The sequence below is a fragment of the Hylobates moloch genome, unplaced genomic scaffold, assembly GCF_009828535.3.
Source record: "Hylobates moloch isolate HMO894 unplaced genomic scaffold, HMol_V3 SCAFFOLD_8, whole genome shotgun sequence".
Taxonomy (NCBI): domain Eukaryota; kingdom Metazoa; phylum Chordata; class Mammalia; order Primates; family Hylobatidae; genus Hylobates; species Hylobates moloch.
This window is the reverse complement of record NW_026652283.1, coordinates 30,813,604-30,931,138: the sequence shown is the minus strand read 5'-3', so window position 1 is coordinate 30,931,138 and position 117,535 is coordinate 30,813,604. Positions and strand designations below refer to the sequence as shown.

General features: G+C 41.3%; 2 protein-coding genes and 1 pseudogene across 9 annotated transcripts; 1 reads left to right on the top strand and 2 right to left on the bottom strand.

Moving 5' to 3' along the window:
- Positions 1-28,875: 28,875 nt before the first annotated feature.
- DNM1L (dynamin 1 like) lies at positions 28,876-94,618 on the top strand. 8 transcript variants are annotated; one of them, XM_032159956.2, is made up of 21 exons: positions 28,887-29,095; positions 51,740-51,887; positions 56,360-56,398; positions 57,897-57,943; positions 58,680-58,751; positions 61,381-61,467; positions 63,626-63,788; positions 67,712-67,832; positions 69,991-70,122; positions 71,731-71,937; positions 80,290-80,410; positions 80,629-80,784; positions 81,132-81,221; positions 82,985-83,077; positions 86,360-86,416; positions 87,123-87,200; positions 87,525-87,557; positions 89,291-89,467; positions 89,622-89,731; positions 92,047-92,206; positions 92,838-94,618. In XM_032159956.2, the coding sequence occupies exons 1-21, from the start codon at positions 28,994-28,996 to the stop codon at positions 92,892-92,894; spliced, it is 2,250 nt and encodes a 749-aa protein (XP_032015847.1). In that variant the 5' UTR covers positions 28,887-28,993; the 3' UTR covers positions 92,895-94,618. The 8 variants fall into 8 exon arrangements, with proteins under 8 accessions (XP_032015848.1, XP_032015846.2, XP_032015847.1 ...); XM_058441897.1 differs by lacking the exon at positions 28,887-29,095 and adding an exon at positions 32,412-32,635 and having other exon boundaries at positions 56,360-57,345; XM_032159957.2 differs by lacking the exon at positions 87,525-87,557 and having other exon boundaries at positions 28,876-29,095.
- LOC116472824 (nucleosome assembly protein 1-like 1) lies at positions 75,560-76,607 on the bottom strand (annotated as a pseudogene).
- Positions 94,619-96,503: 1,885 nt separating the features above from the next.
- On the bottom strand, positions 96,504-107,291 carry YARS2 (tyrosyl-tRNA synthetase 2). Its single transcript, XM_032159964.2, has 5 exons — positions 106,490-107,291; positions 105,313-105,480; positions 100,211-100,366; positions 99,415-99,585; positions 96,504-96,844 (listed from the first exon to the last, which is right to left on the bottom strand). Exons 1-5 carry the CDS (start codon positions 107,266-107,268, stop codon positions 96,685-96,687), a joined length of 1,434 nt encoding a protein of 477 aa, XP_032015855.1. The 5' UTR covers positions 107,269-107,291; the 3' UTR covers positions 96,504-96,684.
- Between the last annotated feature and the right edge of the window lie 10,244 nt (positions 107,292-117,535).

Here is a 117,535-nt window from a genome sequence, read left to right as displayed (position 1 = left end):
ATTAGGTGGGCATGGTGGCATGTGCCTGTAGTCCCAGCTACTGAGGAGGCTGAGGCAGGAGGATCGCTTGAGCCCAGGAGTTTGAGGCTGCAGTGAGCTGTGATTGCACCATTGTATTCCAGCCTGGGTGACAGATTGAAACCCTATAAAAAAAGAAAGAAAGAAAGAAGAAAGAAAGAAAAAAGAAAAGAAAGAAAGGAAGAAAGAAAGAAAGAAAGAAAGAAAGAAAAAATTATTTGCTAAAAAAAGTCATGATGCTTTCCTGAGTATACCTTTTTGCAGAGTTTTGACTTTTGAACCATCTCAGTGTTTTATAAACAGACACACACACACACACACACACACACCCCTAATGGTGAACACTCCCCTCCCCCATGGAGTACAAATATAAACAAGTGAACATATCCATATATCAAATGGTACCAAATGAAATACAAAACCACACTGAAGAGAAAAAAGAACTAACTCAAATTTTTGAATACAGTATGTGGACTCAGAATGCAAACAAATATTGAACTCTAGATCACTGGCTTGTTTCTCCTAGTGGTAGAGCTTAGTATTTCTAACACGTGTTTATTTGTTTTGCTGAATTCTAGAACTCAGTAAATGTGATAGTTCATATTGAGTGTCAACTCGATTGGATTGAAGGATGCAAAGTATTGTTCTGGGTGTGTCTGTGAGGGTGCTGCGAAAGGAGAGTAACATTTGAGTCAGTGGACTGGGAGAGGCTGACCCACCCTCAGTCTGGGTGGGCACCATCTAATCAGCTGCCAGTACGGCTAGAATAAAGCAGTAGAAGATGGAAGAGCAGACTTGCTGAGTCTTCTGGCCTTTGTCTATCTCCCGTGCTAGATGCTTCCTGCCCTTGAACAACAGACTGACTCCAAGTTTTTCAGCTTTTAGACTCTTGGACTACACCAGTGATTTGCCAGGGGTTCTCAGGCCTTTGGCCACAGACTGAAGGCTGCACTGTTGGCTTCCCTACTTCTTTTTTTTTTTGAGACAGAGTTTCACTCTTGTTGCCCAGGCTGGAGTGCAATGGCACGATCTCGGCTCATTGCAACCTCCACCTCCTAGGTTCAAGAGATTCTCCTGCCTCAGCCTCCCTAGTAGCTGGGATTATAGGCATGTGCCACCACGCCTGGCTAATTTTGTATTTTTAGTAGAGACGGTGTTTCTCCATGTTGGTCAGGCTGGTCTCGAACTCCCGACCTCAGGTGATCCGCCCACCTCTGCCTCCCGAAGTGCTGGGATTACAGACGTGAGCCACTGCGCCCGGCTGGCTTCCCTAATTCTGGGGTTTTGGGACTCAGACTGGCTTCCTTGCCCCTCAGCTTGCAGATGGCCTATTATGGGACCTCACCTTGTGATTGTGTGCATCAATACTCCTTAATAAACTCCCCTTCATATATACATCTACCCTATTAGCTCTGTCCCTCTAGAGAAACCTGACTAATCCAGTAAATAAATACGCTGAGGATAATGGGAGCCAAGTTTCCTACTGTCAGAGAAAGCAGATATAGATGTGGAAGGGGGGACACAATAAATCCTATGTTATCGAAATGGAAAATAGGCATTAATGGTTTAGATAGGTATAAATATAGATACAATACATAATACCTATGTGGGGGGTTATATAAATGTACATATACACATATTTTCTAGCTGTCTGCTGAGAGGGTCTAGAAGTAATACCCCAATTTTGATTTTGTATTTTGTTTTCTAAACACCATTTTCCACTAAAAAGAACCAGCATGGCCAGGCGTGGTGGCTCACGCTTGTAATCCCAGCACTTTGGGAGGCCAAGGCAGGTGGATCACGAGGTCAGGAGATCGAGACCACGGTGAACCCCTGTCTCTACTAAAAATACAAAAAATTAGCCAGGCGTGGTGGTGGGCACCTGTAGTCCCAGCTACTCGGGAGGCTGAGGCAGGAGAATGGCACGAACCCGGGAGACAGAGCTTGCAGTGAGCCGAGATTCCACCACTGCACTCCAGCCTGGGTGACAGAGTGAGACTCCGTCTCAAAAAAAAAAAAAAAAAAAGAACCAGCATTCCTTGAAGAAATGGTTGATTCAAGGGCTTGGGCAGGACAAATTCACAATAAGCCTGGAATATTACATTGTACCAGAAAGTAAGAAAGGGCCCAAAGAACAACGGGGACATGTCAGAAGAACTAGGAGGCAGCTTGAAGGGTCTCCCACTGGCAAAATCTGAGACAGTTAAACATAAAAATTAACAAAAAAATTTTTAACTGATGGCAATGGATTATAAAATCCATTGAATAAAGGAGGAACACAGGAATCCAAACATATGAAAGAATGAATAAATAAATGATAAGAAAAAGTGCTTATAGTAGGATGTCAACACATAAGTGTAGAAGAAATGATAAAATGAAAACGTTAGCAACTGACAAAACAAAGGAATCATTCAGAATCCTCAATGGACATTGATGGGTAAAAAATTCTTGACCAGGATATCTACATAATCTCAAAATATGTCTCCATAAAATTGCTTTTTTGTTTTGTTTTGAGATAGAGTCTTGCTCTGTCCCCAGGCTGGAGTGCAGTGGCAGGATCTCAGCTCACTGCCACCTCCACCTCCGGAGTTCAAGCAATTCTTGTGCCTCAGCCTCACAAGTATTCGGGACTACAGGCGTGAGCCACCACGTCCAGCTAATTTTTGTGTTTTTAGTAGAGACGTGGTTTCACCATCTTGGCCAGATTGTTCTCGAACTCCTGGCCTCAAGTGATCCGCCCACCTCAGCCTCCCAAAGTGCTGGGATTACACGCTGAGCCACTGCGCCCGGCCCATAAAATTCTTATTAATTACAAAAATAAAAATAGTAACTTTGCAGTAGAAAAACTTGGCGGAAGCATCTTAACCAAGTTAACATTACCAGTAAGGACAAACTGGTCTCATGTATCTCTTGATATGAAGCACTGAGAGGACACATCACATCTGGTGTTTTCCTGCTAAAAGTGAAATCTGAGTATTTGGGGCTACATGACAAAATAAATAAAATTTTAAAAGTGTAATCTAATCATGAGGAAATAACAGACAAACCCAAACTCAGGAACATTCTATAGAATACCTGGCCTATATTTGGCCGGGCGCGGTGGCTCATGCCTGTAATCCCAGTACTTTGGGAGGCTGAGGTGGGTGGATCACGAGGTCAGGAGATCAAGATCATCCTGGCTAACATGGTGAAACCCCGTTTCTACTAAAAATACAAAAAATTAGCCGGGGGTGGTGGCGGGCGCCTGTAGTCCCAGCTACTCGGGAGGTTGAGGCAGAATGGCGTGAACCCAGGAGGCGGAGCTGGCAGTGAGCCGAGATTGCGCCACTGCACTCTAGCCTGAGCGACAGAGCAAGACTTCGTCTCAAAAAAAAAAAAAAAAAAAAAAATACCTGGCGTATATTCTTCAAAAATGTTAAATTCAGCTGGGCGCAGTGGCTCATGCCTGTAATCCCAGCACTTTGAGAGGCCGAGATGGGCGGATCACAAGCTCAGGAGTTCGAGACCAGCCTGGCCAGTATGATGAAAGCCTGTCTCCACTAAAAATACAAAAATTAGCTGGGCGTGGTGGCAGGTGCCTGTAGTCCCAGCTACTCGGGAGGCTGAGGCATGAAAATCACTCGAACCTGGGAAGTGGAGGTTGCAGTGAGCCGAGATCACGCCACTGCACTCCAGCCTGGGTGACAGAGTGAGACTCTGTCTCAAAAAAAAAAAAAAAGTTAAGCTCATGAAAGACGGACTAAAGAACTGTTCCAGATTAAAGGATAAAAAGGCATGATAAGAAAATGCAATGTGTACTGGACTTAGGCCACAATTTCTTCTTTCTTTTGTTTTGGCTATAAAGGATATTATTGAGACAACTGTTAAATGAATAACATCTGTAGATTAGATCATCATACTGTAGCTGCTAATTTTTCTGTTTTGATAATTGCACTGTGGTTATGTAAGAAAATATCCATGTCCTTGAAAACATACACTGAAGTATTTGAGGATAAAGATACATCGTGTCTGTAACTGATACTCAAATGGTTCAGAGATGAGAGAGAGGGAGAAAGAATGACAGAGCAGAAGCAATGTGATAAAAATGTTAAAAGAATCTAGGTGAAGGGTAAACTGGAGTTCTTTTAAAATACTTATAACTTTTCTGTAAGTCTGAATATATTTCAAATAAATTGAAGTTTTTGAAGAAATGTAAATTAAAATGAGATATTACTACACACCTGTTAGAATGGTCAGCATTGAGACACTGACCACAAGTGCTGACAAGGATGTGGAGCACCTGGAACTCTCACTCATGGGTGGTGGGAAGGCAAAAGGGTACAGCAACTTTATAGTTTGACAGTTTTTCTTGCAAAACTAAACTTATATGATCCAGCAGCACACTCCTTGGTATTTACCTAAACGAGTTGGAAACTTATGTCCACACACAAACCTGCTGTAAAGCAGCTTTATTCACAATTGCCAACACTTGGAAACAACCAAGATGTCCTTCAGTAGGTGAACAGATCGACAAATGTGACAAATCCAGACAATGGAGTATTATGCAGCACTAAAAAGAAATTAGCTATCAGGCTATGAAAAGACATAGAGGGACCTTAAGGGCATTTACCAAATGAAAGAAGTCAACTAAAAAGGCTACATATTGGCTGGGTGCAGTGGCTCTTATGCCTGTAATCCAAGCACTTTCGGAGGCAGAGGCAGGCAGATCATTTGAGGCCAGGAGTTCGAGACCAACCTGGCCAACATGGTGAAACCCCGTCTCTACTACAAACACAAAAATTAGCTGGGCGTGGTGACGCACACCTGTAGTCCCAGCTACTCGGGAGGCTGAGGCATGAGAATCACCTGAACTCAGGAGGTGGAGGTTGCATTGAACTGAGATCATGCCATTGCACTCCAGCCTGGGGACAGAGCAAGACTCCATCTCAAAAAGAAAAAAATATATGTATATATGGAGACGTATTTTGAGATTATGTAGATATCCTAGTCAAGAATTTTTTACCCGTCAGTGTCCATTGATTATTCTGAATGATTCTTTATTTTGTCAATTGCTGATGTTTTCATTTCATCATTTCTTCTACACTTATTTGTTGGCATCCTACTATAAGCATTTTTTCTTATCATTTATTTATTTATTTATTCATTCATATGTTTGGATTCCTGTGTTCCTATTTTATTCAACGGATTTTATAATCCATTGCCATCATTTTAAATTTTATGTTAATTTTTAGTTTAACTGTCCCAGATTTTGCCAGTGGGAGACCTTTCGAGCTGCCTCCTGGTTTTTCTGACATGTCATTTGAGCCCAAGAGTTTGAGACCAGTCTGGGCAACATAGTGATACCCCATCTCTAAAAACAAAAACAAAAACAAAAACTACATATCATATGATTCCAACTATGTATATGACATTCTGAAAAAGGTAAAACTTTGACACATTAAAAAGATCAGTGGTGGCTCACGCTTGTAATCCCAGCACTTTGGGAGGCCAAGGTGAGCAGATCACTTGAACCCAGAAGTTTGAGACCAGTCTGGGCAACATAGTGAGACCCGGTCTCTACAAAAGATACAAAATTAGCCAGGCATGGTGGCACGTAGTCCCAGCTACTCAGGATGCTGAGGTACGGGAATCACTTGAACCCTGGAGGCGGAGGTTTCAGTGAGAGGAGATCACACCACTGCACTCCATCCTGGGTGACAGAATGAGACTCTGTTTCAAAAAAAAAAAAGAGAAAAAGAAAAGAAAAACAAAACAAAACAAAACCCATGTATGAGATTAGAGCCCAAAGTCCAGAGAGGAGCAGTTTCTCAAACTCTTGCTTCAAACAGCCAAAGTAAAGATTAATGTCTGTTAAAAAAAAAAAAAAAAAAAAAAAAAGCCGAGTGTGGTGGCTCATGCCTGTAATCCCAGGACTTTGGTAGGCCGAGGCGGGAGGATCACGAGGTCAGGAGTTCAAGACCAGCCTGGCCAACATGGTGAAACCCGTCTCTACTAAAAATACAAAAATTTGCCGGGCATGGTGGCGGGCACCTGTAATCCCAGCTACTCAGGAGGCTGAGGCAGGAGAATCGCTTGAACCCGGGAGGCCGAGGCTGCAGTGAGCCGAGATCACGCCATTGCACTCCAGCCTGGGCAACAGAGCAAGACTCTGTCTTAAAAAATAAAATAAAATAAAATAAAAGTCTAGCTGTTTTTTTTTCTTAATTTTTCTTCTCTGTGTTTTCCATTTTTTCTGCCTAAAAATTTAAAGTTTAAGAAGAAACACATTGTTATTAAGGAACCACCAATATCCACTTTATCCATCTAACAAAATGATAGCACCAGCCCACTAAGTAGCAGTTGGCTGCCTAGGATGGTTTGCCAGTAGTGGTAACCAAGGGCCAGGTCCACCCTTCCTCTCAGCTTTGGTGTATTATCTGGCAGTGGAGCTGGGCTCCACACAGAAGAGATAGTCCCCAGCTCCCACACTTCGCATTGCTATTTGTTACCTGAGCCCCAGTTATACTGTGTGTGTTGCTTAGGTCTTTGGCCTCAACAGATTCCTTGGACAACATAACAACAAAACATAACACATAATTCCTTCAGCTTCTGCCAACAACTCACTGTTCATGGGGCTGTGACGTGGGCCATGGGGCCAGCCTGAGATCAGGAACAGATGGGACATGCAGGCTCCCAGGTAAAGTAATAACTAGGCACCCTTTAAAATCAATATTCTTGAAATAGTTGCTCAACATGTATTTATTTTATTGGGGTTTTTGTTTGTTTTTGAGACAGGGTCTCTGTCACCCAGTGGCACAAACGGCTCACTGCAGCCTCAACCTTCTGGACTCAAGTGATCCTCCTACCTTGGCCTTCCAAAGTGCTGGGATTACAGGCATGAGCCACTGCACCTGGCCTCAACATGTATTTAGAGCACGGAGGGTTGAACAAAATAGACTTCTGGGGGAGAGCTGGCAACCTTTCCATTGTATCCGCGCTCTTCAGTTCTGGGGAGAGAGTTGTGTATATTTACTACTCATCAAGTAAAAGGACGTGGAATCAGCTGGAACTGGTTTCACTAGAAAACTGTGTAGGGATCATTTATTGTTGCTCAAGAGCGCCCTCTAAGGGTTTCAAACTATGCTAAGTGACTAACCACATTCTGTGCTCTGCAGGAGTCCGGCAAACACAACTTTCTCCGTATCACTGTTTCAGAGATGCCTGAGTGCTCATTGATATTTTAGCATCCCTTACAGGACGGCAACGCCGGCAGCTCCCCGGCCAGCCCCCCTTATCCTGCTCTGCTGGGAAGAACAGTCTACAATGAGGCCGCCCCATGGTCAAGTTGCTCCTTGCTCCTTGATTCTGGTAACTTATTCTCCTTTTCTTAAAAAAAAAAAAATCAAAGCACATTTCTCCAACCTTATCCACAATAGAACTCACGACCGAATCCAAGGGATAGACTGTCACAGCTCAATCTTGAGCTGGGATCCCCCATATATAGGTGTCTCTCTCTCTTTTTTTTTTTTTTTTTGAGACGGAGTCTCGCTCTGTCGCCCAGGCTGGAGTGCAGTGGCGCGATCTCGGCTCACCGTAAGCTCCGCCTCCCGGGTTCACACCATTCTCCTGCCTCAGCCTCCGAGTAGCTGGGACTACAGGCGCCGGCCACCACGCCCGGCTAATTTTTTGTATTTTTAATAGAGATCTGGCCAGGCGCGGTGGCTCACGCCTGTAATCCCAGCACTTTGGGAGGCCTAAGGCAGGTGGATCATGAGGTCAGGAGTTCAAGACCAGCCTGGCCAAGATGGTGAAACCCCATCTCTACTAAAAATACAAAAAATTAGCCGGGCGTGGTGGCACACGCCTGTAATCCCAGCTACTCGGGAGGCTGAGGCAGAGAATTGCTTAAACTTGGAGGGGCGGAGGTGGCAGTGAGCCGAGATCGCGCCATTGCACTCCCGCCTGGACCACAAAGCGAGACCCCCGTCTCAAGAAAATAAAATAAAATAGAGATCCAGGCCGGGCGCCATAGCTCACACCTGTAATCCCAGCACTTTGGGACGCCGAGGCGGGTGGATCACCTGAGGTCAGGAGTTCAAGACCAGCCTGGCCAACAAGGTGAAACCCTGTCTCTACTAAAAATATAAAAATTAGCCAGGCATGGTGGTGGGTGCCTGTAATCCCAGCTACTCCGGAGGCTGAGGCACAAGAATCGCTTGAACCCGGGAGGCAGAGGCTGCAGTGAACCGAGGTTGTGCCACTGCCCTACCTGGGCAACAAAGAGAGACTCCGTCTCAAAAACTAATAACAATAAAATAAAATAGAGATCCACTATTTGTAGTCTGAGGTCCTATTAGTTTTATTTAAATTGTACCCTAAGCACTTCCCCTCCTTCCAAAACAGTTTTCACAGCAATAGCCAAAACCTGAGGGTTTAGTATGTGCTAGCCACTATTCTAGGAACTTTATAGAAATAATTTCATTAATATTCCATCACAGTTTTTCAGTGTAAGCATTGTAAATAATGCAGCAAGAAACATCTTTGACTTCTTACTGAGAGTTCCATCTGTGATAAAGGGCAGATGTCATAGAAGACCCCTTTGGCAGGTGATTCAACTCGAAGGAGAAGGTGGGAGGAAGCAACATCTGAGAATCATGTGGGCTGTGTTTCAGAAATACAGACATCTGTCCCACATCCTGCTGCCCTGTGGATTTGATGTGCCTGAGGCTGCATGCTGGCAGGTGGGCTTGGGTGTATAATTTTCTCCCAGATGATTCTCACTCATTCCATTTTTTTGCCTCATCATCCCATTTTTTACAATTCTTTATTTACTTATTTATTATTGAGATGAGTCTCGCTGTGTCACCCAGGCTGAAGTGCAGTGGCATGATCTTTGCTCACTGCAACCTCTGTCTCCCGGATTCAAGCAATTCTCCTGCCTCAGCCTCCCGAGTAGCTGCAACTACAGGGCTGCGCCACCATGCCCTGCTAATTTTTGTATTTTTAGTAGAGACAGGGTTTAGCCATGTTAGCCAGGCTGGTCTCGAACTACTGACCTCAGGTGATCCACCCACCTCGGCCTCCCAAAGTGCTGGGATTACAGGTGTGAGCCACCGCGCCCGGCCCCTGGTCCCCATTTTTATGAACCATTGTGATAAAGTTGAGGAAAGTCCATTAGTCTTAAGGGTTGCACTCAGGCGCAGTACCACAGCCCTGTGCGGCCAAGACTTCAGTGCTCTGCCCGCTCCCCGTGACAGCACACCCTCCTGCTGTCCACCCAGCTCCACAGGCTTCACTGAGAGGCCCTCAGGGAAGCCTCAGCCTGTTGTGGGCTGTCTAGACTGAAAGCAGAGATAGCTATCTGGCTGGAAAAGAGAAAGGAATTGAGGGATCCATAAAAAGCCTTTCCAAAACAGCCAAATGTTTATAAAGGAGAAAGGAAATTGGGAGGTGGCCAGGGCGTATTCCTGTTCTTTGCCTCCCCTTTCTTCCCCACCTGGGGACATTTGGCAAAGTCTGGAGACATTTTTGGTTGTCACAAATGGAGTGGTGATGGGGAGGTGGGGAGGTAGTGTTACTAGCATCTTGTGGGTAGAGGCCAGGGAAGCTGCGAAACATCCAGGAGGCACAGTACAGCCCCCCAAACAATGATCTGGCCCAAAATGTCAATGGTGCCGAGGTTGGGAAGCCCCGCTCCAGAGCCTCCACTTCTCTGGCTCCCCATTCCCCCACTCCAGCCACTCCTCAGACAGGGGTGGGGGACAGCCAAGATTGTCGGCTGTGACTTTCTCTGCAACCCTGTCTTCTTTTCTCCTGTCCCCCTGTCCAGTGCGCTGCTTCCCTCCGGTCCAGGTGGAACGATGATGGCATCTGACCAGAAAGTTTTCTGGGCCCTGAGTAACCGCCTTAGATTCTTAGTATGTAGTGGGTGAATCTTTAGTAATTAGGTCCCTTGAGCAAAGCGATGCCTTATCTGTAGTATGAAATCTGGGAACTCACAGAGAGATAAAAATAGCCTCAATACCAGTGGATTGGGAACATGGTGCGTGATTTGCAGTTTGAAAATCCTTGTCCTTAAGTGGCCTTGCACCATGATTGCTAAACTGTTCCAGAGCCATCTCTATTTCTCTAGCTTAATTTAACATCTTTTTTTGGGGGTGGGGTGGGGGTGAGTCAAGTTTATTCTTTTTTTTTTTTTTTTTTTCCGAGACGGAGTCTCACTCTGTCACCCAGGCTGGAGTGCAGTGGCGCGATCTCGGCTCACTGCAACCTCCGTCTCCCAGGTTCAAGTGATTCTCCAGCCTCAGCCTCCTGAGTAGCTGGGACTATAGGCACTCGCCACCGTGCCCGGCTAATTTTTGTATTTTTAGTAGAGACCGGGTTTCGCCACGTTGGCCAGGCTGGTCTCAAACTCCTGACCTCAGGTGATCCGCCCGCCTCGGCCTCCCAAAATGCTGGGATGACAGGCATGAGCCACCGCGCCCAGTCGAGTTTATTATTCTCAACTTGACCCTATCTTTCCCACTTTTGACTCCAACACTGTTCAGAGCTGCCACGCCTACCCCCATAACAGTTGTGCCACTGGGAGGTGAAGAGGGTATATCACAAAGTCAGAAACTTTGGGAAAAGCTAAGATTAGGTTGTACCTCCTTCAAACAAGAAGACAAACTACAAGAAGGGCTCAATCACTGCACACAGCGAGTGTGAGGAGGGCAATGTTCCCTTGATAGTGGCCAAATGTGTGAGTTCCTGGCTTCCTGGGCTCTGTCATGGCCCAAGGTTGGTAAGAAGGCCAGTGATGTTACGAGCAGGCTTCTATTTCTACAGGGTTGTGGGGCATCATCCACCATATGAAGGGGCTGCAGCAGGTCAGAGATGTGCAATGCCCATCCAGTTTGAGGTCCTGACGCCCTTGCCAGAGCTTGGGTTCAGACAGCTTGGGCCTCAGCTTCCAGCTCATTTAGGAAATGCTCCTGGGACACCATGTAGACGGTGTAACTATAAATAGCTAACACCAGGGCCTGATGCCTGGGCTGCTGTAGGAGTGACCTCGGCCACTGGGCAAGCTGCGCCTGCCACATGAATTGCAATTGTGCAGAGTCAGTTTGCTCTGAGTCTGGTCAATGCACTGAGCAAACGGAGCCTTTCCTGTTAGCACCAGGAGGGACCAGCTCCTGATGCCATCATGCTGCTCCTTCTCCCTTCGCTGTCTAACAACTCCTTAAGGTATTTCCTCAGCTTTGCCATTCCCTTGGGCCATGATTAAGAGCCTCCAGGCCAGGTGCGGTGGCTCACGCCTGTAATCCCAGCATTTTGGTAGGCTGAGGTGGGCGGATCATGAAGTCAGGAGTTCGAGACCAGCCTGACCAACATGGTGAAACCCCGTCTCTACTAAAAATACAAAACTTAGCCGGGCGTGGTGGCGGGCGTGTGGCACATGCCTGTAATCCCAGCTACTCAGGAGGCTGAGGAAGGAGAATCACTTGAACCTGGGAGGCGGAGGTTGCAGTGAGCCAAGATGGAACCACTGCACTCTAGCCTGGGTGACAGAGCGAGATTCTGTCTCAAAAAAATTAAAAAAAAAAGAGCCTCCAATAACCACTCTCCATCCTCACAACATGTCATTATGATTAGTGTTCTTACTGAACTTGTAAATACAGCAGGGAAATAGAGCTGATGTTAGTTGCTATTTGAGAACTAAAGAAACTAAGAAAATGTGTGCCTTAAAGAAAGTAGTCCCCTGTGGGGTGTTTTGGTTTTGTTTTGTTTAAATAATTGAGTGATTAACATTCAAATCTGAATATATTTTATCACTATTTCATTACATCTCATATTCCTTGTGAGCTGTTGGGTAAGGCTGACCCTGTAGAAAAGACTTTAAAAGATTTAACAGTGAAAAAAGGACACAAGTGTTCTGACTTTAAAACCTCTCTTCAATACTCCTATACTGGAGTTTAAACACACCTCATCTGTGCAGTGGCGAGTTGGGAAGGAAAGAGGGAAGTAGCTGATGCGTGCCGCATTCAGAGACCCAAACAAGGTGCCAAGTGCTTGTATCTACCATGTTTTGGGAACTATGCTAAGCATCTGTTTACTCCTCGCAATCCAGTAAGGTAGGATGAGGAAATTTAGGCTCAGAAACTTAGAATTCCTCAGGGACATATTAAGTAAGGGGTGGCAGAGGCAGATTTTAAGCCCAGAGGTACCTTAGCTTCAAGGCCCACACTGGATAGTAACAGCTACTATTATTGGGCACATTTCATTATGTTGGCACTCCGTCAAGCCTTTTATTTTATTTATTTTATTATTTTATTTTATTTTATTTTATTTTATTTTATTTTATTTTATTTTATTGTGAGACGGAGTCTTGCTCTGTCACCAGGCTGGAGTGCAGTGGCACTATCTCAGCTCACTGCAACCTCCACCTCCTGGGTTCAAGTGATTCTCTTGCCTCGGCCTCCCAAGTAGCTGGGACTACAGGCATGCATCACCATGCCCAGCTAATTTTTGTGTTTTTGGTAGAGATAGGGTTTCACCATGTTGGCCAGGGTGGTCTTGATCTCTTGACCTTGTGATCTGCCCACCTCGGCCTGGGATTACAGGCGCGAGTCACCGTGCCCGGCCATACCTAAGTTAATGGTAGTTACCTCTAGGGAAAAAGGTTTGATGAGGTGTCAGAAGAGTTTAGGTGACTTTTATAGTGTGTATATATATATATATATATATATATATTTTTTTTTTTTTGAAACAGGATTTCGCTCTGTTGCCCAAGCTTGAGTGCAGTGGCGTAATCACAGCTCACTGCAGCCTCAGCCTCCTGGGCTCAGGTGATTCTCCCACCTCAGCCTCTTGAGTAGCTGGGATTATAGGCATGTACCACCATGCCCAGTTAATTTTTAAATTATTTATACAGATGGGGTACCATTATGTTTCCCAGACTGGTCTTTAACTCCTGGGCTCAAGCAATCTTCCCACCTCCACCTCCCAAAGTTATGAGATTACAGGTGTAAGCCACTGTGCCCAGCCAGGTGATGTTCGTCTCCTCTTCATTTTATAATTTACCTTTATACGATTCATTTTGTTTGCTTGTTTGTTTTTGAGGCAGAGTCTCTATTGCCCAGGCGGGAGTGCAGTGGCGTGATCTCGACTCACTGCAACCTCTGCCTCCCTGGTTCAAGCGTTTCTCCTGCCTCAGTCTCCCGAGTAGCTGGGATTATAGGCGTGCACCACCACGCCTGGCTAATTTTGTATTTTTAGTAGAGACCAGGTTTCGCCACGTTGGTCAGGCTGGTCTCGAGCTCCTGACCTCAGGTGATCCGCCCACCTTGGCCTCCCAAAGTGCTGGGATTACAGGCGTGAGCCACCGCGCCCGGCCCTATATGATACATTTTAATTTTTAAATTCCTTTCCACCGTTTCTTTGAAGTGAAAAAAGTCTACAAACAGGCTGCAGAGAAGCTTCCAGCTTGATGACACATTCTCGTTTGGGTGTGTTCTAAAGGTCATCTAAAGGTAACTGCATTGTCAACATGCCAATGTTTTATAATGAGACGTGGAAAGTGAAATGTGAAATCTACAACACACAGTTGGCAAGGTGGGTGGGAGGGAGGGTAGGAAAGTGGCTTTTAGAGAACCTGAATAGTTTAGCAGGCCAGAGGTGTATGCCTCAGGCAGCTCTGAATTGCTAATCCTGGGAGCTGATAATGTGAGTAAGGGGAGGCCTGGGGAAGTTGGAATCTGTGGGTGAAACTCAAAGATGCTTCTAGGGTCTTTGGGTCGATGTCAGAGCTTGGGATGACCTACCAAAGAGTGGAGCTGGGTCTCAGACATGGCAGAAAATAATTTTGAAAGCCTAATTAGTAACTTACCAAATTTAAACAAATTCTGCTGAAAGTCACATTTTAAAATGTATGAGCTGGTTTTGTTTTTTGTTTTGTTGGTTTTTTTTTTTTTTTTTTGAGACGGAGTTTTGCTGTCGCCCACACTGGAGTACAGTGGCGCGATCTCTGCTCACTGCAACCTCCGCCTCCTGGGTTCAAGTCATTCTCATGCCTCAGCCTCCCGCATAGCTGGGACTACAGGTGTGCGCCATTGCACCCGGCTAATTTTTGGATTTTTGGTAGAGATGGGGTTTTGCCATGTTGGCTAGGCTAGTCTCGAATTCCTGGCCTCAAGTGATCTGCCCATAAGTGCTGAGATTACAGGTGTGAGCCACTGAGCCCAGTGGTGGTTGTTGTTGTTGTTGTTGTTGTTGTTTTGTTGTTGTTGTTTTGAGATGGAGTTTCACTCTTGTTGCCCAGGCTGGAGTGCAATGGCACGATCTCTGTTCACTGCAACCTCCATCTCCTGGGTTCAAGCAATTCCCCTGCCTCAGACTCCCAAGTAGCTGGGATTACAGGCGCCCACCACTACACCCAGCTAATTTTTGTATTCTTTTTTTTAGTAGAGATGGGGTTTCACCATTTTGGCCAGGCTGGTCTTGAACTCCTGAACTCAGGTAATCCACCTGTCTTGGCCTCCCAAAGGGCTGGGATTATAGGTGTGAGCCACTGTGCCTGGACCTTTTTTTTTTTTTTTTCATCCAGAGATGCAAGGAACTCCTAAATCAGGGAGGTTTTGTCAAATTGAGCATGAATAGAACTGAGTTCTGGTTCTCTCTCTGCTAGTAACTGGAGCTGAGAAGTTGAGTCCAACATTTAACTTCTCTGAGCCCTGGTTTCCTCATTTGTAAAATACTACAGTTGGACTAAAATTTAAGATGATGAAAATTACTAATGTTCCTTTAGGCTCTAATACCATGCAATTCCTAGTGTTCTTATTTTCTCATTCATGGTTCCCCTGACTCTCTTTGCCTTTGGAAAGCCTACATTGTGTGTGTGTGTGTGTGTGTGTGTGTGTGTGTGTGTATAATTAATTGTATGTATAAATATACATAGTCACTTAGATTTTTCTAAATTTTTCTACATTTCCTTCAAGTGCTTGCTTAAGATTGATGCTGCAGACCAAGTCTTCTCTTAATTCCTGTTCATCAGGAGGTCTTGATGTCTCAGCCAAAGCTCGTGGGCATTAGTGATCCCATGTGCATAAATCATGTGCATAAATAAGGTAGCTAGAGGGTTCAGCACAAGTACTAATGTTACCGATGAAGGGTGTCCAGGTTTTTGGCGTCTTGAATAAGAATTAGACAAAACACACAAAGGAATGAAAGAATGAAGCAACAAAAGCAGAGATTTATTGAAAATGAAAGTATACTCCACAGAGTGGGAGTCGCCACAGTATAGAGGCTCAAGAGCCCCCTTACAGAATTTTCTGGCTTTTAAATACTTTCTAGAGGTTTCCCATTGGTTACTTTGTATACACCCCATGTAAATGAAGTGGTGGGCTGGGCGCGGTGGCTCACACCTGTAATCCTAGCACTTTGGGAGGCCGAGGCAGGCAGATTGCCTGAGCTCAGGAGACCAGCCTGGGAAATACAGTGAAACCCTGTCTCTACTAAAATTAAAAAAAAAAAATCAGCCAGGCGCGGCAGCGTGTGCCTGTGGTCTCAGCTACTCCGGGGCGGGGCGAGGGGGGACGGGGTGGGGGGCGGGCGGGGAGGCGGGAGGGGGGACCTGAGGCAGAAGAACTGCTTGAACTTGGGAGGCAGAGGTTGCTGTGAGCTGAAATCACGCCACTGCCCTCCAGCCTGGGTGACAGAGCGAGACTCCGTCTCCAAAAAATAAAAATAAAATAAATGAAGTAGTGGCCTGCAATAAGTCTGATTGGTTGCTTTCCAAAACCAATCAGAGGCTGAAGTGAAGTTACAAAGTTACACTCCTATGCAAACTTCTGATTGGTTGCAGAAAGCAACCAATTTAAAACCATACTTTCAATTGAAACCATACTTTCAATTTTCCATCTGCCACGCAGAAAAAAGGGGGAGGGCAGTTGTAAAGGGAGAGCAGAAAAAAGGGGGAGAGAGGTTGCAAAGGGAGTAGCCTCTGGTCCTTTTGTTACTTAGGTGTGGAAAGTTGGCGGTTTCCTTTTGATTTAGTTCTAGGAAGTCAGCGTGAATTGGCCTTAGGTCCCCTGCCTCCAGACCCTATTCTTCTGTCTCACTAATAAACATATTAAAATCTCCTAAGATTCAAAGTTTTTATTCAGGCAAATAGGCTGGCTGATTTCAGATAAGGTCTTCTAAGCATTGCACTTAGGCACTGAGAAGGCATTTGTAGGGTTTGTGTCTGCCCTGGTCCAATGTTCACTCTTGGAGACTGATTTCTAACCCCCAACGCACATGCCCTTTATTATGTACCAGATTTGGTCCTATAACTTCACTTCCATACAGCTAGGAATAATATTGTCAAAATTAAAGGACAAAAGGGATACTGAGAGAAAATATTTGCAACATATACAACAAAGCATATTTGCCACAATAAATATAAGAAACGCATACAAATGAGTGTTTTGAAATATCATTGTAATGGAAAAAAGTGGGTGAAGAATATAAACAGGCAATTCATAGAAAAATAAATACTGGGCCAGGCGTGGTGGCTAATGCCTATAATCCCAGCACTTTAGGAGGCCAAGGTGGGTGGATCACATGAGGCCAGGAGTTCAAGACCAGCCTGGGCAACATGGTGAAGCCCCATCTCTACCAAAAAAAAAAAAAAAAAAAAAAAATTAGCTGAGCATAGTGGCGCACACCTGTAGTCCCAGATACTCAGTTGGCTGAGGTGGGAGGATCACTTGAGCCCAGGAGGGTGAGGCTGCAGTGAGCGCAGTGAGCCGAGATTGTGCCACTGCACTCCAGCCTGGACACACTAAGACCCCGTCAAAAAAAAAAAAGAAAAATACTAAAAAATACACTAAAGAGGCCGGGCGCGGTGGCTCACGCTTGTAATCCCAGCACTTTGGGAGGCTGAGGCAGGCAGATCACGAGGTCAGGGGATCGAGACCACGGTGAAACCCCGTCTCCACTAAAAATACAAAAAATTAGCCGGGCGTGGTGGCGGGCGCCTGTAGTCCCAGCTACTCGGAGAGGCTGAGGCAGGAGAATGGCGTGAACCCGGGAGGCGGAGCTTGCAGTGAGCCGAGATTGCGCCAGACTGCACTCCAGCCTGGGCGACAGAGAATGATTATACTATATGTATATATATATATATGTATATTTATACATAATATGTATATATGTATGTATATATTATTATATATATATACAATATATGTATATTATATATACTATATATATATATATATACTCAAAAATCTCAACATAAAACAAAATACTAAAAAAATACTAAAATACTAAAAAAATTTCAACATGAAAACAAAAAAAAAGATTCTGTTTTTGGAAAAAATTCTTTTATTTTTATTTTATTTTGTTTTTTGAGACAGATCTTGTTGTCCCCAGGCTGGATCATGGCCGACTCGGTTTACTGCACCCCTCCGGTTCTACTCTCCGAGTAGCTGGGACTACAGGCGCCCGCCACCACACCCGGCTAATTTTTTTGTATTTTTAGTAGAGACGGGGTTTCACCGTGTTAGCCAGGATGGTCTCCATCTCCTGACCTCGTGATCCGCCCTCCTCAGCCTCCCAAAGTGCTGGGATTACAGGCGTGAGCCACCGTGCCCGGCCTAAAACATTTCTTTAACTTTTTAAGCTATAAATTAGCAAAACTAAAAATAGTGAAACTACTCTAGGGTGAGTGTGGGGAAACATATACTCCCGTATACTTTTGCTATAATGTAAACTGGCACAATTTTTTGGAGGGCAAACTGGCAATACCTATTCAGATTTTAAAGATGCATACCTTTTGACTCAGCAATTTCACTTCTAGGAATCTACCCTACTGAAATACTAACATTAAGTATGAAAATATACATCTACAAGGATATTTTCTGCAACATTTTCCATAATAAAAATTCAAAGCTAGTTATAATCTACCAAGAGAAAAACTGTGAAATTATTATAATCCTTACAAGAGAATACCAAGCAGCTCTTGCAAAGAATATTTTGGGATTTTTATGACCTGATATAGATGCTATCAATAATGAAGTGATAAGTGGCAGGGAAAAAGCTTATGGTAGAAAGAGATTTTTTTCACTAAAAGTTAAATCAAAGAGACCTGTATGTGTGTGTGCTCTAATTTATATGTTTGTCCGAACCAGTGAATAGTATGAAGAACAGAAAGATGTTAACAGTGGTTTCCATCTGGGGAGCATGATCAGAGGTGAGCTTTTTATAGGTTACATTACTCATTTAATGATATTGCTAGGGACTGAGTTGTGTCTTCCCTACCCTACCCCCGCAAAATTCATATGTCGAAGAAGCCCTAACTCCCAAAGTGACTGTATTTGGAGACATGGCTTTTATAGACTTAATTAAAGTTAAACGAAGTCATAAAGGTGGGGTCCTGATCTGATAGAACTGGTGTCCTTATAAGAAGCAGAAGAGGCCGGGCGCGGTGGCTCATGCCTGTAATCCCAGCACTTTGGGAGGCCGAGGCGGGTGGATCACGAGATCAGGAGATGGAGACCATCCTGGCTAACACGGTGAAACCCCGTCTCTACTAAAAAAATACAAAAAAATTAGCTGGGCGTGGTGGCAGGCACCTGTAGTCCCAGCTACTTGGGAGGCTGAGGCAGGAGAATGGCGTGAACCCGGGAGGCAGAGCTTGCAGTGAGCTGAGATCGCACCACTGCATTCCAGCCTGGGTGACAGAGCGAGACTCCGTCTCAAAAAAAAAAAAAAAAAAAAAAAGAAGGAAACCTGGATATGGAGATGATGTGAACACACACAGGAAGAAGAGGCCGGGCACGGTGGCTCATGCCTGTAATTCCAGTACTTTGGGAGGCCAAGGCAGGCAGATCACAAGGTCAGGAGTTTGAGACCATCTTGGCCAACATGGTGAAACCCCGTCTCTACTAAAAAAATACAAAAATTAGCTGGACTTGGTGGCGGGTGCCTGTAATTCCAGCTACTCAGGAGGCTGAGGCAGGAGAATTGTTTGAACCTGGGAGGTGGAGGTTGCAGTGAGCCGAGATCACACCATAGCACTCCAGCCTGGGTGACAAGAGTGAAACTCTCAAACACACACACACACACACACACACACGCACACGCACACACACACACACACAAAGAAGATGCCATGTGAAGATAGAGGCAGACTGGAGTTATGCTGCTACAAGCCATTAAATGCTTGGAGTCACCAAGTGCTAACTGCTAGGAGAGAGGCATGACAGATTCTCCCTTACAGCCCTCAGTAGTGTTGGATGTAAAAATGTTCTAGGAATAAATGCTTGGTGCAGTGAAGTAAAACTAGCACTTAGGCAAAAGTTTAATTATCTCAGCAAGGCAATTTACTTCTGCAGAAGGGTGCTACCTGCGTCAATCAAGATCGCAAGGGCACAGAGAACAAAGGAGACCAGGGTTTTTTTCTATCTTTAATGCAATCTTTACTTCTGTGTCCCTCCCCCATGGGCTGGGGTTGGACTGCACAATCTGAGCTGACTTGATTGGCTACTGGTATATATATTTTTTAATATAGAAGGGGAGGGGGATGTGGGGTACAGAGGTGAAGCATGTGAGACATGCAGTTTTGGGGGAACATTAGATGGGTGCAGGTAACCAAGGGAACAGATGTGAGTTATTGATTAGAGCCGATAGGAAAGGGGTAGGCTGTTTTACAGTAACTAGGGGCAAGGAGGAACAGGAAAGTTGAGTTTGAGAACAAAAGACAAGGAAGTTAGTAGTCTAAATTTTTGAAGAGAAACTCAGAGAAATTCAATGTGTCTTACAGTAGGAACCAATCCTTGGGTACCTTGGTCTTGGACTTCTAGCTTCCAGAACTGTGAGACAATACATTTCTGCTGTTCTAGACCAACCAGTCTGTGGTACTCTGTTACAGCAACCCCAGGAAACAAATATATTCCACCACCAAGTTTACGCAGAAAGAGATTCATTCATTCATTCATTCATTTGACAGTCTTGCTCGGTTGCCCAGGCTGCAGTGCAGTTGTGCGATCTCGGCTCACTGCAACCTCTGCCTCTTGGGTTCAAGCGATTGTCCCACCTCAGCCTCTTGAGTAGCTGGAGCTACAGCCGTGCAGCACCATGCCCAGCTAATTTTTGTATTTTTAGTAGGGACGAGGTTTTGCCATGTTGCCAGGCTGGTCTTGAACTCCTGGCCTCAAGTGATCTGGCTGCTTTGGCCTCTCAAAGTGCTGGGATTACAGGTGTGAGCCACCACACCCAGCCAGAAAGATAGTTAATGTGGGAAATTAGACGCTTATAAATCTGTCAGAGTGCCTGGGAAAAACAGGTGTTAGCTAGACATCCACGAATTACTTCCCGAACAATGTCACAAAATCAGTACACCAGAAGTTACTGTATATTTATCATAAGTGACAGCTGGCTCTCGGGATCTTTTTATCTCGACTGTTATTTGGGAATCAGGAAAATATCATCAGAACCATTAAGTCCAGAACCACGTCATTCGTCCCATGATCTTGCATCCCAGAGTAGATGTCCCTTTTGTTTGTCATGGTGTACTAGGGAGCTTTTAGATCTGCAAAGGTAGTAGCTAACCAAGGGCTAAAAGCGAAATTTCTCTTCACCATAAAGTATGAGCAAATTGGGTTTGTGTGAGGGAGACAAAAAACAGAAAAACAGAGAAGGGAGATATGAAAAGCTTCTAAGAATGTCAAACAACATTTGGGAACCTGGAGTAGAGTTGTAAAGAAAAGAGGCTAATGAGAAGGCTTGAGAAATGGGGCAGGTGAAGTAGTTTAAATGCAGGGACGTCTAACATATAATTTTCAGTTGTCACTGCTGTAATTTAAAATCACTATTGCTGGGCACGGTGGCTCATGCCCGTAATCCCAGCACTTTCAGAGGCCAAGATGGGCGGATCACCTGAGGTCAGGAGTTTGAGACCAGCCTGGCCAACATGGCAAAACCCTGTCTCTACTGAAAATACAGCTGGGCGCAGTGGCTCACACCTGTAATCCCAGCACTTTGGATGTCTAGCTAACACCTCAGGGCGGATCACCTGAGGTTGGGAGTTCGAGACCAGCCTGACCAGCACGGAGAAACCCCGTCTCTACTAAAAAAATACAAAATTATCCGGGTGTGGTGGTGCATACCTGTAATCCCAACTACTCGGGAGGCTGAGGCAGGAGAATCACTTGAACCCGGGAGGCGGAGGTTGTGGTGAGCTGAGATCACACCATTGCACTCCAGGCTGGGCAACAAGAGTGAAACTCTGTCTCTCAAAAAAAAAAAAAACAAAAAACAAAAATTTGCTGGTGTAGTGGCCCATGCCTGTAATCCCAGCTACTTGGGAGGCTGAGGTGGGAGAATCTCTTGAACCCAGGAGGCAGAGGTTGCAGCAAGCTGAGATCGTGCCACTGCACTCCAGCCTGGGCTACAGAGCGAGACTTGATCTCAAAAATAAATACATAAATATAAATAAAATAACTCTATTATCTCAAATAGTTTCTAAAATATGCTACACGTTTTGATGGTAGGAGGATAAAAAGAACGGCTACGTTCTATTGGGGTGTGGGTGTGCAGCAAAGGGAAGAAATCAGGACCTATCTCAACTCCCAAGTTATTTTCTCGTTAACTGCTCTTAACTGTGTTGTCACACTGCCCTCTCATGGTCCGTCAGTATCTCACCAGATTCAATTTCTGGCTGCGGAACCATCTGGCCAATTCCACCATCTGCAGACAATTTCCTGCACCTGCTAACAAAGTATGTGTTAAGCTTGAGGCCTAGGGAGTAGCAAATTGATTAAAGCTGTTTACTTTATCGTCTTTGCAAAACACGGGCAGTTTCCAAAATATGACAAAGAGGCTTCCCCAACAGAGCTGTATATTTTGTATTAACATTAGATCCCCACTAACCACTATGATTTGAAGGTGCAGATACTGGCAGCTTGGCTGTGATTGATGATCCAAATGTTGGCATAAAATGATATTGGACACATGCGATAAAAATTGAATGACCTTTTCCAAGATCGATTAATTTCCAGTTATTAATTTAATCCAAAATAAACTTCCTCTCATTACGGATTTTAAGTTAGAACAAAGCCAGGCTACTCCCTAGCTAAGTAACTTGGCATCTATTCTAATGAGGAGTCCTATGCCAAGCCAGACTCATATGTGTTGGTGAGATTTGATTGCCAATCCTGGTTGCAATTATATCAATTCAGAGCTGCGTAAATCCTTGTTACTCCAGATTTTCCAAATAAAAAAGAGACGAAAACCCCATATCCAGTAGACAAATATTATGTAACAAGCTTCATACGATGTAGTGGGGGAAACCAGCTAAATAAGATCATCACTTCTGCCCTTCGTGAGCTCACCATTGGTGAAGGGGGAGGGCATGTTAGTGCCATATCCACAGTTCCTCCCTGCTCTCCAGCAAAATATACTGCCTGGCTAAGATCCATAAGCCTAACAAGTACTTCATCAATATGTGTTGAATTAATGAAGAAAGGAATGAATACACGAGGCAGAATGTGTAGAGGTTGAGAGTTTGCCGCCGGGCATGGTGGCTCACACCTGTAATCCCAGCACTCTGGGAGGCCGAGGCGGGTGGATCACCTGAGGTCAGGAGTTCGAGACCAGCCTGACCAATACGGTGAAACTCAGTCTCTACTAAAAATACAAAAATTAGCCTGGCGAGGTGGTGTGCGCTTGTAGTCCCAGCTATTGGGGAGGCTGAGACAGGAAAATTGCTTGAACCTGCGAGGCAGAGGTTGCAGCGAGCTGAGATCGTGCCACTGCACTCCAGCCTGGGCAACAGAGTGAGACTCTGTTTCAAAAAAAAGAAAAAAAAAGGGGTTTGCCAAAAAGCCCCTTTTCATCCCATCTCTGCCACTTACTGTCTGTGTAAATTTACCATTTCACTTCGATCCCTGGAGCCTCCGTTTCTACATCTCTAAACCTACTTCATGAGGCTCTGATAAAATGCTTAGTACAGTGCCTCACATACAATAAGCACTTAAATAATAGTTCAATAATATTGTGTGAAAAGGGCAACAAGGAAAAATGGAGAAATTCGTATGGTTAACTATGGGGATTAGAATTCTGATATTATGTGCTGTACAGCACATGTACATTTAAAAATATGGGGAAGTTGGCCAGGCGCAGTGGCTCATGCCTGTAATCCCAGCACTTTGGGAGGCCAAGGCAGGCAGATCAAGAAGTCAGGAGATCGAGACCATCCTGGCTAACATGAAATACAAAAAATTAGCCGGGTGGTGGTGGGCCTGTGACCAGTATCAGAGGTGAGGTAGAGAATGGTGTGAACCAGGAGGTCTATATGTATATGGGGAAGTTACTGAGTTTGGGGGAGTTCTTCAAGGTGAATAAAGAAGTTTATTCTTGCAAACCAATTTATTCCATGGGATAGGAAACATGATCTCTGGAGACATTGACTCACATGCTTACAGTTCTATAATCAGAGAGAGAAAATATTTTTGTTCAAATTCAGGTTAGGAAATTCTCAGAGAAGGATTCTAAATGGTCCTGCAGGTCCATCCCTAGACCAATCACCTTAACCAGGTGCAGTAGGCCCTTCCAATAAGTCCATGTCCTAATCCCTGGAGTCTGTGAACTTTATGTCTCAGGAGAGACCCTGTAGATGGGATTAAGGGTACAGGCCTTGATACAGGGATATTTTCCTGGGTTGCCCAGGTTGGCCAATCTAATGATGGGTTCTTAAACACAGAGAAGATTTTCTGGGGGTCAGAGGCCTGATGACAGCAGAAGAGTTAAAGAGATGCGACATTGCTGGCTTTGAAGAGGTTGGAAGGAGGTAACCAGCATGGAATGCAGGGGGCCCTAGAAAAGGAAAGAAGGTGGATTCCCTGCTAGAGGCTTTAGGAGGGTTTGCAGCCCTGGTGACACCTTGATTTTAGTCCGGTGAGACCTGTGTGAGACTACCGAACTACAGAACTGTAAAACAATACTATTTTTTGTTTTGAGATGCAGTCTTGCTCTGTCGCCCAGGCTGGAGTGCAGTGGTGTGATCTTGGCTCACTGCAAGCTCCGCCTCCCAGGTTCACACCATTCTCCTGCCTCGGCCTCCCGAGTAGCTGGGACTACAGGCGCCCACCACCACGCCCGGTTAATTTTTTTTTTTTTGTATTTTTAGTAGAGACGGGGTTTCACTGTGTTAGCCAGGATGGTCTCAATCTCCTGACCTCATGATTCACCCGCCTCAGCCTCCCAAAGTGCTGGGATTACAGGCGTGAGCCACCGCACCCAGTCACATTTTTGTTGTTTTAAGCCACTAAATTTGTGGTAATTTGTTAAGGCAGCAATAGGGAACTAATATACTAGAGAAGGAAGGCAGAAACCAGGGTCCCAGGTTTCAGTTCCTCCCCAGGTCTCTCTGCCCCATCTGCCGTGAGACAGCTTGCTGAATGAGAGCCCCTACAGCCTCCCCCACAGCACACTCACCTCATTCCACAGGAGTAAACTGCGTGAGAGAATGAAATATATGATGTAGTGATAAGACGCAGAGCTCTGATTCTGCCTGAGCTCCTAGTTCCAGTCATTTTTTTTTTGAGGTAGAGTGTCGCTCTGTCACCCAGGCAGGAGTGTGGTGACGTGATTTTGACTCACTGAAACCTCCGCCTCCTGGGTTCAAGCAATTCTCCTGCCTCAGCCTCCCGAGTAGCTGAGATTACAGGCTCTCACCACCACCCCCAGCTAATTTTTGTGTTTTTAGTAGAGACGAGGTTTCACCATGTTGGCCAGGCTGGTCTTGAACTCCTGAGCCCAAGTGATCTGCCCATCTCGGCCTCCCAAAGTGCTTGGATTACAGGCTAGAGCCACTGCACCCAGCCGTTCCAGTCATTTTTGAGGCAAGTTAGTTCAGAGTTAAATTTCTGTCACTTGCAATTAAACTATCCTGCCTGAATCATAAAGCTATGGTGAGAGAGGGATGGTTGCAGGAGAAGAGGTGTTTTTTGTTGTTGTTGTTGTTGTTGTTTTTTGAGATGGAGTCTCACTCTGTCGCCCAGGCTGCAGTGCAGTGGCGTGATCTTGGCTTGCTGCAACCTCTGCCTCCCAGGTTCACGCAATTCTCCTGCCTCAGCTTCCCCAGTAGCTAGGACTACAGGCGCATGCCACCACGCCTGGCTAATTTTTTTTATTTTTAGTAGAGACGGGGTTTCACCCTGTTAGCCAGGATGGTCTCCATCTCCTGACCTCATGATCCACCCACCTCAGCCTCCCAAAGTGCTGGGATTACAGGTGTGAGGCAACGCACCTGGCCAAGAAGAGGTTTTTTTAAAGGCCTTTTGAGACAATATCCGATAATGGTTTAATGTGATTCCCACAGGAAGCCACTGAAGAACACATTATTCTTAGATGCACAAAGACTCTTTTTTGTGGGAAATCCATTTAGCCACTTATTGGTTAAACTGATTTCCCACAAACAAGAGTGTTCTGAACTTAAAACATGAAAACCCAAATTAGTTTTGTTTGCTTCTTCTTCTTCTTCTTTTTTTTTTTTTTTAGTTGGAGTTTTGCTCTTGTTGTCCAGGCTGCCATGGTTCAATCTTGGCTCACTGCAACCTCTGCCTCCTGGGTTCAAGCGATTCTCCTGCCTCAGCCTTCCAAGTAGCTGGGACTACAGGCTCATACCACCATGCCCGGGTAATTTTTATATTTTTAGTAGACACAGGGTTTCGCCATTTTGGCCAACCTGGTCTCGAACTCCTGACCTCAAAGTGATCCACCCACCTTGGCCTCCCAAAGTGCTGGGATTACAGGTGTGAGCCAATGTGCCCAGCACCAAATTGGTTTTTCTTTTCCCTCTAGTGAAACGCACTGTGCACAGAGTATTTTTTTTTTTTTTTAATTACCACATTGAGCCATTTGAAGTTTTTTTTTTTTTTTTTTTTGTGAGTGTATAATTTTTAGGGTTTTAGGGTACATGTGCACAATGTGCAGGTTTGTAACATATGTATCCATGTGCCATGTTGATTTCCTGCACCCATTAACTCGTCATTTAGCATTAGGTGTATCTCCTAATGCTGTCCCTCCCCCCTCCCCCCACCCCACAACAGTCCCCGGAGTGTAATGTTCCCCTTCCTGTGTCCATGAGTTCTCATTTTTCAATTCCCACCTATGAGTGAGAACATGCGGTGTTTGGTTTTTTGTCCTTGCGATAGTTTACTGAGAATGATGTTTTCCAGTTTCATCCATGTCCCTACAAAGGACACGAACTCATCATTTTTTATGGCTGCATAGTATTCCATGGTGTATATGTGCCACATTTTCTTAATCCAGTCTATCGTTGTTGGACATTTGGGTTGGTTCCAAGTCTTTGCTATCACTTTGAAGTCTTTATCATTTCCTGTTTCTTTTCCTCTGTGCCAGATTAACTCAGTGTTCTAGAGTCTAGACAGCTACCGGACAATCCTACTTAAGCCTGATTGGTGGTGTTAGTGATAGGAAGACTTTTGAGTACTGGTCACATGATCATTTTTCCTTCTAGAAAAAGACGCATGTTAATAAAAGACTCTGGATGTTCCATCCCAAGAGGTAATTTATAATTTAAATGAAAACATATAATGGCATGCAGCATCCATTATATTTTACTTTCTGGAATATATGTAAGCTTGCTCTTCTAATTTGGTCGTTAGCAAATAGGAAAAGACTGTGTAAAGGAAAACAGTTATAGTTCTATCAGTTTTGCCCCAAGGCACCTCAGTCCTTTAAAGCAGTTACTGATTATGCCCATGAAGTTTTACCAGGAGCCTACTCCATATTTTTTTGTCTGTCTTTCTGTCTTTTCTTGTTAAAAGGAGTAGAGACTGCTCACAATTTTCTCTTTTCTTTTTCTTTTTTTGGAGTTTTGCTCTTGTCGCCCAGGCTGGAGCACAGTGGCGTGATCTCGGCTCACTGCTGCAACCTGCGCCTCCCAGGTTCAAGCGATTCTCCTGCCTCAGCCTCCTGAGTAGCTGGGATTACAGGCACGCACCACAACGCCCGGCTAATGTTTTTTGTATTTTTAGTAGAGATGGGGTTTCACCATGTTGGTCAGTCAGCCTGGTCTCGAACTCCTGACCTCAAGTGATCTGCCCGCCTCCTGCCTCAGCCTCCTGAGTAGCTGGGATTACAGGTATGCACCACCACGCCCGGCTAATTTTTGTATTTTTAGTAGAGACGGGGTTTCTCCATGTTGGTCAGGCTGGTCTTGAACTCTTGACCTCAAGTGATCCGCCTGTCTTGGCCTCCCAAAGTGCTGGAATTACAGGTGTGAGCCACCACACCTGGCCTCTCCTCACCTACTTTAATTCTTTACTCAAATGTCACCTTTTTACTTTGAGGTTTACTTTTTTTTTTTTTTTTTTTGAGATGGAGTCTTGCTCTTTCACCCAGGCTGGAGTGCAGTGGCGCGATCTCGGCTCACTGCAGGCTCCGCCCCCCGGGGTTCACGCCATTCTCCTGCCTCAGCCTCCCTTGTAGCTGGGACTACAGGCGTCTACCACCTCGCCCGCCTAATTTTTTGTATTTTTAGTAGAGACGGGGTTTCACCGTGTTAGCCAGGATGGTCTCGATCTCCTGACCTCGTGATCCGCCCACCTCGGCCTCCCAAAGTGTTGGGATTACAGGCGTGAGCCACCGCGCCCGGCCTGGGGTTTACTTTTACCTTTGGAGGTTTGGAGTAGAGGAGGGATACTATCTGTCTAAAAAGAAAAACAACATTTAGAACTATAACAGTATGGGCCCGGCATGGCGGCTCAGGCCTGTAATCCCAGGACTGTAGGAGGCCAAGATGGGCGGATCACTTGAGGTCAGGAGTTCGAGACCAGCCTGGCTAACAGGTGCCGTCTCTACTAAAAATACAAAATTTTTCCCAGCGTGGTGGTGGGTGCCTGTAATACCAGCTACTCGGGGGGCTGAGGCAGGAGAATCCCTCCAATCCCGGAGGAGGAGGCTGCAGTGAGCGGAGATTGCACCACTGCATTCCAGCCTTGGCAACAGAGTCAGACTCTGTCTCAAAAAAAAAAAAAAAAAAAAAAGGACAGTGTGAGCGAAGAGCGAGTAAGGCAGTTATCAGATGTCTACTTTGCCAGGAATCAGGCCACAGCGAATAAAGGTTTATACATAATACCGATAATAAATGCCCAGCTCTTCCCCTGTAAAACTTCAGTACTCTAAGATTTTTTTCATGAACACCGCCCCCCGCTGCTCCGACCCCTGCTTTTTTTTTTTTTTTTTTGGTAGCGATGAGGTCTCACTATGTTGACCAGGCTGGTCTCGAACTCCTGGCTCAAGCGATCTTCCTGCTTCCGCTTCCTAAAGTGCTGGGATTACGCTGCTCTCGGTCTTGAACACGAATTTTGTTTGTTTTTTCACAAAACCCCTGGAGAACCCGTGTATTCTAACCTGGGCTGGTTCTTGTATTTTTGCAAAATAACACCCCACACTTTCTAGTATGAGCGTACAGATTTTTTTGCACCCAGTTTGGTTGTCTGCGGCCGTAAGCTCTTCTTTAAGCCTTTCTAGCCTGTCCTTCTAGAGAAAGTGTCTTCATAAGGAAGTGACACTGGATAATTAAGAGACACATCATTGTGCTTAACACATATTCACACCCGGCACTGTCACATCTGTCGTGCCTTGAGGACGGGCATAAATGTATGGTTTTCCTCCTGCGTTCCCGGCCTGCTCCCAGCCTTTCAACAGAACCCGCGCAGCATCCCAGTCCCAGGCAAGGGCCCGCCGATGCCGCACAGCCTCCTGGAAGCTGCGGGCATTAGTGTTCCTCCGCGCCGGAACTACAACTCCCAGCAGGCCTTGCTCCTCTCCACCTCCCTCGCAGCCCATGGCCTGCCGGGAGGGGGCAGGTAGCCGGCGGGCCCGGTCCAATGGGTGCCGGCTTCCGAGGAGAAGGCGGAGGAGAGGAGGAAGGAGGCGAACTTTGGGCCCCGGCCCCATTCATTGCCGTGGCCGGCGGGCACTGGGGCCCGGTGTTTTCAGAGTCATGGAGGCGCTAATTCCTGTCATTAACAAGCTCCAGGACGTCTTCAACACGGTGGGCGCCGACATCATCCAGCTGCCTCAAATCGTCGTAGTGGGAACGCAGGTGAGAGCAGCAGGCGGCGTCCGCTCGGGCCAGACCCCGGCCGCAGGCCTGGTCGGTGCTGCGGCAGCGCCCACTCCCGCGCCAGCGCCCACTCCCGCGCCAGCCTTTGCGGCCTGTGGGAGGAGGGCCTTGCTGGGGGCCCCAGGGCTCTCCGGGCTCTGCCGCACCCGCCCTCCCGGGGCAGCGTTGCATCAAGGCGGAGAATCCGGGGTCCGGCCAGGGGCGGAGCCGGCGCGGCGGGCCTGGCTATCCCGGCGGGTCCCGGGGATGGGAGAGGGAAGGATGGGCCGGCGGGCGGAACTGGAGCCCGCTGGGACCGGGCGCGGCCTCGTCCGCGTGCCGCTGCCTCCAAGGGCACCTGGGGGACGCGCGGGGCACTCAGGTCTCGCTGGGCTCGGTGGGCTGGCTGTTCCCATCGCGGTTGGCTTTCGTGAGACGGGTATTCTATTTCCCTCCTTGCCTTGCCCAGGGACTGCGGAGTTAGTTTTGGAATCGCGCTGTTGAGGCTGAGAGACGCTACGGTGCGTGAGCGCCAGTGTTTTCCTGCAGTGTAATTCCACCAGGTTTCGAGAACGCCGAAGCAGCTTTAAAAACAAAAACAAAACGTGTATCTGGAGTTCTGCGGGTGCTGGGAAGGAATATCCGATTTTTCTGCGTAGGCTGTGGTTTTTGTCTTCCACAGTTTTGGGATCGTGACCTAAATTGGGCATCAGTTTCTCCGGTCTTCTCGTAGCTAACTCATTTTTTTTTGAATGCAGAAATGTTGGGGAAATAAATGTTATTTCTAAAGTGACAGAGGAGAAGTATAATTTTCCTTTGCTCTGCCTGCTGCTTTTATTGACCTAGGAATCATAGGACTTCGATTAGAGTTCAGAGAAACGGATTTTAGAAATTAGTATATTGATTTTAAGTGCCTTCATTTCTTATTAGTATCTTTTCTATTGAGAAGGTAACGGTTTCCCCATCATTTTCCATGAGGTACATAGTATAGGGTATAAGCGCTATGAGATGGAACTTAATGTTCAAAGTGTTAGTGGCTGCCCAAACACTGGAAACTATAGACGCCCTGTACTCGTTTGTTTGTTTTTTTGGCTTTTAAATAGTTGAAGCAATAGAAATTGTTTTAGAAACACATTTCCTTGGTCTGCGATAGGATTGGGAAAGATTCTGCTCAATCTTGCCTACGTATTCTAGTATTTGTAACAATATTTGTAATGTTTGGAGACTCAGAAGCATCAAACAAATTACGAGGATTATTTTTTATTGAACATAATTTTGTTCAGTCTGGGACATATAGTAAGTGCTCTGTAAATATTTAGAATAAATATTGCTCACTCTAACCACAATGTTTTAAAACACTGGGACTTTTATCATCAAAACTAACCTGTTTTTGTAAAAAGTTAGAGATAATATAAATTAAGTGTTTGATAGTAAGTGATTAAGAAGCGTCTCCTAGCTGCACACTAGAAACTTTCCATATACTTTTAAAAGAGATTCTCAGTGCTTTTTAAGCATGAGGAAGTAAAAGAATTAGGGATATAGCGTGTCAGCATAAATAGTTTAAAATCAATAAGTTGTTTTTTTCTTTTTACACAAAATAGAGTTTATTTTGGTCAGTAAACCTGTTGGCAAAATACAGAGTGGCAGGAGAGAAAAGTAAAGATCCCATCTTTACTTAGATCCCCTAAGATGTGCAAAAACCATCTTAGTACTGACAGTTATATGCTGTATTTGCATGTTGATGTTTGAAATTTCTCAAGAGGTCAGTTTTTCTCTTGATTTAATGAGGGTTATTTCCATCTAAGTTCTTATTAGCTGATAAATCAGTCTTTTACTCAGGTACAGAAGAAATACAGAATAGAAATTATCCGAGGTAGGCAGATCACTTGAGTCCAGGAGTTCAGGACCAGCCTGGGCAACGTGGGGAAACTCCATCTCTACAAAAAATATGAAAATTAGCTGGGCATGGTGGCGCGAACCTGTAGTCCCAGCTACTCTGCAGGCTGAGGTGGGAGGATCACCTGAGCCTGGGAGGTTGAGGCTGTGGTGCGTGCGGGAGTGCATGTCACTGCACCCCAGCAGAAAGAGAGAGAGAGAATAGAAACTATTTTCTCCCCACACCGCCCCCCCTGCCCTTGCCTTTTTTGTAGTGTGTTGGGGAAACAAGAATCTCTTCTTGGTTTGAATACTAGTATACCATTACTTTGTGATGTCTGCCATTTTTACTCTTTGGTGTTGTGTAACATGTATGTATACCTCACATTGATATTTAATGAAGTAGTTGTAGTGATTGAGTTCCAGACATGTAAGTGTTCTGTACTTAGTTCTGCCTAGTAAACCTATCGGCAGTAATTGTGTCTTCAGAATACAGGTATAAATTAGCCAGGTGCTATGGTGTGTAGTGTGTGCCGGTAGTCCCAGCTACTTGAGAAGATTGCTTGAGTCCAGGAGTTTGAGGCTGCAGTGAGCTATGATTCTGCGATGGCACTCCAGCCTGGGCGACAGAGTGAGACCCTGTCTCTTAAAAAAAAAAATTAACAACTTCAAGTGTAGTCTTTATCCTACCTATTATCCATACCTTAAATGGCTTCAGTTTCTATCTTGTTGAACTTTTTGGAACAGTGATTCTCAGACTTGAGTGTGTATTAAGAATCACTTTGGTTTTTCTTTTTTGAGACGGATGATCTTGGCTCACTGCAACCTCCGCCTGCCGGCTTCAAGTGATTCTCCTGCCTCAGCCTCCCGCGTAGGTGAGATTACAGGCATGCACCACTACGCCCGGCTAATTTTGTATTTTTAGTAGAGACAGAGTTTCTCCATGTTGGTCAGGCTGGTATTGAACTCCTGACCTCAGGTGATCTGCCCGTCTCGGCCTCCCAAAGTGCTGGGATTACAGGTGTGAGCCACCCCGCCTGGCCTGAGAATCACTTTGAAAATAAGTTTCCTGGATCCTATCCCCAGAGATTTTGATTTTGTAAGCCTGGGGTGGGTGAGGGACCATAGGTGATTCTGATACAGATGGTTCCTAGATCCTAATTTGAAAAATATATTAGTGAATCATTGGATTTTAAAATGTATGATACTGGAAAAAGCAGGAAAATGAGGGGAGGTTGAATCTATGGCATACTACCATCCAGTACCATGCTGACTTCAGTGGCATTCTTGCTCTAATATGTCACTTCCTAGGCAACCATTGCTGACCCCTAAATGTTTTAAACTTTGGTTTTATGAAATGCCCAAGTAACACTCATTTGGGGGCTAGGGACTTGGAGGAGTAGAGGTGAGGGAATCATGTTTACAGCTATCAATCATTCACATGTTTTATGTGTTAGCTAAATAAATTGCTTTTATTTTTTCTAGTAGAGACCATCTGTGTGAAATGAACAGACACAGTGGGGAGAGAGAGAAGGCTGATGATACTTTTAGACCATGGTGTACTTTGCAAGTAGAGGAGATAAGACTTAAAACAACTTTTGTGACTCAACTTGGGAAATTTAATCCTATTTCTTAAATTAAGAATTGGAAAGGGGAGCCCTCCAGGTATGTAATCTAAACTACCACCTAATACAGATATCCGAATACAGATGACATTAACCTGAGACTCTGGCTTAGTGTTCCTAGTAATGTACTTTACACTTTTCCTTTTATTTCAGTGATTTCAGCATTCCATCTTCAGTAATTCAGACAAATGTAAAAGGAAAAACAATTTGGGTTTTTTATTTTTATTTTTTTTAGGGTGTGGCTCTTTCACCCAGGCTAGAGTGCAGTGGCATAATCCATAGCTCACTATAACCTCAAATTCCTGGGCTCAAGCAGTCCTCTTGCCTAAGCGTCCTGAGTAGCTGGGACTACAGGCACGCATCTGGCTAATTTTTTAAAAAAAATTTAAAATCACTGCCTTACTGTGTTGCCAAGGCTGGTCTCAAACTCCTGGGCTCAAATGATCCTCTTGCCTTGGCCTCCCAAAGTGCTAGGATTATAGGTGTGAGCCACTGCACCCAGCCTAAAAATAATTTGGATTTTATTTTATTTTATTATTTATTTTTTTAGAGATGGAGTCTTTCTCCGTTGCCCAGGCTGAAGTGCAGTGGTGCGATCTTGGCTCACTGCAACCTCCGCTTCCCGAGTTCAAGTGATTCTCCTGCCACAGCCTCCTGAGTAGCTGGGATTACAGGTGCATGCTACCACGCCTGGCTAATTTTTGTATTTTTAGTAGAGATGGGGTTTCACTGTGTTGGTCAGGCTGGTCTCGAACTCCTGACCTCATGATCCACTTGCCTTGGCCTCCCAAAGTGCTGGGATTACAGACGTGAGCCACTGTGCTCGGCTTAATTTTTGTATTTTTATTTATTTATTTATTTATTTTGAGATGGAGTCTGGCTCTGTCACCCAGGTTGGAGTGCAGTGGTGCAATCTCCGCTCACTGCAAGCTCCGCCTCCCGGGTTGACGCCATTCTCCTGTCTCAGCCTCCTGAGTAGCTGGGACTACAGGCGCCCGCCACTAAGCCTGGCTAATTTTTTGTATTTTTAGTAGAGACAGGGTTTCACCATGTTAGCCAGGATGGTCTCCATCTCCTGACCTCGTGATCTGCCTGCCTCGGCCTCCCAAAGTGCTGGGATTATAGGCGTGAGCCACTGCGCCCGGCAATTTTTGTATTTTTAGTAGAGACAGCGTTTTACCATGTTGGCCAGACTGGTCTCAAACTCCTGACCTCAAATGATCTGCCTGCCTCAGCCTCCTGCTGGGATAACAGGTATGAGCCACCATGCCCGGCCAATAATTTGGATTTTAATTTCTAATTTCCAAATCAACGTTTAAAAATTTAACATTAAAAATACTGAAATATTCATGTAACACAAAATTCACCATTATAAAGTATACACAACTCAGCAGTGTTTAGTATGTTCACAAAGTTGTACCACCATAGTGTAATTCCAAAATATTTTCATTACCTGAAAAAGAAAACTCCTGCCCATAAGCAGTCACCCCCGTTTTGTCCTCCCCCAGCTTCTGACAGGTTTTGATTTTATAAGCCCTACGTGGGTGAGGGACCATCGGTGACTCTGATACAGATGGTTCCTAGATCCTAATTTGAAAAATATATTAGTGAATCATTGGATTTTAAAATTCATGATACTGGAAAAAGCAGGAATCACTGGCAACCACTAATCTACTTTCTGTCTCTATGGATTTGCCTATTTGGGATATTTCACATTAGTGGAATCCTATAATATGTGGTTTGATCTTTTGTGCCAGGCATCTGTTGCTCAACATAATTTTTTTTTTTTTTTTTTTTTTGAGACAGAGTTTTGCTCTGTTGCTCAGGCTGGAATGCAATGGCACAATCTCAGCTCACTGCAACCTCCACCTCCCGGGTTCAAGTGATTATTCTGCCTCAGCCTAGATTACAGGCACGTGCTACCACACCCAGCTAATTTTTTTATATTTTTAGTAGAGATGAGGTTTTGCCATGTTGGCCAGGCTGGTCTCGAACTCCTGACCTCAAGTGATCTGCCTGCCTCAGCTTCCCAAAGTGCTGGGATTATAGGCATGAGCCACTCAACATAATTTTTTTTTTTTTTTTTTTTTTTTAGACGGATCTCGCTCTGTCACCCAGGCTGGAGTGCAGTGGTGCGATCTCGGCTCACTGCTAGCTCCGCCTCCCAGGTTCACGCCATTCTCCTAACTCAGCCTCTCTGAGTAGCTGGGACTACAGGCGCCCGCCACCACGCCCGGCTAATTTTTTTGTATTTTTAGTAGAGACGGGGTTTCACGGTGGTCTCGATCTCCTGACCTCGTGATCCGCCCACCTCGGCCTCCCAAAGTGCTGGGATTACAAGCGTGAGCCACCGCGCACGGCCTAACATAATGTTTTTTAGGTTCATCCATTATGTAGCATGGCAGAATAATAAATATTCCATTGTATAGATACAGCACAGTTTATTCATCAATTGATGAATTTTTGGGTTGTTTCTATTTTTTGGCTATTATGAATAAATAATGATGCTGTGAACATTCATTTACAAGTTTTTGTGTGAATGTGTGTTTTTTTTTTTTTTTTTTTGTTTGTTTGTTTTTTTGAGACAGAGTCTCGCTCTGTCACCCAGGCTGGAGTGCAGTGGCCTGATCTCAGCTCACCACAAGCTCCGCCTCCCGGGTTCACGCCATTCTCCTGCCTCAGCCTCCCGAGTAGCTGGGGTTGCAGGTGCCTGCTACCACGCCCAGCTAATTTTTTGTTTTTTAGTAGAGACGGGGTTTCACCGTGTTAGCCAGGATGGTCTCAATCTCCTGACCTCGTGATCCACCCGCCTCGGCCTCCCAAAGTGCTGGGATTATAGGTGTGAGCTGCCATGCCCAGTCAGTGAATGTGTATTTTTAATTCTCTTGGGTATATACCTAAGCGTAGACTTGCTGGTTCATATGATAATTCTTACGTTTAACTTTCTGAAAAACCACCAAACTGTTTTCTATAGTGGCTGCACCTTTTTTTTTTTTTTTTTTGAGACGGAGTCTTGCTCTGTCGCCCAGGCTGGAGTGCAGTGGCGCGATCTCGGCTCACTGCAAGCTCCGCCTCCCGGGTTCACGCCATTCTCCTGCCTCAGCCTCCCAAGTAGCTGGGACTACAGGCGCCCGCCACCACGCCCGGCTGCTTTTTTTTAACTTAACAAAATTCAGGTGAAATTTGCAGAACATAAAATTAGCCTTTTTTTTTGAGATGGAGTTTTGCTCTTGTTGCCCAGGCTGGAGTGCAGTGGCGCAATCTCGGCTCACAGTAACCTCCACCTCCCGGGTTCAAGTGATTCTCCTGCCTCAGCCTCTCAAGTAGCTGGGATTACAAGCATGTGCCATGCCTGGCTAATTTTGTATTTTTAGTAAAGACAGGGTTTCTCCATGTTGGTCAGGCTGGTTTCAAACTCCCGACCTCAGGTGATCGTCCACCTCGACCTCCCAAAGTGCTGGGATTACAGGTGTGAGACACTGTGCCCAGCCAAAATTAGCCCTTTTATAAAATGTATAATTCAGTGGCATTTAGTGCATTCATAATGACATCTCTGTCTAGGTCCAAAACAATTTCATCACGAAAGAAAACTGTACTATTGAGCTGTCACTCCCTCTTCTTTTCCATTTAATGGCTAATAGTTTGTTACATGTATAAACCACATCTGGTTTATTCAGTCACCTATTGATGAGCAATTGGGTTGTTTCTACCTTTTAGCTGTTGTGAATAGTGCTTCTATGAACATTGGTGTACAACTATTTGAGTACCTGTTATCAGTTATTTTGGTATATATCTAGGAGTAAAATTACTGGGTTCTATGGTAATTTTGTTTAACTTTTTGAGCAACCACCAAACTGTTTTCCACAGCAGCTACACCATTTTAAAATTCCCACCAGCAATGTATGAAGGGTGCAGTTTTTCTGTATCTTTGTCAACATTTGTTATTATCTGTTTTTGATTATAGTCATCCTAATGGGTGTGAAGTGATATTTCATTGTAGTTTTGTTTTGCATTTCCCTAATGACTAATGGTGTTGAATGTCTTTTCCTGTGCTTGTTGGGGTTGTCTTACTGTTGAGTTGTAAGAGTTCTTTTTTTTTTTGAGCTGGAGTCTCGCTCTGTTGCCCAGGTGGCCAGGCTGGTCTTGAACTCCTGACCTCAGGTGATCCGCCCGCCTTGGCCTCCCAAAGTGCTGGCGTTATAGGCATGAGCCACCACACCTGGCCTTGTCTTTTTTCTTCCTTGTTAGTGTCCTTCAATACACAAAAGGTTTTACTTTTGGTTAAGGCTAATTTATCTTTTTTTTTTCCTTTTATTGCTTGTGATTATGGTGTCATATCTAAGGCACTGACAAATCCAAAGCCATGAAGATTTTTTTTATTTTTTAATTTTTTTTCCCTAATTACTTTATAGTTTTGGCTTATATATTTAGGCTTCTGATCCATTTTGAGTACATCTTTGTATGGTATGAGGTAGGGGTTCATTTCATTTTTTTTGCATATGCTTCTCCAGTTGACCCAGTACCATTTGTTGGAGAGACTGTTCTTTCCCCATTGAATAGTCTTGGCATTGTTGAAAATCAGTTGAGCAAAGATTTTTTTGTTGTTGTTGTTGAGACAGGGTCTCACTCTGTCACCCAGGCTGGAGTGCAATGGCGCAGTCTTGGGTCACTACAGCCTCCACCTCCTGGGTTCAAGCGATTCTTCTGCCTCATCCTCCCAAGTAGCTGAGACTACAGGCACCTGCCATCACGCCGGGCTATTTTTTTTTGGTATTTTTTTTAGTAGATACGGGGTTTTGCCATGTTGGCCAGGCTGGTCTCGAACTCCTGACCTCAGGTGATCCACCCACCTCGGCCTCCCAAAGTGCTGGGAATACAGGCATGAGCCACCATGCCCGGCCAGCCAAAGATTTATTATATGGGTTTATTTCTGGATTCTCAGTTCTATTCTGCTTTGATTACTGTAGCTTTGGAGTATATTTTAAATTTGAGAAGTGTAACTTTACCAGCATTGTTTTTCTTTTTCAAAATTGTTTTGGTTGTTTGGGGTCCCTTGTCATTCAACATGAATTTTATTTTATATTATTTTATTTTGAGAGGTAGTCTTGCTCTGTCACCCAGGCTGGAGTGCAGTGGCGTGATCTCGGCTCACTTGCAGCCTCTGCCTTCTGGGTTCAAGTGATCCAACCACCTCAGGCTCCAAGTAGCTGAGATTACAGGTGCCCACCACCACGCCTGGCTAATACTTGTTTTTTTAGTAGAGATGGGGTTTCACCATGTTGGCAAGATTGGTCTCAAACTCCTAACCTCAGGTGATCTGCCCGCCTCGGCCTCCCAAAATGCTGGGATTACAGGCATGAGCCACTGTGCGGGCCCCATATGAATTTTAGATTTGGCTTCTCCATTTCTGTGAACAAGACAGTTGGGATTTTGATGGGGATTGTGTTGCCTCTGTAGGTTGCTTCAGGTTTTATTGGCATCTTAACCATTTTAAGTTAGAATTTTTGATTGGGAGGTTTTTTCTTTCAGCACTTTATCTTACTGCCTCTGGCTTCTATGGTTTCTTTTCTCTTTTCTTTTCTTTCTTTGAAAACAATTTTATTAAAGTAAAGGAATAAAAGAATGGCTACTCCATAGGCAGAGCCGCTGTGGCCCCTGTGGTTTCTGATGAGAAATCTGTTGTATCTGTTGTTAGTCTTATTGAGGATCCCTTGTTCATGACTCTTAGCTTCTCTCTTGCTGCTTTTAACATTTGTCTTTGTCTTTCAACGGTTGGATTATAATTTATCTCGATGTGTGTATTTCTTCGTGTTTATCCTGCTTTGAGTTCATTGAGCTTCTTGGATGTGTAGATTCATATCACTTTTTCATGCTTTTATGGAAGAAGTGGGGATTTTCATGGATACTTCTGCCTTATCAAATATCTGAATCTCTCACTCTTGGTGATCTAGAAAGCACTGGACCTATAGTTTTATAACCAAGAAAAAATTCCTTCCTAAGGACTGTTAGGTCTGCAGTATTTTAGAAAGTTTGGATTTTGGGTATTAAGTTCATATAAGAACAACCTTTTAAGCCAAGTGTGGTGGTGGCCTGTGCCTGTAGTCCCTTTTACTTGGGAGACCTGGTGGCAAGACTGCTTGAGCCCAGGAGGTTGAGGGTTGTAGTTCACCGTGATTGTGCCTGTGAATAGCTGCTGCACTCCAGCCTAAGCAACATAGTGAGACCTGGTCTCTTAAAAACAAAAAACACCCCACATATTAACTGCAAATCATGAAGTGGTTTAAACGTCATATTTATATTTTGTCATTAGGTAGAGGGTTTGAGCTATATGGTAGAAACATTTTAGTTTAGCTATTTTATTTTATTTTATTTTTTGAGACAGAGTTTCACTCTTGTTGCCCAGACTGGATTGCAATGGCACAATCTTGGCTCACTGCAACCTCCACCTCCCCAGTTCAAGCGATTCTCCTGTCTCAGCTTCCCAAGTAGCTGGGATTACAGGCATGTGCCACCACGCCTGGCTAATTTTGTATTTTTAGTAGAGACGGGGTTTCTCCATGTTAGTCAGTCTGGTCTCCACCTCAGGTGATCTGCCCGCCTTGCCCTCCCAAAGTGCTGGGATTACAGGCATGAGCCACTGCGCCCAGCGTAGTTTAGCTGTTTTAAATACCATAAGATTAACATTTCTTTTTTTTTTTTTTTTGAGACAGAGTCTCGCTGTGTCACCCAGGCTGGAGTGCAGTGGCGCGATCTCAGCTCACTGCAAGCTCCGCCTCCCGGGTTCACGTCATTCTCCTGCCTCAGCCTCTCCAAGTAGCTGGGACTACAGGCGCCCGCCACCACGCCCGGCTAATTTTTTTTTTGTATTTTTAGTAGAGATGGGGTTTCACCGTGGTCTCGATCTCCTGACCTTGTGATCCCCCCGCCTCAGCCTCCCAAAGTGCTGGGATTACAAGCGTGAGCCACCGCGCCCGGCCAGAAATATTTTATTTAAATAAGTGAAAATATTAAGGAAACCTTCTGTAAATCTAAAATTATTTCAAAATAAAAAGTAAAATAAGAGAAGTATATCTTTACTATATTAATATCAAAATAAAGAATGGAGAGGTCTGCCTTACACAATGAAAAATTAAAACTTATAAGTTAAATAAGGGATCAGCTTTGGTTAATGTGGTATGAATGATATGAATGAACATTATTAACTCCTCAGCCCCAACTGATGCTGATTATTAGGGAAGAGCTGAAAATACAACAAAACCTTTTCAGTGAAAGGCCACATCTCAAAATATAAATTCAAAACACTAAAAATCCCAATACAGTGCAGTTTGGAAGAAACTAAAACTAAAAGATGACACTGAGACCAGGCACACAAATCTTTAGCTCCTAAATATAATACAGGATATTGAATCAGCTTTGGGAGTTTGTGGAGAAAAAAATCTGAAGGCCTGGTAGTGCCAGTGGAGCCCGATTTTCAGAGCAAGCTAGCTGTGATTTTTGCCACTTTAGAACTCCTGTAGCTACTCGACTTCCTGGGAAGAACCCAGACATGGGATGTTTAAATCACCAGGTGGGGGAAAAAGCACTGATAGAACCAATTGTTGAAGAAGCCAGTACCATTTATAGTAGTGAATCTAGATGAGAGGTAAAACATTGGGAGCCCACAGATGTGTTTCATTTAGTCTGTGTGTGTTGACACATACAGTATTAAAAATAAATGAATTAGTTGCCAATGTTTAAAAATTGGTAGATTTAGTTGAAAGGCCCAGATTTCTGGTTTTGCCTTAAGAAAATCTGATAACCCTTCCACCCATATTCCCAGTGGATTTGAATAATGCCTGCTTTAGGTGGGTCAGTTAATATCTTGTTAGCCACAGCTCCTATTGCTCCCAGTTGCCTTTCCTGGTTGCCAGTTATCATCATGTATGTGCTGTTCTTTCTTTATAGTGTAAAATAAGCAATGAAATATTTCCTACTTCTACATCTGCATCAAAAGTGGGAAAGTTGAAGACTACTGGGTTATAATTCATCCCTATTACTTGTTACCTAAGTATATCTGGGCAAGTTACATAATTTTCCTTTTTTTTTTTTTTTTTTTGAAACGGAGTCTTGCTGTCGCCCAGGCTGGAGTGCAGTGGCGCGATCTCGGCTCACTGCAGGCCCCGCCCCCCGGAGTTCACGCCATTCTCCTGCCTCAGCCTCCTGCATAGCTGGGACTACAGGCGCCCGCCACCTCACCCAGCTAATTTTTTGTATTTTTAGTAGAGACGGGGTTTCACCGTGTTAGCCAGGATGGTCTCAATCTCCTGACCTCGTGATCCGCCCGCCTCGCCCTCCCAAAGTGCTGGGATTACAGGCGTGAGCCACCGTGCCCGGCCACATAAGTTTTCTAAAACTCAGCTAACTCATATATAAAGTGAGAATTAAATAGTAACCATCTCATAGAGTTCTTAGACTTAAATGAGGTAAATCACTTGGAATGGTAGTAGCAATGTAGTATGTTTGATTAATGTTAGCCATTACTACTGATTAAAATGGCTGTACATTTTAAGAAAAATGAGCATTTTGGGTCAGATGTTAGAAATATGCTTATTTTTCATGTACAAAATGTCAGGAGAATACAATCTGATGGCATTAAAATAATCACTTTACTGAAGTATGATTGACATTCTGATGTCATTTTGACCGAAGTCTGGATTGATTTATTAATTGCATGTGTGGGCAGTTGAGTTTGTAACTTCTGTATTAGTTTGCTGGGGCTGCCATAACAAAATGCCACAGACTGGGTAGCTTAAAAAGCAGAAGTTTATTTTCTCACAGTTCTGGAGGCTAGAAGTCCAAGATCAAAGTGTCAGCAGGTTTGGTTTCTTTTGAGGCCTTTTTCCTTGGCTCGTAGATGGCTGCCTTCTTGCTGTGTCCGTGGTGTCTCTGTGTCTAAATTTCCTCTTCTTGTAAGAATGTCAATCAGTTTGGGTTATGGGCCCACCTCCCCAATAGCCTTGTTTTTTTAAGATGGAGTCTCGCTGTGTCGCCAGGCTGGAGTGCAGAGGTGCGATCTCAGCTCACTGTAACCTCTGCCTCCCTGGTTCAAGCGATTCTCCTGCCTCAGCCTCCCAAGTAGCTGGGACTGTACGCACGTGCCACCACGCCCAGCTAATTTTTGTGTTTTTAGTAGAGATGGGGTTGGGTTTTCATCATGTTGGCCAGGATGATCTCAATCTCTTGACCTCGTGATCCACCCGCCTTGGCCTCCCGAAGTGCTGGGATTACAGGCATGAGCCACCATGCCCAGCCGGACTTGTTTTAACTTAATCGCCTCTTTAAAGGCCCTGTCTGCAAATATAGGCGCATTCTGAGGTACTGGGGGTTAGGGCTTCAACATATAAATTTTGGGAAGACACAATTAAGTCTGTTACAACCTGTCCTAAAAAGGCAGATCAAAAACATATGTTATGGAATTTATTAGAGATAAGAGATAGAAGGTGAGAGCTAAGAGAGCCAAAAGCCTGATCATAGATGATTGGTTAAGGGCCCTTGGAGCAGATGAGGAGAGAAACAATAATCCTAACTGATAAAAGACAAAAGTTCCCCCAGAGCTGAAGTACGACATCTTCAGGTCTCAATTGCTGCACATAAATATTGAGAGAAGAGACATACCCTGGTTAAATTTCTGAAATTTAAAACAAAAGAATACTACAAGCTTCTAAATTGAAATAGGAGAGAGAAAAAAAAAGCTTTCTCAAACGGGAAAGAGAATCAGACTGGCATTAGACTTCCAGTCTGTCACAGTAACTGTTATTGCATGGAGAAATGTTTAAAATTTAGAGTTCTAAGGGAAATTGTGATTATAAAATTCTGTATTCATTCATACTATAACCATTTTCTCTTTTTTTCTTTTTGGGTGGTATGTATTTTAATTTTTTAAAATTTTCTCATTCCATTCTATAGAATAAGATTTACATTTAAGTAAAATTAATTAAAATCTAAGCAGAGAGATCAAGTTAAGCACAGGCTCCAAGAAGTCCTGCTGGGATCTCAGCAATAGAGACAACATGTTAAAAGTTTTAGTTTGAATGTATGGAATTTGTTTGTTTGTTTGTTTGTTTTGGTGCATTCTAGAGTCTCCAAGAGTCAGTCACCAGGAGTACCCGTTAGGTAGGTGATACTTATTTTAACAGCACCTAAACTGGGGTTTAGGAGCTATATTTTCCAAGAAGTGACTCGGTCTAATTCTGAAATGACCAAAGCGGTTCATATCATTTTATTCACATTTGAACTCCACTGGAGTCAGGGATGAAATGTCATGTTCTATTCCAACAATGAAGTCTTCAGATAATGTCCAGGTGCTTCAGAACTAACTAGTCGTCATAAGAACACAGAGTCCATAATTTCTCCAATGTATAGCTTTTTGTGGTTTCTAGAAGCATCAGATGAATCACAGTGCTACCAAACTCCACACAGAACCAGTCACAGTGTCCTTCCCATCCATCTTAACATTAGGCTCATTTTTACATTTCAGGTATTGGTACATTTTCACAGTGTAATAGGGACATATATCACTGTGGAAGTTCCACTCACTGTCAGTCACGAAGTAGCTGTAATCTGTATATATTTTTTTACGCACTCATGTGAAATTTATATACACACATATAATCTCAGTTTGTTCACTTATACTGCTATATAATGGTCCATTATAGGAATATATCCTATTGAAATTTGTGTGTTCCCTAGTGTTTGCTATAGCTGTTTTTGTAAACAATGGTACTGTGGATATTCATATAAATGTCTCATGTTTGAGAATTTCTCTAATGAATCAAGGAGTGGAATTGCCAGACCGTAGGGTATATTTATTGGATATTGCTATTGCTCCACAGGATGGCTGTAATTTACATTCCCATCAACAGAGTGAAGTTTGTTTATTTATATCTGTACTTTCTATAGTCACATTTTAAATTTATGGTACCTCATTGTGGTTTCTATTGCATCCTCCTGATTACTAGTGAGTGTGAGCATCTTATCATATTTCTTGGCTCTTTGAGGTTTTGTTTTGTGAGTTTTTGTTCATATCTCTGCACATTATTTTCTGTTAGGTATTTTTAAAAATTTGATTTGTGGGAGTTATTTATACATTTTGGTTACCAGTTACTTATGGATCACAAATGTTTTCCCTGAATTTTTTCTATGAGGAAAAGAAGTTTTAATTTTATTGTGGTTGAATTATCTTCTATGGTTTTGTACACTTTGTATATTGTTTAAGAAGTCATTCTCCTTTATTTTGTTTTTTAACAGCTTCATTGCGATACACTCTATATACCATAACATTCACCCATTTACAATGTGTAATTCAGTGTTTTTTTAGCATATTTGTAGAGTCGCACAACCATCACCTTAAACCTTTCTTTTTTCTTTTCTTTTTGAGACAGGGTCTCACTCTCTTGCCCAGGCTGGAGTGCAGTGGCATGACCACGGCTCACTGCAGCCTCAATCTCCTGGGCTCAAGTGATCCATCTGTCTAAGCCTCCCGAGCAGCTGAGACTACAGGCATGTGCAACCTTGCCTGGCTAATTTGTTTATTTTTTGTAAAGATGAGGTTTCACCATGTTGCCCAGGATGGTCTTTAACTCCTTGGCCTCAAGTGATCTGCCTACCTCAGCCTCCCACATTGCTGGGGTTACAGGCATGTGCCACCTCGCCTGGCTTTTCCATCACCTTTAAACTAATTTTAGAATATACCATCATTCCAGAAAGAAACCTCGTATCCATTAGTAGTCACTCCCCATTCTTCTTCACTCTATCCCTAAACAGCCACATAATCTACTTTCTAGCTATAGATTTGCCTATTTTGGACAGTTCCCTTTTTTTGAGATGGAGTCTTGCCCTGTTGCCCAGGCTGGAGTGCAGTGGCGCAATCTTGGCTCACTAAAACCTCTGTCTCCTGGGTTCAAGCAATTCTGCTGCCTCAGCCTCTCCTGAGTAGCTGGGACTACAGGCGCGTGCCACCTTGCCTGTATAATTTTTGTATTTTTAGTTGAGATGGGGTTTTACCATGTTGACCAGGTTGGTCTTGAACTCCTGACCTTGTGATCCGCCCGCCTTGGCCTCCCAAAGTGCTGGGATTACAGGCGTCAGCCACTGCGCCCGGCCGTATTTTGGACATTTCATATAAACAGGGTCAAATAATATGTGGTCTTTTGTGACTGACTGACTTTAACTTAGCAGAATAATGTTTTTAGGTTCATCCATGTTGGAGCGTGCATCGGTACCTTATTCCTTTTTATGACTGAAGTATAAAATAACTTTTATAAGACTAAACATTAGTCTTGATACTTCTAGTGGATTAAATATCCATATTAGGGATCCTGGGAAGATGACAGCAGTGGTAGAATAGTTTCCTAAATATCTATATGACTTTCCCCTAAAACAGAACAAATAGGATAGGAAAACCAAAAACACATAGAAAACGTGTACAAGAAAATTAGTTGACTATGTTTCTCTACAAACGCTCAAATACCAGCAGATTGGGAACAAACCATTGTTATCCATACTGGAAGAAGCAGAAGGAAGCAGTGGAACATCTGATGGAGCGGAGAATTGTAAATAACACAAAGGCAATCACTAGAAAGCTTTTTAAATGGCCGATTTTAGAATACCAGCTGAAATGGGAATTTGGGAAGGGTATTGCACACATCGATAATGGGTGAGTGAAAGGGATCAGTTGTAAAGTCTGAAGAAACTGGCACTCCTTCATGAAACTTTAAAAACTAACCAGAGCTCCCTTCCAGGCCCATCCTCACAAGAAGAAGGAACCGAGGATACAATTGAGTATCCTCTGAAGAATACAGACCAAGGAAAGAGAAGGTCCAGATAAAAGCAGGGGAGGTAAACAGGGCCAAGATATCTCAGAAAGCAAGAAACTATTATTTTTGAATACTATATGAAAACAACAAGAGGGAGTTTTAGAGTATAAAGGCAGAATAGCTATTCAGAGCCAAGCCTCTTTCAAAAGTCAACAGTACGAAATGATTGTTGTCAAATCTCATGCAAATTTTTGAAGAAAAACAAGACCCCCTCAGACAAGGAAATGAAAGCACACCAGAAAGACATACTTAGAAAACAAACAAAAACTGTGAGATATTAAGACAAAAGGCAAGACAGAAGACACTACAATGATAAGACATTTCAAAAATTAATTTGCGTAAGAAAAATTAAAAAATTAAGTGATAGTGAAGTATTATAAATAAAAGAAAATGGCTGGACATAGTGGCTTACACCTGTAATCCCAGCACTTTAGGAGGTTGAGGCAGGAGGATCGCTTGAGTCCAGGAATTTGAGACCAGCCTGGGCAACATGATGAAACCCTGTCTCTACAAAAAATAGAAAAATCAGCTGGATGTGATGGTGTGTGCATGTAGTCCCAGCTCCTCAGGAGGGTGAGGTGGGAGGATCACCTGAGCCTGGGAAGGTTGAGGCTGCAGTGAGTGTGCTGGTGCCACTGCACGCCAGCCTGGGCAACAGAATGAGACCTTGTCTGGGATAAATTAAATGAATGAATGAAATGAAACAAAATTTATTTTAGAAATGATGACAAATTGGAACACAAGAGCGAGTAAATGTAACAGATAATACCTTATGAGGGAAAGAAGCTGAAAAGGAGAAATACATTAAAAATAAAGAGATATAAAAAGAATTTTGTAGAAATTGACACGTTGGAAACAAGTGAAGAAAATCCAACATATGTAAATTAGGTGTCCCCAAAGAAGAAAACTATAGCAAGGGAACAGAATGGGTACTAAAAATTACAATACAAGACAATTTTAATGAAATAAAAGTAGATGGGGAACTAAATTTTGGAAGAGTACAGCACATACCTAAGAACAGTGACACGGTAGACCAACACTGAGACATAGTCTAGAAAAATTATTGGACTTTAAAGGAAAAATAAAAATCCTCAGACATACAGGCAGAAGTCACAAAATCTCTTACCTTTATAAGTAAAGGAAAATCAGGGCCAGGTGTGGTAGCTCATACCTGTAGTCCCAACACTTTTGAGAGGCCAAGGTGGGGGTATCGCTTGAGCTCAGGAGTTTGAGACCAGCCTGGGCAATATAGTGAGACACCCTGTCTACACACACACAAACACACACACGCACACATGCAATATAGTGAGACCCTGTCTACACATGCATGCATGCACACGCTGGGTGTGGTGGTGTGAGCTCGTAGTCCAAGTTACTTGGAAGGCTGAGAGGAGGAGCTATTGAGCCCAGGAATTGGAGGCTGCAGTGAGCTGTGATTGCACCACTGCACTCCAGCCTGGGCAACAGAGCTAGACAGTGTCTCTAAAAAAAAAAAAAAAAAAAAAAATCAGATTACTGTCTTTTTTTTTTTTTTTTTTTTTTTTTGAGATGGAGTTTTGTTCTTGTCACCCAGGCTGGAGTGCAATGGCGCGATCTCGGCTCACTGCAACCTCCGCCTCCCGGGTTCAAGTGATTATCCTACCTCAGCCTCCTGAGTAGCTGGGATTACAGGCATCTGCCACCACGCTCGGCTAATTTTTGTATTTTTAGTAGAGATGGGGTTTCACCATGTTGGCCAGGCTGGTCTCAAACTCCTTACCTCAAGTGATCCATCCACCTTAGCCTCCCAAAGTGCTGGGATTACAGGCGTGAGCCACCACACCCGGGCTGGTGTACACTTTCTTATCTTAAATATGGAATTTCATTGTCTCCTTTCTCCTATGACAGTAGGGAGACCAAGGTGGGTGGATCACTTGAGGTCAGGAGTTTGAGACCAGCCTGGCCAACATGGTGAAAACCTGTCTCTACTAAAAATACAAAAATTAGCCAGGTGTGGTGGCGTGTACCTGTAATCCCAGCTACTTGGGAGGCTGAGGCAAGAGAGTCACTTGAACCAGTGAGATGGAGGCTGCTGTGAGCCACGATTATGCCGCTGCACTCCAGCCTAGGTGATAGAGTGAGACTCTCTAAAAAAAATAAAAAAAAGTCACAAACAATATGCTAGAATTTGAAGAATATTGTTCCCATTAGCCCTTCCTGGGGAATCTACTAGAGAAGGGGTGTCAGAATCAGAATGTCTAGAGACACATTAAAGGCTGGTGATTGGTATCACGTGTAACTAAGACCAAATGAGGGTTTGAAAGAAGATAATGGCCTGTAAAGAGGTGGGAAGGAGAATGGAGGGATTATATGCAAAACATTTAAAAAACTACTTTCAGTAATAATGGTGGTGGTGGTAGTATTGGTGGTATTATTTTGACAATCTGTGTGTAACATGAAATAAAAAGCAAACAAGTAATTGTTTTATTCTAATTCTGTTGCAAACTGTGTCATTGAGAACCACAGCTCTTGGTGTGGAAGAAAGAAGATAGAGATGACTGATTATAGGAATGTATGTTTATGTTAGGGGTGGGTGAGGGTTGCAAGTGTTGGTAGCTGAAATAGAGAAAAAAGCTAATGTTTCAACTCAGGGAGGTTTTTTAAAGAACAGATAAACCCTCCTTTCATCAGGAGAAAAAAAGAAGAAATTAGCAATATTAAAAAAATCAATTACAAAGCAAAATCAGCAAAATATTTGGCCAATAAAATCAATTTAATAGTCATTTGGAAAGTCTCATAAAAAAAGAACGTAAAATATTAGAAATAAGAAAAATGAACAAATTCTAAGAATATTATGAGTAGTTATGCCTATAAATTTGAAAATCAGAGAATTTGATTTTTTTTATGGACACATTTTGTCAGACATATAAAGAACAGGAAATGTCTATATGTTGTTAAAATTATTTCAGAGTACAGTATCAGAGTACAGAGATGAAATGATGGAAAGCACCCTGTTTTGTTTAATGAGAGGGGCTACCCTGGATATCACAACTGCAGTTTCGCAGACATGTCTTACATTCTTCAATTTAACTCTCCAGATCCATTCAGCATTTGTGTTTTCCATCATAGGGGACCTTTCTGGACAACATAAATGAGCCCCTGTGTCCTCTGTCTTCTGATTTGGGTGTGGAAATGAGGAGCCCTGGCAGGGAATTGGAGGAAAGAGGAGAAAAAAAGTCCTGGTCTTGATCCCCCATCTCATACATTCTGTATGTAGGAGCCTGGGGCTGGCTGGCTGTGTCACTCTTAGTCCTGGTCCTTCCTTTTAGGCTTCGGGGTGATGAGAGCTGCTCTCTTGTTACTGGCCTGGGTTACTGCAATATCCCTTGTGATTTCCTATAAGCCTCACCCACAGCTTTGTAAATAGTCCCTTTGTAAATAAACCCTCTTTAAATTAATCTAATTTGAGTGGGCCATCTGCTTCCTGCAGACCCTGTCTGACATAACAGATGAAATTAGGACTTTTGCATTTGTAGAAAATAAATTTTTAAAGTACAAGTTTTGACTAAGAAAAAAATAGAGTACAGAATATACTGTATAGAAAAATAAGTTTATTGCAAACTTAAGAAAAATGGCAAATTTAGAAATTTTTAAAATGTATAATAGAGGTTTATATATTACTTGATTATCCCATTAGCTGTTGGTATTGATATTTTTGATTATTTAGTAATTGGATATTGGTATTGTATGTATGTTAAATTTCCTGAATGTAAGTGTTGTGGTGGCTGGCTCCTGGAATCCCAGCTACTCAGGAGGCTGAGGTGGCCTGAGGATCTCTTGAGGCCAGAAGTTAGAGGCTGCAGTGAGCTATGATCACGCCATTGCACTCCAGCCTGAATGACAGAATGAGACCCCCATCTCAAAAAAAAAAAAAAAAAAATCCTGAATGTGATCATTGTGTTGTGGTTCTATAGAAGAATGCCCTTGTTCTTAGGAGATGCATGCCACAATGTTTAGAGTGGAGTATCGTGATTTCTGTAACTAACTCTCAAATGGGACAGCAAAAGGAAAAAAAGTCTTTGTGTGTACATGTAAGGAGAGAGAGACATAAAGTAAATGTGTCAAAATGTTAATAAGTGGTGAATTATGTTAAGATATATGAGTATTCACTGTTAACATTCTTGCAACTTTTTTTGTGGCATTGAAAATTTCAAAATAAAAAGTTGGAAAATATTTAAAACAACGAAAAATGAAACACTTATTATGGATAAAAAACTTTATTATAAACTAATAAGAAATATATAAAATGCTAGCATTTGAATAAGCAAATCACTAAAGGAGAAATACAGAAAGCCATTAAACAAAAGGATGCTTGACCTTAATAATAAAGGAATGTAAATTTAAGTGAGCTGTTGGTATCCATCTATCAAAGTAGCAAAGATTCAAAACACGATGCTTTGGGAGGCCGAGGCGGGCGAATCACTTGAGGTCAGGAGTTTGAAACCAGCCTGGCCCACATGGTGAAACCCTGTCTCTACTAAAAATACAAAACCGCTGGGCGTGGTGTCACACGCCTGTGATCCCAGCTACTTGGGAGGGTGAGGCAGGAGAATTGCTTGAACCTGGGAGGTAGAGGTTGCAGAGAGCCAAGATCGTGCCACTGCACTCCAGCAGCCTGGGCGACAGAGCAAGACTCCATCTCAAAAAAAAAAAAAAAGAAAGCAATGATGCTTAATACTGATAGAGCTGTAGCAAATTGAACAAACTGGTAACTCTTGGAAGTATAGCTTGATGCCCTCTTCTTTGCAGTCTGGCAGTGTCTATGAATGCTTAAAATCTGTATGCTTGTTAATAACGGCAATTTAACTTAAATGAAGTAAATCTAGTGAGGTAATAAGTGAGTAAGGTTATATGTATTACCACATTCATTGCAGCATTGTTAAAAACAGCAAAAACCAAAAACCATCTAAATGCTCATCAGTTCGGGTTTGGTTTTATACATAGTAGAATACTGTTTTAGCTATTTCTGTTTTTTGAGAAAGAGTCTCGCTCTATGCTCAGGCTGGAGTGCAGTGGTGCGACCTCGGCTCACTGCAATCTCCACCTCCCGGGTTCAAGCGATTCTCCTGCCTCAGCCTCCTGAGTAGCTGGGATTACAGGCGCGCGCCACCACACCCAGCTAATTTTTGTATTTTTAGTAGAGAGCGTTTTGCCATGTTGGCCAGGCTGGTCTCGAACTCCTGACCTCAGGTGATCTGCCTGCCTCAGCCTCCCAAAGTGCTGGGATTAACACAGAAGTAGATAATGTATTGATATGGAACAATATCCCTGATTATTACATTAAAAATAAAAGGTTAGGCCAGGAGCAGTGGTTCATGCCTGTAATCCCAGCACTTGGGAGACGGAGGTGGGAGGATTGCTTGAGCCCAGGAGTTTGAGACAAGCCTGGGCAACATGGCAAAGCCCCACCTTTACAAAATACAAAAATTAGCCCGGTATAGTAGCGCATGCCCGTAGTCTCAGCTACTGGGAAGGCTGATGCGGGAGGATCACCAGATCCTGGGGAGGTCAAGGCTGCAATGAGCTGTGATCACACCACTGCACTCTAGCCTGGGTAATAGAGTGACACACTGTAATAATAATAATTAATAAAAATAGAAGGTTAGAGAAAAAGATATGCATTACTGTCCCATTTACAGTAAAATAACTACATATTATAGGCATGATTTTATATATACCAGTATTGTGTAGGTTTTGAAACCTGGTTGGTGGAGTATCAAAATAGGTGGGATAATTATGGGAAAACAGGGCTTTTATTTTCTCGTTTTGGCTTAAAAACAAATAGATCATGTAATAGGAAATAAAATTATCTTTCATTTAAAAAGTCTGTGGCCGGGCATGGTGGCTCACACCTGTAATCCCAGCACTTTGGGAGGCTGAGGCAGGTGGATCACCTGAGGTCGGGAGTTCGAGACCAGCCTGACCAACATGGAGAAACCCTATCTCTACTAAAAATACAAAAAGTTGGCCGGGCATGGTGGCGGACGCCTGTAATCCCAGCTATTTGGGAGGCTGAGGCAGGAGAATTGCTTGAACCCAGGAAGCGGAGGTTGCGGTGAGCTGAGATCGTGCCATTGCACTCCAGCCAAGCCAACAAGAGCGAAACTCCGTCTCAAAAAAAAAAAAAAAAGTCTCTGCACTAATTTTTCCTTTAAAATAATTCTGTATGCTGGTTTGTTAGTATAGTTTATTGAATTAACAAAAAATGTGTTAAGAAACTCATTTTGCTCTTGTATATATTCTGTTTTCAGAGCAGCGGAAAGAGCTCAGTGCTAGAAAGCCTGGTGGGGAGGGACCTGCTTCCCAGAGGTACTGGAATTGTCACCCGGAGACCTCTCATTCTGCAACTGGTCCATGTTTCACAAGAAGATAAACGAAAAACAACAGGAGAAGAAAATGGTAAATTTCAGATTTGAGATAAGAATTATTTTACAGTTCTTCATTTTTGATCTATTCTTAAAAAGATATGAATCGATAATTAGAAATTAGTGACTGTAGCATAATTAGAAGTCCTGTGAGAAGTAGTATGCATCTTTCTTAATGTAAAAAAAGAGTAGTTTTTGTTTTGTTTTGTTTTTGAGATGGGAGTCTTACTCTGTCGCCCAGGCTGGAGTGCAGTGGTGCGATCGTGGCTTACTGCAACCTCCACCTCCTGGGCTCAAGCAATTCTCCTGCCTCAGCCTGCCAAGTAGCTGGGATTACAGGCGCCCACCACCACGCCCAGCTAATTTTTGTATTTTTAGTAGAGACAAGGTTTCACTTTGTTGGCCAGGCTGGTCTCGAACTCCTGACCTCAAGTTGTCCGCCCGCCTTGCCCTCCCAAAGTGCTGATCACGAGGCGGGCGGATCATGAGGTCAGAAGTTCGAGACCAGCCTGGCCAATATGGTGAAACCCCGTCTCTGCTAAAAATACAAAAATTAGCCAGATTTGGTGGCACATGCCTGTAGTCCCAGCTACTCGGGAGGCTGAGGCAGAAGAATCACTTGAACCCAGGAGGCGGAGGTTGCAGTGAGCTGAGATCATGCCACTGCACTCCAGCCTAGGCGACAGAGCGAGACTGTCTCAAAAAAAAAAAAAAAAGAAGAAAATAGGCATTGTCCTTTATAACTGTTCTTTTTTGATTAAATTGAAAATAGGGAATGTTGTGTCTGTCAGCAGATTTTAAGTTGCTTATCAAATATGTATCCTATGTTAATTACACTTATATTAATGAGGTTTGAAATGTTGAATGAGAGTAATGTATTTAATCTTCCTATTTAGTTCAGTATTTGGCTCAGACTTTCTTATTTATAGAACTCTGTAACATAGCTCTAATTATTAAATTACTTTTGCAGCAGAGTAGCATATCTGTTACTTATCTGCAGAGATCTGTTTTAATGCAGTTTTATTCTACTTCTTATTCTGATTTAAGATAGGATGATAGTTTTGACAAAATTGAACTTATTTTAATTTCCGTGTCTGATTTTTTCATTTACTGTAGGAGCTGTCGGTGGTGATGACTTGAATTTTTTTTTTAATGGGGAAAAAAACCTCATGAACATCTGCTATGACTCTAGAATGTTAGTCACTGAAGCAAGTCAGTGTAGTTGTAGATGCTGCAAGTAATATTTTTAGATAGACTGCCAGTGGATATGTGAGAGCCTTTTAATTACATTAGGTAGCTTCTGGGTATGTTATTCATCACTTTGCATTTCTCTAATACTTATTGAAGTTCTGAACCTTGAATTTAATCATTTTGGATTAATCTGGGGTTCACCTTCAAATGTATAGAATAACACTTATAAAATTTCATCCCCACTAACTGATTTCATCAAATTTACCAAACACCTGAAACTAAGACCTTAAGACACTATATGAGATTAGGTCTCTCTCTCTCTTTTTTTTTTTTTTTTAGCTTTTCATTTTCTTCTGTCACCTTGAGAGCGCCCATGATATCCTATCTCTCAGAAACTATTTGAATTGTGGGCAGTGTTTCCTTAGATAAAATTGTGCTTGTTAGAAAAGGGTGTACATTTCAGCTATCGTAGTGTCAGCTCTTTGGTATCTTTGTTTTTATGTCCACTTAGTGGTTGGTCAGTAAATCTGCCTACCTACTGTTTTTTTTCCAAGCTTAGTGCTCATTTTGTATATATATTTGCTTAAAATGACAACTCAACTACCCCAAACACAATATAGATTATATAAATTTGAGTACTAGATTTCACGTGTTTTATTCTAGCATAGACAGTTCGTTAGTTTTTCATCAAAGCTTCTTTATCTTTGGAATAAACAATTCTAGCATATCATAAATCATTCTAACCCAGAGAAAATTAGAAACCATGAAGCAGATAAACAATATAGTTAGCTAGAAGAGTGTAAACTACCTGACAGCATGATAAGAGAGGAGAAAGGGAGGAAAACATAAACTTTCTTTCTTTTTTTTTTTTTTTTTGAGACGGAGTCTCGCTCTGTCCCCTAGGCTGGAGTGCAGTGGCACGATCTCGGCTCACTGCAACCTCCACCTCCCGGGTTCACGCCATTCTCCTGCCTCAGCCTCTCCGAGTAGCTGGGACTACAGGCGCCCGCCACCACGCACGGCTAATTTTTTGTATTTTTAGTAGAGACGGGGTTTCACCATGGTCTCGATCTCCTGACCTCGTGATCCGCCCGCCTCGGCCTCCCAAAGTGCTGGGATTACAAGCGTGAGCCACTGCGCCCGGCTATAAACTTTCAAAAAAAAAAAAAAAAAAAATCAGTTACTAACATTTTGTGTAGGGATTTTAGCCAGTGAAGGCTTAGTTACATGACAAAGACCTAGGTTACCAATAGTAGATGCAGAGTAAGATACATTCTAAGATGACATGGAGAAGTATAATCCCTTTTAGATGTAGCTTCATCAAAACTGGCTAAAGTAAAATATCTTAGTGTTTAATATGTATAATTCAATCATCAGGAAATTTATTTAGCATAGGATTCTTCATTCTGTCAACTGTGGGATAACTGAGGTGTCAATATGTAGATTTATGGTCATCTCATCTTGCTGCCTACTTCTGCCAATGTAAAAGAATTTTCTGTTAAATGTTTATTAAAAACAATACTAAACTATGTTTTAGAGTGGAGTGGTGGTTCAGTTTGAATAGAACTCCACAGTTATCTTTCATATATTTGTAAGAAGTAAATCAAGCTTTCCTCAGCTTTCCTTTGAGACAAAATCCAAAAGTAGCATGCTGATTCAAGGCCAAAATTGTGCTATATATGATACTTCCGAACAGTGTCAGTAGAAATTTGAAAAAAAAAATGTGGAAAAAAAAAAGAATTTATTTTGGGGAGAAAAGTTGTTGAACTAAAGCAAAAGTTTTTTGTTTTCTTTTTAAAAAATGCAAACATAGGCCGGGCGCGGTGGCTTACGCCTGTAATCCTAGCACTTTGGGAGGCTGAGGTGGGTGGATCACCTGAGGTCTGGAGTTCGAGACCAGCCTGGCAACATGGTGAAACATCGTCTCTACTAAAAATACAAAAATAAGCTAGGTGTGGTGGTGGGTGCCTGTAATCCCAGCTAATCGATTAGGAGGCTGAGGCAGGAGAATCGCTTGAACCCGGGAGGCGGAGGTTGCAGTGAGCCGAGATCGAGCCATTGCACTCCAGCCTGGGCAACAGAGCAAGACTCCATCTCAAAAAAAAAAAATGCAAACATGTTTCATAGAATAATGCATAAAATCTTGGTATAATTTGAAATTTTACCCCCATTTCATTAAGTAACCTATTTGTAAAAGCAATCAGTTGCCCCCCAAAAAGCAGTAAAATTATACATTAGAATTAAAGGAAAAAGGATTAATTTTTCTGCATAGGGTGCTGTGATACACGTAGTAGTCTCCCTTTGGATTGAGTCCATGAAGGTGAAGAGTTAACTTTCTGCGGTGTTCTATTAAATCCAATATATGTTTCAAATAAAATACCCTTATACAGTCCAGTCTTAGCTAATGGGGCAAACATTTGCATATACTTACCAACTTTTAAGGTTTTGAAAGATGTATTTAGTATATTTTGTAGATTTTTAAAAATCAGGCAATTTATCTTTTCCCGTAGTAGGTTATCAGATACCTCAGACAAAGTTGTTTTTCAGGCAGATCTTGCTCTGTTGCCCAGGTTGATCATGGCCAAGACTCACTCACTGAAACTCTGGTTCAACAATATAGCTGGGATTACAGGTGTGTGCCACTACGCCCAGCTAATTTTTGCATTTTTAGTAGAGACAGGGTTTTGCCACGTTGGCCAGGCTGGTCTTGAACTCCTGACCTCAGGTGATCCGTCTGCCTCGGCTTCTCAAAGTGCTGGGATTAGAAGTGTGAGCCCCACACCCGACCCAAATTTTTGAATAGTGAATTAATTGTGCTTCATTTGTGTCAGAATTAGAAATAATGGTCACATAACTTTTTTATTAACTTTAAAAATTTAATTTTTATTTTTTAGAGTAGTCAAGTGCAGTAGTGAGAAGGCGGGAAAGAGTAGAACAAGGAGTTCCATCTGTAACTGACTGAACAATCAATTGAGATAACTACTTTCAGACAAGCCAGATATAACTAATCATATTGGAAAGGTTGTTTCCTAAAAATGTTAAAAAATAAGTTATGGCAAGCAATATGCTTTGTTTCTATGACTTAAAAATATTATATACATCCCTCTAATTCTAGTTGTATTTTGCACTACTCAGTGGGATTCTTAATTTTTCTTCTTAGCCACTAACTTTACTTTCGTCAGTAAATTTTGAATGATTGAATGCTATGTGCATTTGAAATGTGATCAGGTTTCTGCACATTTGAATTTTTAATAAGGTTTAAAATTTTAGGGATAAGCACTAAACTTATTCTGTGCTGTTTCTCTTTAACTACAGACCCTGCTACATGGAAAAACTCAAGACACCTTTCTAAAGGTTTCCTTTATCCATTTGCTTTTGACCCTTTTTTTCTCTTATGCCTGCATGTGTGCTTATGTACTATTACAGGCTGTGTGCATTTTTTTTTCTTCCATTTTTATTTGCCCATCCACATTGATTGCAGGTTTTAGTGGTTCTTGTTATTTTTTTGGCATTGCATCAAAATGCAAGCTTTTTTGGTGGTGAATGTAATTTATTTTATTTTTATTTTTGAAGACATGCTTGTGAAGCCAAGCCTTTTTAAATATAATAAGATAAATTAGAAACAGCTCTTTGGTATGTAGTACTTGCATTTTGTGAGTTCTGTTCACCTAGATTACTCCAGTCCTCCAATGAGACTTCTTGGAAGAAGGTACTAAGCTACAAGTAGGTGAGCATTTTATCTGCAAAAAGGATCCGGTTTTATTTACCTTTATTCCACCAAAGGACCGACTCACTCTTCTGTTTGAATATCTTATAATCATTTTTATTTAGACTTCAGGAGGCTGATATGCATTATTCAATACACTTATTAAGGTATTTTAACCTTTTCTAAATTTGACAAAAGCAAAACAGCTGTTGTTTGGAGGAGATAAAGTTAGATTATCTTTCCACAATTAAACAGTTCTAGTTTTTCTGGGAAAAACTGACTATATCTTGCTCTCCAAGTTTTAGACTACTTCACACAGTGCAACAGTGAATCTATTTTCCTTCCTTCAGCAAGTACAAGAGGAACAGACCTATGACTGGAAACTAATGGAGAGTGGCAACTCCTTACGCTGCATATACCAGGGTTCTTGTTTTTCCATTTCTTCCATTTTCTTTCTTTCCTGCCTCCAGTTCCAAGGGAAAACAGTCTTGACCCTGGGGGAAAATCACCTTGAAAGTGTGTATAAATTACAAAGCAGCTAGCTCTATAATAATGAGAGAGCTCTTTAAAGGAACAGCAAGTTGTGGCTCTACAGGTAACCAACAGGAAACCAAATTTTTAAAAAGAACTGAAGAATTAGCTGTTTCATTGACACATTGTAAAATTTTTCCTTGAGTCATATGTGTAAATCTGTTACATACGTTTTTTGCACTACTCAGTGGGATTCTTAATTTTTCTTCTTAGCTACTAACTTTACTTTCGTGAGAAAACTGCTTTTATATGTAAGATGTTCAAAACTAAAGAATATTCCTTTTACTGTAATATAACTACACAAAAAAATATGAAGAGAAATAAACAATTTTATTTGCAAAATCTAGATTTCAACTAGTGGGAAGACCTGTGAGCAGCTCTGCCTGAAGTTGGTCATGTTTTTGAAATACACCATACAATTTTTAAAATATAATTTAGCAGAAAATACAATTTTAGAAAAATATAATTTAGCAGACCTTAAAATACTTGTTAACTTGTACTTAATGGCAAAATTAAATACAAGTTAACAAGTGTTTTATTATGTTGCCTTTTTGAATTCCTAAAGATAAAAAGTAGTTTCCATAGTTTCCAATAAATGAGTTTTTCTTTTTCCAGGGGTGGAAGCAGAAGAATGGGGTAAATTTCTTCACACCAAAAATAAGGTAATCACACATGCATCTAATGAAGTAATAATGTTGAAAATAATATTTTGTATGAATACTTGATAATTTAGTTTCTAATCATTGGCAGTTATGTTATTTTAAAGTAACTATACTATTCCTTATAAAATAAATCTTAGTAACGTTTCTAACCACAATTGTTTATTGGAAAACACTTGAAATTGAGGCCGATTTTCTCTGTGATTTGGTGATTCTTAATTGTTGTGGGATCAGGAAGCTTTGAAAAGTTCATAATGGCCAGGCATAGTGGCTCATGCAAGTAATCCCAGTACTTAGGGAGGCTAAAATGGTGGATCACTTGAGCCCAGGAGTTCGAGTCCAGCCTGGGGAACATAGGGGGACCGTGTCTCTATAAAAACTAAAAAAAATTAGCCCCGCGTGGTGGCATGCACCTGTAGTCCTAGCTACTTGGAAGGCTGAGGCGGGAGGATGGCTTGAGGATGGGAGGTTGAGGCTGCAGTGAGCCATGATTGTGCCACTGCACTCCAGTCTAGGTGACAGAGTCAGACCCTGTCTCAAAGAAAAAAAAAAGCCAAACAAAAAAAAACTCATAAAAAAACTATGAATCCTTAGCTCAGAAAATATGTATACATTAGAATTTTATTTATTCTCTGAAGCAAATACATAGACATCCTTGAAGTATATGGACTCCCCCTCCAACTTAAGAACTTTTGATCTTATTTTGAATATTATGCTTTTTTATTTCAAAAATTTTTAGCTCTACACGGATTTTGATGAAATTCGACAAGAAATTGAAAATGAAACAGAAAGAATTTCAGGAAATAATAAGGTAGGCATCTTTTTAGAGCTAGAAGGCATAAGCATCAGTAAATACATAATTGAGGTGAAGCGATGGACACTGTAAATTCGTAATGGACTTTGAAACATGGAGTATTTTCACAGATATATAGAACTGCTTAAAATCCCTTTTCTTTCTTAAAGCTTTCATATAAATCAAATATTTTATTTAGATGTTTATTCTTGTTCCTGCCATGTACATACCACATTATTACATAATTCTACTTAATATTGCTACAATAAGTTATCTTTTTCTGATGGATTGATTGTACTCTAACTCAGGAAGCATTGTATCACTTATATATATATATCTTTTGAGGAGTTCTTTTTCTTACCTGTGTATGGCTAGATTTGCTTATGAAAGCAAAGAGACAAATTGGGAATTTTTTTTTCTTTTTTTTAGTGAAAATGAAAATAATACATTAGCAACTGGTTATTTTCTTATTTTCTGAGATTGTGAAAATGTAAAGTAAGTTAGGTATCTAAGATACTATTAATCTTGACACTAGGTACTATCAGTGCCTTGCCTGAATCCTGCTGTCTTCTGTCTTCTCTCTTTATTCCTATTGTTTTTCTGTTTATGTTTTTTATATATATCTCTTGAAATTTTTATTTCCCTTCCTTTTTGTTCTTAGCTCCATTCTTATATTATCCAGAGGCACATTTAATCCCACAAGTGGGCCCTAGCCTAGTAATAATATTCAACAAATATTGAATCCTTGTATTTGCCAGTTACTATGCTAAAAGATTATTTCCTGACAGAAAGGCATTTTTAGAGTCATGTTAACCTTTATGACTGTTCAGGATATTTGTTGCTGTTACAGTGACTGACTGAGCTTTGTTCATTATTGAACTCTAGGCTGGTTACCTTTGAGCTACTGCTACTGTTGCCATACTTCCCTGAATTTCTAGTAACCATGTTGTGTAGAAGGGGTTGAAAAAGTGGCCAGAAACTCGATGAGCTTGTCATCATTCCTCTAATTATATCAGGGATATTTTTGGCTTTTGGAATGTTATTGATCATAACATCAGTCTGAATTCCTTCTCCTACAGTCCCCATTTACTTACTGAATTCAGCAATTGGTGGTAATTTTACACAGTACCAGAATTTAGAGTGTTGTGGTGACTCAGAAATGTTTTTAGTTACACTAAACTGAATGTCATTAAAGATTGAGTCTATATACCTACAAGATGTTTAATTTATGTTGAGGATATAATTTACTTACCTAGCAGCTTTTCATCCACAGTGTCTAAAAGATGAAAAGTCCCTCAACCCCAAATCTATGAAACATCTCTTCTTTCCCAAATCACATATGTAATGAAGTAAATGATATTTTGATCTTATATAATTTTTATGTCAAAATATGTAAATGACTGCATATGCCTAACATCTAGCCCTGAAGGATTTAAAATGTCTGTGAGATTGGAGTTGCAAAGGCATTGGGCAGAGCTTTGTATTGGACTGATAGGGAATGCCATGGCAATAAAGATCCTGAGAAATATACAACCTAAGTAGGTATGCCAGATAGTGACATTTGTTGGCTTTGGAACACTGGAGTATTTATAATGGAAAAATAGCACAGAGTAATCTAAAATAGCAAATATAATTGTATAGGGAACGTGGAGTAAGGGATATTAAAAACTTGCTGGGAAATTAGAATTCTCAGTGGGTTAATGAGGGAAAACGTAAGGTAGTTAAACAGATGATGAGAGGATGTATTAAAGGCTAAAGAAGGGCATGTACAAAGACAGGGTATAAACATCTCATCAGTGTCTTTTTACATGTAGTCGATTCAATCCTAATACTTGTAGAGGGCCAGAGGTGAAGAGGAGGGAGCCTACGCAGTAATCTTGGTCTACAGGAGAGAAAATACACGTCTCTCTCACTATCCAAATTCTTACTAGAGATTAAAGAGTTAGATAAACTTCTTGAGGAATCGCTTACTGTACACATTCTTGCCACTTGATATTCAAAGATCAGGAACCAGGCTGATTTGGACAACTTGTTATCTATGCCTTACCCTCTAAACTCGGAACCTCATAAATTTGGATAGTGAGGAATACATTATTCTTTTATTCAGCACTAAATCTATTAAACGTATTTAAGGAATGGCATATGCCAGCCTGGGCAACATTGTAATACCCGGTCTCTACAAAACATAAAAAAGAAATTATCTGGACATGGTGGCACACGCCTTGTAGTCCCAGCTACTCTGGAGGCTAAGGCAAGAAGATTGCTTGAGCCCAGGATTTTGAGGCTGCAGTGAGCCATGATTGCACCACTGCACTCCAGCCTGTGTGATAGAGTGAGACCTTGTCTCAAAAAAAAAAAAAAAAGGAAAAGTTTATGTTTATAATCAAGAGAAAAGAATGTAAAATAATAGATGGTATATAATACATGTACATATAATATGATACAGGGATAGAGGTAGGATTATAACCTGTTAATATGTCTGGCTACCTGACTTCCCATGTGTTTCATCAGGTTTTGATTGTTAAAAAAAAAGTTTTAGGGATCATGATTTAATTCATTTTTAAAAGCATTAATGTCTGTGTACTTGAAGTTTATTACTTCATAGTTCATTGAAATTTTAATATAATATTTTAAAATTTATTTCTAGGGAGTAAGCCCTGAACCAATTCATCTTAAGATTTTTTCACCCAATGTTGTCAATTTGACACTTGTGGATTTGCCAGGAATGACCAAGGTAAGGAAGGAATAGTTGTAGATTTGGTCAGGTTGTTTTCACTTCGTTGACATCCCATATGAGAATAATCAGCTTCTTTTTGCAATCACTTTGATTTGATCTGTTAGCAGCGTTTGATAACGTTGAGCCCTCCTTTCTCCTTGAAACACTTTCTTTACTTGGCTTCCAGGATACCACACTCTACAGGTTTATCTCCAGTCTCACTGGCCACTCCTTTTCAGTCTCTTTTGCTGTTTCTTTTCATCTCCCCAATGTCTAAACAGTGAGTGCCCCAGAGCTCAGTTTGTGGAACTCTTGTTTTCTCTAGGTACGCTTTCCCTTGATGATTTCATCATATTTTATGGCTTTAACTACGTAAGGCTCTGTATATTGACGGCATTCAAATATCTTCAGACTTGTATATCTAGTTGCTATTCGACATATACACTTAAATGTCTAATAGACATTTCAAACTCTAATACCAAATTCCTGACCTGTTCCTCAACTAGATTTGGTCCGTCTGTAGTCTTCCCCCATTGCAATAAATGGCAACTCATAAAAAAGCTGAGTTGATTTTTAATTATTAGTTCCTTGCCCATCTCTGTTTGGCGTGGTGGCTTATCCTGTAATCCCAGCACTTTGGGAGATCAAGGTGGGAGGAATTCTTTGAGCCCAGGAGTTTGAGACCAGCCTGGGCCACATAGGGAGACCACGTCTCTACAAAAAATACAAAAGTTAGTCGGGCATGGTGGTGCATGCATATAGTCCCAGCTGAGGCAAGAGGATTGCTTGAGCCCAGGAATTTGAGGCTACAGTGAGCTATGATTGCATCACTGCACTCCAACCTGGCCAACAGAGTGAGACCCTGTCTCTAAATAAATAAATGGCAACTCCATTCTACCAATTGCTTAGCCAGAGTTTGTAGTCATCCTTGACACTCATTTATCCCACATCCCACTTCCTGCCAGCAAATCCTCTTGGCTCTTCCTACCTTTACAGTGTATCCAGAACTCAGTCATGTTTTATAAATTCATATTTACTGTCCTGATCTAGCCACTATCATGCTACCTGGATTACTGCACAATAATAAATAATAGATCGTCCTCGTGATCTCATCTTAGTAGACAGTGATACGATGAAAGTGAAAATTCCATTGTGTCATTTCTTGGCCCAGAACCTCTCCAGTTCCTTGTCATTCCTTGACTTAAAACCTCTCCCATTTCACTAAGAGTAAAAGCCCAAGTTATTACAGGGGTCTAAAGTATCTACTTGGTGCGTCCCTATTCTTCTCCTAACTCCTCTTGCTTCAGCCTCCTGCCCTTATTGTTCACTCTCTTTGGAATGTTCTTCCCCCAGATGTCTGATGTTATCTCTCCCTTACTGGCTTAATTTCTGCTCATTCTCTTAAGTGTCAGTTGTCTCAGTGAAGTTTCCCTGATTACTCTATTTAAAAACATAATCCAATTTAAAACATTAAAATCATAATCCTAATGGCTAGGTGCAGTGGCTTATGCTTGTAGTTCTAGCACTTTGGGAGGCTGAGGCAGGAGGATCATTTGAGCCCAGGAGTTCGAAGATACAGTGAGCTATGATCGCACCACTGCACTCCAGCCTATGTGATACAGTGAGACCCTGTCTCAAAAAAAAACAAAAAGAATCATCTCTAATCATTCCCTAGCTTGCTGTTCTGCCTTATTTTCCCACAGCCCTTACCACCATCTGGATACTATATATATATTTTTGTTTATTATATGCCTGTTATTACTAAAACATAAGTTCTATGAAGGCAGAAAGTTTGGTCTTTTTAAAATTCACTACTGTAACATAATCTGACATGACCTGAAATCACATTCAGAAAAGTGCCTGAAATAGAGTAGGCTGCCAGTAAACACTTGGTAATTGAATGAATGAGTGAATGAATTTGTATCTAGCCAATCAACATTGACCAGTTCTTAACATGGGATTGTATTAAATCAACTTTTGATATTTGCAAGAGTTATACTTTGAGACTTGACACATTACCAGATTCATAAATACCATTGTAGTATATTAGTAATGTCTTTATTTTTATTTTAACTATTTGTAAATGGATACACCTATATTCTATGGATTAACTGTGGGTAAAAAAGCTGAGTTGGTTTTTAATTGTTAGTTCCTTGCTCATCTCTGTTTGGTTTAGGTGCCTGTAGGTGATCAACCTAAGGATATTGAGCTTCAAATCAGAGAGCTCATTCTTCGGTTCATCAGTAACCCAAATTCCATTATCCTCGCTGTCACTGCTGCTAATACAGATATGGCAACATCAGAGGCACTTAAAATTTCAAGAGAGGTAGACCCAGATGGTAAGGACAGATGTTAATTTAATGAGATGCTTATTTTACAATGGTAAATCTACTCTTGAGAAAGGAATTTTTCTCTTTAAAAACAGTATCTCTAGTTGTGAATACAAATTTAAAATATAATGCTTTCCTATTTTTGTTTACAAAAATAGAAATTCTGATGGAAAATAAGGTTATTAAGTTGCTATACAGACTAGGCAAAAATATTTCACATCTTTATTCGTAATGGTTACCTAATAATTTAAAAATAATACAGTGGCTTTGCAAAAAGGATTTCTTGTTTTGCGACCTAGGTATTTGAATGGCTGACTTTTAAGAATAAATAACATAGCCAGGTGTGGTCACATGTGCCTGTGGTCCCAGCTACTCAGAAGGCTGAGATGGGAGCATTGCTTGAGGCCAGGAGTTCTAAGTCAGCCCGGGCAACATAGACTCTGTCTGTTAAAAAAATAACACAGTAGATAATCATTGTAGATTATTATGGTACAGTAGAGAATTATGGTATCTACATTCTGCAGAGGTAGAAAATATTTAGACATGCTCAAGGCACAGGGGATTTTTAGAAATGAAGGTAGCATCCTTTCATGAAGCATTTTAGCCCCAAGGATTAGTTCATACTGTAGGTCACTGATGCTTGACTAATGATGTAGTGCACATCTTGTAGTATATATAAAACGCTAGCCTGTAAGAGAGTGGTTACTATTGTTGCTAACAAATGTATGCATGGCCTCATATAGAAACCATTTTTTTCACCTTACTATTCAGAGGGTCTGAAGGTTGTGTCATGTTTTTCTTTCCCTGCTTTGAAGAATAATTTCAAATAAAAATTTGATAGGAAATAGTGCTAAGACTGCCAATAAAAATTCCCACAAGCAGGGTCACTTTAACAATTTTTTTTTTTTTTTGAGATGGAGTCTTGCTCTATCGCCCAGGCTGGAGTGCAGTGGTGCAGTCTCGGTTCACTGCAAGCTCTGCCTCCCGGGTTCACGCCATTCTCCTGCCTCAGCCTCCTGAGTGGCTGGGACTACAGGCACCTGCCACCACTCCTGGCTAATTTTTTGTATTTTTAGTAGAGACAGGGTTTCACCATGTCAGCCAGGATGGTCTCGATCTCCTGACCTTGTGATCCGCCTGCCTCAGCCTCCCAAAGTGCTGGGATTACAGGTGTGAGCCACCACACTTGGCCCCCAAATTTTATATTTCAAGTTTTTAAGAAACTTTTTTTTACCACTTGAGGAAATAGTGTTCATTTCAGTTAAATTAAAAGATAAACTATATCAAAGAGTTTATTTACATTTTATTTTTATTATTTAAAGTAGACTGGGCTCAGTGGCTCATGCCCGTAATACCAAGCACTTTGGGAGGCCAAGGTGGGTGGATCACTTGAGCTCAGGAGTTCGAGACCAGCCTGGGCAGCTAAGTGAGAGCCCCATCTCTATTAAAAAAAAAAAATTATCTGGGTATGGTGGCACTGGGCTGTGGTCCTAGCTACTTGGGATGCTGAGGTGGGAGGACGGCTTGAGCCTGGGAGGCAGAGGTTGCAGTGAGCTGAGATCATGCCATTGCACTCTTGCCTGGGCTCAGAGCCAGACCTTCATAAAAAACCAACAAACAAACAAAAAACCTGTTAAGCATTTTATATGTATAAACTCTATTTTAAACTGACCCTTGAGCCATAGATATTGTCATGTTTTTAATCTAATCTACCCTACGTAGGGTCTCACTCTGTTGCGCAGGCCTGGAGTGCAGTGGCACAATCATGCCTCACTGCAAACTTGCACTCCTGGGCTCAAGTGATCTTCCCACCTCAGTCTCCCAAAGTGTTGGGATTACAAGAGTGAGCCACTGCGCCTGGCTTGATTACTAATCATAATCTAGTAATACATCATAAGGAAATAATCTGGCCCAGTATTATTTATAGTATAAAAAATTAGAAACAGTACGGCCAGCAGTTGGAAGGATTAAGTAAATTACAATAATAAAATATGAAATAATTAAAAAGGATGATTTTGTAGATTTGTAGCAATACAGAAAAATGCTTGTAGGCTGGGCATGGTGGCTCACACTTGTAATCCCAGCACTTTGGGAGGCTGAGGTGAGTGGATCACTTGAGGCCAGAAGTTCCAGGGCAGCCTGGCCAACATGGTGAAACCCCATCTCTACTGAAAATACAAAAATTAGCCAGGCATGGTGGTGCATGCCTGTAGTCCCAGCTACTGGGAGGCTGAGACATGAGAATCACTTGAACTCTGGAGGCGAAGGTTACAGTGAGCCGAGATTGTGCCACTGCATTCCAGCCTGGACAACAGAGTAGGACAATGTCTCAAAAAAAAAGAAAAATGCTTATAACTGAAGAATACCATAGGTAAAATTGTACACTATGCAGAGCAGTTGGAACTCTCACACATTGCTGGTGGGAGTGGTGTATTAATTTTGGAAACAGTCTGGCAGTTTCTTATAAAGTTAAATTAGCAGTCTCATTCCTAGGTGTTTAACCATGTTAAGTGAGAACCAGTGTTCATATAAAAAACTGTATGCAAATGTCTACAGCAGCTTTATTCATAATTTTCAAAAACTAGAAACAACTCACGTATTTCTCAGATGGGGAGTGAAACTAAAGTAAAGTACATTCCATACAATGGGACACTACTCTGCAATAAAAAGGAACGGACTATTAATATACAAGAACACAGATGAATCTCAAATGCATTATGCTAAATGAAGCCAGATTCAAAAGGTTATATACTATCTGATTTCATTTATATAACACATTCTAGAAAAGGTAAAACTAGGAATGGAAAACTGGTTTGATTGGTTAGCATAAGAAAATTTGGTGGGGGGGGGGCGGCAATGTCTTGAGTTGGTTGTGACATATCTCTTGGCATTTGTCAAAACTCTTAGAACTGTACACCAAAAAAGAGTAAATATTTTTATTTTAATTTTTGTTTATTGAGACAGGGTCTCATTCCATTGCCCAGGGTGGAGTGCAGTGGTGCAATCATGGCTCACTGCAGGCTTCACCTGGACTCAGGTGATTCTCCCACCTCAGCCTCACCTGTAGCTAGGACTACCACACCCTGCTTTCTATTTTTTGTAGAGACAGAGTTTCACCACTTTGCCCAGACTGGTCTCGAACTCCTGGGCTCAAGCAATCTGTCTGCCTTGGCTTTCCAAAGTGTTGGGATTACAGGCATGGGCCATATCACCTGGATGTAAATTTTATACAGATTTTTTAAATGCTTACAAAATAGCCCTAAGAGTCAACAAAAAATTACATGTGAAAAAAAATCTATATTTTTATATATATATACACTATATATATATTATATATATTTATATATAGTATATATTTTTATATATATAGTATATATATATTTTATATATATACTATACATATTATATATATAGTATATATATTTTATATATATAGTGTATATATATATATTTTAGACGGAGTCTTGCTCTGTCACCCAGGCCGGAGTGCAGTGGCACGATCTCAGCTCACTGCAACCTCTGCCTCCCGGGTTCAAGCAATTCTCCTGCTTCAGCCTGCCGAGCAGCCGGGATTACAGGTGTCTGCCACTATGCCTGGCTAATTTTTGTATTTGTAGTAGAGATGGGGTTTTACCATGTTAGTCAGGCTGGTCTCTAACTCCTGACCTCAGGTGATCCACCTGCCTTGGCCTCCCAAACTGCTAGAATTACAGGAGTGAGCCACCGTGCCCGGCAAAAATGTTTTAAAAAATTGTACACAATGTTTAACATTATTTTTTTAAAAAGCACTGGTAAGTAAGGCATTACCAAAATGATGACAGAGGTAATACTAAGTGGGATTATAGATGAGGGTTTTCCTTTATTAATACTAAATAGTTTTATTTAATGGATCATTTTCTTTCTTTTCCCTTTTCTCTTTTTGCATTTGCCAGGTCGCAGAACCCTAGCTGTAATCACTAAACTTGATCTCATGGATGCGGGTACTGATGCCATGGATGTATTGATGGGAAGGGTTATTCCAGTCAAACTTGGAATAATTGGAGTAGTTAACAGGTTAGCAGTTAGAATGGGATAAGAATTGGTAGCATTCTCACTTCAGAGCAAGTCTGAATTTCTAAAATCTGTTTGAAATGTGATACTGTCCTATATTTTTTCTTCCTTTTATTATGATCTTGGTATTGCTAAAGAATCCGTTGCCCTAAAGGGAGAAAAGAGAGAATTTTTTTTTTTTTTTGAAATAGGGTCTCTCTCTGTTGCCTAGGCTGGAATGCAGTGGCGTGATTGTGGCTCATTGTAGCCTCAACCTCTGGGCTCAAGTGATCCTTCCACTTCAGCCTTTCAAGTAGCTGAGACTACAGGTGTGTACCACCACACCTGGCTAATTTTTAATTTTTTTGTAGTGATGAGGTCTTGCCATGTTGCCCAGGCTTGTCTCGACTTCCTGGGCTCAAGCAATCCTCCAACCTTAGTTTCCCAGGTGCTGGGATTACAGGCATGAGCCACTGTGCCTGCCCCCATAGACATTTTTACTGGAAAATGTTTCTAAAGTAAGCAATACCACAAAATGGAAGAAATGTTGTAATAGCCAGGCTTTAAGAATTCTTGGCCGGGCGCGGTGGCTCACGCTTGTAATCCCAGCACTTTGGGAGGCCGTGGCGGGCGGATCACGAGGTCAGGAGATTGAGACCACGGTGAAACCCTGTCTCTACTAAAAATACAAAAAATTAGCCGGGCGTGGTGGCGGGCGCCTGTAGTCCCAGCTACTCAGAGAGGCTGAGGCAGGAGAATGGCGTGAACCCGGGAGGCGGAGCTAGCAGTGAGCCGAGGTCGCGCCACTGCACTCCAGCCTGGGTGACAGAGCGAGACTCCGTCTCAAAAAAAAAAAAAAAAAAAAAAAAGAGAATTCTTGCCTATCATGTTAAGCTATGTATGAGGAGGTACTGGATAAGGGAAAAATTATCTAATGTGCACCCGATCAAGAAAGAGTTTAAGGTGGCAGGATTTTAATAGATTGGTTTAATCCCTGGCATTAGTGATTCTTCTGTGTAATTGCCAGGATGTGACTTGGAGAAATTTTATTAAAGGTATCCTAATTTATAAATAGTTGGTATTAAAAACTGGGAAAAGGAAACTAGTATTGTCTAATTAAAGGTGGCAAGATTTTAATAGATTGGTTTAATCCCTAGCATTAGTGATTCTGTGTAATTGCCAGGATGTGACTTGGAGAAATTTTATTAAAGGTATCCTAATTATAAATAGTTTGTATTAAAAATCGGGAAAAGGAAATTATTATTGAGTGTCTAATTACGTTTTAGACACTCTACTGTGAGCAATTTGCAAATGGTATCTCTTGGAATCCTCACAGCATCCCCTGAGGTGGTGTTGATGTCTATTTATAATCAGAAACCTCAGGTTATACATTTAACCAAAAGTCACGTGGGTAGTGAAAGAGCTGGATTTGGATGAATATCTCTTTTATTCCAAAGCCTTCATATGGTAGGAAACACTGAAATTATCATGAAATCTGAGTTGTAGTCCTAGTTTTTCCATAAACTAGATACAACGTAGGTTTAAATGATACCTAATGTCTTTGGGTCTCAAGCCTTTAGAAAATGAAAATGTTTTTACTGCCTGATACATAAGATCCATTCCAGTTCTCTGCTTCTATTTTAATGTCCTTCCATCCCATCCCTACTGTCATTCTCCCATCCCCACTGTCATTCTCCCATCCCCACTCCCAATTCCATCTGTCTCCTTTTTCAGGCAAGGAGGTGGCATAACACTGTTCGTTGTTTGTAGATGATTGTTCTTCAAGTTAATTATTTTTGGGAGAAATTAGTTCCCTGTCCATGGATAAAATATACAGTTGACTAAGATACTCTTATATTTTTATACCTGTTACTTATTGTTTTTGTCTATAATTAATGGTAATAATGAGGCCTACTCTATTTAGACACTAGTTACTTATAATTCACTTAGTTCAAGTCTTGGCTATGCCAGTTAGTGTGTGACCTTGGGTAAGTTAGTCCTTGTGAGCCTCAGTTCCTTGCTATACAATGGGGTAATAATACCTGTCACATAAAATTATTGTGAGAATTAAATAAAACAGTCCCTGTCAGGTATTAGAGAACAATGCCTGGTGCTGTCATCATCTAAGGTAGGAAGAGGACAACAGTTAAGCTGAATAGTTTTGTTATTTTTTCAACCTCAGGAGCCAGCTAGATATTAACAACAAGAAGAGTGTAACTGATTCAATCCGTGATGAGTATGCTTTTCTTCAAAAGAAATATCCATCTCTGGCCAATAGAAATGGAACAAAGTATCTTGCTAGGACTCTAAACAGGTAATTTTTTTACCTTTTGGAAATGAGATGTGTTTGTTTTTACCAATAGGTGTCTGAGAGAGTTCATTTTCAGTTCCTTACATTTTCATACTGTTCCTAACAGCTTCACATATGGTTTCTTATATAGCAGGTTCCTGAAGAGTAGATGTCTCTGTTTTTATTGGGGTGGTTGACATTACATCATCATGTAGTCTAGAATGAATGTTCAAGTGATTTTAAAATGTTTTAATTATGAAAATTTTGACAGTTAAAATTAGAGATGACTTCATTTCCACTTTGCATTTCAGGAACTGATTAAAATTTGTAATTTTCACATTATCTATTCTTAACTTAGAATGTGTTTTATTTACCAGGAAAGGGAGATGGAAAAACAAAGAAATAGAATGTCTTTTATCCCTGTTCACTGTAGAAATAACTATACGTTGGATTCTGAATACCCATTGATGATGTGGGGACTAGAAGACCTTTCTAGTTTATAAATGACTGAAGTGGAAGCCATTTTCTCTTACTTTTATCTTATTCCCTAAAGACTGATAGACTTGGATCTTAATAAGGTTGATTTTCACTTTGCTGGGTACCAGTTGTAAATGACAAGTCAATGAAACCAAAATTATATAGGAAGAATTGATTGGGTGGCTTATTTTCTCTGTGGTAATTGCAGTAATATGAAAATAATTTGCATTTTTTCCTTGCTTTTATGATTTAGGAAAAACCAATCAAAATTTTTTTTTTCCTATTCACACACAGTTAATCAGTATGGCACAGAATACTTCTGAGAGCAGATATACGGGGAGTTTTCCCTATACATCAAGCAAGGAATTCTCCAGGGGATTCTAGCTGAATGTCCTTTAATTCAATGCTAACACTATTTACCTGGAGATAGTGTCAGCTCCCACATGTTGAGGGTTCAGTCCCACAAGACTGCCCCCAGGTCAGATGCCAGTTGTAAGCACAGGTTGTAGCCTGTGTTTCTGACTGACGAGCTATAAGTCAGGGTACCCATGATCCCCTTTTCATGTTTGATTAATTTGTGAGAGTGGCTCACAGAGGTCAGGGAAACACTACTTAACATATACCCACTTACTGTAAAGCATATTACAAAGGATATAGATAGATAGCCGGATGAAGAGATGCACAGGGCTGGGCATGTGGGAAGGAATGTGGAGCTTCCGTGCCCCCTCTGGGCACACCACACTCCAGGAACCCTCATGTGTTAACTCTCTGAAGACTCCATGAACTGTGTCCTTCTGAGTTTTTATGGAAGCTTCATTGGCCATTGGTGATCAGCTCAACCTTTGGCCTCTCTCCCCTCTTCTGAGGCCGTTCTGGTGACCAGCTCCCCATCCTGAACTATCTAGGGACCCCCAGCCACCAGTCATCTCATTAGCATGCAGAGACACTCTAAACACCCTTAATGCTCTTGGAGAGTCCACGGATTTTAGGAGCTGACTGCCAGGAAATGAAGACAAAGACCAAATATATATTTCACAGTATCACATTTGCCAGGACAAATTATTTGATAGGTTTTCCCCATTTTAAAAATTTGACTTGTTTAGGGCTTTAGAATACACAATTTTACTTAAATCCTTCCTTTCTAACCTTTTTTAGGTTACTGATGCATCACATCAGAGATTGTTTACCAGAGTTGAAAACAAGAATAAATGTTCTAGCTGCTCAGTATCAGTCTCTCCTAAATAGCTACGGTGAACCCGTGGATGATAAAAGTGCTACTTTACTCCAACTTATTACCAAATTTGCCACAGAATATTGTAACACTATTGAAGGAACTGCAAAATATATTGAAACTTCGGAGCTGTAAGTAAGAAATTTTTCTGTAGATTTGGTTACCTAGATTGCTAGGTCACTTCCTTTTGTGAAGATGACTTCAGCTCAGATTATCTGATTATGATCTGTTTTCTATAAAACAAAAATATAACTTTGTAGAGATAATAGGATGATGTCTGGTTGTGTGAAAATGTGCTCTGTAAATGATGTAAAGCAAAGTAAAATTTTCACATATTTTTAAAACAATATTTTAATAAGTATTTAAAAATATTTAATTTAGCTTTTAAAGTGTTTGTTTCTTTAGTACACAAAGTATAATTGCTCATAAAAATTAGAAAATGCAGATAAGTAAAAATAAAACATAAAAACAAAATTACATGTTGGTGTGCACCTGTAGTGCCAGCTACTCAGAAGGCTGAGGTAGGAGAATCCCTTGAGCTCAGGAGTTCAAGTCCAGCCTGGGCAACATATTGAAACTCCATCTTTTTTTTTTTTTTTAATTAAATCCAAATTTTATTAAGGATTTCAGTTTACATACTTCAGATTTCTAGAATGGAATGGAATAATTTTGGAACTGGAAAAATGGCATAAACACTGATATCCCTTGAAACTTCAATTTTATAAAGAAAATTCTTCTGCAAACCACATCCCCATTATATAACAAGACTAGGTATTATCGACACCTTCACTTTGGCAATAGCTATTTCCTAAAAGAATGAAAAAGATTATTTTGCTACCTCAGTTCATTAAAAATGGGATTCTGGCCAGGCACAGTGGCTCATGCCTGTAATCCCAGCACTTTGGGAGGCTGAGGTGGGCGAATCACCTGACGTCAGTCAGTTCGAGACCAGCCTGGCTAACACGGTGAAACCCCATCTCTATTAAAAATACAAAAACTAGCCGTGCGTGGTGGCGGGCAGCTGTAATCTCAGCTACTTGGGAGGCTGAGGCAGGAGAATTGCTTGAACCCACGAGGCGGAGGTTGTGGTGAGCCGAGATGGTGCCACTGCACTCCAGCCTGGGCAACAGAGCAAGACTCTGTCTCAAAAAAAAAAAAAAAAAAAGGATTCTATCTTTAAAGTTCAGAAAAAGCTGCATTTAGATGAACTATGGCTACCAAAACAAAACAAACAAACAAAACAGAGTGTCTAATCAAAGCAAAGGAAATCATTTTGAAAATAAAGAGAACAAAGCTATTATAATTGGATAAGGATTTCCAGTAGTAAGTTAAAATCTCAGGAGAGGAATGGATAGCATTACAAACAGTGTGTTCACATTCCAAGACCTGAACACTAACTTCTCAAAAAGGAAGTTTTCATCACCTCTAAAAATGAATTCAATGTAATTTTGTTAAGAGCAGGAAATCTAGACCTTCCTCTAATGACAATCCAATAGTCCACCCTCGCCGTCGTCAAAAGAAAGTTGCCTCAAAATTAACAGTAATTAGCTTGAGGTATTGTAAATGTGGCACTACAGTCTGAAATTTAATGGCATCTTTTGGCAAAAATAGTCTTATCTCCACTTTAATCTCATGACTACAATACTATAGTGCTATCCCTGTAGTATTTACTACTATGCAGTCATACAGAAAAAAATTCTTGGACCTTGTGAAATAGTGCATCCATCCACTTCTATAAAAATAGGAGCCACATTGGCCGGGCGCAGTGGCTCACGCCTGTAATCTCAGCACTTTGGGAGGCCGAGGCAGACGGATTACAAGGTTGAGAGATCGAGACCATCCTGGCCAACATGGTGAAACCCCCATCTCTACTAAAAATACAAAAATTAGCCAGGCGTGGTGGCACGTGCCTGTAATCCCAGCTACTCAGTAGGCTGAGGCAGGAGAATCGCTTGAACCCGGGTGGTGGAGGCTGCAGTAAGCTGAGATCGCACCACTGCACTCCAGCCTGTGCAACAGAGAGAGACTCCCTCTCCAAAAAATACATATTATATATATATTTTTATATATATAATAATATATATAGAAGCCACACAGAGATCACTAACTGATAGTTTAGTTGATAACTGTTTTCCAGTTTAGTTATCAAAGCATGGTGTGAACAAAATGCTGAGTGTCAACACTGGCGTTACAAATAGGCCCAAAATTTTGAGCTTTTAATGAGAATGAGAAACATTTTATGAGATTTAACTCAATATGCCTTAACACATCCATGAGGTAGTTAAGTAAACAGTACTACACATTTTAATACATAGTAAACAGAAGCATGGGTAAGTGACATACTCATACTTCAAGCAGTAAGAATTAGAAGAAACCACAGAAGCTTAGGGCCTTCTCTCTAGCTCTACCCCAAAGAAAATGAACTTTAATTTTTTTTTTTTTTAAAACATCGTATCGCTGAAGATTTTCTTCTTCTTCTTCTTTTTTTTTTTTTTTTTTTTACACTTGCTTATTAGTATAGTATCTCTTTCCAAAGCTGGTACCCTTTTCAACAATGTGGTAAAAACTGAGTATAACCCTTAATTCAAGCTAGGCCTCTGCTTCTACCTGAATTGGTACAAAATTAAGACATTATCTTGTAAGAACTAAAATTGTATTTGAAATTTTTATTTTAGGCTACAAAAACAAGCAAACAAACAAATAACTTGAAAACAGGTCTTGTCAAATGATGTAAGTTCATCATCCAGGGAAGCAGAAGGCAGACCCTACCACAAAGAAAAGATGCTTAGTTAATGGAGGTTAGATTTAAAAGTACAGTGAAATTGAGGCTAACTTCTGAAAAATCCTGTTTTATTCACCTCACTGTGGTACCAGTAACTATACGGAGTCAGGTTACTTTACAGTTAACTACGTCACCTATAACTACATCACCTATAACACAATAATCCATTAATCCATTAACAGTCTAATACAGTTATTGGGTGTGGTCATACTGGAAATTCTTAAATTCTTAACCATATAGTTGTCTTGCCAATTTTTTTTTTTCTTTCAGACGGAGTTTTGCTCAGCCACCCAGGCTGGAGTGCAGTGGCACGATCTCAGCTCACTGCAACCACCGTCTCCTGGGTTCAAGTGATTCTCCCGTCTCAGCCTCCTGAGTAGCTGGGATTACAGGCACCCACCATCATGCCTGGCTAATTTTTGTATTTTAGTAGAGACGGGGTTTCACCATGTTGGTCAGGCTGGTGTTGAACTCCTGACCTCAGGTGATCTGCCTACCTCAGCCTCCCAAAGTGCTAGGATTACAGGCTTGAGCCACTGCGACTGGCATGCCAGTTTTGTTTTTTTTTAAAACGATGAATTGTCTTAGTACAAGTCCCTGCATTTCTGTAACAAAGTAATAAAAGGCACAGCTAATCCAAGCAGACTTAAACCTATTCAATAAACAGCTGAAAAAATACTTTGGTTCTTCAAGGAAAAAATTATGAAAAAAAAGTGTTTCCTTTAACAGTTGTTAATTTTCATAGCTGTACTCCAAGAGCTATATAAAAATATTCCAGAAGAACCAAATTATGTAGCAGTGAATGAACATGTGTGACAGAATTTGTGCATTCAACATATCTGGCAGAAAAACTAGTGAAAATGCTAGGTAGAACAGATTGGTCTTTAAAATATCAGTTTCCTGTCCTTTAAAACAAAAATTACCTAGTCTACCAAGAAAATACAAAAACATAAGGCAGTAAGTAAGAGTTGTGTTTAGGCTGGTACAGTGCAGGTTATCCTCAAGGCCACATATTTCCTGCTTCACTGCTGCTTGCACTCTGCTGGGTTTTGATCCTTCTTCAGGTCATAGTCTGGATCATTTTCCTCATGTCCTTTGTCTTCCTCTTCCTCATCTGCTTCTTCGCCTTCTTCATCATACTCATCATCGGCATCTTCAATAGCTTCTCCAGTAAACTGTAACACTGATCTTGGGATTACATGCTCACGTAAAAAGTGACCAATTTTGAAGTTTGCAGCAAGGATAGCTTCAGCAGCATCATCCAGATCTCCACTCTCAGGAGCTTCAGGAGGGGCAAGAACATTAAAGAAAGAGTCATTGGAAACTGTTTCAGTCACAGTACGAATTGTCCCATGTCCCTTGTGTTTCTGCTGCTGCTTAGTGGTTTTCAAAATGACATTCTTTCCTTTTTTCCAATCTATCTGGCCCCCTGTACAACCCATAATTTCTTGTCCATCAAAAGAAAAGGGATCAGAATCATCTGGTTCTGGTTCTAACCTTATCCTGTATGTTTTTGTCAGCATTTCATTTGTAAAATATTCACTGGGTTCAAAGTGAAATTCTAGGACAAAACTCATAGGCTGGTCAGCATCTGAGAACTTCACTTTAGTATCTTTCACATGCTTCAGAATAGGTTCATCATGTTCCTGAAGCATATCACTGAGCAGGTCAACATTCTTAAAAACAGGTCATCAAAATTCAGGAATTCCCTTGGGGTCTTCTTTCTCTTCATCGTTTTTCTTATCTTCAGTCTTGGCCTTTTCTTTCAACTCCTCTGAAATCTCATCTTCTTCATCTGGTTTCCATTCACATTCTTCCTCCGTAGGTTCATAAATTGCATTAATAATCTCGAATTGCTTATCAAATAGAGGCTGATGGAGAACAGCATACTTCCTTTCAAGATCGTGAACTTCCTCATAGAATTTGGCTTCTATCTGTGCACCTTTCACTTGCAGGTTTTTGAGAGCATTCACTCCTCTTTTAACTGCCCTAGCTAGGCAGGTTTTCAGTGTCTGCCATGTTGTAAGGACTCCAAATATCAGTGGCTAGTATGGGAAACCAGGCGGCTGGAGCTGTGCAGGCAGTGACTCAGGGCAGCAGCGGTGGTGGGAGGAGCAAGAGGCGGCGCCGCGAGCAGATGGCACTAAAAAAGGAGACCCCATCTCTGAAAATGAAAACAAACTCTTAATTTCACCAACCCGAGATAATTCCTAAAATTTGGCATTGACCTAGGCATTTTTGTATGCATCTATAACACATAGATGCCTATACTAGCCTATACTACATGTCTTTAAAAATCAGATGCTATACCTATCTTGGAATCATTTCTTAAATCATGTAACAAATAACTTTCTATCTCATACATTACATTATCAGTCTGAAGATTTGCATAGTATTTTACTTTTTAGATATACCCTCATTTGTTAGGCCAGTCTCCTACTACAGGATAGTTTGTTTTCTGTTATATACACATAGAAGCTGTGATGGACTACCTGCATCTATCTTTGGGGCTTTGTGTCCAAGTAAACACTGAGGATAAATTTGTAGAAGTAAGTTTGTTAGATTAAAGGATATAACATCCTTAGAATCTTTCATTACATATTGCATATCGTTAGCATATTGTACTGTTTTACTACTAGCAAGAACATCCATTTCTCTACACTCTCATTAGAACACCTTTTTATTTTGAAATAATTATAGACTCAGGAAGTTGCAGGGTGATGTACAGGGAGGTCCCGTGCACCCTCCACTGTGTACCCTTTCCCCCACCTCCCCCACTGTTGGGCATCTTGCATAACTATAGTACAATAACAAAGTGAGAAAATGGACATGGGTACAATCCACAGAGCTTGTTCAGATTTATACATGAACTCTGTGTGTGTGTGTGTGTGTGTGTGTGTGTGTGTGTAGTTCTATATACTTTAGTGTGACCAAGATGGTCTTCATATGAATCAACTCCGTAAAGAGAGTATTTATCAGACTAATTATTGAATGGTTATATCTATGGCATATTGAGAAAAATAAAGATTACCACAAATGGGCCTTTAAAGAGTTTAGTGGGTAAAGTAGGTCAAGGTAATACTGGGCTTGATTAGGCTGCAAATGTACAACTTTTATTTAAATACTTCTTATTGTTAGATGTAATTCATATTCAGAAAAGTACATACAGTGTATATGCACACTTTATAAATAGTTAACCAATTATCTGTGTCCACCTAATCAAGCGTTTCAAACATTGAAGAGAGACCATTTACATTTATTTCAGGGTTTGGGAGAGCTCACATTTAAGAAGGCATTTGAATTGAGCTCTGAATAGAATCTGAGAAGGCAGTAATGAGAGGGCATTTTAGGCTTGGGAACAGCAAAGAATAATGCAAGAATAATGTTTCTGGAGAACAGCAAGTATAGTGATGGGACATAATAGGAGATAAGGCAGGAAGGGTGTCTAGGAACAAGACTGTAAATACGAAGTCTTTTCTGTTTTGCTCTGTCGCCCAGGCTGGAGTGCAGTTGCGTGATCTCGGCTCATTGCAACCTCTGCCTCCCAAGTTCAAGTGATTCTCCTGCCTCAGCCTCCCGAGTAGCTGGGACTACAGATGTGTGCCACCACGCCCAGCCAATTTTTTTTATTTTTTATTTTTATTAGAGATGGGGTTTCACTGTGTTAGCCAGGATGGTCTCGATCTCCTGACCTCGTGATCCACCTGCCCTGGCCTCCCAAAGTGCTGGGATTACAGGTGTGAGCCACCGCGCCCAGCCCCCCCTTTTTTCAAGACAGTCTCACTCTATTGCCCAAACTGGAGTGTAGTGGCGTGATCTCAGCTCACTGCAAATTCCGCCTCCTGGGTTCAAGTGATTCTCCTGCTTCAGCCTCCCGAGTAGCTGGGATTACAGGGCGCAATACTATGCCCGGCTAATTTTTTGTATTTTTAGTAGACATAGAGTTTCACCATGCTGGCCAGGCTGGTCTCGAACTCCTGACCTCGTGATCCGCCTGCCTGGGCCTCCCAAGGTGCTGGGATTACAGGCATGAGCCACCGCGCCCAGCCAAAATTCTTATCTATTAAGCAATTACTCATTCCCCTCTCCTCCAGCCCTGGTAACCTCTAATTTAATTAATTAATTAATTAATTAATTAATAATTAATTTTGAGACAGAGCGTCACTTTATTGCCGAGGCTGGAATGCAGTGGCACAGTCTGGGCCAATCTCTGCCTCTCAGGTTCAAGCAGTCATCCTGCCTCAGCCTCCTGAGTAGCTGGGACTACAGGTGCCCACCACCACACCTGGCTAATTTTTGTCCTTTTTTGTATTTTTAGTAGAGACTGGGTTTCACCATGTTGGCAAGGCTAGTCTTGAACTCCTGACCTCAGGTGATCTGCCCACCTCAGCCTCCCGAAGTGTTGGGATTACAGGTGTGAGCCACCGTGCCTGGCCGAATTTACTTTGTCTCTGAATTTGCCTATTGTAGATACTTCATATAAATTGAATCATTCAGTATTTGTCCTTTTGTGCTTGGCTTACTTCTGTTAGCGTATTAGACTAGTACCTTTTGCCTGAGCTACTATAAAAAAGTACTCAGTAGTGGTTTGGGGAGGCATTATAAAGGTATTTGTAGAATTCAATTGGACTTGAATTTAAAAAAAGATAATACCAGGGTTTCTAGTTATTAAACAAGATAGGAAACATAAGGTGCTCAGTAACTGTATCAAGAGATTTAATTTGTCGAAGGCCGGGAGAGGTGGCTCACACCTGTAATCTCAGCACTTTGGGAGGCTGAGGTGGGCAGATCATAAGGTCAAGAGATTGAGAACATCCTGGCCAACGTGGTGAAACCCTGTCTCTACTAAAAATACAAAAATTAGCTGGGCATGGTGGCACATGCCTGTAGTCCCAGCTACTCGGGAGGCTGAGGCAGGAGAATCGCTTGAACCTAGGAGGTGGAGGTTGCAGTAAGCCAAGAGCGCACCACTGCACTCCAGCCTGGGTGACAGAGCGAGACTCTGTCTCAAAAAGAAACAAAAACAACAACAAAAAAAGAGAGATTTAATTTGTCTAAAGCACGAGTAGGGCTGGGCACGGGTGGGTCACGCCTGTGATCCCAGCACTTTGGGAGGTCAAGGTGGGCGGATCCCTTGAGGTCAGGAGTTTGAGACAAGCCTGGCTAACAAGCTATGCTTATTTATTTACATATTGTCTATGGCTGCTTATGTGCTTAATGGTAGAGTTGAGTAGTTGCAGCAGAGACTGTATGGCCTGAAAAGCCTAAAATACTAACTATGTGACCCTTTATGGAAAAAGTTTGCCAACCTCTACTTCAGATTGTGAATCATTGGAAATAAATATAAGGCACTATTTCCTGTCCTCAAGGAGCTTATATTCTAGTTGAGGAAAACTAGGGCAGAGAAAAGGTGCTTAGCAATTTTTAGTTAACTTTTTTATGTCAGAACATTTATTATATTTACATATATATATATATATATATACCTATCATTTAATGATTCCTTTTCCCATTTAAAAAATTAGAGAAACTAGTTCATAATGAGTTGAGTTAGAACACATGGTAATGGGAATGAATGAAATTGTTTATCTGAGGCTTTCTCAGAAAATAAGATGAGCTTAAACCTTGTAGAAAGACTTTTAACTTGTATCTTCTTTCCCTTTTCGCAATGCCAGAAACCATATACTTCATTGCCTTTCAGATGCGGTGGTGCTAGAATTTGTTATATTTTCCATGAAACTTTTGGGCGAACCTTAGAATCTGTTGATCCACTTGGTGGCCTTAACACTATTGACATTTTGACTGCCATTAGAAATGCTACTGTGAGTATGCTTAGCTTTTTAGACTGTAAAAAAAATGAGGTTAAAGTTTCTCTTACCCATATACTGTGTCTTTTTAAATTTAATTATAGTTTATTTTGCTCTCATATTTGAAATTAAAAAGCATTTTTCATGAAAAATACCAAAGATGTGACTTTCTTAACCTTTGGGAAGAACTGAAATTACATATATAATAAGAGTTCTAAGTTTTATTTTCTCAGGGTCCTCGTCCTGCTTTATTTGTGCCTGAGGTTTCATTTGAGTTACTGGTGAAGCGGCAAATCAAACGTCTAGAAGAGCCCAGCCTCCGCTGTGTGGAACTGGTTCATGAGGAAATGCAAAGGATCATTCAGCACTGTAGCAATTACAGTACACAGGTGACAGAGAGAAATGTAACAGGTTTCACATGAACTAGAAAAGGACATGAAGTGGTGGTTTCACTGGGTGGAAGGAAATGTATAAGATGGGATACAAGGTAAAATCTGTAGTTCCCTTATCTGAAAGTGATTTGAAATAGGATTCTTAAATGTAGCCTCCAAATTGAATTCAGTATTTCTGTGATCATTAAGTAAAAGAAATGACGGTTAGCCTGGCATGGTGGCTTATACAGGTAGTCTCAGCTACTTGGGAGGCTAAGGTGGGAGGATGGCTTAGTGAGACTATGTCTTTAAAAAAAAACAAAAAAAACCCAAACTTACATTTTTCTTTCATCTACCATTTATAGGAATTGTTACGATTTCCTAAACTTCATGATGCCATAGTTGAAGTGGTGACTTGTCTTCTTCGTAAAAGGTTGCCTGTTACAAATGAAATGGTGAGCTACTATAGCATAGATCATTGTAATTACTATTAGTAGAAGTTTAAATTTTTGCTTGGCTGCTTCTTAACAAGCATTATATGGTTACTTTAGAGTTTAGGCATAATGTTTTCCAGTGTATTGGGAGGAAAAAGAAGTTGAGTTTCAGTCTTATTTTAAAGGAAAATTTTTAATAATTCTGGTATAAAGTGCATTTTTTCTTCATATTTTAATCATTGTTAGCCTGCAGGCATGGGTTTTCTTGAAAATAGATTTATGATTGAGGGGTGTGAATAGCTTTGCTGTATTATTTAGTACCACTGATCTTAAGAGAAAATTAGTTCCATCTTTAGCCTCAGTAAACTGAGTGTTTATAGCACACTGTTACTTTGAGGTACATCGGAGTAATCTGGCCACTTCTGCAGTTTGCTTGTTATGACCTAATAACTATAATATCATAGTTGCTTGCTACTATTCTCTGGGTTGCTGCTATCCACACAAATAAAAATGCTGAAATTGGCAGAAATATGGGATAAGCATTTGAAATTGCCCTCATGCCTCTAATTGTTGGCTGGGTTTTTGTTTTTTGTTTTCTTTCTGATCACTAAAAGTGCATTTGGGTCCTTGGCTCAGGATGGTGAGCCCCGTGGAGGTTTACTAAGAGTACAAAACCATCCTTGGAATGTAAGTGCTGCTGCTTGGTTGTTTCTTTAGCGAGGATAGCCCTCAGATTCTGATGTGTAAGACTGAATTTAGCACAGAATCATTGGACCTTCATTTTAAGAGACCCTTTTTACCCAGTTCTGGACTGATAAGTGCCATTCTGATATCTGAGATTTGTTAGGACAGCACATAATAAAGGGCTTAAGTTTATTCTCTCTGTAAGACTTAGTGGTGTGGTGGCTCATGCCTGTAATCCCAACACTTTGGGAAGTCGAGGGGGGTGGATCACCTGAGGTCGGGAGTTTGAGAACAGCCTGACCAACATGGAGAAACCCCCTCTCTACTAAAAATACAAAATTAGCCGGGCGTGGTGGTGCATGCCTGTAATCCCAGCTACTGGGGAGGCTGAGGCAGGAGAATCACTTGAACCTAGGAGGTGGAGGTTGCGGTGAGCTGAGATCATGCCATTGCACTCCAGCGTGGGCAGCGAGCGAAACTCTGTCTCAAAAAACAAACAAAAAGACTTAGCAATTCTGTAGAGGGCTGGATAAATTAATTTTAGCTTTTCTTTTTTATTTTCCTCTTAGGATTTTGAACTACATATAATATTTTAACTAGGTGCTTTATAGTTAAGGCTAATCAGTCACTACCTCAGGTCTTTAGATGTATCTATCCTTTACCCAAATAAAGTTAACATCTTTAACTTATGCCTGGTTATGAACTTATTTTCTTATTGTTGAAAATGAACTAAAAAAGTGACATGGAATAGTGGATGATCTGAAGTTTTAATAGCAAAGTTGCATAAAGCATTGGAATTTAGATTTACATCAGGTAGATGACTATTTTTCCCTAACAGTAAAATACTGTAGTTACTTTAATGTTATTTTTCCCTCTTAGAAATGCAGTTTTAGATGCTGAAATGTAAATAATTTTAAAGCTACAGTAAATTATTGTTTGACATAAGATTTATCAGTTGGAATATAATTATCAAGTAATTTAGGCATAAGTTTCCTGTACTTTTTCGGTATTGTCTGTTTCATAAGTTTTATATATAAATTTCTCAAAGTAAAATATGGTTGATGTATTTTTGTATATAGCCTAACTTACTTTTTTTCTAGGTCCATAACTTAGTGGCAATTGAACTGGCTTATATCAACACAAAACATCCAGACTTTGCTGATGCTTGTGGGCTAATGAACAATAATATAGAGGTAAATATAATTCTTAAACGCTTTTTCACAGATAGAAAAATCCGTTGTAACTCAATTATATCAAATTTATTTAGCATGGAGTAACTATAAAATAGACATGTGCCCCATTAGTGCCTGCTGCATGCCAGGAAATAATGCTGAGGGGATTACATTGTTTTCTTAATTCTCAAAACCACCTGCAGGCATTACTTTCTGCTTATGAAACTGAAATTCAGAAAGAATCTGAGAATTCACTGATTTGGTGTGACTGGCTCTATTTTGGTAACATATACAGGGGAAGTGTGTACAACAAAGTATTTAAAATTGCTTTCATTTGGCTCTGAAAGCTGTGAAGGAAACACTCAAGAATTAACCAACTTAGCATAAATTTGGAAAAGCAGAGTGCTTTTTTCACCACTACTGGGGTGGCTGCATTTCATGGATCTTTTCTTTCCTTTTCTTTTGATTTTAATGTAGCAAATTGAGTAAGATCTCAGATGGAGCCAAGGCTGGTGGACAGAGCAATTTATCCAGAAGCCATTTTTTTCCTCTGCCACTTTTCTCCAAAAATAGTACATTTTTCTGCTACTCCCTAATTCAGTAAGACCTCAGAGTCCCCTGCTATACCAAATTTCCTCTTCTGCATATGCATGGTGAGAAAATTGTAAACATGCAGTTCAGAAGCTGGAAGGGATCCTGTGTTATTGACTTCAACTCTGGTTAAAACAGATGGGGCGGCCAGGCGTGGCGGCTCACGCCTGTAATCCCAGCACTTTGGGAGGCGAAGGCAAGTGGATCACCTGATGTCAGGAGTTCGAGACCAGCCTGGCCAACATGGTGAAACCCCGTCTCTACTAAAAATACAAAACATTAGCCGGGCGTGGTGGCAAGTGCCTGTAATCTGAGCTACTAGGGAGGCTGAGGCAGGAGAATCACTTGAACCCAGGAGGTGGAGGTTGCAGTGAGCTGAGATCGCGCCATTGCACTCCAGCCTGGGCAACAAGGGCGAAACTCCGTCTTAAAAAAAAAAAAAAAAACACTGGGGAGCTTGAGGCTTACAGATAGCAGTTATTCCGTTGGTGCTTATTTTGCGGGGCACTATTATAGGAAACAAGCACCTTCTTAACACAGGTATAGGGAACTAATTTTTGGTTACATAGCTGGGGTGATTCCTGTTAACAGAAAAAATTCCAAAATGCATACATGAGTAGGCACTTCAGAAACAGAAAGTAGGCTAGATAACGGTTATGTTAAAAATTAGCATGTAGACACTTAAAGGATTTAGTTCTTTTTACATTGAAACTGACATCATGAAAAACTTGTGTTTGTGGTAGTTTTGTTACACTGACAAGGTCATATGTGATCTGATTTCAGATTAGTATTTTTCTACAAATGAATAGGTTTCTGGTTTTAATGACTGTGCCAGAGAACTTTATGTGGATATTTTCATTTAATCTTTACCATACCCTGAGGGCAGATCATGTCATTAACAGATTAGGACACTAGGGCTTCAAAACAGTTGGTAAGCTGTCTAGTTAGCAAAGCAGGTTCTCCAGGTCTGCTGGGATCGAGGAGCAGCTCAGATCATAACTGGTTAGTAACAGATTAGGGTGAGAATTCTAGATACCGTGCCTTTTGCTTTGTATCTCTGTTTAAAACGTACATTTTATCATGCTAATTTTTTATTTTGAAGATTGTTAATATCTATACTTTTATTATGTTATTTTTTATTACTGAATACCCTCCCATGAAAAAATAAAATTGGATCAAATTCCTGTCAAAAAAAATTATTACACATGAAACATTGTGGGCTGGGTGCGGTGGCTCACGCCAGTAATCCCAGCACTTTGGTAGGCTGAGGCAGGCTGATCACCTGAGGTCAGGAGTTCAAGACTATCCTGGCCAACGTGGCGAAACTGTCTCTACTAAAAATAGAAAAATTAGCTGGGGGTGGTGGATGCCTGTAATCCCAGCTAGTAGGGAGGCTGAGGCAGGGAGAATCCATTGAACCCAGGAGGCAGAGGTTGCAGTGAGCCAAGATCACACCACTGCACTCCAGCCTGGGTAACAGAGCGAGACTCCATCTCAACAACAAAAAAAAACCAAAATCATTGTGAGGCTTTAACTTACATTTTTTTGCAAGTTGGACTGTGTTCATGAAATACTTTGTACTTAGGAGCAATTTTGACTTTAACCTAAATAGTTTCTACTGTATCTGATGCTGCCTGTGAGAGATCCATCATTAATTAACATCTACAGATTTCTATATCTTCATAATCTTTTTTTTTTTTTTTTTAAGACAGAGTCTCACTGCCGCCCAGGCTGGAGTGCAGTGGCATGAGCTCTGCTCACTGCAACCTCCGCCTCCTGGGTTCAAGCAGTTCTCCTGCCACAGCCTCCTGAGTAGCTGGGATTACAGGTGTGCGCCACCATGCCCGGCTAATTTTTATATTTTTAGTAGAGACGGTTTCACCATTTTGGCCAGGCTGGTCTTGAACTGACCTCAAGTGATCTGCCCACCTTGGCCTCCCAAAGTGCTGGGATTACAAGCATGAGGCACTGTGTCCGGCCAATATTTTCATAATCTTTTACCTATCTTGGTGCTTGGATATAGCAGATGCTCGGGACATTCTAATTCGAATTTAACAGTTTCTTTAGCTTTGTACAAGTTACTTTGATAATATTAGCAAATTAGAACAGTGGGCAATTGATCAGTCTGTTAAATTAGCCAGGTTACAGAAAGGACTATCAGTTGTCAACACTATTTCCTGGAGGAAGAAACAGAACATTTTTATAGGATAACCTCAACCACAGATACTTCTTCAAGGTACGGTTTTATGAGGGGAGTTGTTTGAATTTAACACAAAGGAGTTCAGGTTAGTGTGACTTTTAAAGGCTTTGCGGAGTTTTCTGTGATCTCCGGACTTCAAATTCCACATGCTATGTTGAAGGCTTACGTTCCACATTTATGTGAGGACAGTTTACATCACTGTTTCTTAGTGGGAAAGGGGGAGAAGATGGCAGTCTGTTGCCCCGCATTTGAGAATCCCCAGTACAGGGAGCCACTGTTACTGACACTGTATTGTATCCTTCAGGTGTGTGGGCAGAAAAAAAAAAGATTGAGAAGCTTTGGGTTAAATGATTTCTTATTTATTTTAAAATATGATAATTATGGCATGAGTCCCAACAGTGAGAGGATGTATCTGTAAGTTGCTCCACACTTTTCAGTTAACATGAACATTTTTTAGTGGGCATATATCTCAGTACTTGGATAATCACTTTTGTTTTGCTTATGTTTCTTAGGAACAAAGGAGAAACAGGCTAGCCAGAGAATTACCTTCAGCTGTATCACGAGACAAGGTAAAAAAATGCTTTTAATGCATATTCCCAATACCTAAAGACAGACTGATGAGCTCAGAATATTATTCAGTTCTAGGAGTAATTTTTTCTTCTTTTCCTCCCTTTAACACTCCACTGGAACTAATTGAGTAAAGGCATACAAGTTTAAAATGGGTTCTGAGTGATTTAAAGATATAATAAATAGTATTTTGAATTCACTGACATAAATGCTTAAAAGTAGGTTTAAGCATTTATTTAAGCATCAAGCTTTTTAAAAAAAAGTCAGTGACTTTATCAACTTTGTAAATAGCTGAAATGACTAAATATTTTATTATAATAAGAGAGCTTCTTGGAAAAAACAGTATGCACAGAACAGAGGTTTTAATTACTAGTAATACTTACAATAGTTGTAATACTAAAGTGTGTATAAAAATCTTTTACCTGGAATTCTTTGCCAGAAGAGAATCTTAGCAAATACCAAAAATAGAAATGAAGCTTTTGGATTTGGATTTTTCTTATGTATTCATCTGAAGGCAACTTTTAACAAAGGTGACAATGGTGAAGGAAATAAGGCAGAATAAACAATTGTATCTCCCATGATTATTTTCATTTTTCATGTTATTTTATGATTTTGTTACAGAAGGGAAAAATTCACATTTATAGAATGTTCCTGAATGCATTTTTGCATCCTTGATTTTTCCCCCCCCCCTGGATTTTTTGCCTTTAGTCTTCTAAAGTTCCAAGTGCTTTGGCACCCGCCTCCCAGGAGCCCTCCCCCGCTGCTTCTGCTGAGGCTGATGGCAAGGTCTGTTCTGATTCTTAATCTAAGCCTGCATGCCTAGTTCTCTGGTACAACATAATCTTCTGGAAACAATACACTGAATAGAAGAATATTAATATGCGATACTGTGCTAAGGTCAGATCACTTTAGTCTAATATATATTTTTAAATTATATAACAATGCAATGCATAGTTTATATTGTTGACATGCTTTTGCTTGCGATATAGAAGATGCACACAGAAAAAAAAGTAATTTAAAGAGGAAATTATCCTGCACTTTTTCAATTTCAACCCATTGGTATTTAAATTTTGCTTGTTAAATTGCATGTTTTAACATATCTTTTAACAGTTAATTCAGGACAGCAGAAGAGAAACTAAAAATGTGAGTCTCTTGCTTCAGAGTGGAAATGTTGGTACCTTTGGTTCTCACTGAGACGCTGTCTATAACACCATTAAAGAAACTGTTTTGTGTGGCGGTATCTACCTCTCATCTGTGTTATGTTCTTCATGTTCCTTTTATCTAACCTGTGGAGGATGGCATTAAACGTTGTTTTAATTAGTAACAATAATAGGCTTTCTCACTGTTTTCTGTTACCTTCAAGAATAGTTTTAAATTTCATATTTTGGTAGGAAATTCAGAGATTTCAGAGATGGAATTGTATCTTTGGACATTTCCTTTCCTCTTTAAAGATCTTGAGATCTGTTCAGTACTCATAGATAATCCCCTAATCTAATGCTTCTTTCTTATGCTTCCAGTTAGTTTGCACTTGTTACCCTATATATAGCTTCACATATGCTTCAGAAGCGTAAGCAAATTTAAAAAACAGGGGGACTGTGAGAGTTTGAGACTGTTTTCAATTCTTGATAACCATTTTAGAGGAAAATTAAATAATCTATAAATTATTCAGACTCATTGCTATTTCAAGATTTTCTGCCATTTAGCTCCTTTCCTTAATTATCCAGATTTAAAGTTCTGAACTTCAAATAAAGGTTTATAAATGTCCTATCTTCTCTCAGCCTACTGTGCTCAGATATTAAGCAATATCTAAATCACTGCACAAGTTTTATTTCATTCATGACATCACAGTGAATGTGCTCACTCTTCTTACGATTTCATTTGGTATGTCATTGATATATCAACAAACATTTAAAAATCTAATTACTCATTTTTAGGTTAATGTGTAACATAAATATACTACTTATATTTAAATGTAGTTCACCTTAACTGACATACTGAAGACAGATTTTAGCAAATATTTTGATTCAGAATGATACCCCAAACTACCATTTTTCTAACTGCCATGATCCTCTATTAAATTTATATAATCCATTTTTAGATTGTAAGATCTAATGCCTAAAAAAAAAAACCCTCTTAAATGTTGATGAATTATGTTTTTCCATTATTTTTGACTTTTAGAAGTCAAGACTAATACATTTTCTAGAAAACAAGGTCAAAAGCACTTGTGATTAATGGTAGCACTAGATTTCTTTCAGCAAATCCTTAAGAGTACAGAGGTTGAGGGGATTTCTGTTGTGTTTGTCACATTCCACACATTGGAAACAACTCATAGTGACTGTCAGCCTAAGAATAGCAAATGTAGTCTTGCTTTTTGTTAAAGAGTTCTTACTTATACCTTATGGCATTTTTCTTGACTATTAAGAATGTAAATTGACTTGAGAAATATATAAACTCTTTAGAGTTTAACAGTGTTTATGATTACTTAAGAAATTAAACCGAATGGCAGTTCTTTGTGCTTTTAACGAGTAGCTTTGTTTTTAAGGGCAGCATATACTTTTTCTACAATTTAGTTTTTGAAGGGTGGGAGAAGAGAAATGATTTTGAAAAGTTAGCAAGTGATAAAGAAAAAAGGAATTAAATAGAACATAAATTGGTTGATGCCTTGCAAACAACTTAGAGCAGAACCTCTTATTTGGATAGGTCAGGGTTCCAGTTGTACATGCTACCTAGTGTCTCCTTCTGACCTCATTATCTGTCTGAATAAACTTCAGATGGGTACTGGATGTATATTGACTACTGTCAAATAAAATGAACTTTGTTTTAGTTAAGGTCAGATACGATGTGGTTGGTATAGGTTTTGGAACATGTTTTTTCAGGTTGCATCTGGAGGTGGTGGGGTTGGAGATGGTGTTCAAGAACCAACAACAGGCAACTGGAGAGGAATGCTGAAAACTTCAAAAGCTGAAGAGTTATTAGCAGAAGAAAAATCAAAACCCATTCCAATTATGCCAGCCAGTCCACAAAAAGGTCATGCCGTGAATCTGCTGGATGTGGTAAGCCATGACAATTTGGTTTAGGTGACCAAGTTAGTAGGAAAACGATTAGACAGAAAGAACTAAAAGTCTCAAAAACTTACATAACTTTCAGATGTTAAATGCTGCCATTTCAGTGTCACGAAAGTAATATTTTCCCCTCATCCCTGTTTAGCCAGTTCCTGTTGCACGAAAACTGTCTGCTCGGGAGCAGCGAGACTGTGAGGTTATTGAACGACTCATTAAGTCCTATTTTCTCATTGTCAGAAAGAATATTCAAGACAGGTTAGTATTACTTAATATAAATCACAGGCTTTAATACTTCTGGATGATTCATTTTTAAAATTTTAGGTTTTTATTCTAAATCATCAAATGGATTCTCTGATAGTCCTTGGGTAACTTGTAGCAAGACCCAGTTTGTTAACATAGAATGACTAGGACCTCATGTATCAGCTAGAAAAAGCTATTAAAAATGAGAGATTCGGCCGGGCGCAGTGGCTCACGCTTGTAATCCCAGCACTTTGGGAGGCCGAGGCGGGCGGATCACGAGGTCAGGAGATCGAGACCAGGGTGAAACCCCGTCTCTACTAAAAATACAAAAAATTAGCCGGGCGTGGTGGCGGGCGCCTGTAGTCCCAACTACTCGGAGAGGCTGAGGCAGGAGAATGGCGTGAACCCGGGAGGCGGAGCTTGCAGTGAGCCGAGATTGCGCCACTGCACTCCAGCCTGGGCGACTGAGCGAGACTCCGTCTCAAAAAAAAAAAAAAAAAATGAGAGATTCTTTTGTTCTTTCTGGCTGCCACATTTTGAGTCATTTAAGAAAATTTTTTTCCTAAATTTTAATTTAGTAGTTTCATTAATTATTTTGGCTAGTAACACTGACTTGCCTTTTTAATTTAACTTGGTTTTCCAAAGTATCAAAACGAATGTCTTTTACTAGGAAATGTGTATTTTTTCTGTTCAGAATGTTTTTTCTTGTATCTAGTCCCTACTGCATCTTCTCCTTCGTGCTGCCTGGTATGTCATTTCATGCAGTAATAGGGAGAATATACATTTAGTTGTGTGAAGTATCTATTAGAAAATATTCTGTATCCAGTTTTTGGCAATCTGTCAGCAGCTAAGATGAATTTTACTGCACAGAGTACTAAACAGTCTAATACTTCATATTGAAATAAATGATTTTTGTCTGTAGAACCATTTATCTTTTTTGCTTGTAGACTTTAAAAACCTGTAGCTTGTAGTAGAAATAATAGTTCCTAGTGTTTTACACTGTGGGCCTGAAGAAAAAAATTCCATTTGTCTCCTTCATTGCCCCCATCCTCTGCAGAGAGTGTTTTTGTTTTGAGATGGAGTCTCGCTTTGTCACCCAGGCTGGGGTGCAGTGGTGCAGTCTTGGTCCACTTCAACCTCCGCCTTCTGGGTTCAAGCGATTCTCCTGCCTCAGCCTCCTGAGTAGCTGGGATAACAGGTGTGCACCACCGTGCCCGGCTAATTTTTGTATTTTTAGTAGAGACGGGTTTCACCATGTTGGCCAGGCTGGTCTCGAACTCCTGACGTCAGGTGATCCACCTGTCTTGGCCTCCCAAAGTGCTGGGATTACAGGCGTGAGCCACTGCACCCGGCTCACTTAATGTTTTTAAGCCTCATCCATACTGTAGTATGAACCAGCAGACCACATATTTGAATGTGTTCCCATTAGATTATAATACCATATTTTTGCTGTACATTTCCTATGTTTAGATACACAAATACTTACCATTGTGTTACAGTTCCCTATTCAGTACAGTAACATGCTGTACATGTTTGTGGCCTAGGAGCAATATGCTATCCCATATAGCTTAGGCGTGTCGGAGGCTATACCATCTACGTTTGTGTAAGTACACTCTGTGATGTTCATGTAATGAAATCACCTAATAATGCATTTCTCAGAGCATATCCCTGTCATTAAGTGACGTATCTTTTTATGTGTGAATAATACTAGATTGTATAGATATACTGTGTTTAACCCTCAGCTGATGTTTGGGTTTTTCTCACTTGTTGACTATTATGAATAAATGCTTTTTGAAGAGTATTGAAATAAGGATGATGAAAAGAAGGTAAAGTATCGAGAACTGTTCCTTTTTTTTTTTTTTTTTTTTGAGACAAAGTCTCACTCTGTTGCCCAGGCTGGAGTGCAGTGGCACGTTCTTGGCTCACTGCAATCTCCACCTCCTGGGTTCAAGTGATTCTCGTATCTCAGCCTCTCGAGTAGCTGGGATCACAGGTGTGTGCCACCACACTCAGCTAATTTTTTATTTTTAGTGCAGACGGGGTTTCGCCATGTTGGCCAGGCTGCTGTCAAACTCCTGGCCTCAAGCAATCCACCCGCCTCAGCCTCCCAAAGTGCTGGGATTACAGGCACGAGCCACTGCGCCTGGCCGAGAACTGCTTTTCTTCATGTTTAATTACAGTTAAGCAAAAATCTAAAGGGCGATTATGCCATTAATGAAATATCCAAAGTAGTAGTGTTCTTACTTTAGTTCATGAGGTTAAGCATCTAAGCCCCAATTGTTAAAAGTAGAATTGTGGCTAAAATTCCATAATTTGGTTTTGTTTTGCAGTGTGCCAAAGGCAGTAATGCATTTTTTGGTTAATCATGTGAAAGACACTCTTCAGAGTGAGCTAGTAGGCCAGCTGTATAAATCATCCTTATTGGATGATCTTCTGACAGAATCTGAGGACATGGCACAGCGCAGGAAAGAAGCAGCTGATATGCTAAAGGTACTGTGGACCTTTTGAATTTTTATACTTGGGTAGTAGATAGAAACATAGAAATAGGTAGAAACATAGGAATAGTTTTAAATGCAGTTTGATTCTTGGATATATATAGTTCTTATATTCTAGCTAGGCTTGTTTCCTGTTGGTACTTGATAAGAATCTTTTCTTTTTTTTTCTTTTTTTTTGAGTGGGAGTCTGGCTCTGTCGCTTAGGCTGGAGTGCAGTGGCGCAATCTCGGCTCACTGCAAGCTCCGCCTCCCAGGTTCATGCCATTCTCCTGCCTCAGCCTCCCGAGTAGCTGGGACTATAGGCACCCGCCACCACACCCGGCTAATTTTTTGTATTTTTAGTAGAGACGGGGTTTCACCGTGTTAGCCAGGATGGTCTCTATCTATCTCCTGACCTCATGATCTGCCCCGCCTCAGCCTCCCAAAGTGCTGGGATTACAGGCGTGAGCCACTGTGCCCGGCTGGTACTTGATTAGATTCTAATTCCAGAGAAGATATTGGTTAGTATAAACTGGTTAGTTAGTTATAAACCTACCACATATACATTGGAAAAATTACCTTGCATAATTCAGATTAATTTCATAACTTTATAATAAGCATTTAAAATTTTTTTTCCTTTAATGCAGGCATTACAAGGAGCCAGTCAAATTATTGCTGAAATCCGAGAGACTCATCTTTGGTGAAGAGAACTATGTAATACTGAGACTTTGTTGACTCAAAACTTCCTAGTTACTGCCTACCTGAGTAGAATCTTATTTATGAACTCCTCCTGTGTATTGCAATGGTATGAATCTGCTCATGTGGAGACGGGCTATAAACTGAAAAGTGTATTCCGTATTGCAGAACAAATCACACATTTAATCCAAATAATAAATGGCTGTTTCTAAAGTTTCCCAGTATATATAAAATACATCAAGTCTGTCTTGTGACAGTTTCATCTGAACTTAAAAAGAACTGTTAATGTTCTAGTTGTGCACAGCAGTTTGCCTGTGGATAAGATGACCTGTGTAATAATCTCTGTTAGTCTTAAAGCTGCTGCCATAGTCCTCCAAGAAGAAAGCACCAAGACAACATTTCATATGACTATAATGCATGTACTATATAAGCTGATCTGGCTTTGAAAGATGTGAGTTGGCAAGTTCCTCACATAGAGTCATTGTATTCCACCTGTCCTTCAATTTAGTTTTTCTGAGCTTCTTTGCAGCCTTTGATGTGTTTTTAAGAAAGCTGAATGCACAAAAGGATCTGTGACACCGACATGGCTGTGGTGTGCATACTGTGTAGTTATATAGCCCATCCAATTCTGGGTCCATTTGCGCTATCAAATTAAAATATGCTTTGATTCATACTTAAACCTGAAAGCAGGAATGCCTACATTAATTCCTACATTAAAAACAGCGATCTACCCTTGATTATCTAGAAAGACTTGGTAATGATGGCCAGTTCCTTTTAGGTTTCAGAAAATCAAATGATGACTTAAATTTCCCTTAATTTGCAAATACAGTAGTAATTAAGGTACATCTCTAAAGTGGAGCACTTACACCAAGCTCTAAGATTCACTTTGAGGTGGAACTTAAAACCAATGTACTGTACGTATGCATTGGTAATAGCTACTTTCGTTTCATAGCTTCATACCAACAAAATAGAATAGTATGAAAGTACTGGAGGAGCTGAAAGAAAAACACCCAAGGCCGGGTGTGGTGGCACACGCCTGTAATCCCAGCACTTTGGGAGGCCGAGGCAGGTGGATTCACCTGCGGTTGGGAGTTGGAGACCAGCTTGACTAACATGGAGAAACCCCGTCTCTGCTAAAAATACAAAATTGGCCGGGTGTGGTGGCGCATGCCTGTAATCCCAGCTACTAGGGAGGGTGAGGCAGGAGAATCGCATGAACCCGGGCGGTGGAGGTTGTGGTGAGCTAACATCATTCCATTGCACTCCAGCCTTGGCAACAAGAGTGAAACTCCGTCTCAAAATAAATAAATAAATAAAAAAAACACCCAGATACGCATACTCCTTCAGACTTACAGACTTAAGCTGCATTTATGGGGTAGTGATGAGGTTTAGAACATATACATATTTTGTTAAAATTCCCCAGATGATTCTTGGTATGAACTACTACATTGTAAATTTTAAGATGTACTTAGAAATCCTTAAGACATCTAGCCCTGTCCCTAATAGACAACACATTTATATTGCAGATATTAATTTTTTTTCAGTTTATGACCAGGTATTTATGAAGGACTATTGGCAGGGAAAATATGAATATGTTAACTTTAGCTTACGGCATCAATTTACTAAGGAACAACAGGCTCACCAACTGATCTCAAACATAAAAACCCCCACATCAGTCTGATACGATATGGTACTACTTTGAATCTGTTACCAGTACCATCTTGACAGAGGATACATGCTCCCAAAACGTTTGTTGCCACACTTAAAAATCACTGCCATCATTAAGCATCAGTTTCAAAATTATAGCCATCCATGATTTACTTTTTCCAGATGACTACCATTATTCTAGTCCTTTGAATTTGTAAGGGGAAAAAAAAACAAAAACAAAAACTTACGATGCACTTTTCTCCAGCACATCAGATTTCAAATTGAAAATTAAAGACATGCTATGGTAATGCACTTGCTAGTACTACACACTTTGTACAACAAAAAACAGAGGCAAGAAACTTAATGGAAAGAGAAAAGCCTTCCTTTGTTGGCCCTTAAACTTGAGTCAAGATCTGAAATGTAGAGATGATCTCTGATGATACCTGTATGTTCTTGCTGTGTAAATAAAATTGCTGGTATGAAATGACATTAAAGTTTGTCAAAAAATGAATTCTTAATTTTTCTCCCAGAGAAAGGGAGACAAAAGGAGCTTTTTAATACCTAAATCTATTTTGGAACATAACCGTATAGAGTACCAAAAATTTTATGACTTTTTTCCTACCAGATTCTGACAGTTCACCAAGGTATTGTAACATCTCCATTTTTTGCGTATGAAGACAGTGACTTGCTCCAAGTAATCCAGGTAGTAAATCGCTAGAATTTGAACACTAAAGCCATGCTCTGCTGCCTGTAAGGTTTTCAAAAGAAATCTGATTAATCATTTCATACGTGATTCACTTGATCCTCAAGGCAACAGGGATGCCATTGCCTTGATTTTTCAGATATGGAAATAGTTCTGGAGAATTAATTTGCCTCATGTTTGCAGAGCTGAACTCAGTCTTGATTCCAGATCCTTTAAGTTTGACCTGAAAATTTTCCTTACCTGGATACTTTTTGATATTCTCATATGATTGCATATTTGGTATAATTGGCTTTATTTTTGGGGGGTTACTTTTTAATTTACCTCAAGTTGCAATCTGCTTGGGGGGAAAAGTTGAAACTTAAAACCAATTTAAGTTTCTAAATTTATAAAACATTTAAAACATTGCTACCTTAGGAATCTACTGACAACAAGGCTTAATGTGAACAGAATTATATTGGAACACAGGCAAGGAACTAGAAAACTGAATTAGAAACTTTCTGAAAAGTCACGTACTGATTTTTGTACTATTCTTTGTAAAGAAACTACTTCTTACTGTAATTTCTCAAAGCAACCATGGCCTCATCTAACTTTTTCTCCTTTTTAAGAACTACATTTGCTCCCTGAACTACAAAAAAATCAAATTTCCATTCAAGGTTTCTAATACTAGTTTTCCCATTTCTAATGTGGACACTAGAAGCCCTGCTGATTTTATAAACAACTATATAACATTAGTGAGATTGGTGCTGCATACCTGATAGAAAAGCAGCTACAATTCCTTTTTTTTTTTGAGACAGAGTGTCACTCACTACTCATGCTGTCTCCCAGGCTGTAGTGCAGTGGTGTGATCTCAGCTCACTGCAACCTCCATCTCCTGGGTTCAAGTGATTCTCGCAGCTCAGCCTCTCGAGTAGCTGGGGTTACAGGTGCCTGCAACCACACCTGGCTAATTTTTATATTTTCAGTAGAGATGGGGTTTCGCCCTGTTGGCCAGGCTGGTCTCAAACTCCTGGCCTCAAGCCATTTGCCCAGCTTGGCCTCCCGAAGTGCTGGGATTACAGGTGTGAGCCACCGTGCCCAGCCTCACAATTCCTTACACTACCTCTTTTTCACTGTGCCTCATCACTACAAAAAGGAGAGCAGGAAGGGTCAAATAGGAAAGCCAGCATTTCTTTCTCTTCTGGAGTCTAATTTTAAAAAGAGATTAACCCTGAAAATCATGGTTTTCTATGGTAATCGAGGTTTGTACATCAGAAAATAAAACATCCCATCATTAAACAAATATTTATTAACCGGCCCATAAAAATAATGAAGTTACTCACACTGAGTCCTAGTCCATTCTGTTTTTCTGATTTGCGTAAGCAAAGGTCTTAAGTTCTGGAGCCGACCCTTCAGAGGTCTTGAGAATGAATGATGGGTAAGTTTATGTGGACAACCAGAAGGACTTTTCATCATAACTGAAGCCATTTTATAATGTAGAAATTTCTTTTTCCTATTTTAAGTAAGGAAAGTCCATTCTTGAGAATATGTTGTCCAACAATTAAAACACTCTCAGGATTTGTTACTTGTTGGTGATTTATGCTGACTCCGCCTTCTGTTATCATTCGATACCTAAAAAATAGAAACATTTAGTAAGTAGTGAGATCCAGTCACTGTTGATCTGTCCCCCAAAAAGACTGTTTCACTTAGATTTCAGAGGCTCTCCAATTGAGAACATTTGGCACTGGACTGTTACCTTCATGTTTGCTCGATTGTCAATAGAGTCTGCCTCTCTTTAATGCTCTTTGTTTTTTGTTGTTTGTTTTTGAGACACAGTCTTGCTCTGTAGCCCAGGCTGGCACGGTCTCAGCTCACTGCAACCTCCACCTCCTGTGTTCTAAGGGATTCTCCTGCCTCAGCCTCCAGAGTAGCTGGGATTACAGGTGCACGCCACCACACCTGGCTGATTTTGTATTTTTAGTAGAGACAGGTTTCGCCATGTTGGCCAGGCTGGTCTCAAACTCCCGACCTCAGGTGATCCACCTGCCTCGGCCTCCCAAAGTGCTGGGATTACAGGTGTGAACCACTGCGCCTGGCCGGAATTTACGCCTTGCATCTGCTCTTTTAAAGACTCCGTCTCAAGAAAAAAAAAAAAAAGACCTAGGAGAAGTTGTTCTAGGAGCACACTGGGTAGGTGAGGGCTGAACATTTCACTGAAAAAAGAGATACTTAAACTGGGAGTGAAGCTACCTTGACAATCAGGGAGCAAACATGGGAGCAGCTAGAAAGGTGAGATCTGAGAAGACAGGGCTTCAGCATGGTTAGGTCTTGGAAGTCCTTAAGAAAGATAAATGGTAGTTTTCTCTCATCTGAATGTGTTACCAAATAAAATTAAGAAACAACTACTGGACATGGTTTTAAAGATATTTTTATACCTTTATTTTTGGGTAGAGACGGAGTCTTACTACGTCCTTGCCCACACAGATCTCGAACTCCTGGCCCCAAGCAATCCTCCTGCCCTTGGCCTCCCAAAGTGCTGGGATTACAAGTGTGAGCCACCATATCTGGCCATGGACATGGTTTTATAAAACTCATCAGTAAAAGATTTTCTACTTAAGGCCAGATTCCTTTCTTTTAGGAAGTATTATTTTACGCTGTCTGCTAGTTTACAGATCATATTCTATGTTTAATTTAAATGCACCAAACCTATTTAGCTTATATAATATAAAAAATATACAATCAGTATTACTTAGAGCCCTGGCTAAATCAGATGTGGTGTCATCTCTAATAGTGGTAAAGCTTCCAGTATTAGCGAACACACTATAGTAAAGTTCAGAAGAAAACGAAATCTGCTTCCATAGTGAGGAAAATTATTTGTCTCAGTGACGTACTGTAGGGAAGTATATGACACCAGCCTCAAATTCACTGTGTATTAAACCAGCAGATGAGGGAATCATAAGGTGGAGTGGCAGGTGATGCAAAGGGAGATAATGGGTGCTTTCTCCAGGCAGAACAGTCTAGGACTCTAGGACAGAGGCAAACAATCCAAGACAGTTGAAAGAGAACAGCAACCATAACAAATGTCATTCATAATCATGGCCATGATATGGCTGATGACCATTTGACTTATGTGTGAACTCCTGTAAAAGAGGCACCTGGGGGTCTTCTTGCTACCCAATACTTTTCCTTCCACCTCACTGTTCATTTAAAAATGGATAAGCATCAATTATATGCTGAATTATTTTTTGTGAAAAACCTTATTTATTCCTTAATATCTCATAACTGATTAATTAAAATATTCTACTCAATTCCCGAATAGAAAATGCAATTCTCAAGGGGATTATTATATAGTTTACAATAATAGTCTGATGACATTAATAGGTTAGTGCAAAAGTACTTGCAGTTTTGGCCATTATATACTCATTTCATTTTCAGAAATTCAGTTAATACTATAGATAGGTTACGTAACCTTTCCCATCCCTGAATATAAAGAGGATACAGACTATGAAAGGGGCTGTGTTAATCTGTTACATAGGGCCTCCGTTTCTCCATCCCTCGAAAATGGTGACCATATCGCTAAGCCGTACACTGATGCCAGTGTATTTACTGAACAACATGTCCCTCAAATGCACTTTTGCAGTGTTGGAGGAAAGACTGACTGGGTTAGATATAGTAAGAGACAGTATAGGAGTATTGTACTCTTATGGAAAATATAAAGTATTCTCAATAAGTACTCTCAGGCTATACTTTATTCTTGGACTAAACTAACTTTTCTAAGGAAGAGATGCCACTAAAGCATTATCAGGAAAACACCCTCTCTGGAAACACATGCTGTGAACTGTAACATTTTATTTTTGTTTTGAGACAGAGTCTCGCTCTGTCGCCCAGGCTGGAGTGCAGTGGTGCAATCTCGGCTCACTGCAAGCTCTGCCTCCCAGGTTGACGCCATTCTCCTGCCTCAGCCTCCTAAGCAGCTGGGACTACAGGCACCCGCCACCACGCCTGGCTAATTTTTTGTATTTTTAGTAGAGATGGGGTTTCACCGTGTTAGCCAGGATGGTCTCGATCTCCTGACCTCGTGATCCGCTCGCCTTGGCCTCCCAACATGCTGGGATTACAGGCGTGAGCCACTGCTCCTGGCCTTGTGAACTATAACATTTAATGGTGAAGTAACTGTAAGTCTAAAAGTTAAATAATCTTACCCTCGGGGACCATCTGGAATGGCATTTGCTTTGCGGCAGGTATCTAGGACACTTGTTCCAGGATCGAGAAAAAATTCAGAAAATGGAGCTTCTTTAAACAACTCTTTCAACTCCTGATCAGACATGACCTCCAGTGCATCTATGCTACTGTGATAAAGGGCTTTTGTACACCTGAAAAACACATTTTAAGAGCCACATCATATAAATGTTTATTCAAATACATGTTCTAATACCCATTAACCAATTATAGAGTGTCCAAATTCTAGACTAAAAGTTTTTTTTTTTTTTTTTTTTTTTTTTTGAGATGGAGTCTTGCTCTGCTGCCCCGGCTAGATTGCAATGGCGTGCTCTCGGCTCACTGCAACCTCTGCCTCCCGGGTTCAAGCGATTCTCCTGCCTCAGCCTCCTGAGTAGCTGGGATTACAGGCGTGTGCCACCACGCCCAGCTAATTTTTGTATTTTTAGTAGAGATGGGGTTTCACCATATTGGTCAGGCTGGTCTCGAACTCCTGACCTCATGATCCGCCCACCTCGGCCTCCCAAAGTGCTGAGATTACAGGCTTGAGCCACTGCGCCCAGCATAGACTAAAAGTTTTTTAAACATCTATCTGGTATAATTCATAAACTTAATTCAAGATAATCCTTCTTTCCAATAAATGGGCTATTTTAAATTGCTAAGTCAAATACTGACAGTCCTTGTGATAAATGATAAGATAACCCTAAAACAGCATACTCCTACTTTTCTCATGTCCATCCACTGAATAACTATCAAGTGTTAATTATATTAAACTACTACCTTTTAGCAGAATCCAATCCTTCTCGTCCATGAACAAGCTTTGTTACTTCTGCTGCCAGTCGTTTCTGAGGACCCCGCCTTTCTGGCTCTTTGACATGCAGCTGCATGATATGATCAATCTCTGGAAGGGGCAGGAAAGTGAACAGCTTCAGGTACCTTTGAGATAAAAAATAAACAGTCACACTTATATCACATACCTAATTTTTATCCCCAGCTCCTCTACCCTTTAAGGTTATCCTGCTTACTTTTAAATATGAAACAAACATACAGAAATGTACTGAACATAGTAGGTCCCATGCACACATCACCCAGATTTAAGGTGTTACTATTTTGGCATCTTTGTTTTCAATTTCGTCTTTTTTTTGAGATGGGGGGTCTTGCTGTTGTCCAGGCTGGAGTGCAGGGGCATGATCATGGCTCACTGTAACCTCAACCTCCTGGGCTCAAGCAATTCTACCACCTTAACCTCCCAAGCAGCCAGGACCACAGGCTTGTGCCACCACGCCTGGCTAATTTTTAAATTTTTTTTGTAAAGACAGGGTCTCCCGTGTTGCCCAGGCTGGTTTCAAACTCCTGGGCTCAAGCGATCCTCTTGTCTCAGCCTCCCAAAGTGTTGGGATTATGGGCATGAGCCACCATGCCCAGCCTCATATTTCCTTTTTAAAAGGAACGAAGTAGGCATAGATGAAGGCCGCAGTCCAATCACATTCCCTTCCTTGCCCCCAGAGATAACCATAAATCTAAGTTTATGTGCTACCATCCTTCCCAAGCATGTTTTTATACTTTTATGTGCATGTGGCTATAAAAAAAAAGTACTGTGTAATTTTAAAAACTGATATAAATCATCCTGCTCTGCATAATGATGTTTCTGTCAACGACGGACTGCATATATCTGCAGTCCCCAACCTTTTTGGCACCAGGAGGCAGCCGGGAGGGAAGGTGGTTTCAGAATGAAACTGTTCCACTTCAGATCATCAGGCATTTGTTAGATCCTCATAAGGAATGCACAACCTATATCTCTTGCATGCGCAGTTCACAATAGGGTTTGTGCTCCTATGAGAATCTAATGCCACCGCGGATCTGACAGGAGATGGAACCCAGGTGGTAACGCTCACTCACCTGCCACTCAGCTCCTGTTGTGCGGCCCTGTTCCTAATAGGCCACGGACTGGTACAGTCCAACAGTGGTTCATAACATTATAATACCATAGTTTACTGTACCTTTTCTACGTTTACATATACAAATACTTACCCTCATGTTACCACTGCCTTCAGTATTTAGTACAGTAATATGCTGTACACGTTTCTAGCCTGGGAGCAACAGGGTACACTGTATAGCCTAGGTGTGTAGTAGGCTATGCTATCTATGTTTGTGTAGGCACACTCTACGATATTTGCAATGATGAAATCACCTAACAACACACTTCCCAGAATGTATGCCTATTGTTAAGTGACTATAATATCATCCTATATGTATTCTCTTTTTCTTTGGTGAAATATATCTAACACACAGAAAAAAGTATATTATTCGCAAAGATATAGCTTAATGAATCATAAAACATCTATGTAACCATCACCATGGTCAAGAAATACAGTATTAGGCCAGGCGCAGTGGCTCACGCCTGTAATCCCAGCACTTTGGGAGGCTGAGGCGGGCAGATCATGAGGTTAGGAGATCGACACCAGCCTGACCAACATGGTGAAACCCCATCTCTACTAAAAAATACAAAAAAAAATCCCGGCTACTCGGAAGACTGAGGCTTGAACCCGGGAGATGGAGGTTGCAGTGAGCCGAGATTGCGCCACTGCATTCCAGCCTGGTGACAGAGTGAGACTCCATCTCAAATAAAAAAAAAAAAAAAAAAAAGAAAAAGAAACACAGTATTGCCCCTACCCAAGAATGCACAAATATATCACACACCCCTCCAAGTTAATCACTATTTTGCCTTTCATAGTAATCACTTCCTTGTCTTTCTTGATGCTTTTAACATCTCAGCATGCCTCCCTTAAGAGCATCACTTAATTTTGCCTGTCTTTAAGATTTTATATAAAAGGAATCATATAGAATTTATTTTCTGGCACATCGATATGTTTAGGAGAGTCATCCATGATGCTGCATGCACAATATTCCATGCTATGATTATCCTACAATGTGTTTATTTTTCTGTGAACTTTTGTGCTGTTTCTACTTTTAGACAATTGCTATTAATGCTGCTCTGAATAGCCTCATATACCTCTGCTGGTGCACATGTGCATTAATTTCTGTTGGGTATATACCCAGAAGAGGAACTGCTATATCACAGGTTATGTGCACATTTAGCTTTAGTAGGTACTGCCAAATGTTTTCCCAAAGTGGTTCTATACGTTTATTCTCCCACCACCTTGGAACATTCTTGCAGCACTTGGTTCTGCCAACTCTTTTGTTTAGCCATTCTGGAGGATGCATAATGGTATCTCATTGTGCCCTTTATCTTGTATTTTTCTTCTCAGTATGAAGGCTAAGCACTTTTTTATGTTTTTGGCCTTTGGATGGGATCCTTGTGAAGCACCTGTTCAAGTCTCTTTCCATTGTTCTGCTGGGTTGTCTTTTTCTCACTGGCTTAGAGAAATTTCTTTTTTAACATTAAAATAACTATGTTTAAGACAGTATTTACATAGTTTTTTCATTTATAAACTTATTTTAATTTTTTTTTGTGGGTATATAGGTGTATATATTTATGGGGTACATGAGATGTTTTGATACAGGCATGCAATGTGAAATAATAAATTCTTTATATTAATTTGAATACAAGCCCTTTATCATTTAGATACATGTATTGAAAATATCTTCTCCCACTCTTAACAGTGACTTATGATGAACAGATCTTATTTTTAATTTAGTCTAACTTATCAATCTCTTCCTTTTGTGTCCTGTTAAAGAATCTTTCTCTATCTTAAAGTCATAAAGGTATTTTCCTATTTATCTAAAAGCTTTATTGTTTTGTCTTTTAATATAGATTTAGGTCTATAATCTACCTGGAATTGACTTTTGTGTACTATGTAAGGTTAAGTTTCATTTTTTTTTTCACCCACGAAGACATCTAACTAATGGAGCAATATTCACTGAAGACTGTCTTCCCAAACTACAATGCCACCTTTGCCAGGGATAAGGAGACCATATATGCTAGAGTGTGTCTGGATTCTCTAATCTGTGCCATTGGTCTCTTAACTTTACATTTAAACGTGTACCTTTAAACCTAAAGGTCATTATTAGAAATAATGAGTTTGGCAGAGTTGCTAGATTTAAAGGTAATATATCTAAAGTAATTGTATTTCTATACACCAGAACCAGATAGAAAATGCAATTTTCAAAAAGATTATTTAAATTCTCTAGGCCGGGTGCGGTAGCTCAAGCCTATAATCCCAGCACTTTGGGAGGCTGAGGAAGGTGGATCACTTGAGGTCAGGAGTTCGAGACCAGCCTGGCCAACATGGTGAAACCCTGTCTCTACAAAAATACAAAAATTAGCTGGGCATGGTGGCACATGCCTGTAGTCCCAGGTACTCAGGAGAATCACTTGAACCCAGGAGGCGGAGGTTGCAATGAGCCAAGATCATGCCACTATACTCTAGCCTGGGCAACAAAGTGAGACACTGTCTAAAAAAAAAAAAAAGATTATCAATTCGCAATTTCTCAAGACATCAAAACCCCAGGACTGGGTCGGGCGCAGTGGCTCACGCTTGTAATCCCAGCACTTTGGGAGGCCGAGGCAGGCGGATCACGAGGTCAGGAGATCGAGACCATGGTGAAACCCCGTCTCTACTAAAAATACAAAAAATTAGCCGGGTGTGATGGCGGGCGCCTGTAGTCCAGGAGAATGGCGTGAACCCGGGAGGCGGAGCTTGCAGTGAGCCGAGATTGCGCCACTGCACTCCAGCCTGGGTGACAGAGCAAGACTCCGTCTCAAAAAAAAAAAAAAAAAAAAAAAAAAAAACCCCAGGACTATATCGTCAAACATTCTAGGACTAAATCTAAAGAAAAAAAAACACAATTACTGAAATTTTGTAATAAGGCATGATAATCTTCCACTCTGTTCTTCAAAAACATCTTGGCCAATCTTAGCCCTTTTTATTTCTATGTCAATCTTACAATGAGCTCGTCAAGTTCCACAAAAAGCCGGTTTAGATATGGTTGGCGCTGTACTAAATGTAGATCAAATCCAGAACTGGTATCTTGGCCGGGTGCGGGGGCTCATGCTGTAATCCCAGCACTTTGGGAGTCTGAGGCAGGTTTATCGCTTGAGTCCAGGAGTCTGAAACCAGCCTGGGGAACATGGTGAAACTCCACCATTACTAAAAAAAAATACAAAATTAGCTGGGCATGGTGGTGTGCACCTGAGCCTGGGAATTTCAGGCTACAGTGAGCCAAGACTGCGCCACTACACTCCAGCCTGGGCAATGGGAGTGAGATTCTGTTTCAAAAAATACAAAAAAGAACTGACATTATTTTTGTACTATGAATATGGTGTAACTCTCCATTTATGTAGATCTTTATTTTGCTCAATAGCGTCTTTTAATATTTTGCAGGAAAGTCATATACTTTTTAAGTCTTAAAGAATTATTCCTAGATTACTTGGGTGTTACAGAGCATCAAAATTTTTTTTTCACTTTTTGTTGCAGGTATATTTGTTTCTCATTAATTCATATTCTTCCAAGAGTTTAAGGCAATTTGATTTAAGGAGAAAATCATTTCTTAAGAGGATCTTTAAAGTCATATTTGTGAGAGAAGAGAGACAAAGGAAAAATAAGGGTAGTCAAGTTTAAGATGAAAGGAGTGCAAAAACTAGAATATGCAGGTGATAAAATCCTAAGAACTTGCTAGGTATAGATCAAAAAGTTGGCTCTACATTTTCTAGCCACCCACTGTGGTTTTTCTGCTTTAACCAACAAAGTATTTCACTTTAGAACACAGTAAAAATTAGTCTTCTATGATGTAATGGTTTATGTGCAGACAGAAACTACGTTAAAAACAAAAAAACTATAAAATGTACATAGATCCAATGGCTAAAATTACATCATGAGTTTATGGTGTCAATTTTTCTCAGCCCATTATTCAGAACTCACCTTTCCACTGAATCATCTGGTTGCCTGACAAAGAATTGATACAATTCAAATGGAGATGTCTTATCTCTGTTTAGCCAAACAGCGTTCCCAGCAGACTTTCCCAGCTTTGCTCCAGTTGTACTTGTAATTAGAGGAACGGTGATTCCAAATACATCTTCTCCAGTCAACCTATGCATAAAGAACAATTTCATTATGTGCCTCAAGCACAAGTGGTTGTAGGTTCTACTGTTCACCTTCCAGATTTCTTTCTGGTTACTTGCTCCAGGAAAACTTTCTTGACCTCCTAAATCTGAATTCTTGTCCCTCTTATGTACTGTTACAGTACTCACTCTATTCATTCTGAATCTCATGAGTGGTTCCAGGCAGGTTCTAGGCAGGCCAAGGGGAAGTGCTACTTAACAATGGACTAGAGATTTTGAAAGGCTGAGTGGGAAGGAGAAAACTGGGTGAAGGGGTGTCAGGAAGAGACACTAAAGGAAATGTTCTAAACGCCTTTTAAACATGTGCTTTGCTCTAGGTAGCACATGAGCTAGCCCTATCCTTCACTTCTCTCAAGAAAATGCTATTAGACCCACATTACTTGTCAATTATTTGGAGTTGAAAAAACTTTTTGAGATACCAACCAAGGACTAACACTAGTTTCATGGAGGTTGCAGAGCTAAAGCAGAGGCTAGCTACTCAAGGAGGCCCAGTCACGTTCTGGTATAAACACACAAAAGCAGTTTCTCTAATTAGAGAGGACGACTTAGGGGAAGCAAAACAGACCAACCAAATCTTCACTAGTGGTGTGTTTCCCTTTTTTTTTTTTTTTTGGAGACAGAGTCTCCCTCTGTTGTCCCAGGCTGGAGTGCAGTGGCGCGATCTCGGCTCACTGAAACCTTCGCCTCCCGGGTTCAAGAGAGTCTCCTGCCTCAGCCTCCCGAATAGCTGGGATTACGGGCGTGCATCACCACGCCCAGCTAATTTTTAGAATACACCGTTTACTCTTAATACCCTTAATTCAGCCCTTTAGTTCTTATTAGCCAGTGTTATTAACGCCATTATAGAGCCTTAATGGGGATAAAACCAACAAGAGCTGGAACGAAGGGCAGCAACTACAATCCTAAGAGTGAATCACAGGCTACTAGTGTGTAAATTATTTGGTCCCAGGATTTCCCCAAGGTCTAAAGGCACTTACTTGTTGATGAACTCATATCCGGACATGATGTTGCCTAGTTGATCAGATCCGCCCAGCTGGACCCTGCATCCATAACGCTGGAAGAGGTAATAGAAGTCATAGGCTTGGAGTACCTGGTAAAAGAACTCGGCCAAGCTCATGCCCTCGGGGCTCTTGAGCCGCAGCTGCACGCTCTGCCGGCTCAGCAGCGTCCCCATGCGGAAGTGACCCCCCACTGCCGCCAGGAAGTCCACCAGGTGCCGCTTCTCGTACCAGGCCGAGTTGTCCAGCACAGTGAAGCTGCCCCAGGAGCGCCCATCAGTGAAAAGCTGCTGGTGATTAGCCGCCAGGGCCTCCAGCCCTAGGCGCAGGGCGCGCGCGTTGGCTCGCACGCGGTCTGTCTCCAGAGCCTCGCGTTCCTTGGTCCGGCCGCTCGGGTCTCCCAGGCGCGCCGTGGCGCCTCCCACCAGCGCGATCACGTTGTGGCCCGCTCGCTGCAAATGAAACAGGCCCAGCAGCGCAAGCAGATGACCCACATGAAGCGAGTCTGCCGTGGGGTCGAAGCCACAGTAAATGGTTTGGGGAAAACTCGCCGTGCCACGGTCGAAGAGCTCTGGGAGCTCTATTTTCGTCCCCGTCTCCGGGAAGAAGTCCTTGAACAGACCTCGAGCCTTCTGCGCTGCCAGTAACCCCTGAGCGCCCGAGTGGGCCTTACGCAGCCCCAAGGGCAAGAATACTGAGAGATTTAGGGCACCAGACCAACGGCCCCAGGAAAAGGACCGCAAGATGGGCGCCGCCATCTTGGTGGCGGCACGAAGGGAATGCTGGGATTGCAGAGGCCCCGCCACACCCACCTACTTACAGCTCCTAGGGAAGGTGCTTCAGTGTTTTTCTACGCATGCCCGAGACGGTTACGTAGTTACGGAGCTTGCGCTCTCAGCAGTTGAGTCCCGACTCCAAGTGGCGGTTCCGCCTCAGAGCCGTCGCCTTACGCCCCGTGAAACTTAATTTCCCCATCCGCAGTGTGGATCTGCTTATGATAGTTCCTACCTCATAAGGCTGTTGTGAGCCTTAAAAATTAAAGCATTTGGCATATAACGCTTCACAAATGTTAACTTGCATTTAAATTTTCACGTAAAAAGATTGTGATGCGCAAGTTCTTTGAAGTCTTGGTACCATGCAAAAAGCTGCTCACAGAGGTTGAGAAAGGTTAGGAATTGGTTTAACTTCACGGAGAGATAGGGAATTGCTGCTGAGACGCAAGCAATTTCATAGTACCGATTCTCTAATTGCACGTCAGTCCCCAGTATCCATCAGCTCTTCCAGGAGGTGGCAGTCTTGTCCAAGGTATAGCAAGAAAAACTCAGTGCACTAAAGTACATGCATCAAGTCCCGTGGCTTATTTTAAATACAGTTAACTAGGTTGGAACACAGCTTAGCATGAGTGGATTCAAATTAGTAATCACATCGTGCAGCGTGACAGGTGCTCTGAATACTGACCAGGGATGAGGTTCTTATTGGCAGCTGGCTGGCAGGTGATCTAGCTTCAAAATCCCATGTTAGAGCCTGATTTCTCGGACCGCTTTCAAAATCATCTTAGGTAGAATTCCCTGGACTGAGTTGGGGGGAGACTGGTTTGCAGGAGGGTAATTGGAGTGTGCTCTTAAGAACGACACCTGTAGTGGAGTGAGGGAGGCCGGGTTGGGTGGAGGGAGAAAGAAGTTGAACTGTGAACAATTTGTAATAGAGGCCTCGGGCAATCCAATAAGGGCTCGGGAGTCGGGATTTCCTTTCAGAGTCATCCTGAATTGAGGCCAGAGGGCAGACCTTTAGACCCTCTTACTGACTGCTCATTAAATGTGGGATGTTTCTGGGGAGGAAGCAAAGCGCTGGGTAAGGCTTTTGGAGAGTGAAATGTGCAGGCAGGGACTCAGCTGTGAGCAATAAGCAACCAATACTCCCAGCAGCTGGGAGATTGAGTGCCTTGGGCCTGGGGCTGGGATCTGGGCCATGTTCCAAATCATTCCCTACAGGACTTTTCTATTTTTTAACGTTATAAAGTCATCTAACAAAATGAAAACTTATTTTAATAATCAGTTTGTTTGCATGTATAATTTCAGTGAATTAGTTTCTCATTGCCAAATAGTAACTTCAATAGGATTTTGAGATACTCATTCAATAGACTATTAAACATACTCCCAACTGCTTAAGAAAATAGTGTGTTCTTTCATGTTATTATTCAAAATATCTTAAAATTTGCAATCATAACCTGTTGATCTGCAGTCTTTTTTTTTTTTAAGTGTCACTCTGTTGTCCACACTGGAGTGCCGTGGCAGGATCATGGTTCACTGCAGCCTTGAACTCCTAGGCTCCAGCGATCTTCCTGCCCCAGCCTCCCAAGTAGCTGGAACTACAGGTGTGGACTACCATGCCTGGCTAATTTTTATTTTTTATTTTTGTAGAGACGGGGGTCTCACCGTATTGCCCAGGCTGATCCTAAACTCCTGGCCTCAAGCAAGCTTCCCACCTCTGCCTCCCAAAGTGTTGGGATTACAGGCATGAGCTATTTCGCAAGGCCAGTCTGCAGTCATATGGTCCACCACTTTGATCAGGGACAGATTTCAGTAGGTATGGCAGGAAATTCTCCCAAGCACATGTAAGGAAACTCACGTCTGGGCCACTTGTCACCTAAAAGCCAAAAACTCAAGAGAAGAGCTGTAGTGAAAGTAAAGTTAGCTTTATTCAAGAGGCCAGCAACCCCCGGGGATGCAGTGAGCTAGCGTTCAAAGACCACCTGTGGTTTTTAAGGGCAATTAAGAGAAAGGATGATCAAAAGATTTTTGTGAAATGTGTGCAGTCTCAGGTCGACAGTAAATCATTGCTTTCTTGGTCAATATTTTGTGGCTTTCTGCAGGTACCATTAGCCTATTCTTATTAGGTCGGTCAGCCCATTCACAGAGAGGCTGATATAGGTATTTTCTTTTATCTCTGTTCAAGATCCTGTTTTTCTGAGGCTGATTTTAGTGAATGATCTACAAAATCAAGCAAAGCAATAATTGTATTCAAGTAAGCAAGCTTTCCTCTAACATGGAATCAGTACTGTCTGTCACACACACAGCAAATGGTGCTTTCTATTTAGTATCTTAATACATAGGGCACACGTGTTTCTGGTGACACACAACTCTCTGGCTTTTACAGGTGTGTTGGTAATTTGAAAATCCTACTTGTTACAACAGTATGCCAGGGTTACTTGATGTCAGGGTTACTTGATGACCTGTGCTTAATGGAGAAGAATTTTGTGGATAATGAAAAATAGAAAATTTCTACCTGGGATTAAAATTTATTATAAAGTCTTTTAAAAATAGATTTGAACTCTGCTTTGTCTCTTAAGTTTAGTTGCATCTCACGAAGAGGCAGCAAAGTCTGATATAGAAGGTGGTGTCGGGCCGAGCGTGGTGGCTCACGCCTGTAATCCCAGCACTTTGGGAAGCCGAGGTGGGCGGATCACTTGAGATTGGGAGTTCGAGACCAGCCTGACCAACATGGAGAAACCCCATCTCTACTAAAAATACAAAATTAGCCAGGCTAATTTTTGCAGAAAAGTCAAATATTACTTCCTTCATCCTCACAACCATAACAAAATGTGCTTCTGAGTGGTGGTCCAAAGACCACTGGACTAGGAGTCACAGACATGAGTAGCTATCTCAGCTTAACCTTGACTACCTGTTCCTCCTTAGATAAGTCATTTAACACACTAGCCTTGGTGTCCTCATTTCAGAAGTAAATGGGCTGGGCTTGGCGTGGTGGCTCACGCCTGTAATCCCAGCATTTTGGGAGGCTGAGGCGGGCAAATCACGAGGTCAGGAGATCGAGACCATACTGGCTAACACGGTGAAACCCCGTCTCTACTAACAATACAAAAAATTAGCCAGGCATGGTGGCCGGCGCCTGTAGTCCCAGCTACTGGGGAGGCTGAGGCAGGAGAATCTCTTGAACCTGGGAGGTGGAGGTTGCAGTGAGCTGAGATCGTGCCACTGCACTCCAGCCTGGGCGACAGAGCGAGACTCCTGTCAGGAAAAAAAAAAAAAAAAGAAAAAAAAAAGAAGTAAATGGGCTGGATTAGATTAATTCTAAAATCTCATTCACCTCTACAGTTCTGAGATGCCTGTTTGCTATCACATTAGTCAAAGGTCCCATTTATTGTTTCTTAGCTTTGCCTTCATTATTTAAGCCACCACACCAGGGAGGAGGTTAAAAATGTATTCATTGGCCAGGCACGGTGGCTCATGCCTGCAATCCCAGCACTTTGGGAGGCCAAGACGGACGGATCATCTGAGGTCAGGAGTTTGAGACCAGCCTGGCCAACATGGTGAAACCCCATTTCTACTAAAATACAAAAAAAAATTAGCCGGTCATGGTGATGGGTGCCTGTAATTTCAGCTACTTGAGAGGCTGAGGCAGGAGAGAATCGCTTGAACCTGGGAGGTGGACGTTGTAGTGAGCAGAAATCATGCCTCTGCACTCCAGCCTGGGTGACAAAGTGAGACTCCGTCTCAAAGAAAAAAAAACAAAATGCTGGGCGCAGTGGCTCATGCCTGTAATCCTAGCACTTTGGGAGGCCAAGGCGGGCAGATCACTTGAGGTCGGGAGTTCGAGACCAACCTGACCAACATGGTGAAACCCCATCTCTACTAAAAAATACAAAAAGTTAGCTGGGCATGGTGGCACACGCCTGTAGTCCCAGCTACTTGGGAGGCTGAGGCAGGAGAATTGCTTGAACCCAGGAGGCGGAGGTTGCAGTGAGCTGACATCGTGCCACTGCACTCCAGCTTGGTGATGGAACAAGACTCTATCTCAAAATAAATAAATAAATAAATAAATAAATACATAAATAAATAAATAAATTCATCTATTTTCTCCTCTACTGAGGTTTGTTTAAGCAGTAGAAACCAGTTTAAGTCCATGTTTACATGGTTGTTGTTAGAGGGAAACTGTATTATGACAAGTTTTGAAAAAGTAAGATTGAAGATTTAGAAAGTGATATTTAACCAATGAAACATATATCATGTTTGCAGAAAGAGCCAATGAAAATCCAAGCAGCTTTGCTCAGATCCAAACAGTTTTGATCACCATTGATCTCATTCGAAGCTGCTCATGGGTGGGAGACCAAGCTGGAAGGGTGTCACTAACAGAGATAGCAAATGAAAACAACTCCTCTGTATTCTCATAGCAATTTTTTTCTAAAACCAAAGGAAATCTTAGATACCTGTGCCCCTCTTCCCGTTATATGTCTCACGTAACTCTTCTCCAAGCACAGTTTAAGGAGGTTCAGGGGAGTGGCAATCAGGGACACGATGGAGTCAGATGGTGACCAAATATCTAGCACATAGCACCAATTGAGACACCTTTCCAATGCACTTGTAACATTATGTCACACTATATGTTTGAGAAAGCTTCCAGTAAGTAGGTGAACGTAGCCCTGGTTTATATGCCTGTTGTCTCAGCCTAATTATTTATATGATCCCTTTTATTCTCGAAAATGTCCTGCTTTGGGAATAAATTATACAGACATTCTATCTAACATTTCTACTCTGGAAAACAAGTTAATTTTAAAAATGGATATTTTTGAAACAGGGTCTTGGCAGTGTCCAGGCTGGAGTGCTGTGGCATGATCAGCAGCCTCCACCTCCCAGGCTCAAGTGCTCCTCCCACTTCGGCCTCCTGAGTAGCTGAGACCACAGGCATGTGCCACCATGCCTGGCTAATTTTTTTTTTAAATTTATTTTTTGTACAGACAGGGTCTCACTACATTGCTCAGGCTGTTCTCAAACTCCTGACCTGAAATAATCTTCCCTCTTTGGCCTCCCAAAGTGCTGGGATTACAGGCACTGTGAGTGAGCCACTGTGCCTGGCCTAAAAAAATTTTCGAGTTAAAGATTTTTAATGCTTTGTGTAAGATTCTTTTGTAAGAATTTTACTTTATTTTAGATTCAAGGTGTACATGTGCATGTTTGTTACACGGGCAAGCATTGTGTAATGTTACATGGGCAAACATTGTGTAATGGTGGGGATTGGGCTTCTAGTGTGCCTGTCACCCAAATAGTGAGGACTGTACCTGATAGGTAATTTTTCAACCATTGCCTGCTCCCACCCTTCCCGCTTTTGGAGTCCCCACTGTCCATTATTTCCCTCTTTATGTCCATGTGTACTCCTTATTTAGCTCCCATTTATAAGTGGAAACATGCAATCATTTTATGTTTCTGAGTTAGTTTACTTAGGATAATGTTCCCCAGCTCCATCCATGTTGCTGCAAAGGACATGATTTCATTATTTCTTACGGCTGCGTATTATTCCATGGTGCATATACACCACATTTTAAAAATCCGGTCAACCATTGATGGACACTTAGGTTGGTTCCATGACTTGGCTATTGTGAATAGTGCTGTAATGAACATATGAGTGCTGAGTCTTTCTTATGGAATGACTTCTTTTCCTTTGGGTAGACACTCAGTAATGGGATTGCTGGGTCAAACGGTAGTTCTTTTTTTAGTTCTTTGAGAAATCTCCATACTGTTTTCTATAGAGGTTGAACTAATTTACATTCCCTCCAACAGTGTATAAGCATTCCCTTTTCTTTTCTTTTCTTTTTTTTTTTTTTTTGAGATGGAGTTTCACTCTTGTTGCCCAGGCTGGAGTGCAATGGCACGATCTCAGCTCACTGCAACCTCTGCCTTCTGGGTTCAAGTGGTTCTCCTGCCTCAGCCTCCCAAGTAGCTGGGATTACAGGCATGCACTACTATGCCTGGCTAATTTTGTATTTTTAGTAGAGATGGGGTTTCACTACATTGGTCAGGCTGGTCTTGAACTCCTCACCTCAAGTGATCCACTTGCCTTAACCTCCCAAAGTATTGGGATTACAGGCATGAGCCACCATGCCCGGCCAAGCATTCCCTTTTCTTCACATGCACGCCAACATCTGTTGTTTTTTGACTTTTAATAACAGCCATTTTGCCTAGGGTAAGATAATATCTCTTTGTGGTTTATTTTTTTTTTGAGACGGAGTCTCGCTCTGTCGCCCAGGCTGGAGTGCAGTGGCGCAATCTCGGCTCACTGCAAGCTCCGCCTCCCAGGTTCACGCCATTCTCCTGCCTCAGCCTCTCCGAGTAGCTGGGACTACAGGTGCCCGCCACCATGCCCGGCTAATTTTTTTGTATTTTTAGTAGAGACGGGGTTTCACGGTGGTCTCGAGCTCCTGACCTCGTGATCCGCCCGCCTCGGCCTCCCAAAGTGCTGGGATTACAAGCGTGAGCCACCGCGCCCGGCCTCATTGTGGTTTTAATTTGGCTGCCTGCATTTCTCTGATGATTACCGATGTTGAACATTTTTTTCGTGTGTTTGTTGGCTGCCTGTATTTCTTCTTTTGAGAAATGTCTGTTTGTGTCCTTTGCCCAGTTTTTAATGTTTTATTTTTTATTTTTAGTTTAATTTTTTTTCTTGTTTAATTGTTCTTTGTAGACAGATTCTGGATATTAGTCAGCAGCATAATTCGTAAATATTTTCTCCCATTCTACACATTGTTTACTCTGTTGATTATTTCTTTTGCTGTGTGAAGCCTTTTAGTTTAATGAAGTCCCATTTGTCTATTTTTGTTTCTGTTGCATTTGCTGTTGGGGTTTTCATCATAAATTCTTTGCCTAGGCCAACGTCCAGAAGATTTTTTCCTAGGTAAATGAATAAGCAAATCACACATACACACAAATCCCAATGGCCAATATAATACAGAAAATATTCAGGCTCATAAGTATTCAAAGAACTGTGGTTTAAAGGCACATTTTCCTCATGTAAAATGTTTTGGTGTTTGAAGTGACACCAAAGTTTGGTAATGACAACTAATAATAGCAACAAACACTAGTGAATTCTATGTGCGCTGAGTATTGCATTAAGTGCTTTACATGCATTATTTTATTGAATTCTCACAAAAATTCAGAAAGCAATTATTTTTATCTAGCTCGCAGATGAAGAGACTAACAGTTGAATCCAGATATTTCTGACAGCAAAGGACATCATCTTAGCCACTCTGCACAAGATCTTTATGTAGTTTTTCATTCAAGAGGTATTTATTATGTGTTGGACCTATATTAGGCTCTGGGAATTTCACTGATAAGAAGACAAATGACTCTTGTCCTTGTAGAGCTTATAGCTTAGCAAGAGCTTACAGATGGTACTGGTATTGCTGCTCAGGTGTGCTGTGAGATGAGCACATCAGGCTGTCTTAGTCTGATACCATTCATGCTAGTTAGATTGGATTGACATTTATTCCTAACTCCTTCTATATGCTTTTCTGTGCTGCAGGTCCTAGAAAGCTGAAAGCTCCATTTCCCAGATTCCCTTGCAGGTAGCGTTCTAAACATGAATGGGTTCCTTGAGTTAGATATACTCATGAGAAATTGGTGAGGCGGAGGCCATCCTTCTGACCTTGTTTCTCCTGGGAAGCAAGTCGTGGGAAAGTATCAGGAAGTGAAAGAGGTAACTCGGTGTTCTTGCATCTAGTGTCCGGCTTCATGGGTTTTGAGAGGCGGTTATGGAAGTAGGAGAAGCAGCTACCACTTCCTATCCCAGCTTTATGACCTCCTAGTCACTGGGACATGGTAGGTCCAGTGGCTGCCCCTTGACTCCTGTTCCTTTGGTCCTTGGAGTAATCATGATTCCTTCTTGATTGCTCCTTAAATACCTGGGGTTGTTTCTTCCTGTGCTGAATCTTGACTGATATACCAATTCTCATTTGATTCATTTCACTCTCCTGGTTCTGATTCCATGTTCCCCAAATAGCTATCTGATTATGATTTGAAAGGCAATATTGTGTAACGGCTAAGTATATAAGCTTTGGAATCAGATGTGGGATCAAATCCCCTACAATGATCATGGGCAAGTCATTTAACCTGTAAGAACCTCAGTTTCTTCACTGCAAACTATGAATAGTCATTCTAATGCGCTTCACAGGGTTGTCGTGAAGATTAAATGCCGCCTTATATAATAAGTACCTGGTATATAATGAAACTGATAAATCACAGTTGTGTTATTCCTATTGTCATTACCAATGCGTGTCTGACTTTAACATGCTCTTTGGAGTTAAAGCAGAGGGCAGATCCCTATGACTTCATCAAAGACATCACCGCTACTATGTATTCATAAGATAACTTATTGTAATTAAAAATCATCTAAATTTTGGAACACCTTTTTCACAACACATATAATGACATTTACATGTATGACAAACACATGAACTAAGGGTATAACCCATGGTTTTATCTTCCATTCCAGAAAGCATGTGTCTTAGTCCCTTTCTGTTGGTTATAACAGAATACTTGAAACTCAGGAATTTATAAAGAAAAGAAGTTACCTCAAAAAAAAAAAAAAAAAAAGAAAAGTTTATCTCTTACAGTTGCAGAGACTGAGATGTGTAAGGGCAAGAGGCCACATATAGTGAAGGTCTTCTTGTTGGTGGGGACTCTCTACAGAGTCCCGAGGCAGCACAGGGCATTGCGTGGCCAGGGGACTGAGTATGCTAACGTGCTAGCTCAGATCTTTCTTCCTCTGCTTATAAAGCCACCAGTTCCCTTCCCAGGATAACCCATTAATCTATGACTAATCCATTCATGAAGGCTGAGCCCTCATGATCCAATCACCTGTTAAAGGCCACACCTCCACACCTGTTAAAGGCCACACCTCTCAATACTGCAACATTGGGGGTTAAATTGCAACAAGAGTTTTGGAGGTGATGTTCAAGCCATAGCAGCATGTTAGAATTCACATGAGTAAGAATGAAATTGTTATTGCAATACATTCAGGTACATATATGTATTTATGTATTTTTTGTTATTTATGCTGTTATTTGTTAAATTAAAGCAAACGATTCACACATTTTATATATGACCATTTTACAGGTGCCTCGACCAATGAGAACATTTTCTCAACCTTCCTGATTGCTGCTGTCTGTTATTTATGTTATTACAACTGTTGTTCACTGATCGGATTCCCTTTACAGATGCTGCGGACTGGAAAGCTCAGATGATGAGCTAACCTTATTTTATTCTCTTCTCGCTGTGATCAAAGTCCTGAAAAGCCTGTTATCGAATATCTAAAAACAGTTGTTTCATATAACTTATTTTTTCAGTTGTTTATAGTGGAAAGACAAGTCTAGTAAACCAGTTACTCCATCCTGGTGGAAGTAAATGTGTCTCCATAAATATTTTTGGTTGAATGAATGATAAAATGCCAAAGAACCCTTAGAACTTTCTCCCTGTTTTCTGCCAAACTTCATTTGTGGTCTTTTATAGATTAAAGATACTTTTCCTTTAGGGCTATAATTTCAATTATAGCTCCTGTCCCTTTGATCTTTTCTCTGCAGTGCCTAAATCCCAAATCGCCACCAGGGTGGTATTCAGCTGCCTAGTGTAGAAAAAAAGCTACTGTTACACGGATTTTTTTAGGACATAAATATTTATAGTTTACTAAATTACAATAAAACCATAGAATTTTATATGGCTTAGAGTCTGTCTCAAGCTTCCTAAAATGTCTAGTGTCTTATTCTCATACAGTCCTCTGCCTTCATCCCATTAATCCTGGACACCAAAGTAACAAATGTCTTCTCATCTGTTTTCTCTAATTCTCAGCCTGGAGCACTGGTCCAGTGACCTCCAAACCTTTTTTCATCATGTACCCTTATCAATAAAGAAAGTTTGAAAAGTCAGTATTTCAACGTGCGCATGTATTAAACACATCCCACTGAAAGCATATGTATTATGTACATAATAAAACATCCACAAAGTGAACTGAAAATATAAAATTAAAAATTCTAATTTTTCCATCTTGTATCCCAGTGGATAAATGTGCATCCTCTAAGGGATACTCACACCCCATTTTAAGATGAATGCCTTGCAATGCAGAACAAAGTGCAAATGAGCCAACCCCCTGCAGTGGTAAATCTCCCTTGGCTCCCCTCTTGGTAATATTTTAAAACTAGATTTTAATGGTTTTTTTTAGTCTCTTAATGCGCACACATAATCC

Bases quoted from the DNA above. Each gene is read 5' to 3' on its own strand.
- DNM1L (XM_032159956.2), top strand. From the start codon at position 28,994: ATGGAGGCGCTAATTCCTGTCATTAACAAGCTCCAGGACGTCTTCAAC. The intron at 83,078-86,359 runs GTAAATATAATT...TATGTTTCTTAG, and splicing joins TAATGAACAATAATATAGAG to GAACAAAGGAGAAACAGGCT. The intron at 89,732-92,046 runs GTTAGTATTACT...TTTGTTTTGCAG, and splicing joins AGAAAGAATATTCAAGACAG to TGTGCCAAAGGCAGTAATGC.
- YARS2 (XM_032159964.2), bottom strand. From the start codon at position 107,268: ATGGCGGCGCCCATCTTGCGGTCCTTTTCCTGGGGCCGTTGGTCTGGT. The intron at 99,586-100,210 runs GTAGTAGTTTAA...TGTGTTTTTCAG, and splicing joins GGATTGGATTCTGCTAAAAG to GTGTACAAAAGCCCTTTATC. The intron at 96,845-99,414 runs GTAAGATTATTT...TCTATTTTTTAG, and splicing joins ATTCCAGATGGTCCCCGAGG to GTATCGAATGATAACAGAAG.